Source organism: Populus alba, chromosome 15 (assembly GCF_005239225.2).
Source record: "Populus alba chromosome 15, ASM523922v2, whole genome shotgun sequence".
Lineage (NCBI taxonomy): Eukaryota > Viridiplantae > Streptophyta > Magnoliopsida > Malpighiales > Salicaceae > Populus > Populus alba.
The window spans coordinates 14,366,257-14,474,960 of record NC_133298.1 but is presented as its reverse complement, the minus strand read 5'-3'; the positions used below and the strand labels follow the sequence as shown (position 1 = coordinate 14,474,960).

At 32.9% G+C, this 108,704-nt stretch overlaps 5 protein-coding genes across 7 annotated transcripts; 3 read left to right on the top strand and 2 right to left on the bottom strand.

The window, feature by feature from the left end:
• Nucleotides 1-3,581: 3,581 nt before the first annotated feature.
• LOC118057498 (serine/threonine-protein kinase ATM) lies at nucleotides 3,582-53,260 on the top strand. Of its 2 annotated transcripts, none has more exons than XM_073404872.1 (80): nucleotides 3,582-3,810; nucleotides 4,142-4,253; nucleotides 4,363-4,506; nucleotides 4,646-4,807; nucleotides 4,914-5,109; nucleotides 5,256-5,412; nucleotides 5,505-5,644; nucleotides 5,734-5,821; nucleotides 6,263-6,366; nucleotides 6,538-6,636; nucleotides 8,592-8,648; nucleotides 8,905-8,989; nucleotides 11,158-11,232; nucleotides 11,868-11,909; nucleotides 12,073-12,143; nucleotides 12,442-12,490; nucleotides 12,907-12,978; nucleotides 14,416-14,571; nucleotides 14,680-14,769; nucleotides 14,860-15,047; nucleotides 15,751-16,375; nucleotides 16,466-16,537; nucleotides 16,661-16,819; nucleotides 17,846-17,971; nucleotides 18,252-18,379; nucleotides 20,248-20,404; nucleotides 20,505-20,551; nucleotides 20,628-20,691; nucleotides 21,001-21,075; nucleotides 23,723-23,842; nucleotides 23,939-24,124; nucleotides 25,243-25,364; nucleotides 25,459-25,528; nucleotides 25,606-25,733; nucleotides 26,550-26,691; nucleotides 26,774-26,911; nucleotides 27,050-27,148; nucleotides 27,253-27,299; nucleotides 27,590-27,782; nucleotides 27,884-28,105; nucleotides 29,683-29,754; nucleotides 30,293-30,362; nucleotides 31,178-31,295; nucleotides 31,426-31,549; nucleotides 34,878-35,015; nucleotides 35,777-35,887; nucleotides 37,141-37,188; nucleotides 37,348-37,452; nucleotides 37,679-37,765; nucleotides 38,402-38,719; nucleotides 38,830-38,942; nucleotides 39,532-39,598; nucleotides 39,689-39,763; nucleotides 40,903-41,025; nucleotides 41,173-41,337; nucleotides 41,411-41,509; nucleotides 42,062-42,213; nucleotides 42,319-42,520; nucleotides 42,590-42,637; nucleotides 42,761-42,844; nucleotides 43,508-43,591; nucleotides 43,863-43,943; nucleotides 44,111-44,200; nucleotides 44,290-44,352; nucleotides 44,646-44,786; nucleotides 44,892-44,948; nucleotides 45,101-45,160; nucleotides 45,352-45,446; nucleotides 45,579-45,687; nucleotides 46,740-46,829; nucleotides 47,896-47,975; nucleotides 48,067-48,145; nucleotides 49,936-49,982; nucleotides 50,066-50,165; nucleotides 50,485-50,616; nucleotides 50,725-50,859; nucleotides 50,944-51,009; nucleotides 51,922-52,065; nucleotides 52,689-52,875; nucleotides 52,994-53,260. In XM_073404872.1, the coding sequence occupies exons 1-79, from the start codon at nucleotides 3,742-3,744 to the stop codon at nucleotides 52,764-52,766; spliced, it is 9,126 nt and encodes a 3,041-aa protein (XP_073260973.1). In that variant the 5' UTR covers nucleotides 3,582-3,741; the 3' UTR covers nucleotides 52,767-52,875; nucleotides 52,994-53,260. The 2 variants fall into 2 exon arrangements, with proteins under 2 accessions (XP_073260973.1, XP_034925984.1); XM_035070093.2 differs by having other exon boundaries at nucleotides 3,583-3,810; nucleotides 15,766-16,375.
• A 6,482-nt stretch (nucleotides 53,261-59,742) lies between these two features.
• On the top strand, nucleotides 59,743-63,129 carry LOC118057553 (probable inactive poly [ADP-ribose] polymerase SRO5). Its single transcript, XM_035070161.2, has 5 exons — nucleotides 59,743-60,992; nucleotides 61,163-61,404; nucleotides 61,512-61,648; nucleotides 61,746-61,841; nucleotides 62,574-63,129. The coding sequence occupies exons 1-5, from the start codon at nucleotides 60,430-60,432 to the stop codon at nucleotides 62,685-62,687; spliced, it is 1,152 nt and encodes a 383-aa protein (XP_034926052.1). The 5' UTR covers nucleotides 59,743-60,429; the 3' UTR covers nucleotides 62,688-63,129.
• An 8,316-nt stretch (nucleotides 63,130-71,445) lies between these two features.
• LOC118057548 (uncharacterized) lies at nucleotides 71,446-72,994 on the top strand. Its single transcript, XM_035070153.2, has one exon. The coding sequence runs from the start codon at nucleotides 71,833-71,835 to the stop codon at nucleotides 72,787-72,789; it is 957 nt and encodes a 318-aa protein (XP_034926044.1). The 5' UTR covers nucleotides 71,446-71,832; the 3' UTR covers nucleotides 72,790-72,994.
• Nucleotides 72,995-82,526: 9,532 nt separating this feature from the next.
• Nucleotides 82,527-87,364, bottom strand: LOC118057406 (1-deoxy-D-xylulose 5-phosphate reductoisomerase, chloroplastic). The gene is made up of 12 exons (XM_035069962.2): nucleotides 87,005-87,364; nucleotides 86,511-86,689; nucleotides 85,956-86,042; nucleotides 85,666-85,791; nucleotides 85,519-85,581; nucleotides 85,050-85,199; nucleotides 84,784-84,851; nucleotides 84,303-84,414; nucleotides 84,086-84,190; nucleotides 83,797-83,918; nucleotides 83,375-83,521; nucleotides 82,527-83,098 (listed from the first exon to the last, which is right to left on the bottom strand). Exons 1-12 carry the CDS (start codon nucleotides 87,090-87,092, stop codon nucleotides 82,930-82,932), a joined length of 1,416 nt encoding a protein of 471 aa, XP_034925853.1. The 5' UTR covers nucleotides 87,093-87,364; the 3' UTR covers nucleotides 82,527-82,929.
• Nucleotides 87,365-92,831: 5,467 nt separating this feature from the next.
• LOC118057551 (peroxisomal membrane protein PEX14) lies at nucleotides 92,832-100,068 on the bottom strand. 2 transcript variants are annotated; one of them, XM_035070156.2, is made up of 12 exons: nucleotides 99,819-100,068; nucleotides 98,677-98,912; nucleotides 98,444-98,483; nucleotides 98,124-98,320; nucleotides 97,732-97,921; nucleotides 97,524-97,613; nucleotides 95,784-95,857; nucleotides 95,608-95,650; nucleotides 95,449-95,516; nucleotides 94,733-94,771; nucleotides 94,578-94,646; nucleotides 92,832-93,515 (listed from the first exon to the last, which is right to left on the bottom strand). In XM_035070156.2, the coding sequence occupies exons 1-12, from the start codon at nucleotides 99,871-99,873 to the stop codon at nucleotides 93,030-93,032; spliced, it is 1,587 nt and encodes a 528-aa protein (XP_034926047.1). In that variant the 5' UTR covers nucleotides 99,874-100,068; the 3' UTR covers nucleotides 92,832-93,029. The 2 variants fall into 2 exon arrangements, with proteins under 2 accessions (XP_034926047.1, XP_034926048.1); XM_035070157.2 differs by having other exon boundaries at nucleotides 98,124-98,317; nucleotides 99,819-100,067.
• Between the last annotated feature and the right edge of the window lie 8,636 nt (nucleotides 100,069-108,704).

The following is a 108,704-nucleotide window of genomic DNA, read 5'->3' as shown; positions in this document are numbered from 1 at the left end:
TCAAGGAGTTGATTTCAACAAAACTATCCCTAAGTCATATCATCAAACCAGTGAAAAAAACATACCTCACACTCTTGAAATGCAAGAGAGATTAATTAGTTTCTACAACGTTATCTCCTAAATGCAATAAACAAATCAATTAAATGTTATTCAAAATAAATTTCAAGTTAATTACAACATTACATACTGAATAAAAAAATATTTTTTTAAGACATGCCACCAAGATTAGAGAAATCAAATTCAAACTAAGTATATATTATCAAGATTAACTTTTGGATAACAAAAACAATCTTCTTGTCATCATATGATCATGATTGCTGGTATATTGCCACGGTATGTACATACAATTGATGTGTGTGAAATTGAACAAAAATATGCTTCCTATTACAATTGATGTGTGTGAAATTGGACAAAAATATGCTTCCCTGTCTTGTCTCAACATGGTTTCCAGTATTGTTTGGAAATATAGTTGTAGTTATTTTTTTAAATGTTTTTCATGTTAAAATATATTAAAATAATATTTTTTTATTTTTTAAAAATTATTTTTAAAATCAACACATCAAAATAAGTCAAAATACACATAAAAATTAATTTTTTTAAAACACGGTGGTGCCTAATTTTCAGAAGGTCATTGGCAAAAAAATCAAGCAGTTTGTTATGATTAAACCTTTCATTATCCTTTAGGGTCACATTTTACGCGTGCTGCTAAATAAAATTAACATCAAAATGGACTAATACTATCCTAATCCTTGTGCTTGACAATGGAATAGTAGTTATGATTAAAAATATTTTTTTTATAAATATATTAAAATAATATTTTTTATTTTTTAAAAATTATTTTTGATACCAACATATTAAAACAATTTACAAATAAAAAATTTTAAATTTTAATAAAACACATTCTAAACTTGCAAAGAGTGGCGATGACGAAATATTTTGGATTTGGTCTCTAGTGGTAAACGCCACACCCATTTATATTGCAGGCGGTTTTGACCCGTTTAGGCAATTTTAGATATGGGTTGACCTGCCCTTGTTCATGTCATAATTGGACACCGATTAAGAAAACTAAATTAGACTGTGTTTGTCTTTAGCTTGATACGATAGAAGATTGTTCCACACTAATCACAGCATATCTTGTATTAATCAAGTTGCACGTGTGAATACAATTTTAGGAAAATAATGGATAAGCATCAAGTTCCAAGTCTCAGATGTTCTTTCTTGATCAAGTCAAAGGAGATGACAATGAAGTTTGTTTTCTTTAACTCCCGTTTGATATCCATTGTATGTGTTAATTTTTTAATAGATGGTAAAATATTATTAATTAGTATTTAAATCTGTTAGCACACCAATAATTTATGGTTTTTTTTTTTTTTTTTTTTTTTACACCATTGAACACACTTAGTATTGTTTCCAATTTATTATTGTATATAAGTAGATAGATGGATAGATTATATAATCACATGTATAATTCATCTCAATTTTTGTTTTTTTTTGCCTTTTTTTTTGTATTTGTGGCAAGGGGTATCTAGTGTATGTGTTTGATTTTTTTAATAGATGGTAAAATATTATTTATTAATATTTAAATCTATTAAGAAAGAAGCAATCCATGTATTTTCATTGTAGAACACATTGAGGATTGTTTTTTACACACGGATAGATATATTATACAATTACATGTAACATCCATTTCAATCACTTTTCTAACCTTTTTTTTTTTTAAAAAAAAATCATATAGAAAATCAAAGTTTTTACTCAAACTCTTATAATCCATGAGAAAATCATATTTTCACTAAATTTATCTAAATACAATATCTAAACCGATGTAGTTCTCGATGAGTTAATAAGATGTATACTACAAGGCACTTAAGTATCAACTAATAATCACGTGTCAGTCATTAAAAATTATAATTATAGAATAATAAAATGGGATGTTGTTTTCGGTAAATTAACATGTAGACACTTAACTACCAACTAATAATTACATTTTTAAGTTTTTATACATTTTTATATTTAAAATACAACGTAAATAAATTATATATTCGCGAGAGGAGAGTTAGAAAGCCTATCTTAAAAATAAATAAAAATGTTATTTTTTTCTTATGCTTAAACCCGTTTGTTTGCTAGAAAATAATTTTTTTTGAAGTAATTTTCTAAAAAGTGAATTATTTTTTGACGTGTTAATAGTATCATGAAAAGCAAGTTGGGAAATACTTCCTAGTGTGTTAGCAATATACCATGGAAAATAACTTGAAAAATTACTTATTAATGTTTTATTTTTTTAAAATTTATTAAAAGAATAAGGATTGAATTTAATAGATTAAAAAGTTAGAGGAGGCTGAAATTAAAAAAAAAATCAAATTTATAAATTATTTTAAATAAAATAAAAGGCAATAAAAATGATAGTGGCCGAACTTGACAGATAAAAAGGTTAAAGGAAGATCAAATCGAATTTTTTTTCTTATTTAATAAATTATTTTAAATAAAAAAAATAACAATTAAAAGAATATGAATCAAATTTAAAGAAAAAAAAATAAAGAGATGTTTTGAAAATTTGAAGGGGCATGTGAGAAAATAAAGGAGGAGAATGAAAAGAAAAAAAGAAAGAAAAGTTTCCGGCACCTAACTAAAAATTGGTATGCCACACTTTTCATCTATGGATGGAGAGGCCGCAAAGAAAATTCTAATCACATTAAAGAAGGCCTTCTTAAAACACTGCCCGTAATCTCACACGCCATCTAAATATGACGGCATGTCTGATGTGTTGGCGTATCCAATGTATCTTAGTTATATTATTTTTAACTAAATTAATTATATTTTTAAATCATATTTTATAGTCACCAAAATACTAAATTTATCTTTAATCAACTTGATTATTAAAAAAATAAAAAAATGAAAAAACTCCTAAACCACAATTTAATAAAATTTGATTTTAAGAATAGTTTAGTCATTTCACTTTATTTTTTTTCATTAAAAATCCAGAAAGTATTTTCTGGAGTTGAGAGAAGGAAAAAATTTTTCCCTTAAAAAGAATTAAGTTTTTCTGATCAATTTTTTTTTAATTAATTAAATAAATATAAAAATTTTGAAAAGTAGTTTAGAAAATAGTTTTCTAGGAACAAATGCTACTAATGGACTGAGTAAGATAGATTTCCACTTCATATCCGGCCTATTGCCATCAAACCCATTCAATCGTTAATTTGTTTGTAAGTATACTGGTAGCATGGGCTGAGCCCAAATTAAACCCATACACAATCATAAACCCACAAGTAAATCAATCAAGAAAAAAAATAATTAACTCTAAAAATATAACTCAACTAATCTTGCTTTGAGTTTCAACTAATTATACAATAAGTTTATTTTTAAAAATTATTATTTTGAATCATATAATTAAAAATTTACATAATCATTAATTTTAGAATTTGTAAAATTAATTTATAAGCTGTTTTTAACCTCCATTTTAATAAGAAAAAGAAAAGAAAAGAAAATTAATGACAACATCAGAGAAATAACTATAAAATTGCGAAGATGCCCCTCACTCCTCCGATGTGTCCGTCCACCTCCTTAAAATATAAAATACGCCTTGGCGTCGTCTCTCTCTTATTGAGCTCACAGCGACCATAAAAATAAGAGCGAGTAAAAACAGTAAACTTCCAAACCCAGGTTTTCTCTATAGAAAAGAAAACCCCCCGCTCCATTCTCCCGCCATCTTTCTCACTCTGGAACCCTCCAAAATCATCGGCGATGGTTACTTCGAGAGACGTTCAAGAAGTCGTCTCTAAGCTCTCCTCCGATAAAGCCAAAGCCCGAGAAGTAACTGTCTCCCTCTCCACTTTGTTTGATTTCCCAGAAAATGAAATAAAACTAAAAATAAAAATAAAAATAAAAATGAAACTGTGACTTTGATTTTCTTCAATGCCGTTTTTTCTCTCCCTAAGCTGAACTTTAAATTAGGCGCGATGAATTTATATATTCATTTTTCTCCTTATTGATAAAAACAACGAATTAGTTTGTAACTCGCTTATTATATTGTTTGTAATTTCTGTCTGCGGTTAATTTTTTTTTTTTTTGAAGTGAATGATTTTAGTATTTATCATTTTTAATTCAGGGTCAAATGGTGATAAATTATTTTTTGAATGCGTAGGAGGGAATAAAGTTGTTGAATACGTGGTTAGAGGGTGGCGAAAGATCGATAAGGTTTTGCAAGTACCTTGGACAGAATACGGCAAAGCTTAAACCGAACGAAATACCTCACTGTAAGATTGAAGAATCTGTGCAAGATTGGATGGGATTGTGTTTACAGTGTGTTGTATGAACTTATTGTTTGTATAGAAGATATTGAAATGTTGGATTCTTTTTTTTCAGCGGAAACATGGCCATTTTTAGTCACATTGCTTGTCCAATGTGTGTCATTTGAGATATCTTCCAGCAAACGGAGATTGCCTAAGGCAAGTTTTGCAAAGACTATGCGAATTGTCATTCAACGAGCAGATGATGTTAAGTTTTCAGGTTAAGAATTTAAACCCACATTGTCTTTATGGGATTTTTGTGATTAATTATAGAAGAAAAAAAATTTTGCTTAGAAAAAGGCAAGATGGTGATGGAAACATTATTTGATTTTGTTTGCACCACAATTTTCTTCTGCCAGGCAAGGCTTTGCCTTTGTTACCCATGGTTAAAATACTCTTTAATCACATATCGGATGTCCTGAGCAATGTTCCAAGCTTTCAGTTGGAATATGGGATTATACTCCGGCATCTATTGGCAGTTGGAGATTATCGTTTTCAATTGAGGAACCGGATTTATTGCAGTGAGTTCTTTGCATTGTTTAGACCCTACACATATCTCTTCCTAATTGCTACAAGATGTTAAGCTGCTTGGTATTTTCTAATTAAGCTTGCTTGATTTTGAAAAAGGCCTGGTGCTTCTATATATAGAGAAGGTGGTTACAAGCTTGGATGGGAATGATAGCAGTCACGGTAATCCAAAAGAGGAGGTCTTTCGCTGCATACTCACACTCCATTCGCTTTTCGAAAATCCTCCTGGAGATTTCCCTGTTGATGTTCGGGAGGACATAGTTAAGGGGCTTGTTCAGATTTTCTCCTTTGTAAGGTATATAAACAATTGATCCATGCTTGGATCTCGTTTTATTTTATTTTACTTTCCTTTGGATCTGCAAATTCATACCATTCATTTGTTAAAGTAGTTGCTGGCCATAATGTATCTAAAGATTTCTCATTTCATTATAATATGCTTAGGGAGGAGGGAAAGATTTCACGCAAACTTATTGAGTGTATAAACACATACTTGTTAAAGGACGGTCCAAATTTGGGCTCCCAGTCTTTGGAGATTCATAATGCTGTGCAGCAATTTGTATTCCGTTGTTGGCTTACTACCCATGACCGCAGCCTTAAGGTTTATACATCAACTATGCTCTTGCAAGTTATGCTATCTATTCTGGATCTTCACAATCTGCCACATGCATATCTTTGTGCTTTCTTCCGCAGGATGCTCTTATATTCTACGCAAGGCTGCAGCTAAATCTTTCAAGAGGTGCTACTGATGGAAATTCTCTGGTAGAACAACTTTTGGATCTGGTATGTAAGGAACTGGATCAAAGCAGTTTATCCTGTGGAAGTGCACCTAGGTAAGTGTCTAAGAATGAATTGTCAATGGTTTTTTCTTATGGAGTTAACTGGTTTGGTTAAAATGGGTTGCCTTGGATGATGTTTCCAGGTCGGATGCAACCAAGGATTGCAAGTTTGGAGCTTTGAGTGGTTCACAACGTGGTTTGATAGAACTTGCAGCCCTAGTATTTTATAAGGTAGTTATTTTACTCCAGATGCAAGCACTTGGTGTTTTATTGTTTGAAATGATTTGCCTGCTGCACTCTCTGCTGTAGGATTTTTCATTTGATATGAAAATATGGTAATTGTTTCAAGTATCACAAAACAATGCATGCTGCACATAACTCAAACTGATATATGTAAATTGGATGGTAGACAGTTTCTAATCTTGGAAAATGCTGTGGACAGTTTCTAATCCTGGGAAATCCTGTGGTTATGTGGCAGAAATGATGATTTGATTTTGATTGTTTGTTTAGTCTAGCAGTTTAAAATTTCTGTCAATGATATCTATTTGTGTGCTTTGTGCATGAGTGTTGGAGAAGCAGAGGTTTGGAATTTGGATCACTGTCTCATATATTTATTCACTGTTATGAGCTGGATATAAGCCAAGGTCACTGATGGGATAAAGACTTTCTTAGGCATGTGCTAGTACAGCTAAAGCACCATCAACTGAAAAGCGGGTCAAGAGGGAGCCTGTAGCAGTCCTTTTAAAGGAGGCACTTATGAAAGGAAAATGGCTATGGTTAGTCTCAACCTGCAAACACTGTTTTAAATACTGCTTTTTTTTAGTGATTTAACATGCATGGAACTTATAATTTATCGGTTCATGTAAATAGTAACTTTTTTATCGAACAATATTGCATCATTTGTCCTTGTACTCTTCAAATTGTTTTGATTGGGTCCCATGCTTCAGGAATGCTGCATTTTGTTGTTTCATTCATAACTACTACAATCGCATGAGCAAGGATCTTTTTGTTTACTGGTTTGAAGGCATTTCCACAAGCTTTGAGAGGTAATTGTCATGTTCTGGCGCAATTCTGTTTGTCTTTAAATTTGTGTGGTAACTTGGTCTCATGAGTCTTCTATATTTCACTTTACTAGCACACCATTCATGCATTCCTTGAAAAAGCTGTATACATTGGAATTTAGGAATTCTTGGGTATCACCATTTTTCTTACATAGAACACCTGATATGTTGGATTACCTTCCTAACCAGTAAAGCCACCCTGTCTTTGTTCACTCATCAATAAACCAGTGTTCAAAACCAAATAAAATCATTGAGCCAAGCTTACCCATTCGTTTTCCAAGGTGATGGTCGGTCCAATAACGAGCAAGGGATGAGATCATTATGGTGGGAGCTATGATGAACCAAGTTCTAGTAGAAACATTAATGCACTAGAGGTGAAAAGCAGTTACTAAGAATGGAAGATCCATAAAATTCCTAGTAAGATTTACAACAGATAAGAAGGCCATTCAAACTTTCATTCACATTAAATTTAGCTCCAAAAATACGTTTTGTATCTAACAAGCTGCTGCAATAGACAGCTAAGTTTGTCCGTTTGGTGTGTTTTGCTGTGATGATGGTTTGCAGCAAAGAGAATTTTTGCTGGCTGGGCTTCTTGGCAGAGTTTTTGGCTATGTGGCCAATGCTTTAACAGCAGTTACTGACAGTAAACCAGGCCATTTGAGATTGAGTGTGAAGGCTAAAAACTGTGAATGGTGACCTGATGAGGCCTCCCCTCCCAAAAAAAGAAAAGAAAATGAAGATGTTAATCCATTTTAGTAGTTGTGGAGAGAGAACCATATAAGAGAGGAGGGTTTCAAGGCACAAAACAGCCAGTGGAAAATTTATCATAACAAAACTGAGGACCATATGCATATCAGATGCTTGACTATGATTAGCAGCCTAGGCAAATTTTACTTGTCTAACTGGTTAATAATCAAGGTCTATGCATTATGAAAAAAGATCAGTATGTGAATGAATGTACATCCATCTATTGGATTTTTATTCGGATTTTGCAATATTTTTTTTATTATGTATAAATCACTATATGAACTCCTTGTTGTGATCTTGATCTTAGATTGAGAATGCCCCAGTACATTGATCAATTTACTTATGGTATAAAAGGTTGCATAGTTGTATTTATTTATCAACTAATTGAGGTGCATACATGTTTGGGCATAATTGTCTGATTAAATATTTTCAATAATTTTGTTGTTCTCTGACCCTTGAATGGTAACTAATCTATACTAATAAGTAGAAGTGCAAGCTGTTGAAACGATTGACTAGGTTAAAATAATCCTAGTATTTTGTTCTAATGTCTAATGTAGCATTTACTAATTAAAAGAAGCACACAATGAGTCATGTTCTATAATTACTCCACCTTTTACTTTCCCATCTCTGAAAAAATATTGATAACAATGTAAATATCTTTTACTTGATGGTTTAAAATATACAAAATCTATCTATACTACACAACAAAAACAAAGCATTAAATCCCAAACTAGTTGGTTTCAGCTTTACAGATCCTCTCGAAAAAGGATTGAAGTTAAAATCTGTCTATAATATGATACAAAATATTCTTTCTACTTTTTAGCTTCCTTATTCATCACTAACCCAATATACGGATTTTTTTATTTATAAAATTCTGAAATTGCACAAACAGCATCTATATGATGATATAAAATTTATATTCCAATTGAAACAAAAATAAACGACCATAAAGAAAATTAAATGGAAATCTTTATTGCAATATATTGATTTTATAGTTTTAATGAGAAGTATTAAAATAATTATTTTTGTAATGAAGGGGTACATATCATGTGCTAGTCTAGCCAGTAGTAGATATCCCTATGTGCAATTGTAGTGTCAGTTTTTGTTCATGACATGCCGTAACTGTTGGTATAAAGTTTTGGGAGCTTAAGTTCTTTGCAAGTGCTGAATTGCTGATTTGGAATATGTTGCAGAATATTGAGTGATGCTAATATGGGGCTTGCTTATGATGGTTTGCTGTGGACTTTGCGGTATATTTCCCTTCTCACTATTCGTGTATCACCTTTCCTTTAACTGCATAATGCAGTGTGGTTTTTGAAATTATAAGAAAATTCTACCCTTGTAATGGAGGATCTTTTTCATGATTTTATCCTATTGCATATTTCAATGTTAGTATTGTTTTATTCATTTTGGTGAAAATTGTTTAGATGTTTTACATTATTTTTCCTTTTTTTTCCCCCCTTCTTTTCTCTTTGTGCTCATGTTGGTATCTATTTGCATTCATAGGAGTTTGCAGGAACTCTCTAGTTTTATGTTGCTTTCAGATGCCCAATCAAAGATTTTATCAAGGCCCTCTCTCCCCTCCAAAGAGGTATTTTCCCCCCCACCTTTTTTGTCTCTTCATTTTTAGATTATGCATATCTTTGTGCAATATTTGTATTGTGATACTGTCTTGTTTCACTTTCCACTATTTATCTGTCAGAAAAACTTGTCCTTAAGTTATTTGTTAGAAATTAAACTTTCACTCCGAAGGAACAAATACTTCAAATATAATCAACTTATTCACGAAGTAGCATGTCTTTGACCTGTAAACTTTAAAATTTAATTTATGGTACTTGTATAATAAGAAAAAATCCATATTTGATGTTATACTTTTTGTTCCTATGAAGTCCACTTGTAGTTCCTTCCCATATTTTTCTACTTCAAACTTGAGTTCAGTCTAAGGTAAGGTTAGCTCCGAGTGAAGTCTCCAAGCATGTTCTTTTCCTCTTTTAGATTCCTATTTGTGCCCCATCAGCCAAAGTAGATCTTCTTCATCAGATGAAGACCCTGTAGTTTTAGTGACCACGAGGATTTGCATGAACTGATTCATGACAAGTTGGCCGAGGGCTTCATCCCCGGCACATGCTTTTCTTTTTCCCCGGTTCATGTTTACGCAATCCTAATGCCTCAAAGACTGGTTGTAAGGTCATCAAATATGGCGTTGATGTCACCATACCCAGTTTGAACTCATTCCTTCGAAGTTGCTATCGCTATCGAATGACGATCTAGATGATCCTAAATAGCTTGCATCCCTTGGTCACTGTCACAAAGATAGTTGTCACTAACTGCCCCATGATTCTCTTCACAGTTCGCTATAAATCCAAATTTTGACCTGCACTGATACCACCTGATGTAGCGTATAGCGAAGATAAAAGTAGGATTTTCAAGCCCTAAGATTATAGATCTAACTCTAGAGAAATCTAGAGAAAATTCTCTAAATTTTTTTATTGAATCTAAATAATAGTCTTTATCTTTATAAACTAAACATCCCTATTTATATTAGTTCTCAAATCTTTTATGGTAAAAGATTCCTAATTAAAACTAAAATCCTTTATAGGAAAGGATTCTTAATTAAAATTCACCTAGTTAATAGAATCCATGTAGCATTAGGATTTTTAAATAATAATTAAATTAAATGTCCTAAGCTATGTAGGAAACAAATAATTAAAATCTTAACTAGGAAAATAATTAAAACAAGAAAATAGTAACTTTACGCTTCATGTGAGATGCTTTTGGGTTTTTTTGCGAATTTCTTTTCAGGCTTGGCCTTTTTAATTTGACCCATGAACTCTTGGGATAATTGTTCTACGTCACAAGTCTGTAAATGGCTTTATTTCATTAACCATGGGACCAGCTGAATCTGGATGCACCAAATCCATTAATTGGGACCACACTGTCATCATGGCACATCATTGGCCATTCAATTAATCTTGTTTGCACCAAATCTTAATTTAAGCTCTACTTCTATTGTTCATGTTTAAATTCTGCTTGGAATATGAAATATGGAACTTATCATTTCTTGAAAATCTTACCTAAAAGTGCTTCAAATCTGAGACATGTTATCTTGGCTCCATATGAGATGTTGCTTAAGTGGTGATTAGACATGTTATCTTGGTTGATATTCAATGGGATTGAATGCCTCATCTCTCAATTCTTTTGGTTCATTTTTTCTTTTTGAAGCATCTCCCATTCGCTATGCTCTCATTCACAAACACTCTTTCAATTCTAAAGAAACTTTCTTAGTTTAACCAGGGAAAAGTGTGCTTGGCATCTGTGGTGTTGGTGTAAGATTTTGGTTTTCAGGCTGTAACTGGATGAGGTGAAAACTGCTATAAGTTAGTCTTCTAGTGGAAATTTTGATTTCTCCATCCAACAGAACAAAGCCATTGATATGCCATTTTAAGAGATGCTAAGATTTTGTTTCGATCTTTGCAAATCTTGCTGATTTGAGTACTGCATAATTATTCAAAACAAGTTCAAATTCAGTTCTCTTATTGAGTTTTGAGAATTATTTGGTCCTGTCTTTTTCTTTCACGTTAGTGGTGCTATTCTACAATGTCTGAGATTTTAAATGCAGCTTTTCTTAGTTCATCTAACCATGAAATGCCATCACTGAACAATTATGTCTTTCTGCAATGCTGTTTACATGTTTTTGCTTGTGAGTTTCACTTCTTTTATTGAAGCCACCTTTGAGTTGTTCATTGGCCAATAATGCAGTTGGACTGTGGCTGGGAATTGATATGGAGTGGTCTCATTCGTGGGTTGCTGACATTCAGTAATCTAAATTCTGTTGTAAGTTTCAGTGCATATCTTTTTTATTTTTTTATTATAAACTGCTCAGTAATGTTGTTTTGCTGTGAGTTCTCCCATGCTGGATAGCTGTGGCTTGGTTCCAAAGTGGACTAGAAAAGAAATTTTCACAATCCATTTTGTCAGAACATAGGATCTGAAACTGTTATGGATTTTGATGGTTGGTTTCCTAACGAAGTGCCATTGTCTTCATAAATTATGTACCATGGAGAAAACTGGATGAGGAAAAATGTTGTCAAGATCATTAATTTCAAGAGCTATAAATAAGCAGGCACTTTTATTACAATATGGATATTTGTGCAGTAAAAGAAACAGTTGTGGGAATGCTATTTTAACTCCAGTGGCACAGCAGCACTTTTATCTACTGCTGTATGGATTGCTGCAGTGCTTGAAGGATGGTGATTACTGCAGAAGCATAGTGGAGAGGAAAGGAGAGGGCGGGGAGGGGGGGGATGGGGAATGTGGGGGGTTTGGGAAGGTGGTTCATAATAGTAGCACTGAACAACTTAGAGGAAACATGACTATTGTTTTAAATAATATTGTTGCCTATTAATTGGGAAACAGTTCCCCCCCCCTTAAAATACTGTTTTCATAGTCATTTGTATGAACTGATGCAGGCTGATGCTGCTTTATTGTTACTTGGAAGCATCATATCAAGTGTGAGTAATCTATCATTTTAGACTATGTTTTTTACTCTTTCTGTTTATAAATGACCTTATTTACTTGCTAGGAGATTCTTGAGTATCATGATTCTAGTGGACTGCAAATTTTTCTCATACATTTCTTTTTCTAATTTTTTCATGTCCTAATTTTTTCCTTCAGGATATAATGAGCACTTGTGCTGTGCCTCCAGATATATGGGATCTTAAGTTATTTAAGCGGACGCCATCAATGCAAGTGTATCTTTATGTTTAATTATATATGGACAGAAAGATGGTTATTATGTTTTTTTCTTCAAAAGGTCAACTAAGCTAGCCAAACCTGTTCAAGATAGGACCTCACAGATAGGATCGTTATGAATATTTTAGAGGCAACACTGCACTAGGTGTACAGAATAATTGCTCCTCATGAAAGCAAAAAATTATCATCTTTATTAAAGGCTGGCGTTTTATCAGAATATTACACAACCATTTACTGATGTTATTTTGTTAAGATATCTTATCTGATTGTTTTGTTATCTTGCCAATCCAGGTCTGTTTTGTACTTCATTGTGTGCTATTTTTCTCATAAGGGTTCTCAAGTAAGTTGCTTAGGCTGGGATCTTTTGATTTTTTCTTGTTCTCTTATTTTTTGATATATTTAAGAATGCTTATATCAGTACCACTTACCCCATTTGTTATTTTGATTGGGATGTTATCGATGCACATAACATTGCCTTGCTAAATATGTCATTGAACAAATATTAAGCTCTACCTCCCCTTGTTTGCTACCTACCCTTTGTTGCTGGAGTTAAAACAGAGATTTTGCAATAAAATACCCTAGTTGATTGGGTGCATAATCTTTGCCAAGCATATAGGACCAGGTTTACAGGGGCATCTACCTTAATTCAATCTCTTTTTTTTTGTGGTTCTAGATTTTAATGCATGGAACTTTGAATGAGGATTTATTGCCCAACGATGATACCATGTCTAACTTGCTGAACCACTATGTCTGCAGGGTGACCTTCGTGACTCTTTACATCTCCGGAAGAATCTGTTAAGAGCAATTTTAGGCTATTTTAATTGGAAGGTCCATTTCTTGTATAACTCTCATTTGTGACAGCAACATTGTCTGTTATTCCAATATTCTTGCTCTTTTGTTTTTTATTTTTCGAGTTTATATTTGTTTACATCTAATCACATAATCTTATTTGTGAAGGTGGGCTTTTAATGTCATGATGTGTTAATATTGTAGTGTTAGTGACCACCGGGTATCTTCATTGCTTTTCCTCCTTGAGGTGATAATAAATTAGGAAATTTTTATCTAGTGGAGGAAATGTTATACCACTGAAATCTGTTTCTTCAAAGTGAGGAAGCATGCTTTAAGCTTAGAATTTGTCTCATAAGCTGTTCCTTTGTTCATATATCCACACATTACTTGTTCTGAAGCTTATTATGCATTTAGATGACGTCTTTGTTTGGTCTAGTTTTGGTGATTCATTTTGTTGGATTTCTCCACAAGCACAACCAATATCTATTAAAAGTCTCTATTGTACTTGTAGAACATGGTGTGGAAGCTTCCAAGTTTCTTGAGGTGCCTTGTTAGAATGTTGTCACCACTGAAACACATTGTAATCATTGAAGTTGAATCATAATTAACTTGTTTTAAGTTTATGCTTAATAAGGTGAAATTAGGGGTCTATAACCAACCTAATAGTCTAAGCTTTGGGCTTGCATGCTTGAACATGGTACAAAATTCCATTGCGACTTTGTCAGATTTAGTTGTTGCACCATATTCCAAGCTCACTCCACTTTCTTGGGATTTGATTTGGTTTATTCTGTTTCAACTGTTCTCCTGGGCTTGGACCTCGACCTTAGTGAGGGTGTAAAATAATTTTCAGTGGTTGTTTGTCAAAGGATAACTATTACTAGAGGCTCCAAGATTGGTTTACATTATAATCTCTACAATAACCTCAATTGAAAGCCATTTGGTTTGGAACTTACAATGGCCCACTACTTTGTGTTGAAATTTATTAAGTTTTAAATAGAAGAGGGAATGAGGGTGGTAGAATTCAAACTCCTAACATCATGAAAAGGGACCACTCAACCCAAGAGCTTAAGCTTTTGAGAGAGGCCTCAATCATGGATTGTATAACAATTTGCAATAACTCTATTGAGGCACAGGCTGGATATCTCTCTCAATTTTATATTTTCTTAAATTAAAATGAAAAGAAAAGGAATTGCTTAAACTTTAGAACTTGGATACTTCTTACAATAACCAGTTTTTTAGGAAGTTAATGCACCATTTAGAATCATTTCTCATATACCTCAATGGTAGTTGATGTTGTTTCAGGCTGCAATAAAAGAAGGACTATTCACAGGATTATCACTCAAATGATTTAAACCAATTATAATTTTTTTTGCAACTTGAGTCTCTTTTATTGTTCATGATGGAATATTTACTTGAAGTTTCGTGTTTTCTTGACTTTTTGATATGATTTCTTAGTAAAGTTGAGTTCTTTTGTAGGAGTCTTCCATATTGAATGAGCATGTTGTGCTGTTGTTACCAGCAGCTGTCTATGCTCTTTGTGCTGGTTGTGCTCCTTTCACACATTCTTACAGAGGGTTTTCCTCATCAAACATTCTTGTAGATAGCTTTGAGGCTACAGATGATCGGGTTAAGGTTTCTGTTGCTGTTCATCTTCCCTGAATGCTATTTAACTTTGGGACATCATTTACACAAGTTGGTTCCTTTGACATTGAGAGTTCAATATCTGATGTGTTTTTGCAGACAGATGAACATGAACAGGAAAGGCCTTGTGAGCTTTTTGAATGTTCTGTTGAAGTTCTTTCTAAAATTCATTTGGTTTCAAGAGTTGAGGTGATGGAATGTTTTCCAGTTCTTTTCCTTGCCTTTTTCTTCTTGTTCTTCTTTTTTCTTTTTTTAATCTTCCATTTTGATCACATTCAGGCTTCTTCATTCCAAGGCCATCAAAGTGGCTGTCTTCCTCGACAATTTAGAGATCTGCTGTTGCTTGAGATGGAGGGCTATATTCTTGGAGCTGTAGGAGATAAGGAGATGGAAAAGAGGCCTCTATCTGATGTCTTCTTTATATGCTCTTTATTATCAAATTTTATATATGGCTCAGTATTAACAAGGTCCGTGCTTTCTTTTTAACTTGACTTGTTGCGTGGAAAACCTGTTTGTTACTTCTTTTCTTTGTTCATAAGAATTATTTTGATATTAAGTTTCACTATCTGGTGCTGGATTTAGCTAGTTCAACATTTAGTATACTTTATTTCTGAAAATTAAAAGGTGAATTGAATAATCTAAGCAATTTTTACTTCAGTAAAATGGCTGCCTTTAATTGCTAGTAGGGTATTGTGCTTTTCTGCTGGACTAGTTTGTATTGTACTCTGAATTTTCTCCAGTTGCAATCTCTGGCTATACCTCTTGGCTGTCTTTATCAATTTTGTTCTGCATCTATGATGCATTCTCAATCTTCATTATTTATTTTGAAAAAAATATACTTATTTAGTTTTCAATATGTCATGTCAATTACATGCCTGTTATGCTGTTCTTTTTCTTTGCTTTTTTTTTTTGGTTCTGTCCATTTTTTTCTTTTTTTTTCTTTTGAATCTGTACAATGATTTTTCTTTTAATGTGACAGTTTTCTATACCTAACATGCATTTGAATTGGGAAGAGGGCATTGCGTGTTTGCTTGTATCTTTCAGATTATGCATTTGAACAGTACTGTTGAAGATTCCGTATTTTGATTTTGAAGCACTGCCCTTAATTGTCACTGACATTTGCTTTCACCCCTGATTTTTTTTTTGTTCCTTAATATATAACCTATATAGTTTATGCTCGTTCAGGAAAGGAGAAGAGGCTTCACCATTTCTTTCAAAAATGAGTCAATACTTGTTGGAATTGTTGGATCATGCTGTTAATGCAATTCAAGGAAACAGCAATGACCTTCAAGCTCTTGGTTGCTCAGGCTCTAGCTCTGACTATAATTTAAAAACCACTCTTATAGCTTCATTTAGAAGCTTTGTATTCTCTCCTATCTTTGTCAAAAGTAGAGATGAAACTGCTTTGGATGTTGTTCTCTATGATGCAATAACACAATCCATGGAGAGGCTTTTGAGGGAACTGGCTGAACAATACAATCAATTTTCTGAATGTGTAAGAAGCCCTCATTCAGATCCATCGCTGCCTGATTTACCTTCAACTGATTCTAAGTTACAAATACATGGTCCATCGGGTAGCAACACTAGGATTATGGACATGGAGTTAGATGTGACTGAGGATACGCAAAATGTGGATATTTTGCCTGTTGGTGGGATTATTGGCACTAGTCTATCCTTTTCTGCAGTGAAGTGGAAGTTGGGTATGATATCACTTCTTTCAAGTTTTCATCCAGTTTTAGATTTTGTTACGTGGGATGTCCTGTTTGAGCTCATGCAAAATGAACGTGACAATAAGGTATTTTACAAAGCTGGGCTGTTGTTTTAGTTTTCAGTAGTTCTTGCACTAATAGTTCTGTTATTTTTTGTTTGTAATTCACACTTTCAGGTGCGTGAGAATATTCTTTACCATCTCTGTCAACATTTTCACTGGTCCACTTCTGCAAAAATTACAGACTTGGTAATGTCTGGTTGAAATTCATTAAGAGTTAGCAGTAACAGGCAACTCATTGCTTGAAGCATTTTATATTTCGTTTGATCATTTCTAATTATATACTCTCTTTTTTTTTCTTTCAAAATGTAGGTGAAAACAATGAATAGCATGTTTGAGATGCAAGCAAGTGTTAAGCTGGACTGTTTTGGTGTAGTAGTTGCTGCCTGTCAATTGCTAGCTACCTTATTATCCTTAGATGCTTCTGGAAAGGAAGCTGCTCTAACTGCATGGAAAAGAGAATCTGAACTGGTATTCACAAAATTTAGTGCTATTTTGCATTGCAAGATGATTGTACTTCATTAGAAAGATAGAAATCATGATAGCTGGTTTCCTTTATGTTAAAACAGAAAAACTATTGATCTCTAAGAGTGGAATTCACAGTAAATCAGCATTTTCCCCTTCTTTTGGTTGTCCTTCTTTGTAAAAATAATTCCTGCACTGAGCTTTGGGTCACAATTCTTCATTGAGTCTTAATTTTTTACTATAAATGTTCATTTGGGTTTTCTGTGAGTGATTGGTAGAGGAAGATGCATCTAATGTTTTGCCAAATGCATGCATGCATTTATGCATTCTGTCATCATCATTATCATCATACACACTGATGGTGATATGCGGGAGTTCTGTATTTGGTATGGAGGGAAAGTCATATTAAGGAAAACAAGAATAAATGAAATTTTGAGTTCTATAGAGACAGGGACTTGTGGAGGAAGATGCATCTATTGTTTCACCAAATTGTCGCAATCTTTTACCCAAGAAGTTTTGCATCCTGTCTACTTCTTTTCCTGATAGAGACAGGAAACTTGTCTCTAAACCAATATAATCTATTGAGTTTTATCTGCTTAGTTTTTAAACCATAGTATTATTGGGACTTGAGAAATGAAGAAATGTGATTTTCCAGTGTGCAACCACTGTCTTCCACAGCCATTCTCATCTGCTTATGTTTGAATCCTAGCTATTAACTTTATTTTATCTTTAATGTCCCCATCCTTTTGTCTGCATCTGGCACATTCCATTTATAACAACTCATGCTCTTTTACTGCTGTACCCTGCAACCTATTGTATGTGTGTTTGTCGCCATATGGTGCCTCTATAATTTGTGTTGATGTCTCTGCCCCAAACATACTAGTCTCAGTTATGACTTGGTTTTTGATCATCTTGATAAAGTGTGTAAGGATTATCTTACTGAAATTCTATCCTTAGAATCCTGCTATCTCACATGTTGGTTGGGGTCAATCTTATGCTAAAACTGAAGTTGGTGTGATTGTTTTATTGCAGAGTCTTGTACATCTTGGAGAACTGGTTAACAAAATAGCAGAATTGGGGCTTCTTGACTGGTCAGGGCGTGTTAGGCTTATTGATTGCTTTTGTGATTTTGTCTTACTCAGTCCTCAAATTGGTCAGGTGATTACTGTTTGACACTGACAGAGATACCTTTCATTTAGAGATTGTATATACATGGCATGATGTTTGGTGGGCTGTAATTAAACTATGAAAACATGAATGTGCTGATGCATAAAAACTCTAGAACCCCCCATCTCCCCAAGGGACACATGCCATACCTTCATTGCTGTTGTCCTAAAAATCCTAGGGTTTTGCTAGCTATTTCTTATATTTTTATAACTTGAAACTGTATGCCCTTCTTATTCTTTGTTGTATATTTGCCCTGTTGCAATCTTTATAGACAATGATAGAGAGGTTGTTCTTAATGCTTCAAGATCCTGACTATCGAGTTAGGTTTTCACTGGCTCGGCGGATTGGTGTTTTATTCCAAACTTGGGATGGTCATGATGAGCTCTCCCAGGATATTTGGTAGGTTTCCTTTTAATATTTACTATATCCTCTTGATGATTTATTCAGGTTTCTTTTCCTTCCAATTGTAAAACATTCTTTTTCATATTCGTTGTCACACTTATTTCTCAAGATATGTGCAAACTTCTTATTGCCATTGCATATTATGCATTAGCATCTCAAATTTTTTGTTCTTCTCATAGCAAATGAAGTATTTCAGTATAGCACATTTCTCACTTTTTCGACCATGTCTTGGTTGTTAAGTGATGTTAATATAGTAGTATCTTTGCTACATCTGTCAAATCATGCATCAATGTAATAGGAACTTCCAATTACATCTTCTAATGGGATATTGTGGAATTGTTTGATTGTTCTGTGATGGATTTTTATGGCATGTGAGAGTGATTGTATATTCATGTTTTTTCCCTGTATATTATATGCAGTCACTGCAATCTATTTGAAATATTTGTGATTCCATCATTTTCTAGCCTCTGAACTTCCAACATTTTCTGATGCAGCAAATGTTCATGTTAAAAAAACGATTACTTTTCTAGCCTCTTTTTTCTGCCCATTGCAATTCCTTGTCTGTTGATTGCTTTTGATATTCATTCCAAGCTTGCAGTATAGGAACTACTATGCTATATAATTTGCAATGCCTTTTATAATCCAATTTTGCTTTAACTTCAAGTAAATTAACATAATCGACCCAAGTGGGAAATAATAGGATCCTTTGGAGCTGTACCATGTCAGTATTCATGAGTTTTTGAGTGGAGAAGAATTTTAGAGTTTCCAACAAACAATTTCTATCCAAACGGCTTCTTCATTTTTTAGTCATTTTGTAACTATTTTTTATGGTGCTACTGCAGAGGTGAGTGGATGAGATTGAACTCCACTAGGAGTTGAATCCAACACCTCTTGCACTAAGCAAGAGGTGCCTACCACTAGATCACTAGGCCCATTGGTATATTTCTTTCATAACTGCTTGTTCAGAAATTTTTCAAAAACTAGTTCTGCTTATGCAAGTGGGATGCTGAGTTAGTGAATGATTTTGATGCTGCAATCTTCCTGTTAGTGGGTCGTGGTCTCATGGGTACCATTGAAGTTGGTTGTGAGGTGATCGGGGTGTGCGAAGATATGGTGGCAGCTATCATCAGCCAATCTGGACATCTGTCTCCTTTTTGTTCATGGATAGTGAAAACTTTAGTGAGCTTTTTATGCTTTCTGATGGCTGATTGTTTTCTAATCTTTCATTTAGTTACAGGAATTCAAATTTACCTGAGGCAATTTTTTCTTTTTGACCATATATTAATAGATTTGTGAATGTTTGCCATTGATGGTCCATATTTTTGGAGATTTGAATAGTATAATGTCAAAGGTGTCAGGTTAATGGTGGACATGCTTAAACTCTCTATGTATCTTAGTTTCATGTGGTAGGTGAGTCATGTGTGATCCAGAGGAGGATGACAAATTGGTCTGGGATATCCTGTGGGTATTTTTGGAGGAAGGGTTGCAGGATATCCATTGGGTGTTGTGTTTTTTCTGCAGTTATTGTGCTTTTGGATATAGAAAACTGGTACTTGGAGGCAATTGAGGACATGAAAGATTTTTTGCATCCTTATGGTGTTTGGCCTTGGGGATCTTTAGGGGTGCTTCCCCAAATAATGTTAAGTAGGATTGGAGTGGTCTTGTATATTGAGTTTAGCTCAATTTTCTTCACCTTTTGTATGGAATTCTTGTTCTCCAAGTTGTGCATTCTACTTTCTCAAGTAATACATTCTTCTTTTAGTTATTTTTTTTGGCCCCACAATTTTGTTATCACCATCAACCTTTTTTCTCCATTTCTGTCATGGCATTAATATTGATGATACTTGTTTGCTATTTTTATCCAGTTCAAACTTTGGTGTTGCAATGGTTATTCCCTTAAAAGGAAAAGTTGTTACTGCGAAGGAGGTCCTAGCTTGTGGTCCTCAGCCCACACCAAAAATGGAAACTGTTATTGTTACTCTTATGCATCTTGCTTTGCATAGTGAGAAAATAGAGTTGGAGGTAATCTTTCCTCCTGGCCGAGACTTGTTTAAACTTCACTTGCCTTTTAGGGTTTATAAGTCTCTGCATTTTAAAGGGCTGATTGATGTGACATGTGCAGGCTGTTTTCATGATGTGCGTGATTTCTGCCATTGACCCTGGTCATAGGTACATTATTCCACCTTATTTTGCTGTTTGTAATGAAGCATAATTAGTTTCTTGATGTCTTCACCTTTTGGTTCAGGGAATTGGTGCATGCGGCACTCGATAATCTGTCAAGGCAGCTCAACTACGCAACCAGGTCCAAGGTTATGATAGCAGTTCTCTCCTTTAATTTGATTTTTAATGTTGCATTTTTAGTGCTGAGTAGGAGTCTCTTGGGAAGATAATTATTTTAATGAGGGCAGTACATCAAAGTGATCCTCAGTTGCACTTCCATTTTTCTTCCATGCTCAGCTCGTGCTCTTGAGTAGGAATATACTGTCTAGTTATGCACTCTGATTCTTACCCCCCCCAGAAGTCAACTGGATTTTTGAGTTCTATTACTTTATAGTTTTTGAATGTTTGACATGTCATCTATATTTGTATTTAGTCTTTATTTATTTATATATTTTCAGTACTTGGAGCAGCTACTGGGATCAATACTCTTCTACTGGGTCACTTGCGATGTTAGTTTAGTGGCACTTGTTGAGGTACTTTAAATTCAGTCTCATATAACTCCTTGTCAAATGTGTGTTAGCTACCCATAGATCATTCAGTTGCAGATATATTAGGTATCTTTTGTATTATTAATGAGCAAAGTCAACTGCAAGGTATTTTTTTTATTTTTATTTTGGTAATGGAAATTTCTAGATCTACCTTTTTTTTAAGGGGGAAAAGGAAATTTAGCGATAATAAAAAATGGTGTGAAAGGAACAGCTTTCACTAATTGTTTGCTCAAGTACTTGAGCTAGAATGCGCCAATTGTTTAGCACTTCTACCAGACACATCAAACTCAGGGAATGATATACCATGGATTTTGAAGTGAAATTTTCTCTGTTGAACATTGAATAAATATGCATCCCTCTTGAGTTGTTATGGCATAGGATTCTTCTGTCAAAAGGTGGTGCTTATCTAAACTTATAGTTTTGAAAATATCATTGCATAGAATTGGAAATGATACAGGCTGGCCAACCCCATTGATGATCCCAGAGAATGACTTCTGTTGCAAAAAGTAAACTGATGAGAGCAAAAAGAAACTGCATATCATAGTTAGATAGTTTTGATGCAAGTTTAAGGAATTCAATTGTGTAACCAGATTTTATCAGGATATTATTCCATGAACTTTTCCAGTTCCATTTTTGGATTCTCTTCTTTTCAAGCTTACAATAAGTACCATGTTGTATGCTTGGGAAAATTGAATCTCAGACCTACTTCTCTTTGTTTGCGGGTTCAAACCTGATTCCTTTGTTTGATTTTATTACATCATAGTTGTTCTCTTCAGAAACTCTTTCCATTGCATTGATCCTTCTTATTTGTGGCTGAAATTCTTGAGCCCATAGTAATTGAATGGTAGACTGCATCCGAGTTCCCTCCTATGATCTTTATTTGATAGAATCATTAATTGTCATGGCATTTTTTTGCCCATTCCTAGTTTGACTATTATGCTTCAAAAAGTCCTTGTATAAATTTCTTAATATGAATACCAAGTCAGATCTATTGCAAATTCAAAGTATTTTTTTTAAGTTTCCATCATAAAGGGCAGTGGTAAAGCCACTCACAAGAGAAGCCCCCCTTAAGTTTTCTTAAATACAAATAACAGTGTTGATCATAAAATCATGTAATATAAAAAATGAAAATGGTTCTTGTATTGAAATTACCCCCATTTATTTTCATATTTACTAAAACTAAAACTAAAAGATATAAAAATAGTTTAAATGTATGTATATTGAAGGTCTTATGATTTTGTATGGACCAACTTCAATTATTTTGAAGGTCGGGTACTTATCTATTAATTCTCGTATAAGCTGGGGACTATTCTTTGACTTAGGAATAAAAGTCCAAATAGAACATTTTATTTTGTTAATTGATTAATGAGTAACATTTAATTTGATTTCATTAGTTTGAAACTTTATATTTAAACACATTTCGCCTAGGTAATTGTAAAATATCATGATTGCATATATATATATATATATATAATTTTATCTTCAAATAAAAAAATTATTAGAAAAAGACCATTAATTTTTTTTTAATCATTTCCTTGACTTTAAAATTGAGAGAATGATATCAAGCCTCATTTTAATTGAGTGCAAATTCTTATATTTGTTATATTAGTATTTTATCTTGTATGGTTTGCAAAGACGACATATCACTTAAAAATAAGTCTGTAATTATCAATCACTCTTTCAATAATTTTATATATGCTTGGACATGAATTTACTCAATATCATATGTAGCTTATCAATAAATATGTTTAATTAAAAAGAAAAAAAAGAAAAGAAGATGACCAGTTAGATTGTTCATGAAAAGATCAGTCCCTAACCTCCAAAATCTATCTAGTTAGCGTTATTGGCTTTTTTGCTTGCAATCATATAATATTGAGTTAAGTTGACCGAAATTGATGGATAGAAGATAACAAAGGGGGAAATCTGTTACATATATATGTATTTGGGTATGCATGTATATGTATGTGTGTGTGTGTATACAACTTAACTGTAGAAGTTTTTTCTTTTTGCCTCTCTTAGTTATAATTTCTGCTGTCACTGGTAAGGTGTAAACATCATACCATTAGATCTAGATCATTTGGAGGAGTGGATGTTTTATTTTATAATTAGGTGAGTAAACTACAAATGTTTGGGGTGTTGCTGGGGTATATCCAAGATATCAGTCTTGTAAACAGTGAAAATATTGAGAGGGTAACGGTGTATGAGGACTTACTTATATAGATAATTTCATGTTTTACAGTAATGGAAAATGAGTGGGTTCTAACCTTTGAGTTGAGTTTTGTTGCTTTGGGTACTACACTATTAAAATCTCATGGACACAAGAAGATTCTGATGCTTTCAACAACTCTGGATAGGAATTGATAAGGTTTTGAGCTTCATTTGAGGCATTCTCAGCCTCTTTGCATGCTATTCATATTTAGGTTGATAATGTTCGGGGTTTGCAGTGTGAATAATTGTTTGATAGGTAGTTATTCGATGCAAATGGTATACATGCATAGCCATATATAACTGCAATGCAGTGTAACCTAAATTAACTACTTGAAAACAAATGTTGTAATTACAATATATTTGTATTCAACATACAACTTGAAGTATCTACTTTACCTGACCATTTAATAATTGTGCTTTGTAGATTCGACAGCTTTTTGTATCAGATGCTGAACCTAGTTATTTCATGCAATACTGTTGCCAATGGCTTCTTCCAGCTTTGGTTCTGAATGAAGATAGTTCCAACCTGAATTGGGTGGCTAGGGTAGGAAAGTAATGTCTGCTATTTTGTATTTGCTACTTTGTATTAGCACTAGCACTACTGTTTGTTATAACTGCTGACAAATGTGTTTTGTTGCAGGTTGCTTGTCAGCCTTTGGCAGTTCTAGTTAAAATTCACTTTGTGCCAATATTTTCAGTTTGTATTGTGTTGCATTGTAGTAAGAGATCTGGTTGGGAAAGAGGAGCAAAGGTGCTTCAGAGTTCAATTCTGTGTTTGACAGAGCTATCTGAGATTGAAAGAGACAAGCTCATAAAGAAACACATGGTGTGCTCCTATTTCTTGAAATATAAAGCTCTTAGTGAAGAGCAAAATATTTCAGTGGGATAAAAATATTCAAATTGGCTGTTTCAGTTTATTGTGTGCGCTATTGCAAACTAACATGTTAGTGGCATGAGAAAAAAAAAAGTGAATCTAATATGGAACTTATTTACATCTTTTGTTGGTTTAAGGTTCAGCTGTTCTATTGCACTGTTAGGTATTAAGGTTCAGCTAGCTCCTTGGAAGTGCACTGCGTGTTTAATTTTGTTTCTTCCTTTCCTTTCTTTATATGGATAGTTACTTGTCAGTAATTGTTTTGTACAGTGTCAACTTATATTGTGTCCCTTAAAAGAAAACATTTTTGTCCAGCAGTTATGTGTATTCATATCGAGGGAACAATTTTTATTTCTTTAATCAAAGGCCCATTTTCATGTGCCATGTAGCATTGGTTTGTCAATAGGATATGATACGATGTATGAATAACATCAGACATCTTTCTATCAAATGAATTGTAACAATACCATCATTTAGTTTAATCAAACAAGCATCGCACCCTGATTTTTTAAGGAAAAAAAAAAAAAAACCCTTAGCTCTGTTTAGATAAAGAACTAAATTAATTACAGCAATTGTAATACTGTTTCACTTCATCCTCATGTTAGACATTGATTACCATCACCATCATCTTCCTTTTCTTCCAAAATATATATGACTTTGTACCTATTAATAATTGCTTAATATCTTGACTCATGTTTCTCATATGAGAGGGTTCCTTACAAATTTCTGATTGTATTTACATATTAAAGTTTTTATTTGTTTGAGAAATGATGGAAGCATATCGGGAGCATTGGATATGTACTAATTTCTGATACGAACATGCATGGAAATGCTTTATGTAGTATGTGGACAAATTCTTAAATTTTTCATGCCAATGAGATCATGCGTTTTGCTATCTTGAATTTAATCTCTGCAATGCTTTTTTTTTTTTTTTATTATTATTATTTGTTGTACGTGGACAGATTGATGTCATTCTTTCTTCATAAGAATCTGAATTCAGTAAATTTCTCTCCATAAATATATCAAGTTATCAACTGCATTTATTGTCATGTTTCCTTCAATATTTGCAGGTATCTATTGTGAGCCATGTTCTGTCCCTTGCCTCTTGTGCACTGGATCCTGCAATCCCTTTCTTTTCCAGAGAAACAGTGGCACGTGCAATTCAAACAGTTGTGGATGGGTTTCTGGAAATGTGGATTACCTTCTTATCTCACTTGACTTCTTTTATGTTATTTTTCTGGATCCTATTATTTTTTTTTTTTAACATAAATATTACATGTATGCAGGGAGGATTATCCTACAAGTGTTGCTGTGCTTGATAAGATTAACATTTTTCGCCCAGATAGAGTTTTCATGGTGAGCATGTGCCTTGTATTTATTTTTGAACATTATCTATTGTTTGTTGCTGATACTTTTCATGTTTTGATGTGCAGTTTCTAGTGGAAATGCATTACAAAATAGAAGCAGCAGTTCATCATAGGCACAGATGCCATAGGTTGGCCGGAATTGAGGTGCTTGTAGATATCATTGGGCGTAGAGCTTCTGTTTCAAGCACTTTCAAGTATGTCTATAGTTGTTCAAATGGAGCTTTTTAATGACAACCAAGTTATCGGAACCTTGTTTTAAGCAAATTTAATCTTGGAAGCTATATGGTGCTAAAGATTATGTTTGTTCAGTTTTTCATGGGGTTTTTGGATCAATTATACAAACTTATTGAAGCATTGTTTCCAGTACACTTGTTCATTGACTGTTAAAAATCATGTATATGTTGTTTGCATGGATAATTAAGTATATTTTTCTTACACTATTGTGGTAGTTGGGGGTTTTTCTTCTGTCTACTTTGGTTTCAAGTCTTGGAACTCTGCTTTCTACTATCTTCTCTTCTGTTTGAAAGATTTTTCTTCGCCATCCTTTGAACATTCTTTCTCCTTATTTCTCTGTTTACTTATCTGACATCATTACAATATAATTGCACCTTCTCTTAACTTCAATCTTCCTCAAAACTCCTTTGTGATGGGTGGTCTAGCAATGTGAAGCTGCAAATGATGCAGTGGTACTCCATATATCCACTAAATACAAAGAGTTATTAACCATCCTTCTGGTTTTACATGACATCTTCTTTTGGAATCATTTCACCATCCCAAATTGTTTGATGGATATGACTCTGGAAAGGGTTTCCTTCCCTTTGACACTGTTTCTCATGCTTTTGCCTTTTCTTTGCTTCCATTTTCACTTTGTTTGTCTTTTTTCATTAAAATTCCACTAACTGAATTGAGTGTTTTACTTTATCTATTGAAATATTTGGGCAATTTGTAATTTTAACAAACATGTCTTTTATCTTAGAGTCATTTTAACTCTTTTTTCTTTTGAGTAACAGGTATCTTATCAATTTGATTGGACAATTCATTGGTTGTGATGCTTTACAAGATCAATGCTGCCGTGTTATTTCTGCTTTGCTCAACACATTAAAAGGCAACCCATCCAAAGACATTGCCAATGTGCTTGGTGAACAGCTTCAGGTACCTCATATTCTAAGACCTAGAATTATCTTTAACCAAAGCATTCCTAATGTTCTTTGTTCATTTTTTGTGGGTTGTGTAGTTTTTAGTCTCGAAGTTGGTAGCATGTTGCATTCCCTCTGAAACTTCTGGGGAAATTGGCACTAGAGCATATGAAATCTTATCTTTGCTCTGCCAGCTTACTGTGGGCTCTGATCCATCTCTTCATGATTATGTTAGAGTAAGTTTTGACTTTCATCTGTGGTGTAAATTGATATTGGTGCTTATGATATTGGTGCTTATGATCTCGTCTTGCAAAATTTATTTCATGTGAAGCAGTAGAAAGTTAGCCTTTTAAGTCATGCTATTACTTCTGCAGGAGCTGGAGCCCTTCCCTGAAATAGATATCTTTGATGAGATACGTGAGTTTCATCACCAATTATGCGAAGCTTACTCTCCGAGGGCCCACTTATTGGAGGTCAGCAGTTAAACTTAATGGTTAACCTGATAGGTATTTGTTATTGTGGCATCTATTCACTCTGACTCATCTTTTTTCTTACATTTTGTATTGCTTATTTTCAGTTCGTCAAGAGATCTTTCTACCTTCCACCAAGATTACTTTTATGCAGGTGATTGGCCTTTTTGAGCTGTTTTTCCGAGCTTATTATGGTTCCAATAAATGGTCATAGAGTACTTTTGGTGGTATTTACAATCACTCTATTGAAATCTGTAAATTAAATCAATTATTTTTAAATTGATTTCAACTTATTCTTCTTTGTGTAATCTTTTGCTTAATATTTTTTCCTACTAACTTTTCATCATGTCTAAGGAAACTATTTGGTTTATATGGTAATATCTAGCCATGCAATTTGAAATTTGCGCCTTTTAATTGTGACTGGGATGCTAAATATTCTTGCAGTGTTCAAGCACTGCACAAGAAATTACTTATGGAGGAAAGTTTTCAGAGGGGAAGGAATACGAAAGATGTTATGGAGGATGTGTATTGGCACCGTGACCCTGAAATTGTCCAATCAATCTGGACACTTGTTCGCATGTGTGGTTCTGATGATGCAAGTAGTATCAGACCATTGGTGTCTGATTTTGTGTCCAAGGTATCAATTTATACATGTTCAGGCCTTTGAACTTATTACATTTTGTTTGTTTGCTGAGAACAAGAAGCTAAGGTTTTTTATTCTATTGATTGTGACTTCAGGTTGGCATTGGGGACCCACATTCCGTTGTTTTCCATCTACCTGTAGACTATGGTCAAATGAAAGTTTGTCAACAATTGAAGATCACCAACCCTTTTGAAGTGAATTTTAACATGGATACTGGTGTATCTGAAGAACTACTGATTGCACTCTTGAAACTTCTGATGAAGTATCTGATGGATGATTCTGTTAGAATTGTTGATTTGACCTCACAATCTCTTCGGGTAAGCGTGGGGAGATTTAGATGGTTTTATCTACTGATTTTATCTGACTCAAGTTATTTCTGTTTTTGATTGATTGCTCCTCCTGAACATCTGAGATCCTGATCAATGTTGCATTCAATAAGTTTGGAATTGCCAATTAGCCAATTTATTGCAATGTCTGTTACAATTTTGTGCAATGTCATGGTTGAAAATTTTATTTGGGATCGGTGTTGGTTGCCTAAAGCTGGAAAAAATGTACCAACAGACGCATTGAAATATGCTTAGAGCACTGGTAAAAACTGTTTATATAAAACCTTAAAAACTAAAAGTGCATTAAATGTCATTACGTGAAAGATTTGTCAAATAGTGCTTTTCCCGTTGTGCTATTTTTTGCTCAGCTTGGTGGATGCAACAATTACTGTGTTTGTGTGGATTGGTATTTGTTTGATTCTGGCATGGTTTTTTTGATAAGTAGTTCAAACACTGGTATGTTATGTACTGTGTAAAGGTTGGGTAAATTAATTAGATTATCGTAAATCATGCTGTTACTTGCATTTAAATATGTTAATTTTTTTTTCCCCCCAGAATCTGGCTTCTGAATATTCTTTTTTCTCTTAAAATTAAGAAAAAAAAAATGGAGAAAGTTGTTTGTATAGACATCTTAACTAGTTTGTAATTGAAGCACACCTGAGCTGAGTTAAAAAAAAAATCTTGCTTTGTTATTTCCCTTTTCAATTTTTAAAAAGTTATTTTATGTAACCATTCAACTTTATGTAATCACTCTTGTTTCTATTATTATAAAGTCATTGGCCTTTTGCTCAAAGTCACATCAAAACAACAGTGCTTTATTTTTCATCTGAATGTAAATGTTTGGTAAAATTAATTACGGTACCCCTTAAAATCTTCAGTTCATAAAATCATAAGATCACCTGCTTCTTTCAAAAGTGGAATATGCTTCCACAATTAGCCATTAATTTTTTTTTATTTGACAAAACTATCCTTCAACCTTCCAAATAAGTACGGTTTTATTATTATATGTATACAGGTCTTTGTTTCACCAAAAACAAGTGAAGCACATAAATAGTACTTTTTTTTTCCTTTTCATTTTGTTTTAGTTAATCTTACATGTTTCTCTCTTTTTTTTCTTTCATATCCACCCTGTAGATGAAAAAAGACTTGTCTTCTTATTTTTCATTTTGATTCCCTACACCACTTTTAATTTAAGTTTAACCAAACAATCATTGCTTGCTTTAAAACTCAGTAGCACATAAATAACTAAACATCCATCAACTTTTATTAGTTTAGTTTTCATTTTTAGTACTTGTGCCTATAGCAACTTACAAGGACATCAAGGCCAAACAGATCCATAATAATTCAACTTTGTGTCTGAGGATATTTAATCCCTTTCTCTTCCGTAAATCAGTTATGCCCTTGGTGAACATTCTTTTTTTCAACTTTGTTTCTGTTTCTTTTAATTTCATGTTTTATATGGAAGTTTCAGATGATATTTATTATAAATGCCAAAAAGCTCTATACCCTTAGGTATTTATTCTACTAAAGGAAATGAAGAACATTCTCATACTTTTCCCCTTGAACAGGGAATACTCTCAACTGAAAGAGGTCAAAGAGCTCTATTGTCATTTGGTTCTTATGAAAGGTCTCTTATTGAGGTACACATATTCTGGTTGACAGTTTGTTTGTTATAATAGTTGTTTTACTGTTAAGGTCCTTGATATTATTTACTGACAATATGGGGAAAATGTTTTCATTTTGGCGTAGTAGGCATGGATTTTACTCTGGTCTGGTGCTGCTATCCCAGTACCACATGCATTGTTGCTGATGTTTAGGTTACTATCTTAAAGATGGTTTAAGTATTGTTTTGAGATTAAAATTTTAAAGTAATGTGAGAATACCAATGTAAGTGGGATGCATGTCTAGGTTTGGAAGTGCTTTCAGATAGGTTTAAATGTAAAAAGTGATGAGAAAACAAAAGATATGGTGATCTTACAGAACATCAATAGCTGATATCTTCACCGTTTTCAGCACCCATTTTGAAGCTGTAATTCAACGCTGATAGAGCTAGAACATTATTGCTGGCAGTTGTGCTTGTATGCTTAGTGTCCTTGGTTGTGATATCTTTTGCTTTATCCTGATTTATGGACATAGGTCGACTTAATGAGGGAATCATTATGTAATTCTGTCTTGTAGATTCACTCAAAAGGTGTAAATATTGAGCTGGTGGAGAAGTTAGTGCTGGATATTGAAAAGAGGTATAGAGGTAAAGTGCTACTAACTTTTTTCCTTAAAAGATTTTGGTATTTCTTTCAATACCAAATTGTTTTAGGTTTCTCATCATAAGTACTTCTATGTATCAAAAGTTTTTGAGTTTTTGATATCAGCCCTACCATCATAATTATTATAGTTGCTTTCTGATAAGTGGAGTTTAGGTTGTTTTGACTGCTGATTTTTTTTTTTTTTTCAATAGCATGTCATTATCTGATTTGCATTTCCATTGTTTTATTATTTATTTAAATTATGTTCCATTCAGACCCCACATATAGGTCACATCTTGTAGTATATCAATCGATTATTGAATACGAGTTGTTTTATCCATGGGAATCACGATGACCATGATGGAAGGGTCTGCAACTCAAGAATTAGAGTGAGTTTATGTATAGATAAGTTGTTCTCTGGGTTGTTATGAATTTGAGTGAAAGTTGCATTCACTGAAAATTTCAAAGCAATGGGTTTAAGAAGAGATTTCTGCTTCACGCTCCTCACTGCCCTGTGAGAACCCAGTTCTGCAGGAGCTTGTTTGATTGATTTATAGAGTCAATCTTTTATTTATTTTTTATTTTTTTTATTTAGAGTAGAGATTCTGGCAGTATATATGATTTATATTCTAAGACTAAGCTGCAACGAGGTTAATGCTCGTGTTTGTGTTTAATCACACATATGGACATGTATTTCATTTTCATATTGTTTTAATAGATTACTAAACAATAAACACACTACTTTCTCTTAGAGTCTCACTTTTGCTGTATAGTTTGCATGCAAAATATCTGATGGTTTCTTTTTTCCTGTCATTTTCAGCTGAAGCAATTTCACTTGAGGAGTCTATAATATGGGAGACATGTAATAAGACCTTCCAAATGTGGATTTGTCCACTTGTGTATTCATTGGTTAGCTACTGCAATGATGTTATTCTAAGGTATTTTTCATAAGTTTAGTAACTTGTTTCAACTATCTATAGATCTAGGTGCTTATATTGTGTCTTATGGTTATTCTTGCCTGTTAAAGTAACTGTTTTGCTAATGGTTTGCTTATTATGCTGCTTTTAGATTATGCCAAGATATCGTTTTATTGAAAGCTGAAGTTGCTGAGCTTTTGTTTCCAAGTGTTATCATAGATCTAGCTTTTCAGAAGGATATTGATGTTGATCTTCATAAATTAATCTCTTTGCAGGTAATTTTTTTTTATTCTCTGCAAATTTTCATTTTCCTGTCAAGCTGGATTTTATCATTTTACAGATTTTCAATCTCTGCCTTGTTGCTTAATGTCTAAATAATTGAGTATTTAAATGATTCATGGCTCTTTATTTGGTTTAATTTGCATGTTAAATCTTTCTTCATTTTATTTATTTATTATTTTCAATGAGGCATAGTTCTGATAGACTAAAAGCCGTGGTAAACAAAAATCTAGAGTTTTGAAGGGTTGGCAAGATGAATAAAACAGAAGATGCATCGAAATGTTAGTGTTACTGAAGGGGGTGTTGTTAACTGGATGTAGTATACGTTCTTTCTGGTGACCATTTTCAGTTCCTAATCTCTACGTATAAAAAGAGGGGACTTGGAAGAAGATAATTCCCATTGAATTAAAGTATGATTTATTGGTTGACCCATTGTTAGATTTGGAAGGATGAAAGGCGGTAAAACTTTAATGGTGACATGCTGTTATTTTCCATTGCCTGGTACATTTTCTAGGAGGAAGATAATCCCCATAGAATTATAGTACGATTTATTGGTTGATCCATTGTTAGATTTGGAAGGATGAAAGGCAGTAAAACTTTAATGGTGACATGCTGTTATTTGCCGTCGCATGGTGCATTTTCTAGGAAAGTAATGTTGTGATTTTGAAGAGTCACTTCACATTGAGGTAGTTCTGATGGACACTGTTTCTTGTTTTATTGAGGTTAAAGCATCATGGGGAGGGTTGTGATGACAGGGAGACAGAGGGAAAGTTTTATCCTTGATTGATATTCAGAGGGTTTGAGGTCCTCTTTTAGATTCCAATGAGCATGAAATTGGTCTCTGAATTCTTTTGGCTTTTCTCATTGAGTCTATCAATTTTATTTTTTTCTAAATTTTCCTTTCAACGCTCGAAAAAGTACTAGTTGAATTTCACTTGCAAACTTCTGTTAGAGAATTGATGATGCAACCCTATATGCACACATTCTGAGTGCAGAGAAAATGGATAATAATGGTACATTAGATGATGTAAAAGAAGAGCCACGTTGCCGACTGGGTAGGTCTTTCTCTTTCTTTATAGCATCAATTTCCCATAACGTTTCTTGCAGCAAAGCAAATAAAAAGGGAAAAAGGATTACTGATCTTTTTCCTTTCTCGGAAGCCAACTACTCTGTAGCCTCAAAAGATTTCTGTAATCTGAATTTTCTGATTTACTGTTGTAAATATGGCCACCACATCATCAATTCTCTAAGAGTTGCTTGTAGTTGAACTCAACTGATAATTTTACATGTAAAGAGTTAAATAGAAGAAATTAAAGTTGAAGACTCAACCAGAAAACTTGATAAATTTCTAGGACTGGTTTGATGACTGTCCCTGTTAATTTGGTGGATGGCTTATGGCGTAAGAGAGCAGCATGCCCTTAAATGAGTGCAGCTGCGATTGTTAAGATATATGTGCTAACACATAAAAGATTTGATAAGAATTGAATGAGAGTACCAGTTCAGGATAAGCTAAGTGTTAGCTATATGTATTTTCATAAGCTCTTCCATAAGCATCGGATTAAGCTTTTTGATTGGATGTTTGATGGTTCCCTAACAGATATCATAAGAATTGAATGAGTACCAGTTCAGGATAAGCTAAGTGTTAGTTATAAGTGTTTTCTTAAGCTCTTCCTATTGGATTAAGCTTTTAAATTGGATGGTTGATGTTTCCTAATACAGCTTCAAGCTATCATGAACAAATTGTCAGGTGCTCAAAACATCAGATCCTGAAAATCCATGTAACTAACATTGATTGTTGCACAAAATTGACAGGCTTGCTATTGAGGTCCATATGCAAAATGCAAATGGACTTGCATATTAAGGGATGGGTCTGATATAAATACTGCTGTGCTCTTAAATGTTAGCCGAAACTTTCAGGTTAATTAGTTTTCCAAAGAGTGCTGTTGGACTGGCTATGGCTGCCATTGATATATTAACGTACTGGTGACTATTTTCTTTTTTTCTTTTTTCTTTTTCGGTTAATCAGAGACATTATTTATTAATGAATTGAGTAAAAGTATAGATTGGCCTGTGTGAACGAAGAGACATGTTAAGAATAAAATTCTGTAGCCTATCAATAATCTAAAACATAGCAGAATACCATCTCTTGTCAAGACAAGTTAAAGTGCTATGCAGGGAACTACACCTTGAAATAGGGAGCCAAGCAATACATGCCACCACATCAAGACACAACAGAGCTCCACCTTTAGTGAGGAGTGAAATCATGCTCGATTTATGGCCTTCATTTATCGAAAAGAGAGCACTCATGCTGATGAGTTGAATGATTGGAGTGGGATTAATGAGAACGAGAGGTAGACCAAGGAATGACTTGGGCTTGAGCAGTTAAAAATGCTTTACTGTCATAACAACTTTGTTTTCATGAAGAGTTTGGTGTAAAAAAAAACAAATGGAGGAAAAGGATTTATGTGGCTAAATCTAGCTGATTTGGGACAGGTACGCTGGAGTTTAGTCATCAACAGAGATTCTGAAAGAATTAATTTATGTAATAGATATTTGTTGTCTCATTCCTAGTGTTGTGATAAGATACATGGTAGTAACATTATCCAGAGACTTGGAATCAATTCTCGTGAGTGTGATAAAAGTGTCATGTATTTCTGGTGTTTCAATAAGATACAAGGAGAAAACATTATAAGGAGACCTTACTCCTTGTTCTAATGCTCTATGATTTTAAGCTCTCTTCTTTTTAGTCATAGCAGTAATGATAGCTTTTATGGATGCTAGAAAAAGAGAAACTTGATTCAGTTGGCACCATAAGGACAACAGCTACGGCAATATGAAAGCAATACACAAGTGAAAGTAGAATTTACCTAGATGTGTGGCTTTAGATTCAACCTGGTTAAAATGAATGTGGAACAGTTCTCAGGTAGTTGGCTAATAGAGCTTTGTTATTGCATTGTCTAATTTTCACATATCAGTCAGATGAATCCTTTTCTGTTTTGTTATATTCCATTTTAGTTTATATATTTTATGTCAAGTAGAATTACACACACAATATATATATTTTAAAAGATATGAAAGTACATTTTTATGTTTTTATTTATTGTCTTACTGTAGCGTCATGTTATTGGTATTCTTATCTCGAATGACACAAGTCAATAGGTTAGGAAACAGTAAAATTAGTATCAGTTCAATGTGAATTGGGTGTGAATGTTTTGACAAGCTACTGTGTTTATGCTATTACTTGTGAAGTTTGGAATGCTACTCTCATTATCCACTGCAGCGTATTTTGCATGGTTGCACCTGAATTTTTTTTATTACATGCAGGCGCAGGAACATATACTAACAGAGTCTAATGAGCTGATTAAATCAGTTCAAGTCTTCTTGAATGCCCTAAATGAACTTCGATTATGTCATGTCATGGAAAAATCTTCTTTACGACAATCAAAGCGAGAAAGTACTAAGGCAAGTGCATCAAGGATCGCATCTATATGATGCATTTTAAATATGAAATTTGATTTCTTCAGTTTCACATGCTCTCTTTTCTCTCTCCTTCTCTTTTGGTTCACAATTATTTCTGCACCATTTTGCACAAAGCGAGGTATTTCCTTTACTATTGCTACAGCAGATTACTGCACTCCTGGTATCTCCTCTGGTTTTTCCAAATTGAATGGGGATCAGTAATTGTTATGATTGGTGAAAAGGGGAGAAAAAAGTAACTCTCTAACTATACATTTAGTGGGTCTTTTATTGAGAAAGCGTTGGCATATTGGTAAGAAATTTGTGCTCTTTCCCTTGCATTGCTCATCATGGTTTAAGTTCAAAGAAAAATAAAGTAAATGGTATTTATTTTTAATTTACACACCTTATTTAGATTGTAAGGTGGATACAGCTGATGCCATATGGTGCGGGTACGGCTGTGCAGAATAATTAAGAGATAAAAAAATTGAAGCATTGATTGCTAAGCATGCAGCAACTGTTATCATTTGCTTATTCTACCTAGCCATTAGTTGGGGGCAGGGAAATCTTAATGTTTTTGGATATGCACCATGTATTGAGGACCCGATCCCATATAGCATTGCCTAAAAAGCTGTCAGTAGAATATAGGATTTCCTTCTACCTAAAAGAATTTACATCTTATGAAAATTGATTACCTATGGCTGTAATTACCACTATGTGCTGAACTTGTTGAAATTTTTTTTATTTTTTTCCAATGGTTTTTGTAGAATGCTAAGCCTTCTAGCTATGATTCAATATCCCGTTCCACCGCTGTAAAGGCTAGATATTCAGTAACTGCATCAAGTTCAATGGTAATGACAACATCTTCCTGGGACAAGGTATGGTTTTGGTTTTTTTAGACATGCTCATAAACTAGCTGCTGCAATTTTATGTCACATATGTTCTTTTGAAGCATTTGTTAAGAATTTTGTTTTACCGTATGAGGGAAACTGTGCATGCAGGCACAAATATGCCATGTCCCTAAGCACAGGTATTGTCCAAATTTTGTATATAAAGGGCCACAAAATGTTTCCTAATTTGATTACTTTCAAGCTTGTGGAAAATTTGATCCTTTTGCTTGAGTTCCAGAGCTGATCCTGTAAGGCTATAAAACTTGTTGGAAATGAGGACTTGGAGATAAAATATGTAAATAACTCTTTTTAACCTTTCATGAGATTACCTTTGCGGGAATAGTGATAAATATCCGTGTGCAAACAAGGATATTATATGTATAAGTAACAATAGCATGAAGTTAATACAAATAAATTTCACTGATGAGGAAGCAGAGAAAGTACTGGCCTAAGATTTTTTTAATCAAGTGGAATTTTAATTGGGTTTTTTTAAATATGCATGTGTGTGCATGTGAGTGTGTCACAGCTAGGGGTATCAAAGAGAAATTGATGGTCCAACAATAATGCTTTTTTGTGGTAATTGCTTTCCACTCAGTTTATGTTTGCGAATGAAAATGATTTAACGGTTGGACTGCAGCTAGGGTTGTCAGAGAAATCTGAGGGTTCAAAAGTAATGTTTTTGTGGTGAAAGGTTTCCCCTCTGTGGGATTAGTTGATGCAAAATTATTCACTGGTAGGAGACGAAAGATTGGAAATAGGAGATTTGTTATGTGCAGTGCAGTTCTGTATATACAAAATTAATAGTCTGTTTGAGGTTGAGAAAATTGTGTGGTGGTCAAAGCTACATTTCATGATTTACCTGTATTCATTTTATTCATCTTGATATTTGCATTCTGTAGTTCTAACATCTAACATGTTAACTTTGAATTATAATCTCTCCTTCTCTCTCCCCTACAGACAAACACACCCATGTGTTTGAAAGAAATTTTGGTGCTCTATTTTATAACTTATTAGTGCATTGGTGGTGCCTCATCTTTATTGTTAGTAAATTGCCGATATCCAAATTCCAGAACAAAGGGATTAAAAAGGATGGAAATTGATTTCCATGTGGAAAAAAGATATCAGCTGTTGACTCTAAATAGTTGGGTTTCGGGCTTTCTTAAATTTAGCATCAGATATATCTTACTTTCTTGCTGGCTCATTTTTTTTCCCTTTTAATTGACTATCCCCATTTTTGGCAGGTTTATTGGCTGACAATTGATTATCTTGTTGTTGCCAAATCAGCAGTTGTGAGTGTTAAAATCTGACTGTTTGCTATGTATTTTATTGAGTTTTCAAGCCCAGATAAAATTCCTTATTTACTTATTTAGTTGAGAATGCATTCTTTAGTATGTACATGACAATTTATTTACCTTTTCTTTTTTCACATGGATGCATCTCCATTATAGATTTGTGGCTCATACTTCACCGCTATGATGTATGTGGAGCATTGGTGTGAAGAGCATTTCAATGGCCTTATGCTAGGGAGCCCAGATTTCTCCCATCTTGAGGTGGTAAGTTTTGTGGGTTTTTTGTGTTGTATCAATTAACAATGTTCCTCGGACCAGTAAGATAATTTTATCATTTCTTAGTCAATTGTGGTATCATTTGTAGGACATCATAGATAACTGTGAGCAAGAAAGCGTTCAATTTGTTTTTCCAGCACTGAATTCTCTGTTTTCATGAGGAAAATAATTATTCTAACCATATCTTTCTTCCTTTTGCTCCCCCTTCTTTCAGTTGCCGCATCACATTGAAATACTTATGTCAGCAGTCACTCATATTAATGAACCTGACAGCTTATATGGGATCATCCATTCACACAAGGTGTGTGATTTTTTGTAGGTACTTGATAGTCATTGTGCTCACTACATACATTTTTTTTCCCCATTGAATAGTCTGTGTGACTAATTGTACTGTAGACATCATGCTCTAAGAGTTGATCAAATTCTCTAACTTGAAGGCTTTATTGTTACAATATCTGAATGCAGCCTCTCTCCCCCGCCCAAAATGTAAAAATGGAGTGCAATTCTGTTTCACTTTTTCACATGATAGCTACTACGAGCTTGTACTTATGTTTGTTTTTCCTCTACCTTTATGCTCTTTGATTTAATAACCTTTTTATTTGACTTTTATATATTAGTGAAATGTTTTGCTACTCTTATGGCAAGTATATGCATTTTTAAATAGATAAGCTAACAACTGGGTTTTTATAGATCAAATGTTTAACTCTTTTGGCTTGTTTCTAACTGTTAATGCTGAATGGTAACATTAAATTGGACTGGTAGTGGTAGTCATAAAAGAAACTAAGGACGGCAATCCACTGCATGCATCCCTCTTTAGATCTGTGAGAGGGATTTCATGTTTAGCTTTAGTTTTTGCTATTAGTCTTGTTATATGCACAGGGTATTTAAAATTGTAGCCTCACAATTTTTCTTGTGTTTTTTGGATTTTATATGGAAGTTAACCTCTCAAGCTGTTATCTTTGAGCATGAGGGGAACTGGAGTAAGGCGCTTGAATATTATGACTTGCAAATACGTTCAAACCCCCTACTACAAATGGATGGTGGATCGAGTACATTGTCAGCAGGGCATACTCAACTAGGAACTCATCTATCACTTTCTGCATCTGAAGAAGAGATGAGGCAGAGAAAACCTTACAAAGGTCTGATTAGATCTCTGCAGCAGATTGGTTGCACACATGTGCTGGATTTATATTGCCAGGGATTGACATATAGAAAGGACCAGTTTCATTATGATTTGGAGTTCAATGAATTGCAGGTGTCCTATCTGTTCATCTGAACTGTGTTGTTTTCATTGACAGTGCAACTGTCTTGTGTCTGATTAGATATCCTTATTGTTTCCAAAATCTTTTGGGCATCTGTTTGCAGTATGAGGCTGCTTGGCGCGCTGGAAACTGGGATTTATCCTTACATTTTGTGGGAGCTAATTCTCCTTCACGCCCAGATGTTAAATCTGATCATTTCAATGAAAAATTGCATGGGTAAGTTGCTAGGAAACAGTATTTTTTTTTTGGTTGATTGTAAATTGTAACTCTTATCAAGCCTCTTACTATTCTCACTCTGGATGTCTGACTTATATGGATGATAGGGACTGCTTTGAGTAACTTGTCTTTATAAGAAATCTTATCATCTAAATTCTTATTATAAATGTGAGTAGTACATTAATTGATAGTACCCTAGGTTCTAATAGCAACACTTATTAGTAAAGAACTGAATTGTATACAAGAACATAGCACTGGAAATGATTCTTATCATCAGGATTTTGAAAAGAAAACAATAGGCTTAAGTTTTTAGTATTACAATCGGGAATCTTGAGGTTTATTGAGTTGAGTATACTGTGAATGTGATAGCTGGACCTTCAACAGCATTGCATTTTGCACTATGATAATAACTGTATTGTTACTTTAGACTATGGATAAATTAACTATGGATAGAGGGACAAGTAGACTTTTAATGTGGTGATGGTATTTTGAGAAGCCGATGATTTGGTTTTCTTGGGCATAATAAGAGATGAGCATGGGTTTCTTTTAATACGTTCTCCATTTTGTTTTCACTGGATGGAATATTCAGTTGTTTGAGGGCATTTCAAGAGGGAGATTTTGATGAATTTCACAGAAAACTGAGAGGCTCAAAGCAGGTAATTTTTTATCTGATTTATTCTACTGGCAGATTCCTGCATGTAATAACAATAACAATAGTAATGTGATTAGTTTTTTATTAACATCAGGAGCTTGTGCGCTCTGTCTCTTGTGCAAGTGAGGAGAGCACTGAATACATATACTCAACAGTAATTAAACTTCAGGTATCTATTGTTTGTCTATTCTAAAGCTCGATGATTGATGAAGTGTATGTGGGCTTTTTCTCCATGGAATTTTTTTTTTCATTGCTGACTGATTATTATTTTTTATGAAAAATAGCTCAATCTTTCCCTATATTTTAACAGCTTCAATTATGTCCCTAGGTTATTACCATGTTTTCAATAAGGCGTTTGAAAACATGTCATTCAAGTTAAAAGAAATGGGCAAGGGAATTGCAGAAACTGCCAGATTTATTTTTAGGCTCAAACTACCATCTCTTGAAACCTTGAAAACAAGTGATAAACACATGATTACTTTCTTTTGTGTTTAGTAAACATGATTTAACCCAATTATATTCAGCATTAACAATCTTTAAAGATAAATAATAATATTGAATTTTTTTATACATGAAATTAAGCATAGTTGTGTCAGAAAATGTATTAATGACTCATCTGTAATGCAGGTGCTAAGTTTTATTAATTTGGATGACATGTTCTCATAGAAGAGCCTGTTGTGATAATTTAATGACATAATAGAAGAGCCTATTGTGATAATTTAATGACATAATACATGCAATTAAACATATAGGGACATGTTGGAGACAAGCTCTTCAATACAAGGATAGATAGAACTATTTTCCCTTAATTTTTTAATGAATGAAAGTTTTTAGATTTTGTCCTCATAGGCAAGTACACTGTTACTACGACGGTTTTGCCAATTTTGACTTTTCTTTTTCTTTTTTTTTTTGCATGGGGAAAAATCAATCCACGTGGTTATTAATCTAGAAGGCCTTCTTCTCTTCCTAAAAGGGAAAGAAAAAGTGAAGTTACAATCATTTACATATTGCCCATTAACAAAATTAAATAATCATTTACATATTGTGAATTGATGATCATATGGCTAGAATACAGCATGAAGCTAGGATACTTTTATATTATAAATTTCTGGCCCAGTTATGAAAGTTCAAAACTATAAGCCAGCTTTATAGTTCTTTGTAAACCTTAAAACCCCTTGGACCAAAAAACCAATATTGCAATCCCATGTGTTCTCAATTCTCAATTTTACCTGAAGGAAACAGACATGTTGCCTTTGCCTTTTCTTTATTTTTTAGATTTTTATTAACATGAATTGATACCTTTTACAGGTTCTTTATCATCTTGGCATGGCATGGCATATCCGTTGGGAAACATCTCAATGTGAAAGGGCTGAATTCTATCCAGGGAAAAGACAAAGCTTTTCAGAACCTGTAATCCCTACCATGGAGCAGGTTTTCATCTAATTTTCTGATTTTAATGAAGGGTCTTTGTTTGTAGTACATTTCTTTCTGCTTATTTGTCACATATGTGAGGAAACCATAAAAGTAATTGAGGTTACCATTTCTGGTTGCTTGGCATGTTTTTGTCTGTCAATATAGATGTCATGGTTGAATGTGGATTGGAACTCTATTTTGGAACGATCACAGCTGCATATGAATTTGTTGGAACCATTTATAGCATTCAGGCGAGTTCTGCTTCAAATCTTGAGATGTAACGAGTGTATGACGGAACATCTTTTGCAATCTGCATCCACTCTTCGTAAGGTACTATTGGCAGTTTTCAATACCATGATACCTTGTTGGCTCCCCAACCGATATATTGCTCCATGGTTAGCAGGGTTCTAGGTTTTCTCAATCCACCGCATTTCTGCATGAGTTTAAGCTCGCTAGTGCTGGAACTGGAGAGCAGTACTCAACTTTGTATTGGCTTGGCAGGGTAAAAAATATTTGCTGATCTGCATTTTTTTCTAAATTATTAACTGATGTGCTGTGATACTATATACCATGGAGCTTCTTTTTTTTTTTTTTTTTTTTAAATATTATTGGCCCTGTATTTGCAATTGCTTCTCAAATAACGATTTTCTAATTCAACAATAATGGATTTTTTTTCAATCCAGAATTTTCAGTTACATGAATATTATGCTTTGCATTGATGATTTTGAATCGCTGATTGATCCTGTTGGAATTTATTTATACTTCTGTTTTGTAGAAAGCTCAAATGACATCCTTGAAGTTGTTTATGAACCTTGTTGTTTCCCATCAATTGGTGCACTTTCATTAAATTTCATGCCTTCAGTCAACAAGCCTTTGAATCCCATGCCTATATCTGTTTCCAGTTTACACAAGTTGTTCTGATAGATAGTTTACTTATCATTAAATTCCATACATTGAGGCACCTCACATTCAACAATTTTGCTTGCATGTATTTCCAAGATGTTACACACAGAAAATCACTATAACTTTAGTATTATACTTCAAATAATGGCAGCTTGAAGAAGCAAAGCTACTGCGTGCCCAAGGTCAGCATGAGATGGCTATCAGCCTTGCAAAATACATATCCCAAAATTGTCACTCAAATCAAGAAGGTTCGGATGTATATCGCTTGGTTGGAAAGTGGCTGGCAGAAACTAGATCTAGCAAGTTATAACTCTTTATCCTTAACTTGGCAGAATTATTTATTATTATCATCTTTATGTAGCGAAAATGCCAATTTTTCTCTCATGCAACATCTGATTTCATATGCAGCTCAAGAACTATTTTAGAGAAGTATCTAAAACCTGCAGTTTCAGTTGCTGAAGCTCACAAGACTACTAACAAGAAGTCCATAGAAAGACAAAGCCAAGCTCATTTTCATCTTGCACACTATGCAGATGCTCTGTTTAAGTCATGCGAGGAAAGACTAACCTCTAGTGAATGGCAAGCAGCAATGCGTTTAAGGAAACACAAGGTACCAAATTTGGGGGGGGGGGGGGGGGGTTCACAATCTCAGCTATTTGATATGAATCTTATTTTGCAGGCAGCTGAGTTGGAGGCGCTCGTTAAGCGGCTAAGAAGTTCAACAAAGGTTTCTATTAAAACCTAATCCAAGTCGTTTTTTTTTTCTTTGCTGCTGATAGTGCACTGTGGGACTTAGTGCCTTCTAAGTTTTTTTAGCCCATTAATAAAGCTCTGATTTATGGCATTTTAGGGGGAGAAGAATGACTATTCCGTAAAAATACTTGAGTTGCAAAGGCAACTTGCAATGGACAAGGAAGAGGCTGAAAAATTGAAGGTACTATCGCGCACTCACACTCCATTTTAGGAACTGAAGCATAACATGAGACTATCTTGTTATGTAATGTAAGGAGACTACATGTTATGATCCTGAAGAGCTCTGATTTTCCAATCCATATGAACCACTATATTTGCTATTAGCCATTGAAATCTGAGTCGTTAGATATGCTGTTGAATGACTTATCCAAGTCAGATTTCATGTATTGTGAACAGACTACATGTTGTGACACAAGAGCTTCTATTTGTTGCTCCTGTAAACCATTGTACTTGTTATTAAACATTGAAATATAAGAACCGGTAGATATACCATGGAATGATTTTGTCAGAGTCAGAACATGCATGGAGTTTAGCGAGGTACTTTAGTAATTAGTGTTTTACTTTGTTGAATTAATCATTTCACTTCTGATTGTCATTGGCATGGCTAAAGTGTACTGTCTGTTATACATAACAAATCCAACTTAAATTGTTTATGGAGAATTTTCTACAGCAAGATAAGTCATACATAAAATTTTTGTTAACTGATGTGGTTGGTGATGAATGGTGTTGCATAATTTATTATAAAATCATCGCATTGAATGTTATTGTGTTAGTAAGAATTTTTGGACTCCTTTTCTGTTTGTGTAGCCTTACTCTTTGTTTAATTGCTACTTCAACTCCTCAGGATGACAGGGACAATTTTCTCAGCCTAGCTCTGGAAGGATACAAGCGTTGCTTGGTGATAGGTGACAAATATGATGTGAGAGTGGTATGCACTTTTTATTTCAGTCCTCTGTTCTTTAGAGGAAAAACAACTGGATAGAGAGTGAACTGGAATCATTATTGAATCTTATTTTTGCACAAATTATAGAAATGCTTTCATTGGGTTGTAGAATAAAGTAAATAAAATCTTATATTTCATTCTTCAATGTGTTATATATCAACAAGATATTTTTAACATAGTAAATAATGGATATTATGCTGATATGATTTGTGGAATCCAGTATCTTGTGATCATCAAACGTGTATTATGCTTTCAGGTGTTTCGACTTGTTTCCCTGTGGTTCAGTCTTTCTTTGAGACAAAATGTTATAAATAACATGCTTGACACAATTGATGAGGTAACAATTGATGGGGGCACTAAATTTTATTTGCTATCTTAGAATCAAATAAAATATTTTCATAATACGTGCCAAATAAAACATTTGCGACTTTTAAATTTTCTATTTTTTATTTCTTCCAGTATTTGATACTCTTGATTTTTGTTTTGCTCCAACTTTGGTTGCAGGCTCAATCCTATAAATTTGTACCTTTAGTTTATCAAATTGCTTCAAGAATGGGAAGCTCGAAGGACAGTTTGGGACCTCATAATTTTCAGGTCTTGGCTGTCTTTCATGTTTATTTCTTTCTCTCGTATCTCTTGCTAAAGTGTGATTTTGTTTTGACATCCGTGTTGGGATTATACAGTTTGCTTTGGCTTCTCTTGTGAAGAAAATGGCTATAGACCATCCATACCATACCATTTTTCAGGTATCTAAGATCCATTTTTCAGCTAACCTAATTTAGCAAAATTAAACTGCATGGAAGATTTTTCTTTGTGGTGCAAAATTGAATGCATGAAAAATTTAACTTGCTTGTGAACCTGCAACCAAGTGAAATGGAGAAAACTTGAAGTCATTTCAATGTCATAGCAGAACATGTGATGAAAATTCTTTTGCAATACCTCTTCTGATACACTGATGTATTCAAGACTGGTTGTCTGCGAATGTACTTGGTTGAAGTTCATTCTACATATCATACTTTTCTCTCTTGTTTGGTGATAGCTTCTAGCTTTGGCAAATGGTGACCGTATCAAGGACAAACAGCGTAGTAGAAACTCATTTGTGGTGGATATGGATAAAATAACTGCAGCAAAAAGGATTCTAGAAGAATTGGTCTCATATCATGGGCCCATTATTAGACAAGTATTTTCCAACATTGATCTTCAATTCTTCATTTCATAATCTTTATAATGTTCTTTGTGCTGTTAAGTTTTTCATGGAATTTTTTCGCATTTGTTACTAATGTAGATGAAACAAATGGTTGAGATCTATATCAAATTAGCTGAGCTGGAAACAAAGAAAGAGGTTTGTGAACCAGTTTCTTCCATCTACACTTTTACCTTTCTTAAGATGTGTAAGATCCTACAAGGTTTAATTGTGCACTTGAAGAGGGGATGGGTGACCGGTAATAGTTTTAACAATCCACGACCTTTTTTACTTGTTTATGTTTCTTGCAGGATACCAACAAAAGGGTTTCACTTCCAAGGGAAATTCGCAGTGTTCGTCAGCTGGAACTTGTAAGTTCACCATCGTAGCATAGTCATCTGATTTACTTTCTTATTTTAAAAGTTTTGAACTTGTTCTGACAACATAATATATTTTTAGAAAAACTGGCACGTCTCTTGTATCTTGTTCACTCATGGATGTTAATTACTCACTTCCACTTATTTTGGTTCCTTGAAGCTTTTGCTCTTTGTTGGATCTGCAGGTACCTGTTGTGACTGCTACCTTCCCAGTTGACCGTGATTGTCATTATCATGAAGGTTCCTTCCCACACTTCAAGGGATTAGCTGATTCAGTTAGGTATGTCAGCCAGATAAAAGTTTTAGTCCTTTTTTATTTTTTACTTATTTCCACAATTGGCCATGCTTGAACTGATCAAGAAAAAGGCCACGCTTGATGCTTCATTCTAAAGCAATTTAGTTCAATATACAGGATAATGAATGGTATAAATGCCCCAAAAGTGGTTGAATGCCTTGGTTCTGATGGTCAAAAGTACCGGCAGCTGGCTAAATCTGGAAATGATGACCTAAGACAAGATGCTGTAAGAATCACATGTGGTTTCTTCTTTACTTCCCAGTTATTAGTTTCAGGAAAGCATTTAAAATTTCCATTCTTTCTTTTTTGAAAGAAATGGGTCATAAACATATGAACTTCTAATTCCCGCTAAGTTTATTGATGAGAATGCCTGTTGTGCATATATTGACAGTTTTCTCCTATGCCTAGTCAAATTCCTTTTGTGCTGGATATTTGATAAATTAAGACGGGCACTTGTAGGCATATTTCCATACCCTTTCTTTTTTATTTAGTTGTTTTTTAAACAGCAGTTGTTTTTTTTATAATTATTTTGTATGTTTTTAATTTTTGAAGAGATTATTATAATTCATTTATAATTTTTTTATTATATTTTATATAAATGAAATTCATTTTTAAAAATAAAAAAAATATTTATTTTCAAATAATATTTTTAATACGTGTAAGCTTACATAATATATTTTTTTCCCTTTGATTTTATTCAATGAATTTCATGTTTTTGTTTATTTCTATTATTATTTGATTAAATAAAAAATTAATTTTGATAAACAAAGTCATTAAACACAACAGGATAAATGGTTTGTGTTGCAAGGTAAAATATCTTAAATCTACTTTTGTCTCTTGATTTTTTTCAATTTTGTCTTTAGTTATCATTAATGGTTTTTGATTTATCTAATTAAATGCATGTATAAACTATTTTATTTACATTTAGGATTTTTTATGTCAAAAAATGTATCAGAGAAAACTGTATATTTAATTCTTTTGCTCAAAAAAAATAATCTGACCCGCGGCGGGGCACATGTTAAATAGCTAGTTGAACTCTAGACCTTGTTGGAAATATGGCCTCATACTGGTAGAATGAACATTTTCTTTCTACTAACAGAATGGTCATATTTCTATATGACCATATCTTCTACTGGTTAACAAATTATCATTATCATCTAGAGTTGTTTATGAAAGTGGTTCCTTTGTGTCTTGAAATATTATATTTTCTTTTAATGTTGCACAAGTTCATATTCTATGTCTTTTATGATGTTGATAGATCTTGTAAATGCTTTGCAGGTAATGGAACAATTTTTTGGTCTGGTTAACACTTTTCTACAAAATAACAGGGATACATGGAAAAGACGATTAGGTGTGCGTACATACAAGGTACCTACTTTCAAAACTATTGTTTAATTTTGATGGTCATTTTGACTTTTCTATCATTGAAAAGTGAATCTGTCATTAGGTTTGTATCGTGTATCTATTAGGTTTTAGTTTCTTTTGTCTTGGATTGAGCTTCTCACACCATACTAATAATTATCTTTGACTAGTGACCCCTTAGTATGTATGTATCAACTGTTTAATGAGTTATGCTTCTTTTGCTGCAGTATCATGTGCACATTGTTTTTAAAATGATTTTATAATATGATTTATGCTTATTTTGCTGTACTATCCTATGTGTTCATTTTTTCTCAAATGATATTATATCATTATGCAAATGATGTTTCCACCACTTTGACTTTATGCTTTTTATTTGACTTATTTAACAGCTGAAGTGTTTGCTGGTACTGTTTGTATAATGAGAACTAATTTGCAGGTTATTATTCCAGACTTGACCTTGATCATTGTAATAGTTTTGCATACAAAAATGGCCTCATACTTGACTCTCCATCTTTACCTCTACTTGTATCAAGATAGGGTCTTCTTGTCCTGTCTATCAAGTTCCATTTCATAATATTAAATAGTTTGCTGTCAATGTGGATCATTACAGTTTACCTTTCTTAATGGATGGAATCAGGTCTTTTTGAGGGTGTCTTGGGAGTCTAATTTATTGGTTTTCGGATAGTGTTTAAACTGGCTGAGTCAATTGATGGTTTTGTTTCTCTAATTTAGTGCAAAGATTTTGTTGCTGTGGGTGTTGACATGTCAAATTACTCCTTAATCTGGAATTCAATTTTGTTTAAAGACTGTTCTTGTTGCCAACACATGCGTGTTCTTAGTGATGCCAGCAGTGAGTACATTTTTGAGTTTTGTGGGTCTACGATGTTGTAGTGACGTGTGTTTAGATGAATTAAGATCAGGTGGTTATTTTGGTGAGAATTTTACTAACCCAGAGAATGTCAACAATCTTTAATTACTCACCTCTAAGCATAGAACAAAAAAAAATTATGATTTCTATCCAAATTCAGTGTCAATGCTGATTGTAACAAGTACATTGCTATTGATGGGATAGGTTGTTCCTTTCACACCAAGTGCTGGTGTTCTTGAATGGGTTAATGGCACTTTTCCCCTTGGAGAATATCTCATAGGAAGGTTAGTTAAATCACAATGGTGCAAGGTTATAACAGGACAGCTGGTTTGGTAAAATGCTCGAATGATATCTTCTTCTCATCTTACTTTTCAGTGCGAGAAATGGTGGTGCCCATGGTCGCTATGGAGTGGGAGACTGGTCATTTCTCAAATGCCGAGATCACATGTCAAATGCAAGTACCGTTTCTATTTTGATTTCTAAGTAACTTTACTGTTGCCTATGTCTCTTTAATGTCTTTGAGTTTGAGGTATGTTATAAACATTATAGATATCATTTATTCAACTAATTCAAATTCTCAAAGGTGGCTATAGGATGTACTGGGTAATATAGGGATAAAGTGACAGCTATATATGGTCAATGTGCTCTCAAGTACAAGTTCACTGACTCATTACACCATTGCTGCATACTTTACTAATTTGTTTTTATTTCCATATTTGGAGTAATTTATATACTGTTTAGCAACATGGGAGGACTATTGAATTAAATAAAAAAGCCTAGGGGGAATTATTCCTGAAGTCATGGACAAATCCTTTGACATAGAGGTCCTTGGTCAAATAAGAAAGGATTTATGTTACTTGTTTGGGAGTGTACCAGCTCAGATGTTTGGTTAAATCTATCCTAAATTAGGCTGTCTAGTGTCTGCTCTTCTTAGCTTTAATGCTTGAGCAAGATTCCTGCTGTGTTAGTACAACTTGTCGGACTTGATCCCAACTTGTGGCTCGTGACTGCATTTTCACTAATTGAGAACCCTTATAGACTGGAAGATGCTTCTTTCTATATAATGGTTCAGAAGATCAGATTTAGTTTCTGTTTTGGAAATATGTTGCTGCTCTTTGAATTCCCAAAATCTTGATTTTGGGTGAAAATGTGGCTTGGTCGCTTGAAATGCTAGGTCTTGCTTCCTTTTGTTGGACTGGGTATATCTCTTCGGGATGCAATGTGCTATCAGATAAAACCTGTAGAAATTTCTATTAGAACTTAGAAGATGGGTTGATCCATCATTGCACAATTTTTTTTCCTGAAAAGCAAAGATTTTAAAATCAGTTGAACTGTATTATAATATTGGTTGTGTAATTAGTTCAGATTTTCTCTGGCATACCTTGAAAACCCACACTATTCTCCAAAACCAATCAGAATTTTTAGGGAAAGGAAAAGGCTGTGGTAAATTTCGCTTGTGGTAATGCTGAGCAAACACAAGATTTATAAATTCTAAACATGACACATCAAACTATTTTACTTTTTTATTTAAGTTTTCTGAAAAATTAGAAATGTTTATTTGATGTATTTGTTGAAAACAAAGACAGTTTTTTTCACCAAAAAAAAAAACATTAAAATTACAATTATTGTCTATAAAAAATCAAAACCACAATTTATAATAGTCATATTGATATTTTGTATTTTTTATAATCTAATTGTAGAATATTAATTTTATTTCATTTAAATTAAAAATTATTATGAAAAAGTTATATTGTTACCTGAAAAAATATATATATACTAGATTTATAGTAAAAATTAAATTTATGACACTAAATATACAAATATAAAAAAATAATTTTAATATTTTAATTTGCTAAAAAGATGCTTGTATATATAAAGAAAAAAATATGGGGAACTTCTAAAATGTGTTTTCATAACTCATTATAAATTTAAAAAACTGAAAAACTAGTTCTCCAATTTTTTTGGATGGAAAATATTGCATCTAACTTAATTTTTCTTTTTCTGCCTCCAGTTTTCTAGAAAATTGGAGCATTAATTTGTTTCTGAAGAACCTCCAATGTTTTTTTTTTCATGATTCCAAGCCACCAAGTATCTTTCAGTTTCTAATGTGAACTTCACAAAGCGTTTAGGGCTCTAATTTGAAATACAGGACCGAAAGTTACTTTATCATTCATTTATTTTTGCAAAGCATTCTTTTCCATCCACCTTTGAGAGATTTCGGAAGTCATTGTGACTATTTAACAGGAAAAGGACAAGTGCAAAGCATTCCGTGAAGTTTGTCAGAACTTCAGGTTTGTCCTTCTTGTCATAAAAGACACTCAATTACTAAAGATTGAAGCTCACATGATCAAAACCAGTTAGATACCTCATGCAGGCCTGTCATGCATCACTTTTTCTTGGAGAGGTTTTTGCAACCAGCTGACTGGTTTGAGAAGAGACTTGCATACACACGTAGTGTGGCTGCCAGTTCAATGGTCAGTATATTCTATTTTTTCTGTGACATAGATACAAGTTCTTATCTTCAATAAAGCATACTTCTTATTTGTGCAATTCAGCATGCATCTTCTTCTCCTAGACTCCTTTTCTACTTATTTTCAGTGGAATCACTTCAAATTCTATAACATGAAATATACCATGTGCCTGTTTCAAAGGGAAGAACAAATGAAATATTGATTTAATGCTTATTTCGTTAATTATTTTCAAGAATGGCCATGCTAGGTCTTTTCAGAGAGGTGACTTAAATGTCAAAGATATTTTTATTGCAATAGTTGCTAAATTTGATATGATTTTCAGGTGGGTTACATTGTTGGCCTAGGAGACAGACATTCCATGAATATCCTAATTGATCAAGCTACTGCAGAAGTTGTTCATATAGATCTTGGTGTTGCTTTTGAACAAGGCTTGATGCTGAAGACACCAGAGAGGGTTTGTTTGTTTCAATCCTGAGATTTTCTTCACTTTTCACCTTTAGTTGTTCATTAATTTCTCTTTAATACGGCCTTGTTTTGTTTGTCTTCTTGGATAAAATTTCAGGTTCCATTCAGACTGACAAGAGACATTGTTGATGGTATGGGTGTTACTGGAGTGGAAGGGGTTTTTAGAAGATGTTGCGAGGAGACTCTCTCTGTTATGCGAACAAATAAAGAAGCATTGCTGACCATTGTTGAAGTATGATTTCATTGACAAGTAACTTTCAGGATTGAAGTTTATTGTTTTATATCTACTTCATAATATTGTGGAAATTCCCTGCAGGTTTTTATCCATGACCCACTGTATAAATGGGCTCTATCCCCTCTCAAGGCTTTGCAGCGTCAAAAGGTATTTCTGAGTGTCAAATGCTTCTCCACCCATAACCATATACTGTTTGGACTCGTGAGAGGAAAATATGCACTATTGTTATTTGGGTAATTTAAAGATCTGGCCTTTACAGAAATCTTCCTTTGTTTTTTAACCCTTAACTATAGCTATACAGAAACCCTTGCAGATATTCAATATGTAGGAGGTTCCTGGAAAGATTCACAGTGCTTGCATATTTTGCCAAATCTCAAGGGTGGTCTTTGTTAGTGTTGTCACAGTTGTTTTTAGGTTAAAATGAAAAGAAGAGAAAGAAATGTTTTCATCAATGAGTTAACCTTATGATTTGTCAAATGAATTCAGCATACTTAGTTCAAGCACTACCTCTACAATATAAGCATATGATTTACACACCATCATAGTATGGAAGGCATATAGTTACTGCTTTGACCTGGTGAATAGACAACTGCTCTTTGACCTGGAAAATTCATTCGTCTTTTTGGCAATTGTTCCGTACATTATGATATGGTATGCTTGTGTCAATATATATTGCTAAGTTTTGACATTTGAACGTGTCTTTTAATATTCAGTGTTAGCTTCATATTAAGTCAATTCATTCATGTAGCTTCTGAGTCTTTCCTCGTTTGTTTCAAACTGGGCATAGTGAAAATGTATGTAGTGTCTCTATGCTGTCCATATTTGTGCTCATGTTTATCTATTTGTTATTTGTTTTCCCTGCTTTCCCTGCATAGTGAAAACACATGCAGTGTCTCCTTGGTGTCCATATTCGTGCTCATGTTTTTCTATTTGTTATTTGTTTTCCCTGCTTTCCCTGCATAGTGAAAACACATGCAGTGTCTCCTTGGTGTCCATGTTCTTGCACATGTTTATCTATTTATTATTTGTTTTCCCTGCTTTCCCTACTGTTATTGGTAGGAAACAGATGATGATTTAGAGACTAGCTTGGAAGACTCGCAAGATCAACACGAAGGTAACAAGGATGCTGCTCGTGCACTGATGCGTGTAAGGCAAAAACTTGATGGATATGAAGAAGGTGAATTAAGAAGTGTACATGGACAGGTAATCTTCCAGCATCAATAGTACTACCACTCGAATGTTCACATTCTTCGCATACAAAGAAATGCTAGGCATGAAGTTTCCTTTTTCCTTCTGAGGGATGAGTTTGGATATGGTATCTGGTATATTTCAAACAAAAATTGGCATTAGCAAACAAGTTATTTGGATCTGTGTGTGTGTTAACCATCTAATTCTTGTGTTGTGCCTTTTAATTAAGTGGTTGCTTTATAATCATGTTTTGTAGTGGCGATGGGATCAGGAATGACCTTGTGTTGTGATTTCATTTTTATTCATTGCTTTATAATCATAGTTATTTGCTGGGATTAGGAATCAGGTGATCTTCCAAAGCAGAAGTTTAATTGTGGATCTGATTCAAGGTTGGCAGATTATTATGCAATTGGAATGTCTGTTGGTTTCAGAAAGCAGAGTTTAGTGCAGCTAACAAATCGTATCTTGCTCCCATTTATTTTTGCTACTTAGGACATAAGCAGATCCTAGAAAGTTTTTTAGGTTTAAGTTTTAACCCGGACCATTGGAGCCCAATTTAACACTCATTTTCACTCTGTTTGTGCAGTATTGGTTTGTCTTCGTCTGTGATATAACCTTTTTCTTTTTCCCGTTAATAGGTTCAACAACTTATACAAGATGCTATTGATCCTGAGCGTTTATGTCAAATGTTCGCTGGATGGGGAGCTTGGATGTAAATATAAAATTAATCTCTGCAACTGCTACCAGTGAATACATTAGAGACCCCCACCTCGAAAGACCCTTCATTTTCCATGGAATTCAAAGTCGTCTTCTCATCCCCAACAGGTTATCTAATCATCCCTCTTTCTGTTCTGTCGATCAGATTGTGTTTTGCATTGGTTTTAGTGTTAAAGATTGTTTCTTTTCCAATGATCTGATCTGGGTTCTGTTGATGAAAAAATAGTTACCCATCGCTTTGGTTTAAGTGCATTGGCTCAATGAATGCGTATTGCAGATGCACATCTCTTTGGCTGGAGACAAGCACCAAGCGAAGTAAAGAGATAATTTGAATAACGAAAGATAATAATAAAATATTCATGACTATATTTTAGAGAGCATGAATGTAACAATATTTTTTAGTTAGCGAGTAAAAATAGAGTTATTTTAGCTAAAATGTAAAGATCATGGATATGGATATTTTTACATGTAATCATAGCTTTTGGAGTGCTCATCTCTAACATGTAGTTGTAGAACAATGGAGATGAAGATGGAAGATCTTACCCTCGCTCCAAAGTGTGTTGCAAGGGAGTCGTGCAATGCCAGCTAATATTATATAATGGTGGGTCTGCAACGCCGTGAGTTTGCCTAAAACTTAATTTTTTTAAGAAAAGTTATTTTTATATTTTTATATTTTTAAATCATTTTATATTAAAAATAAAAAAATATTAAGTGAATTTATTTAAAAAACAATACTTTAAAAAATAATTATTACAACAACTCTTATTAAATATTTATTCATGATAAAACATATTTTACTATTCAAGTGGGATTCATTCAAATTTTATTAAAAAAGAGTTATGCTGAGAGTGAATACTGTTTATTTTAAGTAAATAGTGAAGAGTGATTACTCTTCATGTTAATGTTTATGTTCAACCGGGTTTGGTTTAAAGTTAAATATATTAAATTAGGTTTTTTAATTTTAATTTTAATTTTAATTTTAATTTTTAATTGTGTTTTATTTGAAAAATTAAAAGTAGATCAATAAATGAGTTAGTATTTATAGAATTTGATTATAATTTTAATTTTGTTCTTGATGATTTTTTAGATGATATTGTTACGTGTTTAATATATAATAAAATTATAGATAGTTTAATGGAATAATAAAAAATATTTATTATAAGTATTATTTATTTCATAATATAATAATAGTAGTTAAATCTATAATATTTAAATTAAAAATATATATATATATATTAAATAATTATTTATAATTTTAATTTAAAAACATTTTTTTAAATATAAATGATTAAATTATTTTTTGTTTAATCTTATTTTAATTAAAAATATATATAAATATCAAATCAATTTCAATTAAAAATATTTTTTATAATATAATTTATTTTTTTTAACTACAGTAACAAAAGCTATAACAGTATTAAACATAAAATCATAACTTCTAAAATATCAAGTCATTTCACTTGTCTTTCATTTATCTTCTTGAGATAAATACTGCCTGTTATTTCTTACTGCCCTGGCAAAATACTGCCTGCCCATCTTACTGCCCTGGCAACGCAGCTCGTTTGTCAGAAACTTTAATTTTTTAAAAAGTTGTTTCTTTTTATTTTCTGTATTGTTTTAATATTAAAAATAAATGTTAAAAAATAAAAAATATTATATTAATATATTTTTAAATTTTAAAAAGCAAATGATATCAAAGTAATAAATACAAACCATCTAGATACGGAAATCATTGATCAAAATATCAAGTCATTTCATTTGTCTTTAATTTATCTTGTCTTCTTCAATATAATCCATCTCTATTGGCAAGGAAAAAGGATTAGTAGCTAAGAATAGAAATTAAATATCCGAAGGTCAGTACAACCGTTCGAGGACAAGGTTCACTAACTCAAGAACTTAAATTAACGCAGTTGACAATTCAATGCAAGATGGACCATACAAGTGAAGGTTGAGGTTGCCTGCCTTGGAGGCGAAGTCAGGCGGACAGACAATTGTTCTTTCAGTAACACGCATCTTTAATCTTTCCAAGGTATTATCTTCTTCTTCTTCAACTGTACATTATTAGGAACCACATTTTTTTTGTTCTTGGCCATTACCCTAATTGATATTGTCATATGTGCACTGGCTAAACAAATTGATGTTCGTCATTCTCATTCATTTGCAATACTAATTGGTTAGTAAAGACAAGACAAACACAACTCTATATATATATATATATATCCATTAAAAATAATAAAAATATCTTCAGCTAAAACTTCCATCTTATCAAGTTTTGAGAAAGCAAATGTTTGGAAAATAAAAAATGAGGCGACTGTTATAATGAGAACAAGGGAGCAGCAGGTGGTAAGCGAGTCAAGTCAACATGCACGCGACTTTATGGGTAAGGCAAGAGGGAGGACAAAGGACCATGAAAACAAGGGGCAGTGGTCTGAGATCTGATCACAAACACCTCCTCCGGGCAGCAAGAGGGGCAGGCAGTATTTTATGTATACGTTGGGAGCTAACAGGTTTCCTCACACACCATATCTGTCATTCCTGTTTTTACTCACAACGTCACGTCATGATTATTGTCCCTTGAAGCTTCTTTCCTCCCTCCAGACTTTTATGAGACTACTACACTTTCAACATTCAATTTGTCACCGTGACTTCTTTCCTCAATTTGAATGAAGCATTCATTTCTGAGGAAGAGTTTATTATGTTTTTTTTATTTTTTTTTCAGATTTCATCCCTAGTTTTTCTTATTCTTATAATCTTTAAGTTTCCAAAAACATTAATGGCTGATAATTTCATTTTTATTCATATTTTATTTTAAAATTCTTCAGCATTTTCAAAAAAGAAAAGGTATTTCTTTAGCATTTTCAAAAATTGTGAATTTATCAAATAATATTTTTTTTTATTTCCCAAGCACTTTCAAAAGGATTTTATCCCTAAAAAATCTTCAAGTTTTTACGTATCTTGAAATGGATTTTTAGTGGTCGAGTATTTTTCTAAAGCAAATATTTCTAAAAGTTTTTTTAAAAAAATTTACTTGAAAAGATTAATGTTTTTATTTTTGAAACTTGTCTAAAATGTTAAATGGAAGTCATCTCACAATGGGATGCAATTATGTCATTGAAGTGAGTTGAATTGCGTAAACAAAGGGCAGATTTTGACCAAATCCTTTTTATAAAGGATTGTTTTGACCGATCATTTTCGTAGAAGAGAGATATGCCTTTCTTTCCTTTTCTCCTTTTGATGTAAACACGTGAAGCGGTTTTGAGGGCTTTTTCAATTATCTTTCACTCTTAATTTCTTTTTTGTAAATCCTTCTTTTTGTTTTTTTCTTAGAAGTAAATGCCAAAAGCCGACTAAATACCCGTTTAGCTCCGTGGATGAGGTGGGTGGTTTTGACTTTTCAATCAAAAAATCAACCATTATTATTATTATTTAAAACAAAAGTTTTAAGATTCGTCTTGGTACCTTATGAGAAACTCTGATTGCAGCGTGCTATACGTTATTTTTTAAAATATATTAAAATAATATTAATTTTTATAATTTATTTTTGATATCAGCTAATTAATATCTAAAAATAAAATAAAATTTAAATTTAAATTTTGACAAAAAAGAGATTCAACTTCAAATCTAAAAAGGGGTGGTGTTGTGGTTGTTTTTTGCCGTGTAAAAGTTTTTGTTTGATATTGTAGTAATAATTAATTTTTAAAATGTTTTTTTGCATAAAAAAATATTGAAATAATAATAATTTTTTATTTTTTAAAAAATTATTATTTTACATTTTACATATTAAAAATATATATATAAAAAAATTAAACAAATTTTTTAAAAATTGTTCTTAAACAGCAAAAAACAAACTATTGCTAAAGCAACAACCACAATCATAGTTTAAGTGCTTCTAAAGTAACGGTTGGGAGTGAAGTTTCACTATATGTTAAAAAAAATATATATTTTTTAAGAAATTTAAATTAATATTTTTTAGTACTTTTTTATTATTTTAATATATTAATATAAAAATAATTATTATTTTGCTATATTTTTTAAAAAAATATCACTTAAAAAAAACACTGGACGTAACCCTGACACGATCAAAATCAAACGAAACTTAAAAGATAGAATCATCGATCCTAAGCCTACCCCATTTTGCAAATTCCCAAGGGTACTCAAAGGGATTGTTATAAATTATATTTATTAAATATAATTAAAAAAAACATGTTGGTGCGTGTTGTGCTCGCGCCATCGTATGGACAACCCTTGCGTCGTTTGGGCAGCAAGTGAAGAGCATCCAACAACTAAATGTTATCTTCTGGGACGGCATTTAAAAAGTCTCGACATCCCCAACCTGATGAGACATTGAGTGTTCCAAGATTTGTGATGGTTTAGTGTCAATGGCCAATTTTTTTCCTCTCTCCCCCCCCCTTTTCCGCCTAGATTTTCATGCTAGCCCTTTACACATTCAAGAGCAACCCTTTAATTTATTGATTCTCAGATTTGGTTCATTTTCTTTTTATTATGGTTATCTTATCTTGAATAATTTATAAAATTGGTATGCCTTTTTAATTTCATCCCTCTTAAATTTCTTTATCTTTTAAATTTGGTCGTTATTCTTTTAATTGTTATTTTTTTTGTTTGAAATCATTTTTTAAATTGATTTTTTTTAATTAAATTTAATTCATATTCTTTTGATTGTCAATTCTTTTGCTTTGACAAGTTTTAAAAATTGATATTTTTAAATAGATTCATAATAAAATTCTTGATTGGACCTGAATCTAGGGTTCCACGGGTTTATGAGTTTTTGAGATTTTACTAAGTTTAGGATATTTATCTAGGTTTGCTTGATTTTTTCTTTTTTTTATCTAAGATAATTTCTTTGCCCGTTTTATTCTTCAATGGTTATTCAATTGAAATGAAGATTTTTTTTTTTTTTTTAACTTGTTTTCTATGAATTTTTTTTATCTAGAAAATGATCAGGATATGTCAAGTTTTTTTTTTTTTTTAGCTTATCCTTCTTTGTTGAGTGTTTTGGCCAATTTTTAAAATTTGATTTCTTACAATTTGAGTGTTAAGATAACCATTGACACTCATATTAGTTTCGGCCTTTAATATTAAGTTTTTATACTCCAAATAAGCTCATGTTGATTTTTTTTTATTTATTTTTTGTTATTTTATTATTGTTAAATTTTTATATATATTATTTAAAATACCAATCAATCCGGTGATTTTAATCTCAAATGTTTTTCCTTTGTATTTTTTTTACATGGAAGAAAAGTTTAACTGGCCCACGACAAAACTCAGTACCCCAATATAGGTCATTGTTAGCTAACCAGCCAGGCTGTATATTCCTTCCTTGGCAACTAATGCTGAAGCTTTCATCGACAACTCACACTCCGACATTATACGACATCTCCTCAAACACATTACACCAAAGGTTTTAACAAATTACCTATGTCCGAATTAATTACTCTTTTGATTTTTCCAAATTGATTTAAATATTTTTATTTCAAGAAGGAATTAGAAAATTTTTATTAGAAACAATTTTAACTTGAATTAATTTTTTTTACAGTTTTGAATATAATTTTTAAATTTATATTAAAATCTCCTATTCCAAAATAATGATTGAATCAATTTTTTTACTAAACATATTTTTAATTTAATTTATTTTATTTTTTCAGAAATTATGTATAAGAAAACAATTTTTAAACTATAACTCAAAATAAGAAGTTAGTTTTTATAAATCACGTTAAGAAAATTCTTAATATTTGTTTAATTCATATTAGATTGGATTAAGATTACGGTCCAATTATAATTTTAAATTATATTTAGATATGAAAAAATGTGATAAAACATACGTCAGATCAATGTTTTTTTTATTATCTATTTTGAAATAAATTACAATTTTATTATTTATTTATTTATTTTATCGAATCAAAATGAGAGAACACAAAAAAAATCCACATGACATCATACAACTCAAATTAAAGATTATAAAATTGAAAATGGCTGCCTTCTACTTTACAATATTAAATGTTTATTATATAATACTGTTCGTTTTTGTGTTTTTAAAAAAAAATTAAATTTTTTTTTTTTTTATTTTATATAATATATTTTTTATTTTTTTAAATGATTTTGATATTCTGATTTTAAAAATAAAAAAATATATTATTTTAATATATTTTTAATTAAAAAACACTTTAAAAAATAACTTTAACCACACTTTAAAAAATATAACAATATAGAGGGTAAACATCTTATAATTAACAAGGAATATTGTTAATCACATTTTTGTGTTTAATTTATCTTAACTTATATTTTTTTTCTAAAAAAAAAAACGGAAGAAAACAGTGTTAAGCTCATCATTCCCTTTTGTTTTGCAAATCAGAGGAGAAATGCAAAATGAAATAGGGGTATTTTGGAGTTTAATAATAATTATTTTAAAAGTATTTTTTATTTGAAAATATATTAAAATGATATATTTTTAATATAAAAATATATATATATATATTTTTTTTTTTTAAATTACAAAACCATAACCCCAAACAACCTTTAAAACTGATATTTCTGCCACCTTTTGTCTAATCAACTCAATCTCATTAGGACTTTGTGAAATTAGGAATGCGTGGGCGGTGGACCTTCAAAATATATAATTTCGCTTTCATGATCCGTACCTCTACGTGGCGCCTTTGAATCCTGACACGTAACGCTATCTTATCTTTCCTTCAAAAAAAAAAAAAAAAACTTTGAATCCCAGTAGAAAATATCCCGAAGATAATAACATGTTGAATGACCTCAGCTTCTCCACATGGTTTCCAAAATCAAATAAAAATATAAAAAATATATATATATATATAAGAAGACCCTGTCTCGTAATCTGAAATGGTTTTTTTTATATATAAAAAAGGTAGGTACCGACCATCACCATCACGGCTTTAGTAATAATGAATAAATAAATAAAAATAAAAATAAAAACGGCAGGCAGGCAGGCTGGCTATTCCTTGTATGGGAAGGAGGAAAGGGTGAAACGAAAACAGTTTGCGCCGCCACTCACCGCCTAACGGAAACCAAAGTGAAAAGGCGGTTCCGTTGATATTTATAACTCCTTTTTAAATCTTCTCTCCCTCTCCTCCAAGCAACCACAAGTACACGAAGCAAAAACATCCTCTCACTCTTCCTCTCTTCGGTTTGCTATTTCACACACAGAAACCACACGCTTTATATAGCAACCTGCACTCCTTTATCTCTCTCTTTTAATTCCCTTGCTTCTCTATTTTCTTTTCAAATCACTTTCACAGCCCTCCCTTGAGCCTTTAATCCCTTCTTTTTCTTGCTTTGTTTCCCAACTTTATATGCTCTAATTTTGGATCACTTTCTTCCGGTGCAAGTTTGCTTACAAAATGCATTGTTAGTTTCTGATACAATTTCGGTGGCCTTTCTTACATCCTGGGGTATACTTGCAATTCATCCATCAAATCCCGCTTTTCAGTTCAATATTTGATCTATATTTTCTGTGTTTCATATGGAATTGAAGTTTGTCTTCCATAGGCGTAGGCAAGTTGCTTTTTAGTTTTAGCAATACTTTCAAGAAAAAAAAGAAACAAACTCTGTTTTTCTCTGGGATTTCTTAGGCTAGTTAAATTGTAAAATCTCTGGTTAAACCGAGTTCAGCAATTAAAAATGGAGCATTCACCGATTCAAGTCAGAAATACCAATGAAATCACACATGGGTTTAATGATTTTACTTCTCAAAACACGCCAGAACATTCTTTACATAATCCTTCAAATTACCAAAGCACTCGTAGCAGACACTCACGTGATCAGGAATCAGCTGTTTCCGATAGCGAAAGTTTTAGTTCGGGAGTCAGTTATAATCAATCCCCATCATTCAATGATGGGTTGATTCGACTTTTCGAAGGAGATAGAGTTCATGATCTCATTAAGCAAAGATTCGTTTCGGGTTTGGGTTTACTGGGCAAGAAAGCAACAGTTGTTGCCATTCATAGGAATACTTACTCTGGTGTTCTGGAGCAAGCTAGAATGCAATCCTTTCAGATTATTGCGAAAGCAATGGAGAAGAAGTGTGGTGGCGATGCGAATGTCAAGTTTGGTTGGTATGGTGGTACAAGAGATGAGATCTGTGAGATTATGAAGCATGGTTTCAGTGCCCGGATGATTGATAACAGCAATGGATTGTATGGTTCGGGCATTTATCTTTGTCCAGATGATTCTCCAGTTGAATGGTAAGCAAATGATTTATCTCTATTGAATATTTTACCTGTTTGTGCTGTTTTGTTCTGCTTTGATGTTAAATAATGTGAGCAATGATTCTTAAAGGATTTTACTAGCTATGGTGTAGTTTGTCAATCTTATGCTTCTTAATTATTATCCTTTTCACTTTTGTTTTTTACAGTGTGAAGAAATTGAATGTTGGTAAAGATGGTCTGCGGCATATGTTGCTTTGCCGTGTTATTCTGGGGAAGGCAGAGGTTGTTCATCCGGGTTCTGATCAGTATCATCCGAGTTCTGATGAGTTTGATTCAGGAATGGACAACTTGTCATCTCCTAAGAAGTATATTGTGTGGAGTGCCCATATGAACACTCATATTTTGCCAGAGTATGTGATAAGTTTCAGTGCTCCTTCTAGCTTGAAAGGTGGGTCATCCACAATATTAGTTTTTGATGATGTATTGAGTTTGGGAAGTTGTTTGTTGACAATTTTTGAATTGTAATCATATGGTTTTGGTTGTTTGATTGTGCAGGGTACTTTAGAATTCCTGAATCTTTGAGGAAGCCAACTTCTCCTTGGATGCCATTTCCTTCTCTTATTTCTGCTCTCTCAAAGTTCTTGCCTCCCACTGCTACCAAGTTGATTATCAAGTATTATAGAGCTCACAGAGTGAGTAATAGAATTAGATTTATTGCGGGAACTAGTATTTGAAAGTTGTCCGATTTGTAGTATCGTATGATCTGACATTGTTGAGCTTCTGCTCCAGGCAAAGAATATTTCTAGACAAGAACTGATACAGCAAGTGAGAAAGATTGTAGGGGACAAGCTACTGATTTCAGTCATCAAATCATTTAGAACCAAGGTATGGCACTTCCTCTGATTAAATAGTTGCCTTCATCATTCTTAGTAAGCTGAATTAAAAGTTGTGATCCATCCTGTGGAGTGTGAACCGGTATTAGAATAACAGAAACACGGTTTGATTCGGGGATTTGCTGCCTCGCCTGATGTATTATGATTGCCTATTTTGCATTTAGACGAATCTTCATAAACTTTTATTTGAACTGTTATGTCTAAGAAAAGAAGCAATTGTATACATCAATGAATTTGACTCCCAGTTTATTGCTAATTGCTGAGAGTAACAAGTTGGAAAATATTCTGTGCATCCTCGCTGGGAAAGGCGTGGAGGAACTTCCTTTTCTAGGAATCCCTTTGCTAGGTTTATATTATTTCCATGGAAAATATGCTTTAAAGGAAGTGGTGTTGCTTTCTTTGCCTATGCCCTACAATATGAAAAGACGCATTATTGGAATAAAATTACAAATATGATTGTGGAATATTTTGATGAGAAGCGAAGTGCTTTGGTTCAGTTGATGCTTTACTTTAATTCCTTTATTCCAGGACATGATTCTTAATAGCTTGCATTGGCAGCAGTCATTTGCTGCTACATGATTTTATCGATCAAAATTAATTTTGCTTCTGTTTTGTTAGTAAAGTATTGCTGAATACATACATAAAGGCCAACTTGATAACTTTGCTTGTGTTCGATAGAAATGCCTAATTGGTACCCCACAAATTCTCCATTTTTGTTCTGCAGATGCTTGTAACATCAAGCAATTTGGAGCAAACAATGGTTCCAAAAGGAGTCAATATTGGAATGAATCATGATCTGAGGAGGGACGGCATGGAAGAATTGATTATGCAGGTATGAAACCGAGTGCGGAGCAGCAATTTGCATTATGTGATGGACGGAAAAGACAGACGAAACTGACATAAACGAGTAGCTAATCCAAATTGAAATGTAGAAACCGAGTGTTTAGTTGCTGGTAGGTCTTCTTGTAGAGGCAGAGTAGTCAGTAGGCATTTTACATAATGGAAGTTACAGCTTGTGCAATCACACGACTGCTACGCAAGTGGAAATATTTGTCAGCAATATGTGAAAGGAAATGTAACTTTCGACTCTCACTAGAAAAATAAAAATGTTGTTACAGCTCAATGTGGGAACTGTTGCCTAACCACTACCCGGATTGCTTGCAGCATCTGCAACCTTTTGGCTTGTTTTTGTACGGTCGCAAGATTCATTGGCCCTGTAAAAAGGATGCAAGACTTGATGTTCATATCAATAGAGCATGAGGCCAAAGAAATTTGTCTTTGCATTGAGCCTGCAACTGCAAGGGACCGAGTTAATTCTACCATCCATTCACTTTGGACGTTTCTGCATAAATGGAATCTACATTCAATTGTTAAGAGTGCTAATATACATGGATCGGTTCACCATATAAACCAGGATGGATAAAATGAAAACGATCATTATCTGCTATGCATGGGTACTTTGCGGGTGCTTCATATGTGGGCAGCTTCAAGGTTGTGGTTTTACCCTAAACCTTAGCGACTGAAGCCCAATACCTTACGGACATGCCTCAACTGTGCTCACTTAGGCCAGGCCCAGAAGGCCAGCCTCTGCTTAACTGGATTTGTCTTTGTCCAGTTTCTAAACTTTTAGGGAAACACCATATGTTAGATTTGGAGGGTGATAGAGAGACTTCTGGGTTGCTTTTAAAAGTGTTGTATATTTAAAAATATATTAAAATAATATAGATAACATAAAAAAGAAGAAAGCCTTGTAGAATGTTACCATGGGAGGGAAAGATTAACCCTCGTGGGTGATTGGCAAAAAAAATTAATGCCTTTTAAAAAGACAAGTTGGCGGGAAATAACCATTAACGAGAAAGTAGTTACCTTCTAAATTAGAAGACAAGTTAGAGGATATTTTTATTGGTGAGAAAGTTAGTTGTCAAACTAATAATTTGTGTGTAAGCATATAAAAGTGCAACAATGTACTGATTTTCTTGAAGGTAGTAACTCTATATCATGGTGTGTGATATTCACTAGACTTCTTGAAAATTTACATGAGATTGTATTTAATCCTAGGGTGGCTAGGAAAAGACCTTGTTTGTTAAGGCCTAAAAAACATGGGTGGACATGTTGAACTAACAACCACCTTTATGTTTAGTCTATTCTAAACAGTAAGGAAGTCTTGTCGTTTAGGTTATCCCAAATGGTAAGGCTTTCATTCTTTTTATTTTTATATTATTGTTTTCCCTTCCAATTCGTTCAAATATTTATGTTTGGAACATTCAACAGAATAAATAAGGAAAAGAAAAAACACTTATTATCTTATATATGTTATATAGCAATGAAGGAAAAATACAATTAAATGGGGGATTTTTGATCATGATTAATGTTTACAAAAATCATTATACAAACACATGGAGATTTTGTTTGAAGATATTAAGATTTTATTAGAGATGAGATTTCATTAGAGATATAGAAACAAGAAATGCCAAAAAGAAAAATTCATGGAGACTTCTTGGAGAAACAATTTTGATTTATTCTTTGAAAAGTCTAAAAGATTCTCAAAAATAAGTAGAGATATAATCCTTAAAACATATATGATCTCAGGCAACACACATCCCATTATAAGTTGAACTCTTTTTTTTTTTTTTTTTTTTCTATTCAGGTTGCATTTCATTCTTTACATATTGTTAAAGTAACCCTTCGCTATAAATCTTTCTATCTCCTTCTACAGGGCATGATAATTCTTAATATTATATTCATTGTCATTGTGAAAAAAATATATATTAGGGTTCCTTATATTTACGCTAGTTTTCATATTGATGGGTGTTGTAAGAATTATTTTTTCTAGATAGCAGTCAATACCTCAGTACACATCATGTTAAAAAGTGTTCTCATGAGCTCAACGAATACCATTTGATCACAAATGAATCTCTTAAGTGTTTTTTACCCGATGTGATAGCACTTTTAGGAGAAACTATTTGAACGAGAAGTTTTACCTTACCAACAGATTGGGTAGGTAGCATCTCTGAAAAAATTAATTTTCATTTTACGATAATTGGGCTTAATTATGACGTGAGCAGAATTCGATTCCAATCACACATGGTGTTAGCTAGGGCGGACTTGAATTCTTTCATATTTTGCTAAGGAATATGATTGTTATATTTATAAAATCTACATATTTAAATTTAATTTGAATAAACATGATTTATTATATAATAAAACATTAATAATTTAATTTATTATTCTATTTATTTCACCCAATTCGAGTCAGGTTTAATAAGCACCACTGATTATATTTTAAATAGACATAAAAAATTAAAATTCAGCTATAATTTTTGTAAGAGTTAATATAAAAAAATAGCATTACGACTATTTATATTTTAGACACATTATATATTTTAGTAAGACATAAATAATTAATTAATATTGCACTCGAGATGACTTGCACTCAAAGTCTAATTACGTGTGAAAAAAGATTGGTTATGAAACACAAGTTAGACCCTTTTTTCTTGACAACAAGTTGTGTGGACTTCTTAAACATGCCTTTTGCATGATAGCAACTTACTCCTCAATTAATCATTGCAGTCAATACCATATGTACCACAAGATGAAAAACTCACGAAGATTATACAATAATCATTTCAGCGTGAAAATATTCTTAATTAAAGCACTTTTTATTTGTGAAAACAATATTTTATTTGAAAATTAATTTATATACAAAGTGAATTCCTGAAAAATAAATTATTTTTTAATATTTACTAGTGTTATAAAAAATAAATTTTTCTAGAAAAAAAAATATACAATAAATTTTTTGATATTTTTAAAAAATATTTTCCATCCAAAATAAAAAGAAAACATTTTTCTAGAAATCAAGTTAGATTTTTTTTTAAATGAACAATATTTTCCATTAATTAACTTTTTTAATAGTAAATAAGCACAAAAAGATTTAGAAAATGAAACAAGACCTAAATTAATGACAATAAAATTTCTTTTCTCAACCTCTGATTGGATTCGAATATATTACATCATATATTAATAACGTAAGTAGGGAGTAAACGTTTTCACTTGTATAAGCAAGCATCTCAAAAATAATTTGTTTACTATATATTAATTGTGGGTCTGTTCGAAATAAAAGATGGCAATATTTTCAAAGACATGAGTACTAGATTCTCTACTCCTACCAAAACTTTATGGAAAAAAAAAAGAAGAGGTTTAATTTCAAATCGAGCTAGAGAAAATAAAATTCTCAAGAATTTTCTAGTCTTGATGTGTATAAGCCTACCTTTGACTACATTGAAGATGCCTCATTTAGACCATCATTTCTAGTATTGCGTTCAAGCGTTGTTGAAATTGCCAAAACTCAAAAGCATCTAATGGAGTGCATTGCTTTTTATTTATCTAAACGCTTACTTCAAAGACCTCTAAATAACTTTAAAATGAAAAAAAATTAAGATAATAATGGGAGAAAACTTCTTAAACATAAAAAAATATTACATAAATCCAATTGATTTTTATGTATTGGTAGCAAAATTGTGATAGAGAGAGAACATGGTATATACTAGGTTTTATGCTCGTGGGTATAAGTTCGCGGTGTAAGATAGACTCGTAAGATTTTTTTTATAAACAAATAATGTAACTCATAATATATAAGGTTGATCATATCAAAACCATGTATGTTGATGATCATTAAACTTCTATTTATTATATAAAAAGAAACCTATAGAAAAATGGATAGGTTACGAAGAATTTATTAAGAATGTTAGAAAACATGTGTCAACATAACTACTATCAATATAATCATTATTACAACAACCATTATCTCTACCACATATATTATTATTACCATAATATCACTAAAAATATTATCATCATAACTATTACCATTATCATCATATCTCCATCATAAATTTTCATATTATATTATATTATTATTAATAAATTATAACATCAAATAATAGTCTAGTTTTTCTGCTACCATCATCATCAATGTTTCTATCAGAAAAATGGTTTGTGTTGGTGCTAGTTGTAGGGTTGTTGGATTTTAGAGGGAGGCTGTCTGAAACTTAAATAAATTGGGTTAGGGTTTGAATTGAAATCAAAGAAGGAAAAGAGATTGGGGAGAAAAAAGGATTGTTAGGTTTTAAAAATCATTTTAAAATTACTGAAGAAATTATTATCAATAATTTGACATGTCAACAATGTTGATGATTTTTTTTTTTTTTATCTTTGTTTTCATTGAAAATTACTGACAATAATTTTCCATCATAATTTGCATCAGTTAACAATGACAAAATATTTTCCATCAGTTTTTCTGTTATTTTTTCTCAATTTTCTAATAGTAAAATTTATTTGAAAACGAAAAATCCAACTAATTTCTCATACAATTGATACAAAACCAATTCTAGGATGATTTTTTTTACTGCACGAGAAGTCTATAAAGAGAGAAACAAAAACAAAATACCAAGTCTAATTGAGAAATATATCAACATATAAGAACTGAATTGAAAAAAAAAAAAAAAGCTCACATGAAAGAAAAAACCAATTTCACTACGTGAATTCATGGTGCCATTGAGAGGAAGACTCCGAGAGATGATGCCACATGAAATTGCCTATCTCCTTCATTAATATATATATATATATATATATATATATATATATATATATATATATATATATATATATATATATATATTCTCCTAATCAGCCAGGATGTAATAGATTTCGTAATAAGATGAAATATCGTTGTAGGGGTAATCATAACCTCACCAAATACGTGATGTACTTACTACCTATAATTTATTTATTTATCGTCAAACAACGAGTTCTTTTACCAAATAGAGTAGTGTTGACTATCTTAATACACACGCGCACACAGAGAATTAGATCTCTAATAAGAGTTCGTGCTCTCTTTAGGGTTGAATGGCCTTATTATTTTAACAAGAACACCTCTCCGTATAATTCCCACAAGCTTATTATCTTTATAAAACAATCCTTTTCTATCAAAATCACCACTTGCAATTCCCGACATGTCATCCTCTTCTAGAATATGAACACCAATTAACTTGCAGATCAAGCTTTCTGTTTTTTATTTTAATCTTTTCTGCTTCCCTAAGCATACATGTATCGTCGTTGTTGAGAGTAAATGCATCTGATTTTTTATTTTTTTATATAATTTTAAAAAACTTGAAACAAATGGAGGTTGTTTAATGGTAGCGTGCTTGTCATTAATTTCATCATGAAGCTGCGAAGCAAATACAGGTGGGATTTTAGCAGAGAAACGTGTGAGGCCTGTAAGCTATACAGGTGTTCAGCATCATCACTTGGCTGAGGGCGATGGATATCCTCCAAAGCAGTGGCGGTCACCGCCCTCTTTAGATATAGGTTGTAGGATCACCATAGAAAAAAAGAAAAAGAAAACTCACCAATAATAATCTCCGTAGGAAAACAACTAAACTGACAACACTTCCTATCGTACGATGTCATATCCCGTCTGGTTGTCCATCCTGTGTTTAGGTGTTTGGGAGCACGAGATAGTTAATTTTTAAAGGGGTTTTTTTTTTTTTAATATATATATAAATATATTAAAATAATATTTTTTTTTTATTTTTTAAAAAATTATTTTTAATATCAAATAATAAAACTATCTAAAAATATATAAAAAATTAAATTTAAATAAAAATTAAAAATAATAATTTTTTTATAAAATGTGGTGCCCAAATGGTTTCTCACAGCACAATTAAGATCTCATCTTATGCCAATCGAATTTATAGTAAAAATATTGCCAACCTTATAAAATTACAATATTAATGTCTCTAAGTAATAATTAAGCTCTTGTTATAAAATAGTTTGTAAATTAAAAGAGAAATAAAAATATTTTTATATTGTCTTAAAAAGACGAGACTTTATAATATAAAGGATATTAAATCAATAAGATTAGAAGGAAACCAATATATATATATATATATATATATATAGATACTTGGGCACTTAATTACTTGGCTTTTGATATCATATAAAATAAATAATTTTATTTTTATGTTTATTAATTATGCATTACAGTTAACACCTCTTGTGAAGTTACTTAATTAATTTATTTGAAAAGTTACCTTTTAAATTCTATAATCATGGGTATGCTTTTAAATTTTACTACCACATTAGTTTGAAAAAAATATATTTTTTTTATAGATATCAGTTTAATATCAAAAAAGATCAATTAGAAAATAATCTCTTCTTTTTCTTTCTTTTTTTTTAAAAAAATTTTATATATATATTTATCAGAAATAAAACAAAAATTTCTAAAACAATTATAGAAATTATTATTCATAAGTTTAAGGTTTCATTATATCCTAAAATTATATTATTTTAACTCTGCAACAAAAATATAATAAGTACAATTAATATCTTAAAAATAAATTTTATTCAAATCTCAAAATCTATTAGCTATACACCGCCACATAACATCTCTATCACTAGCCGCATTGACAAGAAAAAAAGAAGACAAATGCTTCGATATCTGATGAAGAGGATGACAGTACCAATAGACACAGTTATCATGACAAGATTTTTCATGGTGATAGGAATGATGGACGTATCATGGTGATTTTAAGTTCGAGCTACAAAGTATTGGATGTAAAAACAAAGAACAGTATTAAGAACAAGAACAGGGCAAATTACCATAATTTTAGATTTATTTACTAAATTTTGTGTTAGGATTTTTATTATTATTCTGTCGGCAATGAATTTACTAATATGTTCGTGGACATAAATGTTTTATTGATAAAACCCTTTTTAATAATTTTTGGTATTTCAGTAAGTTCATCAGTAATATAATTATTAATGGATTTATTAATGAAAAAGGCACATCAAGAAAAAAAATAATTTCTCTCTTTATTTTGTCAGTGTTTTCCTTATAAAATTTGTTATTTAATCGACAAAAATACCATATGTAATTCTATTGGTGATTAAACAGTGACATAATGATATTTATAGTAACTCTTTTTTAATTCTCTGGAATATTTTGACGGACTTAATTAATTCATCGGTAATACTGTCAATAATCAATTAAAAATATTTTTAAAAAATCTATTTAACAGAACTAGAAAAACAATAATACTAAAAAAATAAACAACAATAACAAATAAATAAATCAACTAAAAAATATTTTCACCTAACTTAGAAAACCTATTCCAAAACCCATAATCCAGCAACAAATAAATTAATTTAATTGAGATTGATCAACAAAATTGAAAAAAAAATCCAACAAAAATGATTTTATATGAAAAAAAAATTCCACAACAACATTAATACAATTATATTAAGAACAAAAAAAAATTAAAATAAAAAAAACAAAATATAATGCAAAAAAAAAATAAAAAAAAAAGAAGAAAATCTTACTTTAATTTAATTACGAGTGAAGCTAAGAAGAGAAAAGAAAAGAAAAATTCATAAAGTATGTTAATTAAAAAAAAAAAAACTAAGAAGAGAAAAGAAGAAGAAAGGAGAAGATATACCCGCACTTAGAGGAGAAGAAGAGAAGAGAAGAGAGAGAGAGAGAGAGAGAGAGAGAGAGAGGGACGTTGATGTTTTGTATAGAAGAAGAGGCGCGCCGGTTATGAAATAAGGGATTCTGATCTTTTTATTAGAGTCTTTTACCGATGGTTTTACCAATGGATAAATAAATAATATTATTTTTAACCATTATGTCAGTATTATTTAATTTTAAAATTTTAATTTAATTAGAAAATTTAGAAACCCCCCAAAAATCATTGATGACTTTTCAATCCGCTGTGATTTTATTTGTAAGATTTAATTTAAATTTTCAATCTAATCTAAAATTTTTAGAAACCCTCCAAATATCACAATAACTTTTTAATCCGTCGATGATTCTATATATAAAGAACAATAATTAACAACGCAATTGAAAAATAAACAGTTTTAAAGCTCTCTGAAAAAATACCGACATAACTAATCCATCGGTGATTCCATATGTAATTGATAATATGAACAATGCAATTGAGAAATGAAAAGTTTTAAAGTTCTCTACAATATACTAACAAAATTAATCTATTGGTGATACCCTTTCTAATTAACACAATGAATAGTGTCAAAGAAAAGAAAACAATTTATTGATGGGTTTACGAAAAGGAATTTTACTGACGATATTTAATATCGTCGATAATACTGTCTATGTAAATGACATGTTATCGTAGTTTTAATTTTTTTTGTTTTAATTTTTTTTTCCACTATAATTTTCTCAGTATATATAAAAAAATAATTTTTTAGTATTTATCAATAAATATAGAGAGAATATTTTGTTAGTAAAATTCACTGGCATAAGCATTTCATTAGCATTTCTATTTGTATTTATGATTTTTCTGGTAGTAACACCCCCGAAATCACAGAAAGTAATGGCCAACCCAAATTAATTACAATTAATAGCAAGAAAGCATCAATTAACTGCAATGATGGAGGCCAAATATTGTTCTAGATTAAAAATTAGACGAGATAAGTGTAGAATCAAATGAAACATGTGTGAATTCTTATACTCTTCCACGTAAAGACGAAGACTCGGGCACCGCGTGAATCAAGAAAAGTTGTTCTCTAGAAGAGGAGAGAGAGAGGGGGGTTCAACAGGAACATGGAACCTTAAGAAAAGACAAAAGGTGGACATTTTAGAAAGCCAAGATAATCCAGTTTTACTTTATGTGTCAGCCCATACCTCACCTTCTCAGAAATCACACCAATCACAACCTACACAACACACCAGGCCGCCTCTACCGTTATAAAGTGCGTCTTCCTCTTCCTCTCCTTTTCTCCCATCCAAAGGACACCCCTTGATTTTCACCTTCACAAAGACACAACCAACCACTCTTGTTTTATCATCCCAAAATCTCCCAACTTGCTCTCTCCCCATCTCTCTTGAGAACTACAGAAACCCAGCTCCAGAACAGGGAAATTATAATTCCTCCCCGTCAAATTTAAGCAAATATAGCTCCAAAATGCAAGCAAGAAGCCCTCTAATCACCTTCTCTCCAAGCTCTCCAAGCTTCAACTCCTATTCTTCGAGCAAGCTAGCAGAAATTGCAGCGAGAGTCGTCCTGGAATTCACTAGCGAATCAGAACAACCAGAGGACTCTAGCAACAGCATTTTCTCTTGGCGAGTGCATGAAGGGGAAGAAAACAACCACCCCCAGAACGACAACGAATTGGGCGAAAACGACCACGACGAGGAGGAGGAGGAGGAGGACGACGACGACGACTTCGAGTTTGCAGTTCTAAGTAAGCCAGAACCACAATTCTCTCCAATTTCAGCTGATGATATCTTTTACAACGGCCAAATCAGACCCTTCTATCCCTTATTTAACACCAAGTTACTCTTAGACGACCAAGAATCCCTACCCAAATCCAAGACTGCAACCAACACTCAGGATAACAAGAAACCAAATAGATTACCCCTCAAGAAGCTCTTCTACGAGGACCGTGAAACGTTTTCTTGTTCTTCATCGGAAGCTGACGATATAGACAGCGCAGAACCTGGGACTTACTGTGTGTGGACAGCAAAGAAGGAAGAGGGATCTCTAGGGAGCTGCAAGAAGAGCAGCTCTACCGGGTCTAATTCAAAGAGATGGAAGTTTAAAGACTTGCTGCACAGGAGCAATAGCGATGGTAAAGACACTTTTGTGTTCTTGACGCCTAATAACAAGAAGAGTGGCGGCCATAAGAGATTTGGTAGTGATGATCATGACGGTAAAAATAATAATAAAAATATTAATAAAGAGAGTACAGAGAAAAGGAAAGAAGTGAAAGGAGCCGGAGGTTTATTTCAACTTCAACAACAGTACTATGGGAAGGGCAAAGAAGGTGAAAAACGCCGGTCGTATTTGCCTTACCGGCCAGATTTGGTGGGTTTTATGTCTAACGTTAAAGGGGTGGGCAGGAATATTCATCCATTTTGAGAGGTGGAGGGTTTTTTTTTATCAAAACAAAAGTTTTGGGTGTATTATAATGATTTTATTAATTTTTTGGGGGTTTTTTTTATTAGCGAATTATGATTTCTAGTGTTTATAGCAATGAGGGATTTCAATTTTGTGTACATTTAAGGTGTTGTGATAGATATTTCTTGTATATATTCAATTCAATCGTTTTATTTGTTTGATATTATTGAAAGCTCACTTCAAGAGCAATTCAAATTCAAATTAGGGTTTTACATTTTCATTTATGTTTTAGTTTTTTGTGTAGTTCTAAATAGAAGTCAATGGGATTGTATTCAACTGGGATAACTTTTTGAAAAGCAAGGGTCGACTCCCACCCCTTGTAAATTAAGAGCTAACATTAAAAAAAAAAAAAAAAAAGTAAAAAATGTTTAAGGAAAAAATGAAATTTTTTTTTTATATTTTTGCCTTAAAATAATTTATTAGATGTTTTTAAAATTGTTTTAAAGTACTTGTATCAAAAACATATATTTTAAAATAAAAATTACTTTAAAACCTAACAAAAATTATACATTTTTCCATCTTCCGGCGACTGGAATCATAGCCTGTAGGTAGAATTTCTCTATATAGTATTTTTCCATTTTCCGGCAACTGGGATCATAGCTTGTAGGTAGAATTTCTCTATAGTATTTTCCTATCTTCCGGCAACTGGGATGATCATAGCCTGTAGGAAGAATTTCTCTATATAGTATTTTTCCATTTTCCGGCAACTGGGATCATAGCTTGTAGGTAGAATTTCTCTATAGTATTTTCCTATCTTCCGGCAACTGGGATGATCATAGCCTGTAGGAAGAATTTCTCTAGCATCTTCCGGCAACTGGGATCATAGCCTATAGGTAGAATATTCCTATAGTCAAAATTGATATGTTGCTGAATTTAGAAAATTATTTCTCACACGGTGTAGATGCCATACCTAATTTAGGTGTGCTCCTTTTCATGGGTGAACAAGACCAAACTGCGTTTACCAACAAGGAAGAAGAAGGTTCACGAGGGCAGTCATTTAGGCACGCACGCACCATTCACACCATAATGCAGAGAAGCCTTGATTAGCTAGGCTGGCCTGTTGCAAGTTACTTTCCACCCACAATTTTTTATTTATTTATTTTATGGTATTGTAGTGCCGAACATTTGACCATTTATCCATATGATCATGATTTTGTTTATTTTTCAATATTGTAATAATATTGGCAGGATGAAAGATCATATATAATTCTTGTCGCGGTCTGAGGTTGGTGTGTTGTTTTCCTCTGTTCCAGCGTGCATGCATCTTATATCTTAATTCTAGAAGGGGTGATTTAATCTCAGAAATCAAGTTTTATACTTCTTAAATGTTGAAAGTTATGTTTCATTTGAATCGTTTCACCTACATTTTTTTAAAAAATAATAATTCAAGATATGTGAATGGGTAAACAGGAGGAAGAGTTCAAGTCAAGCGTTAATTTGTCCATGCTCACCGTTTTGAGTGGCCATTTGGCTTGTTGAGTGGGAACATGATTTATCCAATTAATCATGGCTTAATCAAGTGGATTCATTTGCTTATAATTAACTAGCCCTCAAAGGAAAATGTATTTTATATATATATATATATATGAACTGAAAGTTCATTAATTAAAGGATTACTTGCTAGCAGGGGCAAGGCTGGTAGCATTTGATAAGAAAGATCAAAATTAATATAATAAAATATATTATTACAAAACTTATTTATTTAAAATAAAAATATTATACTATTTTATATTTAAATATTAAATAAAAAAATTAAAATGTTTTGCAAGCGTCCGGACCTTTGCTTGCCTCCCGCTAGTTCTGCTTCTGCTTGGGAGACAAAATTAAGTATCTCACTTCATGATAATATTAAAAAAAAAAAAAAAATGTTTCTTGCATTGCAAGTATTTTATACAAAAGCGAGACAATTAGCTGATAATTTTAAGGATTGGATGGAAAGGAAAAACGCTTAAGAAGACTTTGTAGAAGGGCAAGCACGCACTTAGGCCAAAATAATATTTTACTCGAGTGTCTAACTGATACAAATTATATCTTTTTTTTTTTTCGAATTTATTCAAAGGCTTACATCATCGCAAAATCCAAAGGTTTTTCAATGTTGTTTTCAAAGTCAAAATCTATTAAGAATCATGGCTTCCCTGTTTATTTATTTCTGTTTTTATTTAGGGTTTTGATTGTTTCTGGATTTAAGGATGATTTGTTGCTAATTATCTCTTCCTCTCGTGTTTTTGTTAACCCTCTCCACCACAGTATCACATAATTACAAGTTGGAGATCTCGTTAATTATTCCTAAGCTGCTTTCATATTAGAGAACAACATGATTATAAGTTGACGTTTGGAAATCGCATTCCCAAGATGCTTTCATATTAGATCTATCTGGTTAATGCGATGGGAAATGGAGTGGAAGCAGGCAAGAAGGAGCCGGAAAGATGCAGTACTGTTACAGCATCACCAAGAAAGTTAGCAGCAGTAAATCCAGATAATGGTTTAATTTAGAGACATTTTGATTCATAATCTGGTAGGTAATCTCATGTCAAAAGTTAAAAATCCAACTGAGCAGGTTTGACGACGCAGGTATGAAATGGAAGGAACCCACCACCTCACAGACAGCAATATTTTGTGTCCCCCAGATTGGGCCTCCCATGCACGGTGCCGAAAGCTCTCGGTCTTGGTCGTCAGCCTTTTGTCATATCATAGCAATCCCACTGTTCATGCTTCCAATAAACCTAGGAAAATGTGTAAAGTGAAAGGAGAATTTCACCCACTCGTCCTTCGTGTATAGTGGGAGCTGATGAAATGTGAAGATTTTGTCGAGAAGAAAAGGGAGTTTAGCAAGGATTTAGTCAAAACCTGAACTGGAAACTACTTGAAAATCTAGAGACTAAAATCAGAGCTATCATATAGAATTTTTAGAGTTTTGCGTGGACAAAAGACCCCAGAGCATGGAGAGGCGCGTTTCCTGCAAGTGCCACCATAATTCCACTCTGTCTGCATAACCAAGAATCAGAAAAGGATCAATCAGGACAAGAATAACAATTAGAAATTGCTAAACAGAAAGAGATTGTGATTGTGGTTAGCTTTGCTTTGTACCAATTAGCTATTCTGCCAGCTCCATAAAGAATTTTCACAGCCTCTGTTTTATCTCTGTTCGAGCATACGATGCCAAAGCCTGTAACTTACTGGCACCCAAAGGTATCTAAAATTTCTTGGGCAGCTATCCAAATCAGCTTTGAGACCAGCCATAACTTCTACATCACCTCCACTGTACTGAAGAACCTCTTTTCCATTTACAGCTTTTGCCCTGTTTCTTAATTTTCTCTCAATCTCGTATTATCTGAAAACAGGGCAGCAGACCTCTCTCTTCTCCTGAAGGGGCAATAGGGCAAAGCTGCTCTCACAAGTGCGAAATGAAAGAAAATCAATCTCATATTATCCAAAATGCTTAGGTGCATGTATTCTCTGGGTCATCGTCTGTATTGCAACTCTGCCATTATCAACTATGTGCATGAACATATTCTCAGGGTCGTTGTCTGTATTGCAACTCTGCCATTGTCATTTATTCTCATAACAGTATTCTGAAGAATATAGTTTGAATAAATGATTCCTGTAAACTTATACATGATTAGATACTCATCCTTTGAGCTGGATTCCCGATGAATAGCTGGCCATGCTTACACAAACCCCACGCTCTGATTACACTTTCCTCAGAAAATGGCAGGGTGTCTGTTTCCGCGTCAATAGGGCTAAAGGATCGCAATGATTTGGATAACTCAATTCCAATTCGTGGGACAAGACACTTGCTAGTACTAAGTCATTGGTTTCATACCTAATGGCTGGATCTGCACCTGTCTTGGAACTGTCCTTTCTTCAAAATGTTCAAATATATCACTACCCTGTACACACTCAATCAATTATGAAGAAGTAAAGCAACTCACTTTTAGAAGGTAGATCTAATAGATATGAAGCATGTATGCATTGTATTGGTTTTACTTCAATTATCAAAGAGCATAATCCCTAGGAATGAATCTCCTGGACCCTTTGACATGAGATATTGTTTTCTTCTCCCTTGGTGCATTGGATATAGCCCTAAATAAAAAAAAATGAATCGATGCTTTGTAGCTAGAAAGATAGAGGTAGAGCTGGATGGAGACTATAAAACCAAAAAATGGGTAAAACATCTGTATTTTATGGGCTGTTTATTGAAATGATTTATCATATAGTGGTTTTTTTAAAGTGTTTTTTATTTAAAAATATATTACAATAATATTTTTATAATTTTTAAAAATTATTTTTAATACAAGCATATTAAACAATTTAAAATTATAAAAATATAATTTAAAATAAATATTTTTAAATTTTTTACATGAACACTTTTTAACAGCAAAATCAGAGGTAAGTTGCAGCCAGCAACTATTATTAGGGTTATGAATCCCCTGCTACCAAACAAAACAGAAACGGCTTGAAGAAATAACCAAGAAGGCACTGATCAACATGATTGAGAAAAAGTGATCACCCAAAAAGAATTAGATGCACCGACAATGTATCTTTGTTCTTTAGAATAATTTCTAAATTTTTTTTTTAATAATATGGGGTCTGAGCCAACTTGCGCATATCTCAACTAATCTCATGGGTTCTGAAGTTAATGACCATGTAAGTTTTTAATAGCTCTAAGGTTTGTGAAACTCGAATTAATAACTTCTGAGCAAGTAAATTCAGAGCCTTGACCAGTTAAATTATACCCCTTAAAGTTATATCACTTATATAATAAAAAGAACCGATTGCCTTAGATTATTAAATTTTTAATGGATTTAAAGCCCGAGGTATTATTTAAAAAAAGAAAGAGTAAATTATAGATTAATTTCTCTAATTTTACAAAATAAATTAAACATTTCATCTAGTTTTATAAAACTAATTAATCAACCCCTTGATTAGTTTGCTATACTTAATTTAATATTAAGTTGTTACAAAAAGGAGTTTCTTTTTTCATCAATCGTTCTATATTATTTTTTTCCTTTCTTTTTTTTATTTTTTATTTTTTGACATAAAAAATAAAGGAAAAACGAATCTAAAATGGATGATAAGAAAAGAAATACATAATTTGCAGAGTATTTTGTGGCAAGAAACAACGGGGTTGGGAATTTGCGACTCATTATAGCACAATAAATACTTTAAAGATTTTCTTTTCAATTTTTCTTCAAAGAATTTCGCAGGGGACGTAGAGATTTTGAGGTAATAATTTTCTTTTTATCTTTATTTATATATAAAAAAAGAAAATTATTTTATTTAAGATAAGTTTCTTTGTGCTTCCAGCTTAAGGAATCATTTATAGATTCATGCTTTTATGCATGCTAAGTTATCCAACCTGTCATGCGTGTTTATTATTTGGTAAATAACTAGTCAATACTAAAGACAAAGTGATTTTGAATCCATGCTTAATGAAAAGTCCTCATCGCTCACCTTTTTATCAATTACAAGTAACAGACATTTTTGAGAATATTTGAAAACGCGGGCTAACAATATCTTTAAAAAAAAATTATTATTTTTTAAAATTTTTTTTTATATTTTTAATTATTTTGATGCCCTGATTTAAAAAATAATTTTTTAAAAAAATAAAAAAAATATATCATTTTGATGTATTTCAAAATAAAAAAACACTTTAAAAAAGCAACCATAATTATATTCCTAAACATACTCAAAATCATAATGACAATTAAATTTAGCATAAACCAATTCTTAATTTATTAAGATAAAATAGACATATATACACACCATGACTTTATAAACTAATGGTGGTTGATTCAAATAATTTGATATTTGTTTTTTTTAAATAAAGTTTTGAGTTTAAAATATTGTGAAAGGAATATTTCATTATTAGAAGAAATTTTACTTTTTAATAGTTAACCTGACTTTACCGAATTAATTGAGTTCAAATGAACTTTTAGATATCATAGATTAATAATAATAATAATAACAATAAATTGCTTACAAGTGGTTGAATTGACTCATCCCAAATTCGCTTATTTAGAAAGAAATGAAGAAAGAAAGTACTATTCAACTTCAAAACACAATTAAAAAATGGGACTAACGAACCAACACTTCCCCAAATCTCAAATCAATCAATAAAATAATACATAAAATTAAAAAAAAATATTTCCGAGTAAAAAATACTAAAAGGATAATATTGACAAATATGCTGAATTTTAAAATATTAATGAATAAATCAAATAAACAAAGCCGTGTTACAATTGTTCTAACTAAACAACACATGGATGTATTATCGGAGCAGCTCAAAAAGGCATCGTTAGGGACACCCTGGAACAAGCATATGCAAGAACAAAATCAAAACGAAGAAGTTAAAAACTTTAATTAGAATAAAATAGTTAGATAGCTTGTGTTACGTTGCGGCTTTGCTAAATTTTTCCTGACATTAAAAAAATAAAATGTTAAGGCTACACCGATGTTTTCAAAGTAGCAAGAAAAATCTAAAACTTGGGTTATTGATTTTACTAAATTCAATAAATTCAGTTAATTTAATAATATAATTAAAAAAAAATAATAAACAAACAAAAAAATTAACTCTAATTAATAATAAAAAATAAATTGCCATATTATACCCAAGAAGGAAAAAAAAAAAAAAAAAATTTGTTGAAGGCTTATTATTGCTCCACTGTAGACATCGAATCTACAACCAAAAAATATTGTATACGCAGTTAGAGTAGTGACTCAAAAATCAAAGAGAAAAAAATACCATGAAGTGAATATCTCATGCCTATAATTAATTAATTAATTAATTTAATTTACTTCAAAAACAAAAATTTTTTTAAAAATTATAAATTTAATAAAGAAAAAAAAAAAAATAACCCGTGTTATTTTTAAAATTACTGAGAAATCCCATAGAAAGTTAAAAAAAAAAAAAAAAAGCCTCAATCTTGAATAAAATAAATGTTAAAGAATGAAGCTAAAAAAATACTTAAAAAAGATTAAAAAAAATATATAAACCCAAGTGCATCTTATAAAGTTGAGTTTATCTTTTAAATTTATAATTTATTAAATTCTAGATGTGAGCTTAATTAAAAAGCTTAAACTTCAATTAATTTAATTTTGAAAGATAAAACAAAAAAAAAATTTAATTTTAAAATGATTTAAAAAAAATAGCAATTAAAAGAATAAAGAATCATGAAAAAAATTGAGGGGGATGAAACTGAAGAAAAAAGTATTTTTATAAATTATTTCAAATAAAATAAACTATAATAAAAATATAGAGATTAAATCTGAAAAAAAATAAATTAAAAAAAAAAATATAAAAAACCAGCATGAAGATGAAGGATGATAAAGCAAAAAAGAAAAAAAATGAAAGTCATCGGCTCCAGCACATTTATTCACAATGATCTCGAATTCTAACTCGATCCATCACTCCTATCATCATTCTCTTAACTCAATTAATAATGGAGTAATATATTAGAAAGCTAAAAGCAGGTTGCAAACAATTTCCCTGCTCTTGATTAGAAAATAAAATAAATAAATAAATAAAAAAAAAGGTGGTCGTGCACTTATGTTCAACTTCCAAGGATTTCATTGGGGAAACCGAAACATATTACTTAAGATTTTTTTCTTCTTTTACAACTTGAAGGAACGGTTTAATTTATTTATTTTTTGTAAATTAAATTAACATAAATACTTTACTTAATTTTACATATATAAAAAAGGTGAAGTTATCATTAATTATAGCCATCACCATGAAGATTGGGATGTGTCAAATGTGTTGGAAACCGAAACCGAAAACGTGGATGTTCTCTTGGTGTGCTAGCTTGTTTAGGTTATGGTGAAATTTTTTTTTTTAAAATACCATTTTTTTTTTAACAAATATATCTACCAATACAACTGTGTTACAACGTGATTAATGGTGAATCTATCGAGTTAAGTTGACAAACCAAGTAGAAAAATCCGATTTCGAACATAACAAGACTTAAATATGTGAAACCTCCGATCTTGTTCCGACAAGGTTATGGCCTCCTTTTGTTATAGTGTGAATTCAGGAAAGCAACATGTATGAGATTTATTAACAAAGTAAAAAACAAATCAGAACGAGATAATTGCATAGAAAAAATAAATAAAAATAAAATATATATCTTAATTTAGTAAATAAAATGATGAATGGAAAAATTAAAAAGAAAAAAAAAATTTTAAAAAAAAAACAAAATTTATCAAATCTACCTAATATTAAAGGGGGAAATTGTATAAAGAAATAATAAAAAAAAAACAAGTAACCCAAGTGAACCTACTGAATCCATGACTCAAGATATAATATCAGGATAACTTCATGAAAAACAACTTTTAAAAAAATAATGAATATCAATTTCAAATGAATCTTATGACGAAGGATAAAATGAAAAAAATAAAATAAAAAGGAACTAAAAATAACTAAAATCAATCCAATCTAATCTTCAAAACTTTTGACAAGGATCATGAGGTTGGATTATAACATAAAAGACAAATCTAAAAAAATAATAATGTCAAATTCTAAACCAACCAAAATAAAATAAAATTATGAGGGATGAAATTGAAAAACAATTTCAATAAAAAAAATGATAAGAAAAAAAAATAACAATAAAAAAAGAACCAAATTTAATTTAAAAGTGAAATGTCAAGAGGTGAAATTGAAAAAAATAATAATTCAAGATCAAATAAACTTCAATTAAAAGAATGAAGACTTAGGTTGATTCAATAAACAAATAACCATACTTTTTTTTTTTTTTTTGGGTGAAACCGAACATATTTTTCAAGGAGGGAGAGAGAGAGATGAAAAATAAGGTAGAAAAAATACATGGCCAACATAGAATCTCTAATTATTTGGTGACACACACCTCACTCCTATGACGGGGTGGTGAGGCACATCTAACGTCACTTCAAAAGGTGGCATTTAGGGTTTTTATGGCATTACACGCGCCACTCGAATGGCTAAAACTATATTTTATCAATATTAAAAGATTTAATTACTCTTGACCTTATATAAAAATTATAAAATGATCAGAACAAAATGTTGAAATTGCCCTTTTACACAAAGCCAAGAAATTTTAATTTTATAAAGTCATTGTACTATGCAAAAGAAAGTGAAAATTTCAAAAAACTTCTTGAATTAAGTTTAATGTTTTTTACTTTTAATAGTAATTTAGTAATTACACTATAAAATAAAACTATAAAAAGATCAATTAACTTTATTTATGCTTGTAATGACTAATGAGTTTAATGGAGAAAACTTTTCTACCCCTAAGGTAAAATAATAATTATATTACGTGTAGAAATGGGAGTACAGTACAATGAAAATGAAATGTTAAGGACATTTAGTTTCTTTTTTTTTTTAATCTTTTAATCCCTCCTATTTTAATTTTGGTTAATAATGGTTGTCGGTAAGGTCAAATTGTGAAATGACCTCATTCATAGAAGCACGTTTGAACTCGCCTTTTCTGATTCAAACTCAATACTATTTTTAATGAGATTGAGTTACAACTCGATGATCATCTCCTTTGCCTCCCTTTACCCCTTTTATGTCAATGAACACCTGTACCAATTGAGCTTCACTGGTTAACTCTTTTCCTTGCTTTACCCTTTCATGTCCATTTCTCTCGTGTTTTGGAATGGATTACAGTCGGTCTCTTCCACGCTTCAAAATCCCAAGTGAAAGTTGTGGATGAACGAGGCACTTTACACTCAAAGCATAAACTTCGACTTGGGACCCTTAATTTGCTGGTTTACATGGACGTAGATTTATGTGAACATGGAAATAAACTCACCTGGAAACTAATTTACGTTAATCCAAGAACCTTAATTACAAGATTACAAAGCTTCATAGTAAAGAATTCCAACAGCTAGACTTGGAAAAAGATGCCAGCCAACCCAAGATCTTTGGAAGGGAATACAAGTAATGCTCATCATGGTTTTATTCTCGAGAGATGGTTGTGTAAGACCATAAAGAGATCTTTATTTTTCCTCTCTTAAGTGCAAAATGCATTTTTTATCCTCGTTTCCGTGGAAAATTCAGGCCGTAACTTTCAAGATCCTTTCAAAATTAGACGCTTGCTCGTCATGGGATTGGCATGCGGGCAATCAAGCAAGAACAGGACTTGGACCAGAGGAGTGTTGCAAGCTAGCGGCGAATTCTCGTGCCCACAAGTCATAATGTATAATTTCCTCCAGAGAGGGTGAGGCCACAAATTCTGCTTGGTGCTTATCACATGTTAGCTCCACAACCTTGAAAATGTCAAGATAGCTTATCCTGAAAAGAAAAACAGGTAAACTATTTGTTAGCTGAGGACTCAAACCTAATGCATCAACTGACATAGTGCAGCTTCTTACAATCACTGCTACTGTATTTATGACATTTTCTGGGTGACTCACACCGCTATTTACCATAAAAATAGCTAAGACAATTAACTGTTTATAAGATTTTTGAACCTCCTGAAAATTGCTATGCAGTAAAATGGTGCTGCTACAAGCTGTTGTTATCATCAGCATATTTTAGATTAAAGGAATAAATAGCATGAATACATACTTTTCATCAATGAACATTTCTACAGCTTTCTCATTAGCAGCACTGAGGACTCCTGTCATGGTGCCTCCAGCCCGTCCAGCAGTATAGGCAAGATCCATAGATGGGTATTTTACGTTGTCGGGAGCTTTAAAAGTTAGTGATCCAAGCCTGCATCGTCCATTTAATTTAATATTAAATAAAAATAATAATAATTATTAAAAAGGAGTAGTCGGCGTGTTTGTGCTTCTAGACCGATATCAAATTCCATGTCTGTCACTTCGGCTCAGCTAGAATGTAAAGGCATACAGCTTATGCAATCATGTCTGGGAAGTTTCATATATTGGATTGGCTATCACATCCAAAAAACAAAAAGAAAAAAGAAAACAAAGAAAAGAAAAGGAAGTGTTAAAACTATAGTTTGAAAGGGAAAAAAGGCTACTAACTTGCAAAGATCAAGGCGAGGCCAAGTAATTTCAGAACAGTAAACTCTCTCTGGCCATGACATGGTGTAAAGGATAGGCAAGCGCATATCAGGCCACCCCAATTGTGCAAGAACAGATGAATCCTGTGAGGAAACAGATGGCAATGCAAAGATGAGGAAAGAACAAGTTTGCATATGTCCAGTATATAGTCCAAAGCCTCTAGAAATTTTAAATGGGCAATTGAGCCTCTGCCAGAACGCGCAATAAGTTAGGGGAAGCCAGCTAACAAGAAAAAGTTCTAGAGTCAGACCTGTGTTTCAATCATTGAATGTATTATAGACTGTGGATGAATTACGATATCAATATTATCATAATCGGCTCCAAACAAATAGTGGGCTTCAATGACTTCTAAACCCTGTCAAAACAAAAATAAATAAATAACTGCAACCTTTTAACCATATTCCAGAAATATATCCATACATAAATGGTGATTGCAATTCAGAATCAAGAAGGTAACACAAACAAACCTTGTTGAAAAGGGTAGCAGAGTCTACAGTAATCTTTTTACCCATACTCCAGTTGGGATGCTTCAAAGCATCAGCTACTTTAACTTCTTTCAATTTTTCAACAGGCCAGTCCCTGTGATCACCAAGGAAATGACCAAATAGTTAAACCCAGCTTCATATAATTTTACATGGTTTAAGATGAAGCTGCAACATCCAGAATATTGTCTTTACTGACAATATGATGATGTCAATTTATTAATTTAAGTCACCTTCGCAGTTTAAGAGAAAACAGATGTGAAGATAGAGGTGCAAGTAAATCAAGTTAAAGGTTCTGGAGCCCAAGAAAACATGTCTTCAACATTCAAAACTTTTCAAATTACTGAACACATCTATAGTTCTGAAACATAATTAATCAGACAAGATATCCAAAGAAAATACCGAAGCCCCATTTAGATTTCAACTTAAAAACTTGAAGATTATAGATTAAATTATGATTTCACACCTGAAAGCCCCACCAGAAGCAGTTAAAATGATGCGCCGCAATGCACCCTCAGGCAGGCCCTGAATACACTGAAGAAAGAAGATATCTTTTGAGTTCTATCTAGTTAATATTTATGGAATTGATTATATTCATTAACAGAATGATCAAAGATCATGAAAATGGTACAGATAAGAACTGCCAATTAGGGCTCAAATGTTAGCCGAAGCATTTGAGATCTATATCTAAACAGATAAGCCTCAACTATCAGCATAAATATATTTTCATACCTGAAAAATGGCAGAATGTTCAGAATCAGCTGGAAGAATTTTTACGTTATGTTTGTGAGCAAGAGGGAGGACAAAAGGACCTCCAGCAATTAGTGTCTCTTTATTGGCCAAGCATATGTCTTTTCCTGCTTCTATTGCAGCAACCGTAGGCTGAAAGAGATGAAGAGAGAAACTATGCTAGGTTAGTTTCATGTCAGTAATAATTGACAAACATCGGTTGTCCCCTTAATACTGATATCAAATCCTCAACAAGTACCTTGACAATTGATAAGATAGTAAAGAGAACGCCATCTTTAGTGAAAAATATGAAAAGAGGAAAGCACAAAATCACATATTCAAAAACCACTCAACTTTTTCCCTATTTTAAAAGCCCTCGTATGAAATCCTAGCCCGAGAAAGATTTTAGATATTCTGGATTATATGGAGCAAAAAGACTAAATAGAGAAGATCAATCAGATTGTGGTTTCACCTTTAGGCCTGCACAACCTACTATTCCTGTAACTACACTGACAGCATCTGGATGGCGAGCAACCTGAAAAGAAGTCAATTGGCAATTAATAACAAGATGAGCTTCACCAGCAAAACAAACTGAGAGAAAGATGTGATGTTATTCTACCTCGATAACTCCTTGCTCCCCAGGAATAATCTCAGGCTTTTCCTCGACATCAGCCAGAGCCTCTTTGAGTTCATCAACTAATGACTCATTTCTAACAGCAACTAGTTGAGGTTTGAATCTCCTCACCTGTACAACCAAAAAAAGAAAAAAGTGAAAAAGCCAGAGAGAGAGAAAAGGCCATCAGTTTTAATACTCAATTAAAGAATGGATTGGGAATCACACTGCTCAAAACACATAATCTGTCAATCAAGGTATTGCAAGTTCTTTACAACATAAAACCGTCTGATTACCTGATCAGCAAGAAGAGTAACATTTGAACCAGCTGCCAGTGCCACGACTGTGAATTTATCTGGATTCTCTGTTACTATGTCCAATGTCTGCGAGATATACAAATGATTGAACATGAAGGGATAGAACTTGTTTACACAGCCTTATATTTTTTTCGATTTGAATAACTAAACGTAAATATTGGAGAAAAAAAGAAGAAAAATCTGAGAAAAAAAAAAAAAAAAAAACAAGACAACGCACATTGAAGAATGATAATTATTCTTGGTTAAGCGATTGACCTAATAAAAAGTGAGGATACCCAACCCCAATAAAGGCTACATTCATCCAAAATCAAATTATCATAAAATGAAAGCTAAGAGCGACCATCCCCTCTTCCTTTAAAGAGAATGTTATCAAGCAGAAACAATGAACCTCCTATCGCATGAGCTTTTCTGCCTCATTGGCTTATCCTCTTTCAAAATATTCAAAAACCAGCAGCTAATTAAGTAGAACCTTAAAGCATAAATGTAATTGCATTAACTGGGACAGTTTGTTTGATATCCAAATTATATAACTACCTGAGTTCCAATGGAACCAGTAGATCCAACAATTGATATAGGCTTAGGACCATCCCAGGTCTTGCGTCCAGGTTCTGGAAACGCTGTTCCTGGCCAAGCTGGAGGTGGCTGATACTGATTCTGAACAGAACATTGAATTCTTCTCCCTCCACTATCCTTCCTCTTCAAACCAAGCCTACCTATATTAGGCACCACCAAGAACCAAAGTTTCAAACCTTTTCATTTCTACGACAAAAACAATGAAATTGAAATCAAAGTCTTCGACAAAACTATCCGTTGTTAAACTGAAGAGTCACCCAAAAAGTCGTTTTCATACATAAAGCAAAAGATTCATAATTTTCTCTAGTGTTTAACCTTTTCTATGACACCCAAAAAGCAAAATTATCCAACTTTCTTGTTCATTACCTCCTAAAACACTTTCCAGCTTTCTTTCTTGGAAACAAAAAGGAAAACCCAGAAAAGTAAAGACAGAAACAAGAGTAGGAAAAAAAAACCTGGAAGCTTAGGTATGTAATTGGATTTAGTAGAATCCAAGAAAGAGATAGCCTTCATTTCAGCTGGAGAAAGAAAATTAAGTGCCATCTTGTCTTAGTTAGTTAATACCAGTACTGTCGCTTAATTTTGTGGCTCAAGAATTCAAAGTCCAAAGAATTTGAGAGAGAAAGAAGAGAGTAGAAAAATGTAATCCTTTTCTTTTTCTTGAACAAAATTACAAGTAGGAGTCCAGACTAATATAGCCATGGACAAAATAGTATTAATGACAAAGCATGCGCACCAAACAAAAAATAACAGTACTGAGCACTACTAATTTAAAGAAAGATATGTGTGGCTAGTGGATTGTGGGGGTGTTTTTTTGTTTTTTTGGCTTTCTTATAATTTTATTTTCTAGAGGAAAGCTGGGGAGTGGGCAAGATTGGATAAAGTGGTTGTTTGTTATTTAAAAAAAATAAAAAGATGTTATTTTCATTTATTTTTAACCATCAGATTTCCAAATACTATCTTAAAAAAAAAAAAAAACAAAAAAAGGTCAGCGTTGAACATGGGGTGGTGGGTGATTAATCCGAGACAGGAATCAAATCATGTTGCGGAATTTAGTTTAGGTTTTCTGGAGTCAGGATCCTGTCCTTCTTCAGTAATGTTGATACTCTCAGCATTTAACAGTTTTCTTCTTACGAGTCAACGATAGTTAACACATTCACTGTCCTTAGATCGCCTTCCAAAACTGTGATGCAATAACAGTAACATGCTCCCATAATTTCAACAAATAAGGGTAATATTGATGGATTTTCTTAGTAATTTATCAACTTTTGAAGATAATATTGAATTGATCTTAGTGTTTTATGTATCAAGAACACTAAGATCAATTCAAGTTTGAGTGGGAATCTGTTGGGTGGTGGGTGTTTTATGCTCCCATAATCTTCCTTCCTCTTCTTTTTTTTATTCATTTACTCTTTTTATCCATTCAAGTTTGAGTGGGAAGCTGTTCTTAGTGTTTTATGCATCAAGAACAAATTTATCTTCTTAAAAACTAGAAATTTCCCATTTATCTTTTCTTTTCTCTGCAATTCACTGTATTAAAAACTCAATAATATTTCATGGTATACGGGCCGTTTTCATTTCCCAAAACCGTGTCAATGAGTTTCTGCAGCTACGAATATAAAAGGCCATTTCCATTTTCCAATGGGCGACTGTGTGTTGTGAATTCGAGCACCTATCCTGCCTTGGAGTGCTATAATCGCTGGAGTTCTGTTTTCAGTGGGGTGTACAATTGATTAAATAGTAGGGTGGGCAACGACTATACGTATATTAATTTTTTTTTCTTATATTTATATTTTATTTATTATTTATTGAGTAAAGAAAATTATATATTTATATTTTATTTATGAGGTTTCTATTATTCAAATAAATAAAATAATAATATAATATTTAAAGTGTGTGTAGACACACACACACACACACACACACACACACATATATATATTAAGTTAATTTTGTGATATAAATATATTACATTAGATTAAGAAAACACAAAAATTCTACATGTGCATTTATATTATTCAATTATATATCTTAATAGATTTGAGTAGATTGGGGTAAAGTTTAAAAATAAAAATATTTATATTCTATTCATTACTTATCAAATAATATAATTATCTAAAAAAATATACTCATTCGAGTGGTTTAAATTAGTATCTTTTGAGTTTGAATTAAATTATCATTCCTATTAAATATGAAATTTACTTTTTTGAATTTATTAATGCTTCATTAGTCTTGTTTGGCTTTTATGCCGAGGTATGATCATGTTGGTTTTTGATGCTCACCATACAATTTAGATTGTTTTACCAAAGAAGTAGCTCTCTACCCCAATAATTATCAATTAATCAAATACATCCCAACTGAAGAGCAAACAATACAGATTATATATATATATATATATATATATATATATATATATATATATATATAAAACTCAAAAGAAATGATTCCATGGAATATTGACCTAAATATTAACTAGATATTTTCTGTGCTGGGACAGCAGGATATAAAATCAACATCAAAGGACATTCATGCATATATAGCTACAAATTAAGAACATGAATCGTCCTAATTTATGCAGCTAGCGAATGAAACAGTGGCGGGACAGCAGGAAGTGGCAAATATTGATGTGTTAGAACTATACATATAATAAAGGTATCTTGAGTTTGTAGGAAGTTAAGATCCTTCCTCTCCTGAGCTTTGGCTTCTTGTCTGCATCATAAAACAGTGACACTTAATTTCATCTATCTGTTTTTTTTTTCTTGTTCAAACTTTAGATTTCTTAAAGCGAGGAGAAATCGGATGCAAATTTATTGGTTGGATGATTATTTTTTATTTGGTTCGATTTTTATTTATATAAATTAAAATTTTATAAAATATAAAAAAATAGAACCTAAACCAAATCAAAATCGGTTCCAACCAACTAGCTTCTATTTAGTTATTTTATATTAAAAACTGAATTCTAACTGATCGATTTTAGTTCGTTCAATTTGGTTATTTTATATTCAAAACTGAAACCCAACTGACCAGTTTAGATTCGATTCAGTTTAGTTTTGGTTTGATTTCAGTTCAGTTATTTTATATTAAAAATTAAAAATTATATTATTTTTTTAGGATTTTTTTTTTATTTTCTAGTGAACTTAATTTCGGTTTGGTTCATGACACACACCAATTTTTTTATACAAAGCAGAAGCACTGATCTCTCCATCAATATCAAGCCCAAAAGAAAAACCCACATTCAAACCCATATAAGACGCAGTCATGGAATGCTTCATCTAATCCTAAAGTTTTTTTTTTTTTGTTATATATATATATATATATATATATATATATATATATCCTCTTTCTATTTTATGTTCCATGGGACAAAATAGGGAGCTGAAATGTTTGTGGTTGAAATATTAAAAGGGTAAAGTATCTTTTACTCCCTTTATTTTGCCATATGCTTCAAACAATTAAAACTTGTGGTAATAGCAGCCTCGTTCTTTAATGTTTAATACTGGAAAAATATGTCGACACAAGTTTTTAACTATTATTTCAGTAACAAAATTCATTACAACCTTATCTGATAGTATTTAATACCCAGTGTTGTATAATACAAAAACTCAAAATAAAATAATATTTAGCCAATTTTGTTTTAAAGAATCAGCATTAAAAATATTAAGCAAATTGGAAGGGGTCGGTCATTAAAAGAGTATTTGGTTTGGAGGTGGCTTTGATTTTTTTTTTTTTTTTTTTGTGGGATCTACACAAAAAACATGTATTTTTGATTTCTAGAAATGTGATTTATACTTTAAAAAGATAATACTTTTAAATAAAATCATCACATCTTCAAGCTAAACAAACACTAAATAGATAAGAAATTAAGCAACATTCATCGACATATTTTGAAGATGGTCGGCCCACTATCACAAATCCAATTTTTAAACTAGATTTCCCAACATGAATATCTGTTTTCTTTCAAGCTATTATTGAATGCAGAATTATTAAATGAGAAAAAAAAAAATCAGATGATTAAGCTCGAATATTTATGATTTGGTACGTACTTCTTAGTTAGTAGAAGAAAAAACAAAAGAAGCAATAGATTAATAACAGCATGTGAGAGCAACCACTAAAATATACATGTCTATAAAATCATAATACATTTTCCATGCTTGGAAGCAAATCCCATCTCACGTAGCAATAGCAAATGAGCAATGACAAGCATGCAAACTGTAGCTGTAATAGCTAGCCCCATGTTCGTATTTTGTCAAGGGACTATACTATTTTTTTTAATTTATAAAATAAGTTTAGGTTTTGAAATGGTGTAAAAAAAAAGATATAAAAAACCGGTCATCATAAACATGTAACTATGTTAATTAAGGTTGAGTCAACCTGGAATATCCCATCAAATCTGTGACTTAGATCATGTTATTAGAATAACTTAATAAAAAAATAAAAAGAATTATAAATCTCCTTTTTTTTCTATAAGAAAATTATGTTAATTTTTCGAACTCATGATTCGTGTCATTAAACATGAAGCATCCAATCTAGAAAAATCATGAAGTTCAATTCTCACCCAATAAATTATATATTGAAGAATAAAATTGAAAATTGAATTTTAATTATACAAAAAGAATTTAAAAAATAGAAATTAAAAGAGTGATGATCAAAATAAAAATAAAAATAAATTTTATATTCAATTAAAGGGTGAAATTAAAAATAATAATAACTTGCAAAAGTGCCAAGAAAAAAAAATCAAGAATCAAAATAACAAGGATCAAATTGAAAAAACATATAAAAAATAAAATTGAAAACCAATAGCACTTTTACAAAAAGCCAAGGAAAAAATTTATAAATCCAAATAATAAGTACTAATTTGTAGAATATAATATTTTGTAAATTCAGATTTAAGGATAAAATTGAAAACATATAAAATTTCTACAAAAAGACCAAGATAAAACTGAAAAAATCAAAAGAATAGGTCCTGAAGTTGAAGTACCAATAACTAAGAGGGGCAAACTGTAATTTCTGAGACAGAAGAGAGAGAAAGGAAAAAAAATAAAGATACACTTAAAACAAACCAGACCACCAGTGAAGATACACATTGCATCAATAGGAAAAGGACATGACAACACTTCAAAAAACACAATGGAAAGGGTTTTTTTTTTTTTTTTTTTATGATGGGAGGCATTGTACGCACTACTCGATGGATATGAGTGTCTCCCACACGCTCCCGGGTGTGCCACATGTTCACACCTTATTTTTTTTTCCTAGTTTAGCTAAATACAGAAGTGTTCATAGGTTGACTTTCTAATTACAAAAACCTTTGTAAAAAATAAAAAAATACCTTTTAACCTTAGACTTAAATTTTTTTTATTTAAAAGTATTTTCGTTGTTTTACTATGTATTGTAATTGTTTATTATTATATTTTATTTGGCCAAATATAAATTTCCTCTTAGCTTAAATTGTAATAACAAAAAAAATCATAGTAAAAACATAAAAATATTATTTTATGCCGGATTTAAATTTTTTATTTCCAATAATATTCTGGTTATTTCACGGCACAAGATAAATAAAATACTTACTTGTTCCTAATTAATTAGAAAATGATAAATGAACATATAAAAAGATTTTAATTACCATTAGAAGCCAATGCATAGTTTTTTAAGTAGAGAAACAAAATTACCATTATACTCCTGAACAGTGCCAAATAAATATAGAGCTACAGTGATAGGTAAATTAGGTTTTGTTAATAATAATAATAATAATAAAAAGATAAGAAAATCAAAAGCCATGCATTTTTAACCAAGGCCAACGCTAAGAGAACAAGAAAACAGGAAAACTAAAACGAAAACATCAAGGAACAAAGCAACGATTAGGTCTCGACGTGTTGGTACTTGATGATGATGATGATGATAGGAGGGTGATTGCACACCAGGGATTTCAAGAAATTTTCCTAGCTTAAATTTCTGCTTCCGCTGGCCTGTACCACTTTCCTTTTTTTTTTTTTTCATGAAAAATTATTTTTATATTATGTCTTGTTATTAAAAATATATTTTAAAAAAAAAAAATATTATTTTTATATAGTTTTTTAAATTAAAAAAAAAAAAACCAATTATTAAACGCTCAGAAAGATGGAGCTTTCAGAGGGGTAGCCTGGTGTATAGCTGTGGGGAAAAAAGACCTAAATTATTTAATAACATGGTACGCCAAGCTTTGATACTGAACAGACAAGCAAAACTCACGTATCCTCGGTGAGCTTAATGGGAGTGCAGTACAAAACACTAAGCACACAACAAGTGTACAAGAACATTGTCCAGTATTCATACTTTATTCTCATGAAAATGAACTCCAGATACAGTCTAAAAGAGTAAAGTTTAGCACATAATTACATGTGGAATCAAATTGATTGTCCCATGTTGCTCAGAAGTATTCTCAGGCAGTTGTTTCAAACACAACTGTACCTTGGATCGGTTAGATCATGCAAATCAAACTCTGCTTTAGTTATCATGGATTTGTTCTTGCTCCTCCTGTATCTCACTTGAGTTCAGCACTGACCCCCCACCATTAATCTCCACTGCACCTCCTGATTCTGATACTTTTGTTATCTTCTGTAGCACATTAGCTATGTCTATTGGATGAGACACAGATTGATCATCTTCTGACTGTTCTTTATGAATTGATTGTTTTGGTCGTCTAATGGCTTCAGCTGCTTCAGGCATCACGACAGGGGGTGGCTGTGGAGGGACCCATGCACGCCTAACTGGTTGCTCGCTGGTTTGTGCACCAAAAGGTCCAGCTTTTATTTCATCTCCATTTTCTATCTCCATGATTCCGGCATTTTTCTGCTGCCACCAGGGTTCAGTGCCCTCACCATCCAACTGATCGAAACCACTGTCTTGTACATTGGAATTCAAACCTTCTCTGCCCACTTGAGACTCAAGCACTTGGCTTGAGTTGTTTTGAGCTCGACCAACCTCCCAGGGCTACTCAGAAGGGTAGAGGAGCAGTTAGCTTTGATGTGAATTCAAAAACTCTAAGAAGATTCTTGTTATGCAATGTATTTTGCAAGAGTTTAAAAATATGAAGATGTATTTTTCCAAGTTATAAATCTCAAGCTGGAAGAATGGATTCTGTTTTTAAGAGTGAACTCAAAAATCTGTGTCAACTTAGAGCTACTTCTTATTCATCCATTAGAATGAGATATGATGCATTCAGCGATACTGGGCGGTGGAAAAGTAGATGCCACATCAATTTGTAAGGCCTTTTCTTTTTTGCTAATTTTAGCACTACTCTTGTCAAATGAATAATTTAATAACATATCATGCCCCACTTATAGCAATCCAGGGGTTTTAAATCAGAAGAGTGTAAGCTAGACAGGGGATTGAAACTCTCTGAAGACTGGAAGCAGTTTCAGATTTTCATTCCTAACATGACCAACTGAATCCAAAAAACAAAATCCACATAATGCATATGATTCTATTGGAAAAGAAGGAAAGTAATGGAGAACCAAGAAACACCTTGTCAAATACTCACAACATTCAGGAGTTCCTTTATTTCAATAAGTTAATGCTCGCATCTAGACAGGTAGAAGCTCTGCATTTACATGGCCAACTAAATAGATAAAAACCCTATTAACCTATGGATCCATTGAAAAAGAAGGAAAGTGATGTAGAATGAGAAAACACTCCCCCGGGAATTAATATTTGGCTAAATAGGAAGTTTGGTTCTGTATATGATAATACAAAACTTTTTAATTAAATTTCGTTATTTTCTACTTAGTAGCTAAAATGGTTTTACAAGGAAACTAGTTATGTTTCTTATTTGGTAAATTTTCCTATAGTTTAGTTTTCCTAATCCTATTAGGTTTAGATTTTCCTAACTTCGGTGCCTAAACCATTCACTCTATTAGAACATTAGAAAGGGCGGCATGAATTTGATTGATCAATAATTTGAGTGTTCAGAAAATTGGTTCGCTGCTTGTGCTTGTTTCATTCATTAAATGATGCTGCATTAGAATGCTAATGCAAAACTTCTAAAAAGCACACCTTAGTTCCAGATGCTATGCGAGGATTTGAAATTTGCTGATAAGGGTTGGGTGGTTGATCATTGATATCCTGCATATAAATCCAGGATGACAAGATTAGCATGGCACTCACAACAAAGGAAGCTAATTTCAGTGTAAAAAATAGGTTTGACTTACTCTGATATTGGCAGGTTTCTCCCCTCTCTGGTCCATGATCTGCAACATAATTACCAAAATAGTTAGCGGAATTCTACTATTTGCTACTGAATCCAACAGCATATGAAATAGTTATTTCTTATTCATCCATATTTATCATACAAGAAGAAAATCACACAATATGAATAGTGGTAAAATTCAGACATCTCAGATTCCAGTTAGAATATGAAACATTAAACTCGTACAGTTAAGAAATCTCTAGAAAGATGATTTCTCTGTTCAATGTTTAAGATTTTAGCCATTTTTCTTTAAAGTAGCAATGCTGACTTGGGCTTCCGTTGCTACAGAAGGGTACAAAGTTATGAAATGTTTCAATAATTCCCATCTTCAATAAACTTGAAACTGTTTAATTGTTTGACCAAGTTAGTTAAATATCAAAACTTAGAAACCATTCAAAAATGTCCAAGTAGGATTCCAAAGAGTAAAGACCTTACATCAAACCTGAAAAATAAAAAGGAAAATTTATGCCATTGCATCCCTGTTATTAATTAATGAAATATGATCCTATTCACCAAAATATTAAAAAAATAAAAAAAGTTGCATCCTCGTTTCTCTGCAAAAACACCAGCATCATGCAAACAATTGACCACTGCTCCACTACAATCCACAGGAGGATTAATTCCTATGGATGCCAGCCTCCAATACACTTTGAACAAATTTGTTACACTATTTCTTACCTCCATATATGACTTTGGGTGTGCTGCAACAGAGGCTTGAGCAGACATGGGCTGTGATGAAGATCTCCCTGTCCATAAAACTCTGATTACATGACATGGAAATCAAAACCAAAGAAAAAAAGAAAACAAGAACCAAAACTGAAATCGCTGGAAAATAACCTGAACGCCAATCAAACTCTGCCTTGCCATTGGTATATGTTTGCTGATAAAAAGAAAGAAACATTAAGAACCTCAAATTGCCGAGCTCAAAACTTATGTCACAGAATTTATAATGCAAACTTTCATTCCAAATCATGAAGTTTTCAGTGTCCAGTGCACACCTAAGTTATGCTCACCTTTGGATTTGCCACTGATGCTCTATAATCTTCTTGATCAGCAAGAGACTTTCTCACACAGTAATCTGTTTGTCCTGATGAGACAAAAAAAAAACACTGTAGATGAACAGATCTTCTTATAGTGTTAAGACATGTTTCCCACAAATCTCAAAACATTACAAGATAAAAGATAGGAAATCAAAAGGAAGGCCAGAAGCTACAATTATTTTTCTCAAGGCCTCTCACCAGTGTCACATGTTATAGGGCACCCAGACTCCCCAACCAACACTGAAGCATAAAGACTTTACATAATTTCAATCACACTCAATGCAATAATTTTACTTAACAAAGCACCACCTTAAGCATCTGGGATACAACCAAGCAGTTTACTCAGGCAATAAGCCAGATAACTTTTTAATGCATATAATAACAAGTTCCAAGACATGTAAAGAGCAACAAAATTGAGCAGTATCAACAACCAACTGCCACATGCACAAGAGCTATGACTACTGCGGCCATTTATTTCATTCATAACTGGCTGACAACCAAGAAAAATAAAAAATAATGCAGTTCATTTAAACATTTTTTTTAATTTTTCATACAATTTTTAACTTAATAAAATGTCATATAAGCATAGCAAAATCTAGTAAAAGCATACTTTATTAAAAACGAACAAAACTATGCAAGAAACAATCCTCTTGTTCTCTCTAGGTTTAACTTTAGCTTTCCTGGATAAGCAACAAGAGACCACAGGCCCCATTATTTAGGAGTCATGACTTTCACATGACATTTTATGCCAAATTAGAGATGCATGTATTCAAAACTACAAACAGTTACAATGTGACATACCTACAAATGTAGATTACGATCCTGTGTTTCCAATCTACCAAGCATGCAGGTTTTCACTATAAATGTGTAATTTAATTAATTACAAGTCACATGATTAGCATGTTACCTTTTAAATATTTCCTTGGAGGTTGAGTTATTTTACTTGGTGACCAAGACTAATGAATCCTTTTCCTACAAGTATCTAGGGCTTAACTATTATTAATAGACTAGTAAAGGACAAAGCCAAATTCATACTATAGCTGCTGCAGTACACTACACCACTGTGCTACAATAACTTATCAAATTTAAACTATTGTTTAGGATTTGCTCCAGCATCAATATGGGTGACATGCACCATAGAAATTGAAAATGATCAGCCAAGAAGACATTACTGAACTAGTTGAAAAAGAACCAACTTTACAAAAAGTTTTCAGAATTCTGGAATGAATCATTTACAACTAGTTCAGCCTTAAAAGTCATTGAACAAGAGTGTCAAAATAACACAATCTTCCATGAATGTCTTAAAGTTTATGCGATCATCAACATCAAGCATTCTGCACTCCAAAATGCATTTCCACCAAATGAAAAGATATCTTTGTTTTATTTTTTCTCACAACCTATAATGCTGGCAAAGAGCAACATCTACAAGGGAGTCTCACACTCTATTGCATTTAAAAATGGCATGTAAAAATGGCAATTCCCATCTAGGTATTGATGCCTTAATACCTAGATGCATGTAAAAATGGCAATTATGTGCCTAGCAGCTCTGAAAGCACCACTGACAGAAAGTTCTTCCACAAATACACCATTGACAAATCGAAATTCTTAATGGGAACTGCTACAGACAAGGACAAAAGCGAGCATCTCAACAACCATGCATATGCAGCACATAGAAAGAAATATGGTTTTGATGTCAAAGCAACATCTTCTTACCTTCCAATCTATGTATAGCAGCACTCATTGACTTCATTTCCTGTACTTGCACATCTAACATATTCATAAATTCCTTGAAGCATCTCTTCTCTGAAAGGAGTAAATCAAGAAGGTTACAAAATAATAATAATAATAATAATAATCAGAAAGCATTTAAAGAAACCAGTGCTGGAAATGAAAAACAATAATAATTCTATCACTATCCCACCTTCATTTTTCGAATTCAACATTTCCTGGCTCGCTCTTGCAACATCAGCAGCCGCAGCTGCTGCTGCTTTGGCAGCTGCCGCTGCTTCTTCTGCCAAACTTAGCTTTGTATTAGTTTTCATCACGCTGTCATCTTCTTCTTCCAACACAATCTTGCGTATCCAAGACTTCAGCCTGGGAATAATAGTTTTCTGAACAAGAAATAAGTTATCTATTTGTGTCATGAAAGTTAACATGTAGAACCTTAAGAACCCGGTGCATAAATTTACACAACAATGGGTAGAAGAAACTTACAGATGCAACCTACACCATCTTTGGAAATAGAAAACAAAAATTAAGCATCAGCAAGTTGACTAGCATGACAATGTGGTTGTCGAGAGTGTTTTTTAATACCTTAACTAACACAGCTGTTCCAGCACCTGAAACTGCCAGCAGTCCTACAGCAAAAACAGCATGACGCCAGTTAAATTGATGTTGAGTCAAAGTCCTCATTGTAGAAATGACACCAGTAGGAGCAGCTGCTACAGGTTGCGGGGTTTGTGCTGGGGCTGGTGGCTGAACATTTGGTGTTGATTTCACCTGACCCTCTGCTTTTGTCATAATACGAAACGAAATATAATCAGTGATGCAGGGATATACAAATCTTAGAAATCCCAAGAACTGCTTATCAAGAAAGATAATAATCATCCCACTTTCATGCTAAGATCTTACACCTTGACTAGAACTGGTTGCCTGTGTGCTTGGGGTTGGGTCCTGCAATTTGCAGAAAATGTAAGAGGGGAAGAATGAACAGATAAAAATACATTGAGAATCCATAAACTCAAGAAAAAAAAATGATTAAACAGCGTGGCATGTAAGAAAAAAGGTGAGCCAACAAAAATAACTTGCACACGCCGAAAATAACTTATTTACAGGCACACGCCGAAAAGCAAAATAACTTATTTACCGGCACACGTCGAAAAGCTTCATCTATCTCTTCCTTAGTGAGGCCCTTCTTCTCAAGAAACGATCTTCTATACATAACAGGGGAGCCCCTAACTTTTGGGTGCGAAAGAAACTTTACAGCATTCTGCACCTGTTCCTCTCGCATAGGTTCTGAGTTCACAAAGACAGATGGTGGACTTTGCTTGATGGCCTCATCCCCAGCACCCTGCTGAACCCCAGTTGTTGGCTGTACATTCTCTGTAGCTCAAAGCATTAAAAAAAAAAAAAAAAAAACCATATGCTTAATATAATCCTAAATTTGAAGTGATTTTGACACTGTAAACAAATAACCCATCGGTCGTCTCCCAAATCATTCAAGTTGCACATAACCATTTACACCAATCATCTTTGATTAGTAATCCATAAACAAAAGACACCGCAATCAATTGCAATGGTAGTTAAGACATGAATTAATTAATTGAGCTGCCAATCACATAATAATTATAATAATAACCTAAAAGCGTAACAGTCTGATTGGAATTAAATCACAAGTGAAATTGAATTCAATTCATAAGCAAATTTGAATTCAACCTATTACAATTCTTATGTTTAAAATACCCTGGAAATGAATTGAATTAGCAATCTTGACTATTTTGCTCTTAATTTAGAAATAATTAATTTAATTTAGAGCAAAATAATTTAAAAATATAAAATCTTGAACAGAGCTCTACTATGATGTTCCCCTTCAATTCTAGCCCAATGCCCCCCATCCTGACTTATTGCCAAACCAAGCAGAGACTTGAAGATCTTTCCTTTCTCACCATTCCCATTATCAAGGCAAAACCTTTCTAAATTGAACACCGGAGAATCATCATCCGTATAATGCACCTTCTCAGAACTAAAACCCATTGAAAACATGCATTCTCTACTTTATTGTAACTGAAAAGCCCATTGATCGTCAGAATACAAGTATCAACGTCCTGTGCACAACCTCTCTTATCCATCTCATGCCATGTCTCAAATACCCCATTAAGATCACCCATTTCAAAAAAAACATTGAAATCAGCATATTACAAGTCTGGACACTAGGAAAGCAACCACTTCAATCATTCCTTCCTAAAGCCTAAGGAAAAACGAGATGAAAATAAAAGATGGAAGTGGGACCTGGGTTTTGATGGGCAGGAATTGCAGGAGAAGGTTCCGATGATTGAGTCGCCATTCTCAAACCTCCTCCGTTGACTGAATTTTGAAACCAAAAGGAAAATTAAATAAAGAGAAGGGGGAGAAAGGAAGAATCAAGACTGGTGAAGGATAATGAATATAAAGATATGACGTTAATGGTGTCTATCTGTCAGTCAGTTAGTTTTTGCTCATTTCGAAGTTCTGCTCCTATCACTTGCTATTTTTTTCTTTTTGGTTGGTGGGAGTTTTTTTCTTAAACCCAAAAAAAGGAAGAGTTAATTATATATTAGTCCTTAGAGTTTATCAACACTAACTAACTAGTCCTTAGAGCATCTACCTGCATGCTCTCTATTAGGGTTCCTCGGCTATAAAAGCTACCCGCCATCACTCTCATCAGTAGCGTTGTTGCTCTTTAAATAACTCCCTCTAAGTCCTTGGAGTTTATCAACACCAACAAAAAAATTGATTGTTATTCCAATAAATAGTAGTGCAAATTGTGGGTTGGATTTTAAATTAATTTTTTAACATAAAAAAAACAGTGATTGCGTTATAGATATGTTTCATGTATTGTAATGTTTTTTTAATTTAGAAGAAAAAAAAAATATTATTTATGTTTTATAAAATAAATAAAAACAAATCTATGAGCTAATAAATTGAAAAAAAATTGTAAAAACTAATTACAAAAACTTAAAGGGGCGAGATCAAATTACTGTACATTTATTGTAGATTTAAATAATAAAATTATAAATTCATCGTTGATAAAAAAAAATAAAAATTCTAATAAACTAGCACCGGAAGGTAAAATGATCTTTTCGCTTAATCTATTTATCATTCTATATTTGTTAAGAGAGAGCTTGATTTTTTTTTTTTAGTTTTTACACAATAAAATTACTTGAATTCCTTTAAAAGCAAAAAGGACTTGAATATGGTCTAAGGGTATTTTTTGTTTTTTACTTTTTAAAGCACAATATAATAACCGAATTGTCTTTATAATCAAAATTATCAAGGCCTGGTTTTCAGGGACTTCTGTGTAATTTCATATATGGGTAATGTGATAATTTGATAGATAAAAAAAAGTTATTAAAGCGTGTGTTGAACGCGTCAATCACTCCTTTGTTTTCGAGCAACAGATGTGGCTGATTGTGATGGTGACAAACTTCCTTCCATCGTGTTTGTCGCACCCAAAATAAATAATCAGCGCGCGGCAATCGGCTGGCGATTTTTCATCGTTTGTTGCGTTTGCTTTGAATTCGTTCGAGGGAGTCGCCACCTAGTAATTCATTGAGGGCTACTAGGAAACCGGATGTACTGGTCTTGTCAGAGATCGCGGGTAAGGGACTGGTTGTGGTCAGGGAAGGTATCAGCACCCCTAACACACCCTACCTGAGGTAAGCTGCTTCGTGTTCTGATGTGATTTGAAAATTTAAAATATTAATTAAATTCTTAGGCTTGAATAAATCAGTTATTAAATCCCCGAATATATGTAGAAACTTGTCCTCATATTTTCATGGAAAATACAACTTGATTTTATTTGTCCTTGAGATATTTAACCATATTTAAATTAGCAAATAATTCTTTTTATCCTTTTTTAATTTTTAATTCAATGACATAAATAAATAAAAAAACAAACATACAAGCACACACAAGCATTTCTTTTTTTTTTTTTTTATTATCACTTTCTCTTTCTCTTTTTCTTTTCTTTTCTTTTCTTTTCTTTTCTTTTCTTTTCTTTTACATCATTTACAAAGTACAAAAACTCAAAACTAACAAAAATTACATTACGCAAAAATTACATTAAACAATTCTAAAACTACAAAACAGCCATTTCAAAAATTCCTTAACAGTGCTGGAACCACTTCTGTGAAGGCAAAGGACAGCAGAGCACCGGCGGCGCGTCTCCCCACGCACCACCATCACTGGTGGCGCGTGGGTTCACGCGCCGCCACATGGAACACCGAAGAAACAGGGGGGTCGGTCACGTCTTCCTCTCTTCTTCCCACGCCGGCGGTGGGGTCACCGTCACCTGCAAAGACCCAAAGATACACACAAGGCCGTTGATTTTAAGTTTTTGATTTCATTTTTAGATCTGTTTTTTTTTCTTGCAGATCTGTCCTCTTCTTGCGCCGGCTGCAGATCGGTGATGGCCGGCTGCGGTGGCCACTGCAGGGCTGTTTTGGAGGTGGGTCTGTGGGCGCCGTGTGTCGGCTGCTACTGGAGGAACCTCCGGTGTCGATGGTGAGGAAGAGATCGGGGGGAGGTAGGGAGGCGGCTGATCTGTCGGTGCTGCTTCGCCGTTGCTGGTGACCGTCTGCTAAGGGAGAAGAAGACGATGTTGATGGCGCTGCTGTTCGGGCGCCGCTGGGAGAGGAAACCGAAGGGGAAACAGCCGTTGCTGATGGGAAGGCTGGTGTGGCTGGCTGATGATGGAGACCGAAGGGGGAAGAAGATGCCACTGAGGGAAAGCCTCCAATGTTGATGGAGAGGCGACCGGCGAGAGAGGATGAAGGAGCGGCGGACCGATCTGGGTCCGTGGAGGATGCTGCTGCTGACGGAGAAGACCGGTTGAGAGGGGATGAAGGAGCGGCGGGGGAAAATGAGAAGAAGAGAAGGGGAAAGGGGGCTGGTTCCGAAGAAAAAAAAAAACCGGGTGGGGAGCAGCTGTTTTGGCTTGTGTTTGTGGCCGGCGGCTGTAGGAAAAAAAAATAAAATCAAACCAGAGGGGGGGGTTTTGGTTGAGAAGCAGCAGCGACTGTTTCGGGAGAGCAAAGTCCCAACCGGGTTGGGAGCAATCAATCAGGGGGTCCTTGGCTCTCTTCTGAAAACACCAACCAAGGACCCCGGGGAACGGAGGCTATTTTTTGGTCAGGAGCCGGCGGCTGGTTTGTATGGGTAGAGAGTTAAGTTTATGTTTTTAGGGTTTTTTTGTGTTTCTCTCCTCTTTACACAATTGCCCCTCCCCTCTTGTAAGTGTTGGAAACCAGTATTTATAGGCAAAAAATATTGCCAAGTTTTCAAAATTGGTCCCTTAACTTTCTTTTTTTGTAAAATTTGATTTTTCTTGTTTTTTTCTTGTATTTTTTGAAAACGAGCAATATCAACGTCGACTCGATGAGGAAAATCAATGATTTTAAAAACGACGCGTGAAAAGTCGAACGCGTTTGAAAATCCTTTGAAAAATTAAATTCTTTTTAGACGACGTTGAAAATGCTAAAATGACGAAAATATATTAAAAAACATATTTTTTGGATTTTCTTTGTTTTTCTCTATTTTTGGATTTTTTGAAAATATATAAAAAACATGGGTCAAAAATTTGGTAGCAACAGTGTTATTGGATCCTCGTGGTGTCCTCTTCCTCAAGAGCCAAAGCGTGTTGGTTGTTTCTCGGTGGATTGTCATCGAATTTTTTTTTCTCTCTACTCTCTTAAAATTTGTGATAACTGTCGCACCCGACATCGCGGCGGCCCTAAAACTAATTCTCTTGAATTATTTAGAAAAGAACAAATTTCTGGCATCCGGTTCTTTTAAGGAAAAATGTCTTGTTTGAGGAGTCGCCACCTAGTATTATGGTCACTAGGAACCCTAACTGGTCAACAGAGATTCTATGGCTCGGGATTGGTTATGTAAAAGGGAAGATATTATCACCCTTTAAATGTTTTGCCTAAGGCAGACTGCATTGTTGGTTTTGTCTTAAATTGCTAAATATTTATTAATTTATGCTATGATGATTTGTTTATAATATTCCTGACTCTGGCGTCAGTGAATATTCGAGCTCGAATAATTCCAACTCTGGCGTTGATAAAAATTCGTAGCTAAAAAACAATTAGATCAATATTCTTTATTTCCTACTCTAGCACCAGTGAACAAATAAAAATAAATTTATTTTTATGCATGCATATTTTTTTTTATTTTTCTAGCTAAATAAAATAAAAATACAATGAAGAAAAATAATATAAATTTAAACTGGTATTTTTATTCCTGACTCTGGCGTCAGTGAATAAACCAATAAATTTACATTATTTTTATTCATGATACACATTTTTTATTTTACTTTTCTACCTTTTTTATTTTTTTGTTTTTTTATTTTTTTTTTTGGGGCTGGCCCTGGCCTGGCCTGGCCCAGCATATATATTGATGGTTGGGCTCAGCTCAGCCCGTAGCCCAGCCGGCGAAAGAGAAACACGCGTGCGAGGTAATTAACAAACTTATTTGATCTGTGAAGGCGAAAGAGAATTATTCTATGAAAGCTAAAGAAAACTTACCTATTCTGCTTGAGTGCTATTGTTTCGGGCGAAGATCAGTGAACACGCTCCTCGCTGGGAAACTGGAATTCCTCCTTCGACCTTTGCTTTCCTGCCCTCTGCTTCTTCTTCTCTCGGTAGTTCGTCTTCCCCTCTGGTTTCCCCTGTTTATGATCTCTCTCTCGCTGTAATTTCCCCTACTCCTTGTCTCCTTTCTTTATACTCACTGTTTTCGTTTTCTTCGCAGCTTTGTAGATGATGCAAGAGCTAAAGAGATGATGAATATATCGGCTTGCTGTGAATTTGTTTTGATTGATTCTGGGTCTTTCTTGGTTTGCAGGGACGGAGGCAATGGCAGAGCTGAATCTTCTCGATGCTGCCTGTCATGTTTTCTTTTTCTCTGTGAATTTATGCTTTTTCCACTCTGTATTTCTGCGTTTTCTCCCCCGGTTTATACTAGGTTTCTCCTCTTGTTCCTCCTCTCGGTTTATGCTCTGTTTTCTCTGCTTTTGTCTTTTCTGTTCTTGGCTATGTTTTTGGTTTGATTTTCTGCAGGGATGACAACAATGGCAGAACCGGTTCTCCTCTTTATTTCAGTCTTCTGCGTTCTGGGTTTCTGCTTTGCTTTCTGGATTTATTCGTCTGGGTTTAACTTCTGTTCTGTCATGCCCCCCTCTCCCTGTGGGTTGCGATTCCCTCTCCTTTTATAAGGCCAAAATCAGTGGTAACAACCGGCCTCCTCAATGCCTTGTAACCGACCTTTTAAGCGCCTTCAATGATGAAGCTTAAACGTTGGCTGGAAACCGATGAAACGGAGGAAGAAGACAGTGAACAGTTTTGTCCAAGAAACGGCAACGTTTTCCCATTCAACTGCTATTTATGATTTGGTCCTTGAAGGTTTTGAAATTTTTGTAATCAAGCCCTTGGATATACTTTAATTGGACCCCTGCATTTCAGCGCTTTTTACAAAACAATCCTTGGACTTTAACCTGATGTAATTCTGCCCCCCGATTAACCCCAAACTTTAGTAATTCTTCAATTAAGTCCCTGCTTTAATTAATTTAATTAAATCCAAGTCCAATTAAGCCTCAAAACTTATCAATTCTCCAATTAAACCCTTAATTGAATTAATTAAATTAATTCCAAGCTTAATTAAGTCTCAAAACTTATTAATTCTCCAATTAAATCCTTGATTGGATGAATTAAATTAATTTCATGCTTAATTAAGTCTAAAAATTTATCAATTCTCCAATTAAACCCTTAATTGGATTAAATAAATTAATTCTAAGCTTAATTAGATTAATTCCAAAGTTTAATTAAACCCCAAAACTTCCAATCATATTGCCCTTAACCCAAAATTTAATTCATTCTTCATTTATTTCATTTTACTTGTTTTCTTATCATCATTATTATTATTTTTTCATCAATTTTTTTATCCTTTTCAATAAATAAAATAATAATAATAATAATAATAATAATAATATAATAATAATAATAATAATAATAATAATAATTAAAATGGTCAAAAATTGGGTTATGACAGTTGCCCCCTCTTTATAATATATTACTATGAAAAGATATTAGAAAATTTCATTTTTTTTTAACTTTGTAAGTAAATTTATAAAGAAAAGTAGATAGAGAAAGAAAATTTTTTTTTTGAAAACTTTGAAAACAGTAGATTGACACGACCTTTTCAAAGAGATGTAGAAATCAAGAAACAAGTCATTTGGAAGACGACCCACATTGCTTATTTTTTGTTTTGTTTTTTTTTTTTTTTATGAAAACTTTGAAAATAGTAGATTGACACACGACCTTTACAAAGAGATGTAGAAACCAAGAAACAAGTCATTTGGAAGACGATCCACCTTTTTTGTTTTTTTTTTGTTTTTTTTTGTTTTTTTTTTATCAAATTGTTTTGGGCAACTTGCCCGATGATAAAAGAAACGCGAAGGATTTCACGAATGGTCTAATTTTTCCAGGCGACCTGCCCGATGATTGAAAAAAAAAATAATACGAGGATGATTTTTTTTTTTTTTAGGATAGTCACATTGTAATGGGTTACCTGCCCAGTTGGTCATATTGTAATGGGTTACCAGCTCAAGTGGTCACATTGTAATGGGTTACCTGCCCAGTTGGTATATTGTAATGGGTTACCAGCCCAGTTGGTCACATTGTAATGGGTTACCAGCCCAGTTGGTATATTATAATGGGTTACCACCCAGTTGGTATATTGTAATGGGTTACCTGCCCAGTTGGTCACATTGTAATGGGTTACCTGCCCAGTTGGTATATTGTAATGGGTTACCAGCCCAGATGGTCACATTGTAATAGGTTACCTGCCCAGTTGATCACATTGTAATGGGTTACCAACCCAGATGGTCACATTGTAATGGGTTACCTGCCCAGTTGGTCACATTGTAATGGGTTACCTGCCCAGTTGGTCACATTGTAATGGGTTACCTGCCTAGTTGGTATATTGTAATGGGTTACCAACCCAGATGGTCACATTGTAATGGGTTACCTGCCCAGTTGGTATATTGTAATGGGTTACCAACCCAGATGGTCACATTGTAATGGGTTACCTGCCCAGTGGAAAAAATACGAGGATTTTTTCAGGATGGAAGCTCAAAGGAAATGAGGGCTCGGAGGCACACTCGAAAATAAATGAGGTGAGGGCTCAAAGGCGCGCTCAAAAGGAAGTAGGATAAGAAATGCACTACCTTTGATGGTCGAGGGCTCGAAGGCACACTAAAAAAGAAATGAGGTGAGGGCTCGAAGGTGCACTCAAAAGGAGGTAGGATAGGAAATGCACTACCTTTAATGGTCGAGGATTCAAAGGCGCACTCGAAAGGAAATGAGGTGAGGGCTCAAAGGCGCACTCAAAAGGAGGTAGGATATGAAATGCACTACCTTTGATGGTCGAGGGCTCGAAGGCACACTTGAAAAGAAATGAGGCGAGGGCTCGAAGGCGCGCTCGAATGAAGATAAGACGAGGGCTCGAAGGCGCGCTCGAATGGAGGTAGGATAGGAAATGCACTACCTATGATGGTCGATGGCTCGAAGGCGAACTCGAAAAAGGTGGAAAAACACAGAGATTTTTCAGGTGGCCTAATTCTCATGGGCGGCCTGCTCAGGATGAAAAATTCTCAAAAAATGAAAAATTTTCAAAAGCAATTTCAATCTTGGCCATTTCAAGTTGGCCTTCCACTTGATGGATTCCGTTGGAATTTTCTCATATGAAATTCACAAAACTCATTGTTCAATGTCTCGAAGTTTAGATGATATGCATGCATCTTTACCTGTTTTGAAATATAGGCCCTTATTTCTTCTTAGTCTTCTTGTTGCTTGACTGACGAGGACTTGCTACCTCTGATTTGGGTCATCTTTGTCACTTGGCTTCTAGCCCACTCGAGTTAGCCCATGGTAATCTATTTCCAGATTTGTTTGCACAAACTCAGCCTTGTTGTGGTGCCCATTGTGACCCACTGCTTGCTAAAGAATTTTTTGTTTTTTTTCGTTTTACTCGTCAAATAATTTGAGAGGATCATTCATTACTCCTCGTTTCACTATTAGAAACATTCGGTGTCACTTGCTGAAAGGATCAAACTGCATTTCATAAACCAAAATGCCCCCTTGTCTTGTTGTAGGAAATGTTCCATCTCCTTTTTCTAGAATTTTTCCTTCTAAGCACAATGTTGCCCCCTTGTATTAGTCATTGCCCTAAGGTGTGCTCTATCAGCGACTTAGAGACAAATAAGGTTTTAGAGGCCATTGTCTTATTTCTCTCCTTTTCAGTTTTAGTGAAGGGATATGGGTCTAGAATTGATCGAATCTGAAATCTTGATCTTGCATTTTAAAAACAAAAATTATTTTGATATGAGTCCAAAACAATTTGCTTTTGAAATCTTGCAACTCCTTGGTTATTTTCTTTTTTGAAAAAGAGATTATTTGCTCTTGTGTTTGGCAATGAGATCTTCAGTCATAAGATGACCTTTTGTTTCAAAGTGAAGGGCTCGAGAAAAAGCTCGAGGTTTTTATATGAGAAAAAACTTGTCTCTTTTTTAACATTTATTTTTATCAGCATGAATAATAATGAGTAGTTTATCTTGATGTCATGAATCTTATGAAAAAGTGTTCTTTGCAATTTTTGAGAGCATTGTTTATTGTTCTAGGTTGCTTGCTTGCTTGATTAGAAAGGACTTCTACAGGCCACGTAACATAGGCTGTGGTTTTTGGCTATGAAAGAAAAGAAAATAAGGCTCAAGAGTGTTTTTAGGGTTTCAAAAGACTGAAGATCACGATCATAGTTTGAATTTTGGCATCATCATATTTCTTTTGCTGCTCTTCTTTGATTTGCCCCTCTTTTTTTTTTTCATTGCTTTGCTAGAGCATACTCATTTTATCTTAGTTATCATTTTTTCTTGTGATTTGGGCATGCCCTTAGCAATTTGAGTTTCTTGGGCTCTTTTTGCCTTTGGCTTTCTGTCACGGCTTTATTTCATTTTTCTTGATCATTGAAAATTTCACTTGCCCTCAATGTGGGGTGTGATCTTAGTCGGGATTATTTTTTTGAAAAAGAAAAATTATTTAGCTCAAAAAGGGATCGCAAGGGATGTATTTATTTCAGAAT

Coding starts and splice junctions, on each gene's coding strand:
- LOC118057498 (XM_073404872.1), top strand. CDS start 3,742: ATGGTTACTTCGAGAGACGTTCAAGAAGTCGTCTCTAAGCTCTCCTCC. Junction 12,979..14,415: donor TAGGCTATTTTAATTGGAAG/GTCCATTTCTTG, acceptor GTTCTTTTGTAG/GAGTCTTCCATATTGAATGA. Junction 14,572..14,679: donor CTACAGATGATCGGGTTAAG/GTTTCTGTTGCT, acceptor GTGTTTTTGCAG/ACAGATGAACATGAACAGGA.
- LOC118057553 (XM_035070161.2), top strand. CDS start 60,430: ATGGAGCATTCACCGATTCAAGTCAGAAATACCAATGAAATCACACAT. Junction 60,993..61,162: donor GATGATTCTCCAGTTGAATG/GTAAGCAAATGA, acceptor TGTTTTTTACAG/TGTGAAGAAATTGAATGTTG. Junction 61,842..62,573: donor TCAAATCATTTAGAACCAAG/GTATGGCACTTC, acceptor TTTGTTCTGCAG/ATGCTTGTAACATCAAGCAA.
- LOC118057548 (XM_035070153.2), top strand. CDS start 71,833: ATGCAAGCAAGAAGCCCTCTAATCACCTTCTCTCCAAGCTCTCCAAGC.
- LOC118057406 (XM_035069962.2), bottom strand. CDS start 87,092: ATGGCACTTAATTTTCTTTCTCCAGCTGAAATGAAGGCTATCTCTTTC. Junction 84,852..85,049: donor AACATTCTGCCATTTTTCAG/GTATGAAAATAT, acceptor TTCTTTCTTCAG/TGTATTCAGGGCCTGCCTGA. Junction 83,522..83,796: donor CCTCGCCTTGATCTTTGCAA/GTTAGTAGCCTT, acceptor TGGACGATGCAG/GCTTGGATCACTAACTTTTA.
- LOC118057551 (XM_035070156.2), bottom strand. CDS start 99,873: ATGGCGACTCAATCATCGGAACCTTCTCCTGCAATTCCTGCCCATCAA. Junction 98,484..98,676: donor AAGCTTTTCGACGTGTGCCG/GTAAATAAGTTA, acceptor TGCAAATTGCAG/GACCCAACCCCAAGCACACA. Junction 93,516..94,577: donor GCATAGCATCTGGAACTAAG/GTGTGCTTTTTA, acceptor CCTTCTGAGTAG/CCCTGGGAGGTTGGTCGAGC.